Here is a 144,179-nt window from a genome sequence, read left to right as displayed (position 1 = left end):
AACAAACAGAAATAAAGAGAACATTTTCTTATAATCACTGTTGTGTGCTTGATCCATGAAAAGTTTGGATGGAGCTCAAATTAGGAAATAGTTTCTTAGTTTGTTCTCAGCATTCAAGAATCTCTCGGGGAGGTGGGGGAGAGGGGGGGGGGGGGGGGGTGATGGGCATGGAGGAAGGCACTTGGGATGGGCACTGGGTGTTATATGGAAACCAATTTGACAATAAACTATAAAAAAATTAAAAATAATAAAATTTAATTTAAAAACTTTTAAAAAAGGAAATAGTTTCTTAATTTGAAATTCTTTTATAAAATGAAGGAAGAAATATTGCTAATAAAGGAAATTTCCTTAATTACATAAGGACACTTACATAGAGTGTGGATATAGTCAAACATTTGAAGCAGGAATCTTGAAATGTTAGGATGTTCAATGACTCTAATTATCATCTAAATGTCCATATCCTCAGACTACTCCAAATTTTGTAACAAGGACATCAAAATTTTTAAAGGGTCAATATTTATCAAAAATTATAATAAAAAAGAAAAAAGTGCTTAATATTGAACAAACTAAAGAGCCTTTTTGGTATGCCACTGGTATTTACTTGAAGATGTTAAACCTTGTTTGCAGGGAAATTTTGTTGTCTATACTGCTAACTTATAATTATGCAGTAGAATCAGGCCTCAAATGATGTTAGATATAAATTATCCAAACCCTCAGGAGGGGTGTTTGCTTTGATTTCCTGTATAGATCTAAAGTAACTACAGGTAATTCATTTTTTGCCAAACTCTGCATGTTCAAAAGATGGCATAATGGAAAACAGGGGCCTTTTGAGACCATCAGGTCCAGCTTCATACTGTGCAAGGGAAGAAGACCATCTCTGAAAATAAATTCTGACTAGGTCTTCAGATTAAAAAAAAAAATTCCCTTTCAGTATCTTCAATAGCTAAATTACTTTGGCAAAGGCATTATAAACGTATCAAAGAGAAAAAAAGCTACGCACAAAAATTTACAGGTGTTTTTCTCTTGTATATCATGTGTTTTTTTCTTCAGACATCTATTCAAATGCTTTAAAAAGGTAATTACTAATATAATATGTATTCCCTTTATTTGTATTCAAAAGTAATATTTTTAAAAATGTGAAAGTGTGTGTTTTCTGTATTTGACTTTCCATCAACTGCAGGTTTTGTGGTTCAGAAGTTTATACTTCATACCTTCTACACTTTTGCTCATGAATCTGTGGCCCAGTGTGGCATGCAAAGTAAGATAGCTGGCAGAATGAATGCAGCATTTATGATTGCTGGGCAAGTTTCCCTAGGCCCTTCCTAGAGCAGATAAGTAATGGAATTTTTTAGACACATATTGAGAAAAATCGATTAAGGGACTAACATAATTTTAAAATACATTTTTTCTATTAACCATTCCTAGAAATCACAATGAAATTTTCCATGTTTTCTTGGTATTTTTAATAGTATTATTTCTATCATAGGATATTCAGAGCACAGGTATTCTTTACATTCTTATAAATGACAAGGGCCTGATACATTATATATTATTCACAGAGGAAATTAGGGAAATTAAAAGTTATTTTACAAAATCGTTTTAAAATAATGTTACGGAAAAGTGTAGGGTTTTTTTTCCTGTTTGAAAAATAAATTATAAAAGAAGAATAAATTTAGGTGATGTCTTCAGTGGCTAAGTAGTTATTTAATCATTGAATTGCTTTTATTAGATGTAGTTACTTAGAGTGTTACTAAGGTAACTAACGTAACGTAAATGTTTGATTCCTTAATGTATTATTCTGAATTTAGGGAAGCTGTTTAATATCTCAAAATTTCAGTTTCCTCATTCTGGAAATGAAAAGAACTTAGAATTGTCAACATTTTCTGAACAAAAAAAATTTGAAGGACTTACATAATCTGATTTTTTAATGTTTTATTTATTTCTGAGAGAGGGAGAGAGAGAGCATGGGCAGGGGAAGGTCAGATAGAGAGGGAGACACAGAATCCGAGACAGGCTCCAGGCTCTGAGCTGGCAGTCAGCACAAAGCCTGACGCGGGGCTTGAACTCACGAACTGTGAGATCCTGACCTGAGCTAAAGTTGTACACTTAACCAACTGAGCCACCCAGACGCCCTTTACATAATCTGATTTTAAGACATACTAAAGCAACAAAAATCAAAGCATTATGGTATTAATAATGTAAAGATAAAAACATAGATCTGTGGAACAGAATATGTGAGAAAGAGACCCACATATATATAGCCAAAAATAGGTACAAAAATAATTCAATGGGGAAATGAAATCTTTTCAAAAATGTTCCTGGAATAATTGTATATACAAAAAGAAAATATTCTATTCTTATGACATATCAGATACAAAACTTAAATAGAAATGGTTTATAGGACAAAATATTAGAGTAAAAGCATAAACTCTCTAGATGAATATAAGACCAATTCTTGGCGACCTTGGAGTAGCCAAAGAATTTCTTATATCAGGTACAAAAAGAATAAACTATACAATAAAAATAATGACATTCAGGACCTCACCAAATTAAAAACTTCTATTCTTCAAACAACATCATTAAAAAATAAAAAGAGAGAGATTAAGAGAAACTATTTGTGAAACAAATTTTTAACGTATATCCAGAATATGGAAATCACTTACAACACATTGTAAAAGAAACAAACAAAAACCCCAACAAATCAACCAAAACAACACACATATTAAAAATAAACAAATAAGCAAACAAACAAAATTTGACCAGGAATTTCCCAAAAGAGATATACAAATAGGTACCAAATTCATGAACAGGTAGTACACATGTTATTGTTTAATATCTATAAATAAAATTTTCAAGGAGTAAATGAAAATATCACAGCTAGAAGGGAACTTAAATGCTACACTATAAAATACATTCTTTTTTTATATATATAAAATACATTCTTAATAACAGCATTCTTTTATCACAGTTAAAGAACATCTTCTTAATATTATTGATACTAGAGGTGGATTCTAAGAAGCTGGCAGAGTAGGAAGAACCAGAAACCTGTCTTTACACCTAGAGACAACTTGCACTGGCAGAATTTGTTTGATGTAACTATTTGAAAACTTTGGATACTATAAAAGAATTTTATCCAGGAGAAGCTTTGGACAGTAAAATAATATTAATTTTAGTGAATTCAGCTCTCAAGAGTGGCAGCTATCTTTCTCCCACCCCTTAGTCCCATGGCAGGCAGCTATGCACGTATTCCTGAAGCAGCTTACACAACAGCTTGAGGGAGCCAGAGTGGGTCAATATAACCCTGATTTCCAAATATTGGTGAACCTGTGCACTGATTGCTGCATCTAAATACAGAGGTACAATAAAAAAAGTAGCCACTGTCGTCGCACCTACCCTCATTGTTGCACTCCAGTTAAAGCGACTTTTAGGATATTCCCTCATATAACTTTTGGGAGCTGGACATCATAAGAGTAGGACATTGTGAAGCAACTGTATATACAAAGGACATTAGGAAGTCACTCTGCACATCCAGAAAAAGGTGTGGGCTCAGAAAATACCCTACAAAAGCATAATGTTCATGCCTCAGGCTAATGATCAGCACAAGGGACAGACTACAACAATAAAAAGAAATAAGAAGAACAAAGAAATATAAACAAAAGCAAACACATAAAAATCAAGCAAACAAAAACCCATCAAGCCCTGTGGAAGGAAAACAATCAGATTTTAAGAATTATTACACTACTAGATCCAAATGTTCAGTTTTCAACAACAAAAATACAAGGTGTACAAAGAAATAGGAAAGTATGTCTCATTCAAAGGAAGAATAAACAAAATGTCCCTGAAAAAGACCTGATGAAAGATCTAGACAAAAATTAAAATAACTTTCTTTTTTTTCTTGTTTATTAATTTTTTTTACCTTCAAGTGATCTTTTATTTTATTTTTTTACAAATAGTTTATTGTCAAGTTGGTTTCCATTTAACACCCAGTGCTCATCCCCACAAGTGCCCTCCTCCATGCCCATCTCCTCCTTCCCCCCCCCCACACCCATCGGTCCTCAGTTTGTTCTCAGCATTCAAGAGTCTTTCATGGTTTGCCTCTCTCCCTCTCCCCCACCATTTCCCCCCTTCTTCTCCCCCTTGGTCCTCCATTAAGTTCCTTCTAATCCTCCTATACGTGCAAACATATGTTATTTGTCCTTCTCTGCCTGATTTATATCGCTCAGCATAACACCCTCAAGGTCCATCCATGTTGCTACGCATGGCCAAATTTCATAAAATAACTTTCTTAAAGATGCTCAAAGAACTAAAGGAAGACATGGTGAAAGTTAAGAAAATTACCTATGAGCAAAATGGAAAAAGCAGTAAAGAAAAAAAAACCTAAAAATAAAAGAGAAATCCTAGAGATGAAAAGCATAATAACTGAAGGTATTCAAAGGCAGATTTAAGCAGGCAGAAGAAAGAACCAGCCAATTTGATGGAAATTGGAACCATCATATCTGAGGAATAGAAGGAAAAAATGATTGAAGAAAGGTAAACAAAGTCCCAGGGACTGAAAGACACCAGGAAGAGGACTAATATAGGTATTGCAGTGGTCATAGAAGGAGAAAATAAATTGAAAAGGGGAGAGAGCATAATGGGGGGAATAATGATCAATATATTCCCCAAATTAATTAAATACATGAATATGGACATCTAAGAAGCTCAAGTAACTCTAAGTAGGATAAACTCAAAGAGACCCATATCTAGATACATTATAAACCAACTGTCAAAAGTCAAAGCCTGGAAAATAGAAGACTAGAAGGGCCCTAAGCTCACCTGTATCCTATGGATACACCTAGAAAATACTCACATCAGTGTAAATAAGCCACAAAACAACCCAAAGACTGGCAGAACAAACTCCACAACCAAACATAGAAAAAGGGCCACACTGAAGAGGGTAGGAGGTGTGGGTACATGGTAGGAAATTAAACAAACTTGCAGGCCTGTCCACTGGAGGGAGGGAACCCTCAGATACAGAGAAACAACAGTCTATCACACTGGAGAGCCTGCACTAGGAAGATGTTTCCCCATAATATTTGACTTCAAAAAACCGATGGGCCAAATTTCATGAGTTCTTACCACCAGTGGGACTTAAAGCCTAGAATTTTTTAAAAATCAGTGGGCTTGGTTCTGAGAGAGCCTGATGAGAGATGGGAAATTGAATCCCTGCCCTTAAAGTGACAGCAGAACAAACAGCCCCATGGTGATACCGCATAGAAGCAACAGTTTGGAAATCGTCTAGGGCATGTGGTAGGTAGAGTCATTTAATAGTCTCAGAGCCTGTCCTAGAGGAACAGAAATTGTTGGGAGACTTCTCCAGGATTGAAGGAGCTGTCAGGCACCACCTTTCTCCTCTGCCACCCCTGCCCTGCCCCATTTAAACACACGGCCACCTGAGGGAACCAGCACTATACCCACATTCACTACCTAACTTGCTTACTCTGTGCCCTTTCCCCCAACCTCCTGGGCTTCAGGGATCCATGCCCTGAGCCTGCCTTGCCTCCATCCCTGTGCTGCGGGTCTGCTCCCCCAGAAGATGGGTGCAAACTTGGCCAACACTGCATCTCCCAACTGCATGCTTTGTGGGTCTCTGTCTTAGTTGCTGTGGGTTCCGTTCATGGAGGAATACTGCATACTTGTTAAAGATACACACACCACTCCCACATGCTTTGTAGATTAGCCCTGGCCAGCTTTGATTCGAGTAGTAGCTCATCCCCTCTTGTAGAGGACTAACTCCTCACTCCCCCACACATTGTTGATCTGCCCCCTCCAGTATGCTCTCGGCTGGTGCCCATTCAAACTGAAACCACAACTGTGGCAGTAGGCAAGGAGCCTTGACAGGGGCCAGCACCATTCCAAAGTGACTCCTTCCCTGTGGAGAGGGAAAGATAACCACACACACACACCAGTCAGGAGACAAGAAAAGAAAAGAAACCTGCAGTTTGGTGCTATTGTGTCTTCAGCAAATGCTTGTTCTGACTCAACTCAAGCCCAAGGTGACCCCTGACTGGTTGACTAACACAATGGAGACCAAACACTGCCCGTAACAGGCAGAGAGGCCACTGCAGATGACTGGACCAAAGGAAAAATCAATTTAGCCACACCTACAGGATGCACATAGCACACACAGGAGATACGCCTGCAGTACCAGTTTCTAGTAAGCACGAGACACTGCGCTACAGATCTCTCCTTCATAGGACCACTACTTTTATTTAAACATTTTTAAAAATTTATTTATTTTGAGAGAACAATCAGGAGAAGGGAAGAGAGACAGGGAAAGAGAGAGAATCCCAAGCAGGCTCCACACTGTCAGCGTGTTTATAGGACTCGAACCTACAAACCACAAAATCATGATCTTAGCTGAAACCAAAAATTGGACACTCAATGAAATGAGCCACCCAAACACCCCAAGTCCTCTATTTTCAAAAGCAAAAGATGTAGCTGACGTTCCTAACACAGAGAAGCAGACACAGAGTTAGAGAAAATGAGGAGACAGAGTAATATGTCCCAAATGAAAGAACAAGACAAAACCACAGCAAGAGACTTAAGCAAAACAAAGATAAATAATATGCCTGCTAGAGAATTTAAAGTAATGATTATAAACATACTCACTGGATATGAGAATAGATTTAGGGAACTCAGCAACTCTATCAAGCATACTAATACACATTATGGGGATCTCAGAAGAAGAGAGAGAAAACTGGACAGAAAATTTATCTGAAGACATAAGAGCTGTAAACTCCCTGAAGCTGGGGAAGGAAACTTATAGCAAAATCCAAAAGGCATAGAGATTCTACCCTCCCCGCCCCTGCCCCCGCAAAATCCTCAAGATGGTCCACACCAAGACACATAGTAACTAATATGGCAAAAAGAAGTTATAAAGAGAGAACTTTAAAAGCATCAAGACAAAAGAAGATACATACATACATAAGAAACCCTGTAAGGTTATCAGTGAGTTTTTTTAGCACAAACATTACAGGCCAGAAATGAGTGACATGATACATTAAAGTTGCTGAAAGAAAAAGAAAATCTACAGCCAAGAATACTCTATCCAGCAAGGCTATAATTCAATATAGAAGAAGAGATAAAGAGTTTACAAGACAAATAAAAATAATTTATGACCACTAAAGCAACCCAACAAGAAATGTTAGAGGTGACTGAGTGGAAAAGAAAGACTATAATTAAGAGTAAGAAAATTAGGAAGCACAAAAGCAGTAAAAATAAGTATGTCTATAAAAACCAGTCAAGGGACAAACCAAATAATGAGATGTGCAGTGTGACACCATATACATAAAACATAGGGGAGAAGAGTAAAGAATAGGTTCAAAAGTAAGTGACCTTAATTCAATATAGACTGCCATATGCAGAAGATATACAGAAATGTAAGGGTAACAATAAACCAAAATCCACTGAAAGATAGGCAAAAATTAAAGAAAAAGGAATTGAAGTATATCACTAAAAATGACAACTAACTGTCAAAGAAGAGAGCAAGGGAAGAAAGGAACAAAGAAGAACTACAAACTAACCACTAAACATGTAACAATTGGCAGTAAATACATATCTATCAATAGTTACCTTGAATATAAATGAACTAAATGCTCCAATCAAAAGACACAGGATGATGGAATGGGTAAACATGCAAGACCCATCTATATGCTGCCTACAAAGAATCATTTCAGACTTAAAGACACATGTAGATTAAAAGTGAAGAGATAGAAGGGTGCCTGGGTAGCTCAGTCAATAGAGCATCAGACTTTGGCTCAGGTCATGATCTCATGGTTAGTGAGTTCAAGCCCTGTGTTGGGCTCTGTGCTTACAGCTCAGAGCTTAGAGTCTGGTTCAGATTTTGTCTGTCTGTCTGTCTGTCTCTCTCTGCCCCTCCCCTGCTCACACTCTCTCTCTGTCTCTCTCTCTCTCAAAGATAAATAATAAGCATTAAAAATATAAATAAATGTGAAGAGATGGAGAATGTTTATCATGCAAATGGATGAGAAAAGAAAGCTGGGGTAGCAATACTTATATTGGACAAAACAGACTTTAAAATAAAAACTGTAACAAGAGACAAAGAAAGACTGTATAAGAATTAAGAGGACAATTCAATAAGAAGACATTAACAATTATAAATATTTATGTACCCAACACACAAATATATAAAATAGTTAATAATAAATATAAAGGAACTAATAGATAATAACCCAATAATAGGGGAATTTAATAGTCCACATATATCAATGGACAGACCATCTAAACAGAAAATCAACAAGAAACAGTGGCTGTGAATGATTCATTGGCCTAGATGTAGGCCATATCTATATTCAGAAACATAATACCTATATTCAGAACATCCCATCCTAAAACAGCAGAATATGCATTATTTTCAAGTGCACATGAACATTATTCAGAACAGATTAGATATTAGACCATAAAACAAGTTCAACAAATTAAAAAAGATCAGTCATACCATCTGTCTTTTCTGACCATAATGCTATGAAACTAGGAATCAATCATAATAAAAAATATGAAAATAGCACAAATACATGGAGGCTAAATAATATGCTATTAAACAATGAATAGATTAACTAAGAAATCGAAGAAATATAAAATACATGAGGACAAATGAAAATGAAAACACAACAGTCCAAAATCTTTGGGATGCAACAAAAGCTGTTCTAAGAGGGATGATTATAGCATTGTAGGCCTGCTTGAGGAACCAAAACAAATAAGCAAAAATTTCAGATTAAAAAAACTTAATTTTACACCTACAGGTGCTAGAAATAGAACAAATAATATCTAAAGCCAGTAGAAGGAAGGAAATAATAAAGATTACAGCAAAATGAAATGGCATACAATCTTAAAGGGACAGAATTGAAGGTAGAAACAGACATTTTCCTTTTTTTTTTTTTAAATGTTTTATTTATTTCTAGGAGAGAGAGAGAGAGAGGGACAGCGTGAGCAGGGGAAGGTCAGAGAGAGAGGGAGTCACAGACTCTGAAACAGGCTCCAGGCTCTGAGCTGGCGGTCAGCACAGAGCCCGACGCGGGGCTCGAACCCACCAACTGCGAGATCATGACCTAAGCGAAAGTCGGACGCTTAACCGACTAAGCCACCCAGGCGCCTCAGAAACAGACATTTTGACAAAAAGAGTTAGAGACTATAATACCCCATTCTCAATATGAGTAGAGTAACAAGATAAAACATGAGTAAGAAAATGTAGGACTTAAGCAATACAATAAACCAACTAGATCCAACAGATATAAACAGAAGAGTCCATAAAGCAACAGAATGCATTCTTACCAAGTGCCCAGGGACATTTCTTAGGATAGTCCATATATTAGCCACAACTGAAGTCTTAATAGATTTTAAAAGACAGCATGCAAAGTATCTTCTTCAACCACAGAATGAAGAAACCAATAGCAGAAGGAAAACTGGAAAATTCGCAAGTCTGTGGAAATCAAACAATACACTCTTGAGTAATAAGTGAATCAACAAAAATAGAAATTAGAAAATACTTAGAGGCAAAATGAAAATAAAAACATAATATACCAAAACTTACAGGACACAGAGAAAGCAGTGTGGAAGAAATTTGTAACTGTATATGCTTTCATTAAAGCATTTATAAAAGATTTAAAATCAACAACCTAACTGTATAACCTAAGAAACTGAAAAAAGAAGAACAAACTAAATCCAAAGGTAACAGAAAAAGGAAATAAAGATTAGAGCAGAGGTAAATGAAATAAAGAACAGAAAAATAGAAAAAAAAATCACAAAACCCCAAATGACTCTTGAAAAGATCAACAAAATTGATAAATCTTTAGCTGAATGGGCTAAGAAAAAAAGAGGGAAGATTAAAATTACTAAAATCAGAAAAGAAAGAGGTGACATTGCCACTAATTTTACAAAAATAAAAAGAATTACAAAAGAATACTATATAAAATGGTATACCAAGAAATCAATAACTTAGCTGAGATGGATATGTCACCTAAAAACACAAAACATACCAAGACTAAATGTGAAGAAATAGAAAATCTAAATAGACCTGTACCTGGTAAAGAGGATGAATCAGCAATAAAAACATTCTCTACAAAGGAAAGCCCTGGATGTGATGATTTCACTGATGAATTCTACCTTTTAAAGAAGTAACACCAATCTTCTTCACATTTTTTCAAAAAAAGTGAAGAGGAGGCAACACTACTTAATTCATTTTATAAGGCCAGCATTACTGATACCAAAGCCATACAAAGACACAATAGAAAGTGCAAGTACAAACCAATATCTCTAATGAGCACTAATATAGAAATATTCAACTAAATACTAGCAAACCCCATCTGATAGCATATTAAAAAGATCATACACCATGACAAAGGGATCCAGGACTGGATTGCAAGATGGTTTAACATATAAAAATCAATTAGTGTATTACATCTATTAACAAAATGAAGAGAAAAAATTCATATGACCATCTCAATTGATGCAAAATATGAATTTGACCAAATTCAAAACTCTTTTATGATAGGAATAAATTAAGAACTTATTCCACAAAGTAAGAATAGAAAGACAATACTTCAATATAATAAGAGCTATATATTTAAAACTCAAAATGAACATCATAGTTTATGGTTGAAGACTGAATTTAAGACTCTCTCTAAGATCAGAAATAAGACAAGTCTGACTGCCTTTACAATTTCTTTTTTTCTAATTTTTTAAACGTTATTTTCATTTTTGAGAGACAGAGAGAGACAGAGCATGAGTGGGAGAGGGGCAGCGAGCGATAGAAACACAAAATCTGAAGCAGTTCCTGGTTCCGAGTTGTCAGCACAAGGCTAACACAGGGACCACAAAACTGTGAGATTATGACCTGAGCCAAAGTTGGACGCTCAACCGACTGAGCTACCCAAGAACCCTGCTTTTACAACTTCCATTTAAATTCATACTGGAAGATGTAGCCAGAGCAGTCGAGCAAGGAAAAAAATAAAAGGCATCCTAACTTAAATGGTGAAGTAAAATTAACTATATTCACAAATAATATGATCTTATATGTGGAAAACCCTAAAGAGTCCATACAAACATGGTTAGAACTAATTACAAACCTCAGCAAAGTAGCACAATGCAAAGTGAAAACACAAAAATCAATTATATGTCTATACACTAGTAAGGAATAATCCAAAAAGGAAACTAAGAAAACAATTTCATTTACAAGAGCATCAAAAAGATTAAAATACTTAGAAATTAACTTAACTTTGAATTAACTAACTAGAACACTTTGCTAAAAGAAATTAAAAAGACATAAATGGGAAAACATTCTTTATTCATTAGAGACTTATCATTGTTAAAATGTCTCTATGACTCAAAGTAATTTACAGATTTAATGCAGTCTCTACCAAAATCCCAAAGACATTTCCACAAATAGAAATACTCATCCTAAAATTCATGTGAAATCTCAAGGGATCCTAAGTAGCTAAAAAAAAATTCTTCAAGAAAAAAAAAAAAAAGACCAAAGCTGGAGGGCTCACATTTTCTGATTTCAAAACTTATTACAAAGCTACATTAATCAGAATACTGTGGTATTGGTATAAAGACAGATATATAGACCAATGGAATATAGTATAGAGAGTCCAGAAATAAACCCTCACATATATGGTCTAATAATTTTTACCAAGGGTGCCAACAGAATTCACTGGGGAAAAGACTGGGTTTTTTTCATCAAAGTGTTTTGGGTAAACTGGATACCTATAGGTAAAAGAATAAAGTCGGACCTTCACCTAACACTATGTACAAAAATTAACTCAAAATGGACCCTAACCTAATACTTCAAAAATCTTAGGAGAAAACAAGGGCCAAGAGCTTCATGATATCGTTTATGGCAATGATTTCTTGGATATAATACCAAAGACACATGCAATAAAAGAAAAAATACATATATTGGACTTCGTAAAATTTTTAAAAACTTGTGCATCAAAGACCCTATTAACATAGTACAAAGGTATCCCACAGAAAGAGAAAATATTTGCAAATCATATACATTGCTAAGAGGGTAATATTCAAAATATAAAGAGAATGACTAAAATTTAAAAATAAACTAAAAATGAGCAAAAGATTTGAACAGACATTTCCTCAAGGAAGATACACAAATCATCAATATGCACATGAAAAGATGTTCAACATCAGTAATCGTTAGAGAAAGACACATCGACACTACAATCGATTTGCCTCACATTCATTGCAACTACCAAAACTAAAAACCAATAAATATCAAAAGAAGGCAAGGATATGGAGATATTGGCACATTTGTGCATTGTTGGTGGGCATATAAAATGTTACAGTCACTGTGAAAACAGCATAGTAGTTCTCCCCCATAAATTAAAACACAATTACTGTATGATCCAGCAATTCCATTTCTTTGTATACATACTCACATAATCAGAAAAAGGTTCTTAAAGAGATATTTGTACAGCCACGTTCACAGCAGAATTTCTCACAATAACTAAAACATGGAAGCAACCTAAGTGTCCTTTGACAGAAGAACTGATAAGCAGTATGGGATGTATGCGTGTAGCAGAATATCACTTAGCTTTTAAAACAGAGGGAATTTTGACATAGGCTACAACATGGACGAATCTTGAGGACACTAGGCTAAGTAATATAAGTCATTTACAAAGAGACAAATACTGTATAATTCCATTTATATGAGGTACTTCGAGTTGTCAAAATCATAGAGACAGAAAATAAAATTATGGCTGCCAGAGGCTGGAGGACCAAAGGAATGGGAAGTTATTATTTAATGGATACAGGGTTTCAGTTTTACAAGATAAAAACAGTTTTGGAGGTGAGTGGTTATGATAGCTGTACAATACGAATGTATTTAATGTCACTAATCTGCACATTTTTAAATGGTTAAAGTAGTGAGTTATATTATGTATATTTTACCATAGTAAAAAAAAATCGGGAAAAATTCCTAACACCTCAAGTCCTACTTTCAGGTAACTTTTACTCTTGATCTAATCATAAGATTTCTTTTCTTGAAAGAAGAGAATATAGATAGGCAAAAACAAAGGTCTAGCCTTCCTCCAAAGGCTAATCTAACTTTTGGAGCAAATAGTTTATGTGCAATTTTGAAAAATATAAATCATGCTAAAATCAATACTTTGCCACATATTTAAAAGTTTAGAAGTGAAAGCTCAGCTTGTTATAAATTTGCTCTGTAGATTTTTTTAATTTAGAATATTGTTTGACAACACTTATTTTCTAATCAAAATACTATAAAATCTAGCCTTAATATATTATGACCCTATGCAGTGACAATCCTTAATATACAGAAATCAGCATTGATTATTTCTCTCAAAGTTTAAGTAAAATCTTAAATAGATAGAGCTACTAAGTAGGAGAAATGGATTTAAAGTCCTAACTTCAAGACTGAATTATATTATCATCTAAATCATTATTTTCATTTGTCTATATCTATCCTTGAAAATGTATATGATTGGAATCATTTAATAAGCCTATTACACATTACTTCTTGAGGTATAATTGACATGTAACATTATATTAATTTTAGATATACAACATGATTCCATATGTGTATACCCTGCAAAATGATGACCACAATAAGCCTCACTATCATCCATCATCATACATCAAGTTTTTTCTTGTGATGAGAACTTCTAAGATTTACTCTTATAGTAACTTTCAAATATGCAATACACTATTAAATAGTCACCATGCTGTTACTTACAACCACTTGACTTCTTTATAACTAGAAGTTTGTACCATTTGACTTCCTTCACATACTTCATTTATCTCCCAACCCCTTCCATCTGGAAACCTTTAATCTCTTGGTTATCTGTGAGCTTGTTTTTGTGTGTAATCAGTCTAGATTTTTAAGATTCCACTTATAAGTGAAATTCCATGGTATACATGGACACATCAACTTTCAGGACACTATCCTAAAGAAAAAAACACAAATGTCCATTACATATTTTAAAATGTCAAAGATGGCATCATTCCAATATTTCAGTGATATTCCATTTATGAAAAAAAACACTTTTCTAATTCCAGTTTTAAAACTTTTTGAGAGGAGAATCATTATCCTCATTTTATAGATAAGAAAGAGAAAGGTCAAGTACACAACCCAAATATAACTGCTAAAAACTGACAGAGCAAGGACTTGAATTTTGGTATTCTGAACTAAGAATTTTCAGGTTCTTTTAACAATTGATAAACTCAGAGGACGGTTGATGAAGACTTTGTAGTTAAGCTTCCTAGTCCTACGGCAAGGTTGCCATCACACTGAAAACCCTTTGTTGGAAGATTCACTCCCAGTCATTTATGTTAAGGATATATTACCAAGCCATTTTATCTATCAATCATCATCTATCTACTTCTTCATTGATTATTTCTTGTTCGTGCCTTATTCTAAAGTCTAAGTTCTTAGAGACAGAAATAACATGTTTTGGCATTTAATCTCTTAAATATAACATGGTGTTTCAGTAACAGTGGCACAAATAATAACTTCTAAGATTTTGTCTACTTAGTAATTCTGATCTTTGCTTACAAAAAAATGAAATTTGTTTTATGATGCCAGTGTGTACTGTGCAACTTTTTATTCCTCATAGGAAAATAGCAGAACCAAATTCTTCTTTCTATAGAAATTTAAATTAATTCCAGAATTTCTCTTCAACTGAGTCCATTTTACTTTATTTTATTCTTTACCAATAAGAATAAACACTTGGCAAGCTGTGTTACCAAGTGCTATGGGGGCTGCTTCTAATTCATTATTTAGAGAATTGAAATAAAGAATGAAGCAGTTCAGCTCTTCTAAAATGTTCCCTAAACACATCTTCATATTTCTTACTTTTGAGAGATGGGCCTGGGCTTTCACAGCCCTTGTCACACTGTATTTTTTATTTGTAGCTATACTAGTTAAGAATGTATGTTCTGTAGTCACAGAGATCTGAGTTTGAAAATGCTTATACCACTGACTATACAGTCTTCCCTGGCTATTCACATGTCTAAGTCTTATACTGCACATTTCCCAAGTGGGGTCAATGAAACCTATGCCATGCACTTATTGGTACTATACTGACTGCTCAGTGTTATCATTATTTTTTGAAAAGTTTATTTCATAAGATTTTTATTCTCAGATGCAACAATCACAATCCAATACTGGATTGATAAAGGAGCAATAATCTAGTAAGGGACTACAAAACGAGGTAGTATTTTCATTCAATTTTTTACAAAATACTAAATAGCTAAAGAGTATTTAGAATATTTTGTGGCCAATGAATATTTATTTTTGAATACAGTGCTACCACAAAAGCAAGGATGATGTATTAGGATTTACATGTTACACTAGAACATAAAACTTCTAGGAGGTTACTTTGAAAATATTAGAGACACCATCAAAATGAAAGAAACATAAAAAAATAGGGACACCTGGGTTGCTCAGTTGGTTAAGCTTCTGACTTCAGCTCAGGTTATGATCTCATGGTTCATGGATTCAAGCTCCAGGCTAGGCTCTATGCTGACAGCTCAGAGCCTGGAGCCTGCTTCAGATTCTGTGTGTCTCTCTCTCTGCCCCTCCCCTGTTTGTGTGTGTGCTCTCTCTGTCTCTGTCTCCCTCTCTAAAAAAAAATATTTTTAAAATTTTTAAAAAAGAAATATAAACAGCCAAGTGTCCTAGTTTTGCCTATAAAAAGAATACTGACAAAAATTCAGCAAACTGTTAACCAAGTATGTAACTTTATAAGTAATGCTTAAATTCTTCAAGGTTTGTGAAATAAGATTAAACATAATTTCAACAATCCAATACATCTTTCTGGTAGTTCATCTTTCTAGTGGTAGATCCTTTACACATTTCTAGAACACAGTGGATGTTCATAAACATTTGTTGAATGAACTTTATATTGATAACAGCAGTGAAAACTAACATTTAGAATTCCTTAAATATTACAAGGGATATGGTATGGTTAATAATTTAGTAGGATACATGTTTCTTTTTGACAGTCAACTCAAGCTCCATATACAAATGGTGTTTGGCTGTGTGGAAGGTGCCATCTGTCCAGAAAGCTATAAAACCAAAATCCTGACTACTATGGTCATAAATGATTCAGGGTAACTTCTTTTTCTAAGAGTAAAAAAAAAAAAAAGTACTTTTAAATGGATTTGAGAGAGTTAGATACACAAGAATATGATGATAAAGTTGCCTTTCTTGTGAGTACCTTAGGGAGGTAGGAAAGGTTTTGGTTTTCAGAAACTTTTTTTATCTTAAGCTAAAAACAAAACAAAAAACTGAATTCACTTAGAACTTTTGGGTTGCAGTCTATATTTGTTACTAATTTTAAAACGATCATTAACCGGGGCGCCTGGGTGGCTTAGTCGGTTAAGCGTCCGACTTTCGCTTAGGTCATGATCTCGCGGTTCGTGGGTTCGAGCCCCGCGTCGGGCTCTGTGCTGACTGCCAGCTCAGAGCCTGGAGCCTGCTTCAGTCTGTGATTCCCTCTCTCTCTGACCCTCCCCTGTTCACGCTGTCTCTCTCTCTCCTAGAAATAAAACAAAACAAAACAAAAAAAAAAAAACGATCATTAACCTCTCTCTTAATTTCCTTTGTCTACAGGCTGGTGATGAGTACCTATTCTGACTACTTCACAGGACTATTTTTAAAAAAATAATAAGAATGAAATATGAGAGTGTATTATAAATTTTTATATAATTTTAAAGTGAAACATATTTGTAATTGTTATAATTGTGACATGTTTTTACTTTGGGGTTTCAATTTTCTCCTTTCTGCTGAGTAATAAATATTGTCTTTTTTTCTCTGGCGTTCCATATAAAATATTTACAGATCTTACATCTACTCATTACTATGACATTGAATTTATATTTATTCCTTCTACATTGCATGTACCTTCAGATCAGGAACCATATTTCATTTCTGTGTCTCTCACAATATGATGGACAATTTTACACAAGTTGTTTCATAAATATGTGTTCAATGTTTTTTGGTAAAACTTATGTAAACAAACCAAAACTGTACCAAAGAGAAGACATTTTAATTTTTTAAAAAACATTTGAAAGACCCAGGTAAAGAGTGCTGTGTATGAACATGATATAGCAGTGTTTATTGAGTAGAATTTCCATTGTGAAGACATGAAAAGAATGTGATTGAAAGGCAAACAGAGAGTGGAGAGGTTCAGCATTTCTGCTTTATGGTGAATGGTAGAATCAACACAATTCTCTTTCGAAATCACCCAAACACAGAAGAACCATTGTGCAAAATAAGTGGTTTTGGAAATCTAGCCCTACTGGATTTTTACTGTTTCATTATTAACATATGAAAAAAGTATAAAGATTTTTGAAAATATTTGGCTCTTAATCACTGACCATTAAAACTTTTTAAATTAACACAGGATATTAAGTCCATTAGCAATTGCTGCTTGATGAAACTATCAAGTTTGAATATAGTAATGGTAAGTAGTTTCAATTATTATTTCCAAATCAATGTTCATTTTACTAACTTAAAGCACTTTAAGTACTACATTTTTTAACAGCATAATGAATGACACTAATATTTTAGATAATTTTACTCTCTATCAGTTTCCAATAGACTAAACATATACACAAAGTTTATGACCAAAACATGTAGATAGCAATATTTAATGCAACTTGTTCTAATTTTTATGATTGATTTAGTTACTATAATTTTCAATCTCCAAACAAGTGGTTTTGAAAACAACAGTCTATAGGGTGTCTGAGTGGCTCAGTTGGTTAAGCATCCAATTCTTGATTTCAGCTTAGGTCATGATCTCACAGTTCGGTTTTTGAATTCGAGCCCCACATCAGGCTCTGCACTGTCAACACAGAGCCTGCTTCAGATCCTCTGTACCACCCTCTCTCTGCACTTCCCCTGCTCTCATGCATGTGTGCTTTCTCTCTCAAAAATAAACAAACATTAAAAAAACAGCATCTATAGAATAATAACTCAAACTACGTGAATTCTGATTTTGACTTTACCACTGACCTACAATAAACAGAAGGAAAATTAACTTTTTAGGCCTTTATTGTATTTGTTTAAAATGTGATAAATATGGCAAAAGATAGCTTTAAGTAACGAAGCAAGAAATATACCTTACGTACATATTTTGGTGTGGGAGATGTTCCTGATAGCTCTTACCATGAACAGAGTGCGGACACCCCTGGCATCGGGGGTCATCTATTCTCTTCAACTTTAAATGAATGAAGGAATGGATGAATGCTAAGCTGAACAGATAGTCTCTTTTGCATGATAATTTACCTTTTAGAACCTATATTCATTTTGGTTACTGCAAATTCTTTCAGCCTTCTGAAAGATCTTCAGATCAAATTCGTAAATGGGGCACTACTGAATCACTGACCAATCCTGCCTCTTCATTCTGTTTCTGCTATTTTCATACTGCCCATTGTATTGTACCCTGGCACAGTGTGCCTTACTCTACCTAATTGCAGCACTTGTGAAGATTTAAGTGGACATAATTTCATAACCTTTCCAGCAGCAGAAAGCAACATTTTTCATAGAGGGCTGAATAAGCAATTTGAACTTCACAAATGAAGTGCAAAGCAAATTTTGACTGCTCACAAATCTGTGTGCTAGAGAAAGCAATGATCTGAGGGGTGGAAATTTCTGGGTGGAAGTTTCCGATTTATTCAATCATGCTTTTATAGTTCAAGGTATGTTTCCCAGATACATGTTGTAATTTGACTGAATTCAGCATCATATGAGCTCACTCTTGTCTTTAATCTTATTAGGAAATCTTGTCAGTTATTATAGTACTGTTGCATCTCCGAAACTATAGATTATCGTGAATTTGCTGTGGACTGGATTATTAAATCTTGACTGCATTTCTAATATGGTGGTCTTCCAGTAAGAAAACTAAGACAAATATATTCAGGGACATAGATAAGTGGAAATCTGGTTCCTCATTTTCTGGCATGTTAATATGGATGATGTGATCTAGGGTGGACACAGCAGCAGCAGCAGCAGCAGCAGCAGCAGCTTAGGAAGATCTTACTGCTCATTCTTATCACATTTAAGCACATCTAAGTCTTAATCCATCACTAAAATATGATTCTGATATTCAGCTTACTAAGTTTATTATCTATGATATTATCTTGTGCTAGGAAGTCTCTAATTTCAGAACTTATCTTGGTATTTTTCAAGTAAAAATACCTCATGTCACTTTCTAGTATTAAACATTTGTCGTCAACCTTGTCACTCAAAAGTGTAGGTAGACAGAAAAGTATACATTTATTGGAATCTTTAAGTTTACTAACTATAAAAATGACTTTGTTATTTCTATGTGGGAAGTGTGCCTACATAGTAGAAATTTCTAAAATCATATTATTTCAGCTAATAGCTTAATTAGCTTACCTTGAGACACATAAGGGACTCGAATAACATTTTACTTAAAATGAAGGACAAACTGTTATTGGTGAATATGTATAAAGTTCATACATTATTTCAACTGAAATATCCTTTATTAGAAACATGCTTCACATAACCTAAGTACTCTAGCTGAACTATCAAGGAGAAGGCCATGGCCTATGATGCCAAGGATGCATGTGGATAAGACCAAATGTAACTCTTTGATGCTTGTTCTTAATAAAACCAGTGACCTCAGAAAATGAAATCAACAGTGTCCATGAGATATATATTTCCTCTACCTGTATGAGGAAAAAACAGAACCTTTCTCTAATTTAAGTGGTGTATGACACTCCCCTTCAAATCCATCTATTACAGATCTATAAGAAATTCAGTACAAGGCACATTCCAGAAGAAAACAACTCAGACAAACCTTTGAATTAAATTCCTGCCTTTCCCTTTATTTATGCTGCTGAATTTGGTTGAGCAACTCTAAGAAAATCTGCAGAGCTTCTTTACTTATTTTGCTTAAAGCTGGAGCTGGTATGAAATCTGCTACCAACACCCATTCTTGGGTAATTCCACCCTTAGTTCTTTAAAGACAAAGATGCTTTCTCAGGAAAAGGCTATATTAGTCCAAACTACAGAGGAAGAAAGACATGGAAAGAAAATCTGGCCATGTTTTTGGCTTCCATGCAATATTTATTTGTCTATTTCCCTCTTTTCAAATCTTGTGATGCCCTGGGATAGGTAAATAGAAAACAGTATCAGCCCTTTTTTGTCAAGATCATCAATGCTTTTTCTTCCTGTCAGTCTTCTCTATTTCCTACTTGTTTTACCTCAAGTTTATTTGTCTGGTAGAATTATTTATTCTGTGGTAACTTGAGGTCTTTTTTTCTGAGGTGATAAAACAAGATGCATGACTTTATGGCCATCATAATAACATGTAAGGAGGTTCAAAATGATGGAAAGAAAAGATACAAAAGATTTCCTTGCTCAAAAGTTCCAAAAGAAGGCAAGGCAGCAAACAGATAAACAACATTCTCCAACAATATGGAGGTGTAAGCTTCTTACCTTCCTAAAATGTGGATTATTAGTTTCAGTGAATGAAGGTCAAATCAGACCTCAGGAAACTTTATTGCCACTTTCTCAACTGAAACAGTTCTGCATGTAGGCTATTGACAATCTCACCTAAGACAGAGGTGTCATCATTCTTAGATTTATGCCAGACACATTATAACTAAAAAGCAGAGTAAAGTACTATATACGCTCAGGCCTGAGTATTTCTCATGTTGAGCCTATTTCAGCATCTCTGGTTAAAGGAGCCTGAACCTGCCATTTCCTGAACTAATAGCTTCAGAAATACAGCAAAGATTGGTTTCTCAGATGTCTCTGGGAGTCATACTAATAGATTCTTAGACTACCATAAGGTTTTTATTAGATTTGCTCTTCATTTTAACATACTCTATTTTCATTATTAATATCTTCAGGCATTCCTTTATAAATATATATATGAGAAAGTACATATTGGATGAGTTTCATTTTAATTAAAAGGTTAAAAGACCTTGAATATCATCTAGAATACCATGCCACATATTACATGAAATAATGAACATAATACATGACCATAATATACATAATTTATACACATATAATTTTTCATATAAATAAATACTATATATTCATATAATTAAGTTGAGACGTATTCTGTGCTTACATTTTACTTTTAATAATTGGTTGAACTACACTGTTAATAGACTCCATCCATATCTACTAAGGGCTATAGTCCAGTGGTCTTTCCTCACCTCCCTGCCTCCTCAAACAGATCCAAGAGTCTCTGATGAATCTTTTATGCTTAAAGAAATAATAGCATCATTATGAAATCACTGTAATTTTTATCCATCATGTTTAAATTGTGTTTTTTGTTTTAAATGAATATATTATAAGATTATTTTCTTGTTTTTATTGTAGAGTTCTATGAATGTTAAATTCCGCATTACTACCACTACAATCTGGATTTAAAAAAAATTTCATCCCCACAAAAACTTCCTTATTATTGCCCCTTATGGTCAGGTCCTCACCTTTGCAAAGTCTAATCTGTTCATTAAAATGGTTTGTCTTTGTGAGGATTTCATGTAACAGGAAGTATGTAAATTTTTGGACTTCATTAAATTGGCATGATATCCTTGAAATTCATTTGAGCTTGTTCCTTTTTTATTGCTGAGTAATATTAAGTTGTGCAGATGTACCACAGTGTTTTATCGATTCACTAGTTGAAAGAAATTTAACTTTGTAGAGAATGTCAAACTTTGTTTTTCAGGCTACACAGATTGTACTTCCTGCATTAACCCATGAAGATTTACAGTCACTCACTAGCATTTGGTATCCTTCAAATCATTTGGAGTGGACCACATCATTTTTTTTCATTTGCATATCCCTAATTAATAATGACCATCTTTTTATGTGCTCATTTTCAACCATAAATCCCCTTTGGTAAGTTTCTAAGTCACTTGTCCTTTTTAAACTTGAGTTGTTTGGCATTTTTAGTGTTAAGTTTTGAAAGCTCTCTATGTATCCTATATAAAAGTCTATCATCAGATATGTGATTTGCAAATATTTTTTCTAAGCCCATTGAGTTGCCTTTGAACATTCACCAAAAATCAATTGTGTCTATTTCGGGAGACTTTACTCTGTTCCATTGATCTATGTGTGTATCCCTTCACCAATACTGCACTGTCTTGATTACTGCAGCTTCACAGTTAAGTCTTAAAATCAGGTAGTGTAATCCCTCCATCTATATTCATCTTTTATAAAATTGTTTTGCCTATTCTAGTTCATTTGCCTTTCTGTATAAACATTAAAACCATTTTGTTTATAACTATAAAAGTTCCTGTTAAGATTTTGTGTGGAATTGTGTTAAATATATGGATGGACGTGGTGAAAATTATCAATTTTACTTTGGGTCTCCCAGTCCTTAAACATAACATGAGTTCTTTGATATATTTCATCAGCTTTCTTAATGTTTAGTATGTAAATCTTGTACATGTTTTGGTAAATTTATATCTAAGTATTGTTTTTTGTTCAGGGGAGCTGTTATTTATGGTGTTATTTAAAAAGTTGTTTTTAATTATTCTTAGTATATTAAAATACAATAATATTTTTACCTGTATGTGTTGACCTTGTATCTTGTGGTTTTGCAAACAACCTTATTAATTATAGGAGATATCTTTAGAGTAGATCCCCTGGTGTTTTCTACATGCAGAATCATGTATATGAAGAAAGGTACATACTAATTTCTTCCTTTTTCATTTGCACACTTTTTTTGGTCTTGTTATAATATACTGGCAAGACCTTCTAGGACATTGTTGGATAGGAGTGGTAGAAATTAAAATTCTTGCCTTGTTCCTGCTTTTAGGGGGAAGGCATTGTATCTTTCAACATTAAGAATGATGTTGCTATGTTCCTCAACTTTATCAGTTTTAGGAAATTCCCTTTAATTACTTGCTTTCTAATAGTTGTTTTTTTAATGAATGGATAGGTAAATTTTTACAAACAGTTTTTATTCATTAATTAATCATGTTCATTTCTTCTCTAGACTATTAAAAATTTTTTTTAATGTTTTTATTTATTTCTGAGAGAGAGAGAGACAGTGTGAGCACGGGAGGGTCAGAGAGAGAAGGAGACCACAGAATCTGAAGCAGACTCCAGGTTCCCAGCTGTCAGCACAGAGCCCGATGCAGGGCTCGAACCCATGAACCATGAGATTACGACCTGAGCCAAAGTCAGATGCTCAACCTACTGAGCCACCAGGCGCCCCTTCTCTAGACTATTAATATGGTGGACCGTTAATATGTTAATCAATTTTTGAATACTGAACAAGACTTCTATACAGACATCATTAGGTTATGGTACATTTTTCTTGTATATTGTTGGATTCAGTATAGAAGTAATTTTTTTGAAGATTTTTAATTTAGGTTCATGAATGATATTCATTTGTTGTTACCTTTTCTTGGAGAATCTTTCTCTGATTTTACTATCCAGATGGTACTGGTTTCATTCCAAAGTTGTTGAATATGCATATAACCCTTTCAATACTTTGGGGGTCTATAGTAATAGCCATTCTTTCTGTTCAGCTCTCAAAGTATGGTGTTTAACATCAGATCCATGCATACGCAAATCAAAGGTGAACACAGAGATATTTACAAGCAAAATCATGGGTCGCTTTTCTAAGCTTTTTTCTTTTTGTGATTTCTTTGGGTGCAGCTTTTCTTAGGGCCCTCCTATTCATTTCTCTAGTTAGAAAGCTAGAGCTTTAAACTCTTTGCTGAACTCTTAACATTACTGTGACCACATCTGGGAACAAATGACAAGAAGACAGAGACAGAAAAAGCAATTGGGGGTTCACTCCATCTTCTTGGGACAACAGCTTCTCTAACTGAAGAAGTCTCCCCTTTTTAAGTGATGACAGGACCATGCTGCAGCTGTCAAAGGGCCCAAGACTTGACTTTTACTGACCACCTGCTTCTACTCACCAATCTTGGTCTTACATTTTTGCTTACACTCTCCTTTCCAATTTATCTCCTAACTTAGGCAAATGAAACTTGAAACAACCCCTGAGGTGATGTCCATTGTCCTGACAAGACCTGCCGCTGGCCCAGTCCACAGAGACCAGTTTGAGCTAAACCTCCAGATCAAGCTTGCACAGGTGGACCATGCAGTGACCTCTAGAATGACCTTTACCTCATTATCTCATTATAATACTAAAATCTCTGCCCATAGGGGGTCTCCAGTCTCATTTACATAACAATGTATATATAGACCATTTCCTTAAGGGGCACATGTGATCTTATGCCTGCCTCTGCATACAACAAGTCTTCCCTATCTTAAATTCATACCAACCCTAAGTAAAAGGAATCCATTTTCCCTTGCTCAAGGGACCATGTCTTTGAAAGTTATTCCCTGGGATCTCACTTCCTGCAAATCAAGTTTCCTTTGTACAACAGCTCACTTGGTGTAGTTTCTGTGACTCCTCAAGAGTGAACTCACATTAGTTCAATTATATTAGTTTGGTCTAAGCTGTAAACAAACCACTCCTCAAACCAGAACTAGAGGAATTCTCCTGAAGATCTCGCTTTCTGTAGTGATATCCACTTCCCGGTTTAAAGTTCCTCTGAAACCAGGTTGGGCAATATCAGACAGATATTGGTAAACTCCTTTCATTTAAGTAATATTTTCTATTCAATCGAGCTACTGTTTCATTTTTGGAATCTTCTATTAGCTGTGTTATGCATCTATTCAGATTTTATAGTACTGTTCAGTGGAATAATCAGGTTAAGAAGTGTTTATCTTGCCTTGAATCAAAATCCTATAATTTTATTTTAATTTAAAAACATTACATTTTAATATTTGTCTTTGGAACATCTTGCACATAGTAAGTAATTAGTGCATATTAGTTAAGCAGAATTTAGTGGGGTCACAGAAATAAAACATTAAGTTACTCAAGTTATTAAATCTATTCAGTAGACCTCCCAATTAAAATTATGCTAGTACACTCAATCCTATCACTTAAGGTTTAATTTCTACATTAACAGTAAAGTGATGCAATGCCATCCCAAAGTTTAGGCAAATGATTTAACAATCGAAACTTCCACTATACTGTTAGAAGTATCATACTTTGCACTTGCTACTTTGACTGAAAAGGAAATAAGGAAGGGGGAAATTATTTTCTGCCCACTTTTTCAATGCAACGTTGTTTCTTTTCTCCTAGGAAATCTCCAAGATTTTACATTTCTCTTGGAATTGTTGACGACTGCCAGTCTCATTGTTACAATGTGCATTTCACCTGACAATGAGAGAATGCTCCCTGGAGATTTCTGACAGAAATCAGTGTGCTCAAAGCACTGAAGTAGTGAAGCAGGAAAGGTACACACCTCTAGGAAACACCAAGAACTGCTGGGAACAAATGAGTGTGGGAGAAAAACACTAACCACAAATCTATTAGCCTCTTTTTAAAGGAATCATTCGAGTAAGACATATTAAAAGGTCATAAAATATGCAGAAACTTTTCAGGGCCCAAGTTTCTGAGGTATTTTATTTATTGTTTTCTGTGGTTCTTGACACAACCTTATATTGTTCTTTAGGGTAGTTTAACTCTTCAAGAAATACCATAACAGCACTTTAGCCTTTAGAATGACAATCTCTTTGAAGAGGGCAAATAGCAAGCAATGTGAAATTCCGAAGAAACTACTGTGAATCTGCCCACATGTAAAAAGTTTGATGTTATGTGTAAGTATTTTGATAAATTTTGCATTTATCTATCATATGCTATTAATAAGGTTGGGGTTTTTAAGATTGAGCTGGAGTTCTCTTTATTGACATTTTTTATGCATACTATGTACTTGGGTCTATGCGTGAGAAGGAAATACAATAAATAAAGTAATTTTATAAGCTTATATTCTATCACTATTAGGCAAAATATATATAATTATTTTGAAAATATATGTACATTTTCTTTTTTTAATTTTTAAAAAATTTATTTTTGAGAGAGAGAGAGAGACAGTGTGAACAGTGGAGGGTCAGAGAGAGAGGGAGTCACAGAGTCTGAAGACAGGCTCCAGGCTCTGTCAGCACAGAGCTGTCAGCACAGAGCCCAACACGGGGCTCAAACTCACGAACCGTTAGATCATGACCTGAGCTGAAGTTGGATGCTCAACTGACTGAGCCACCCATGCACCCCTATATGTACATTTTCTTAACAAATGCTTAAAGTTTTCCACAATTCAAAGCATATATATGACATTTTTATTTTCTCTCTGAAAACATGTGTGCACACATCTGTGTATTTTTAAAAATATATACATATTTGTACATATGTGCATATACATATGTATAAATATATATACACCCACAAACATGCATTATATTCCTAAAACTAGTGCATATCCTTTAGATATGTTTTTAAATACATTCTTGATTTCACAGTATTTAGTCAGGTCTGCCCAAGTAATTTTGAGAGATATTTTTCAGTACTAGTGTAGAATTATATGTAAAATCTTAAAATGGAATAATTCACCCAATGTATCAAAAGCTAATATTAATTTGGATTCATTAACATATGAAAACTTTTTTTTTTTACCGCAAACAGAAGCCACTTCAGTGTTGCTCTTAATTATGTGTATATGCCCTTATAAGCAGCAGAAGATAGCCATTATCTGAACATATTTGTGAGAAACAGAGAGGGACTCCTTCTTCAAAAGCCCTCCCCAAGCATACAGACACATTTTACGAAGTACTATCTTTAATAATTCATTGCTTTATTTTGAGGCATTTATTCCAGGGGCTTGCTATTAGCATGAAATCACCACTAGAAGGTCAATGTCTGAAGCTATTTATCATCTGACTCTTCTTTGATTGTCAGAATGCTTTTCTCTGAAAAGCAAAAAGAAGAGTTATAAGGAAATTTAAGAAATATGGGGTCACGCTAGAGAGAAGAGTTACAGCTGAGGTGTTAATGGTGATTTTCTAATGTGTCAAAGCACTACTTTGATCCTGAATTCAATGGGAGGGAAGGTGCTGACAACGAATGCCAGTTACTTCTGAGATTTGTTTAGGACCAGCCACATTATGAGAAGCCAGAAATGACCACCAAGTCAAGCTAATATAATACTTGCAGAACACATAAAAAATGATGTCAGGGGACATGTATATCATTTATGAAGATAAACAAGGCATTTGACAGTGAAATGTTTCTCTCCTATCCTGAATATCTCCATTGTAATTGGCTGCAAGCTCTAAAATCATCCTTTAAAAAATCAGGCATCATGCTGATGAATAGACTCTAGAAACACACACACCAGAAAAGGTGGAGAACTATATTATATATTGTTTTACAGAGTCAGCAAAGTGTCATAAGTTTAGAGCTTAAAAAGGATTAAAGTCATCCATTAGTCCGCTACAGAAGAACTCTAATCACCAAGAAAAGTGTGTATTGGCAGTGTGCAATTGAAGGCTGTCACTGAATAGCATTGTCTTCGCAGCAGCCTGTCAGAAGATACACTTACTGGGTGAGAATTAGGACTGTCAATGAATCCATTATGTCTTTTATCAAATCCTAGAAAGATGTGAATGTGAGGCATCAAGAATGTAGTTACATTTTGATGGAAAATTGTACACTATCGTTCTTAAATGTGACACCAGAGTCACCCAAAGGTATTTAAAGATCATGCAAAATAAGTTTGTCCCCGGTAAGTAGACTGTGGATGATGGAAACGAGGACACTTATCATTTTAATGATGGTCAACTATCACATTTTAACCAACAAGTTCTGCTTTACATAGGCAGCTTAATTTAGACATTTCTTACTGGAGCTGAGCCTAATATGTGGTTTAAGTTTACTTTATAAAGATCTGGACTTGATCTGATTTCACATCTGGACCAACTGATTGGTGACCTATCTTTTATAGATGGGAAATCTGGTGGAGTGAATTATCAAATACCTGAAAAGACAAACCAATGCTTCCAGAGTCATGCCATTAAGTCAAGTTTTTATTTGCACCCTTAATACACACCTTCATCTGGGACACAAACTTTACAGCAACTCTGAATTCCTTATGCTTTCCCAGTTAAAACAGAATCAGTGTTCCAGTATCTAAACAGTACCTAAAGGATGTATGGTTTATCCAGGAACCATACATCCTTACCTCAGATCTATTCTAGCTTTTCAAACACCTCTTCAAGAAATAGTTCGAATAAAGCAAGGTCTTGCAAGATGTTATTAATTTGTGGCAGGGTGTTGGGGGTGCAGTCCACCTTCCTGGCAGACTCGTATTCACATTTCTACCACATAGGAATTTGGAGTCATTTCTTATACGACATCAAGGTAAGCCCTCAATATTCTTTTTTTTTTTTTAATGTTTTTAAATTTATTTTTGAGAGACAGACAGAGCAAGTGGGGGAGGGGGCAGAGAAAGAGAGGGAGAAACAGAATCCAAAGCAGGCTCCAGGCTCTGGGCTGTTAGCAAAGAGCCTGATGCTGGACTTGAACCCACTAGCTGTGAGATCATGACCTGAGCCAAAGTCAGACGGCTGACTGACTGAGCCATCCAGGCACCCCAATATTCTTTTAAACTATGGCAGATTTCCTATCATCCGTCTTAATTGGGGGCCTGAAAACTCTAGAGTTTTCCCTGATTCTGCTCACCGTAATCTGCTCAGTCACTCTCCTGTGGTGCCTTCCGTGATGCAGTCATGCATGGATTTTAGGGGACGCACTGAATCTATCATGCATGGAGCACCTCCTCTATAAGTATACGACAGCACCTATCATGCACAATGGCCCTCTGTGTTGCTACTTCTATATTCTGCAGATTGCAAGATTCCTCAACATAAGAACTTTGCATTATAAAAAAATTTTTAGGACCAATAATAATGCTTAATGCATATGAATATACAAGAACAAAATTTAAGGCCACACATTATTTGCCAGTTTTGAGTTGTAATCCTGCCCCTGTTGTGTCATCACCTGGCTCCTTTCAGTGATCTATCAACAAGTGTTGATCCCAAGGCCTCACAGATACAATTCATGTTTCATGCAGAGCACAGATTATCTGCAAATTCACTCCATAAGACAATATATAAAAGTAGAGGAAAAGAGGATACCGGTATGAGAGCTAGTGAGAAACTAAATTGAATTTGATACTGATACATATTTATGCACGTAGAGAATATGGTTACTTTTTAAATCAAAGAACAAGGCATTTCTGCCTGTTATGTCATTTGTATTAATACTATATTGCTTCTCTCAAGTGAGTTTTGTGATAACAGCGGGAAATGCATTTCATTAAGTTAAAGTGTGCTAGCATTAATGTAATGGCTGATGGCATCTCTGATCTGAGAGGCCTGCAGAGTTAGTATTATGGAGGCATTTCCCTTCGCAACCAAAACAAGACTATAGACTATCTGTGAGATATTGTTTATCCTAAGGGAAGAATTCTTCCCTTTGGCCCAGTCGATTTTTTTATTGGCTAAAGAAGTATTAAACACAACATATCACCCTAGCCACCTCTTCCCTGTAAGCAACAACATATTGTCTTTAGTTGTACAAAAGCGTCTTCTGGGATTTTAGTACTAATTGAGTAAATAGTGAAACAGAGCATGTTGGGAGATGCGTCTGGGTAAATTTTTACGTCAAACAAAGCGTCGCATATTTCATAATTTAGAAAGAGGAAAAATTATTTTGTAGCTTACACAAGGCTTATTAGAATGGCAAGAGAATGTTCTAGAACTATATTTGTAAGATTTTAGAACTTGTATCTATAAGATTTTAACAAATTATCAGAGTCCATATTCTCTGGGGAGCAGGTGTCAGAATTGTTCCAATCATTGTGCTGGAAGTGGGGTATGTGCAGTTCTCTCTGACCATGTAATACAACACTATCCACATCTGGATACTCAGAAAAAGTTTCTGAAGATGATGTGAAATAGTTCAGAGCAACAGTATATTCCTGTGATGTGCGTATTATGTTTACCTGAGAACTTCCTAAAGAGTGGAGGTTTTTACTGGGCATAAAAATGCACAATACTAGTGCAGATTTACAATCTTTTTTTAACGAGCACTGAGCTAGCTCCATGGCTGTTGCAGCTACTTTGCTGTTTCAAAATAAAGAAAAAACAGAAACTATATAACTGACTAGACCCTATTTTTCTTTTTCTTTTTCTTTTTAACATTTTTATTATTAATATTTATCGACACATTTGGCTATCACCTGGGAGAGAGCAAAAGTATGTATACCTGTACATATGTATGGGTTTGTATATACTTACCTATAAAATGAGTATGTTATTTATATATGTTCATCTATTATATATATTCACTTTATAGGTACAAAGTTGCAAGGTGGTAGGAAGTAGTGAAAATATTATGTTTTGAAGACACAGGAGAGACAACAAGGAATCAATGAGACAGATTAAAGTGCAATATTCTGTCTTATCATTTCTTGTCCCTTAGCCTCAGTTTTACCCTTTGTTAAAAGTGAATAATAATACCTAAATTCATAAAGTTGCAGGAGGATCAAGGGAAACACATGATTAGGGTAAGAAAATGCCAATAAAAAAGCATGGACAAAGAAGATATTTGACTTCTTCGTGTTCTGTGGCATTGACCAGAACTTTATAAATCAGTAAATGAATTAGTTCAAATAAATAATCATGTTGTAATTCACTCTTGAAACATTTACTACTTGCTTTCCATGTGTCATATAAAATCTGAAGAATTAAAAATTCAAAGGTCAACTACACAAATTCTCCTCTCCAAGAAACTTTTGTTCTAAACAGACCAAACTCGGGCAGACATAGTTTTATACTTGCAATCAGGATCCTTCTTTCTCCTCCATTTTGGGTATATAGACCCAGCCTCAAATTTGGTCCATTAGCCAAGTGAATCCATCCGGAACTACCATGAGCCTAATCAGACAAGGGCAATACCTGTTTGTTGTGATGAGATAGGATTATTTCATTGAGATACAAAGCTTTATAGGCCTTAAATCTCATGAGATCACACTTCCAAGTCTGGAAATCAGGGAAGTCTCTTAAACCAATAAAGAAAAGCTTCTGTGCCCAATCAGCATAGGAACCTAATATCCTGATGATTTAAAATAAATTTTGTGAACTTGAACATAGATTTATTAAAACTATTTAAAAGAAAAATATATCAAGAGAAACCAAAAACATGACTTCTCAGAAACAATACAATTTAAGTAATTTTAATTGGAAATATCACCAAAAGTGAATATAGTGAACCACAGGTCAATAGAGATTGAGATAATAATGTATGGCACCCACTAACTGTTCACTACGCAGAAAATATAAAGTCCTAAGATTTCAGTCCTGGAGAATTACATATTTTCATTAATACTCATAAATAACTAAGAAAATAAAGCTAATCAAATATGTAACTTACCCCTTAATAATACCCCTTTTTTGCATTTCTGTTCCTAACCTATGTAATTTTAGGCCACTTTGTCCCCTTGGTTTCTCTAGGCTTCCCCAAGCCAGATATGAACCAGCCTGACATCACATTATACATATTAAGATAATTTCCTTTCCTTGAGATGTATCAGAGTTACCTTGCAAAGTAATAAATTAAATTCCCACATACATTGCTTATTTTCTATCTTTAATTTGTATGTTTGTCAAGATCAACTTCCTCAAATGTATTTCTCAGAAATTGAATTTTTCTGGTGAAAATAAAATAAGCCCCTTAGTTATCTATCATTTAGTTTTCTGTACTTTCATAGGAATCTGATATAGAGTAGCAGCCAGGATGTTTAGATATGATAACAAATACATCATTTGGCCTCCTAATTTTTAATAAACCCATGTCTGCAAACTGATGAACCCTGATAACCTCAAGCAGAGTGTGGCATTTTCCACCACGTTAGAAGTTAAGGTTTTCAAAAACTGGCTTAGAGGAGGTTAGTTCATTTACTCCTTCATACTTTACAGGTCAAAAGACGGTAGAGGTGACTTCATTAGAGCATTGTGGTCCAACTATTTAAGCTTCCTAAAGATTTGGTTTACTGAGAAAGAAAAAGTTTCCTACTCAAAACGATTACTTGTTAGAATTATTTTATTACGTTGTTTGAAGAATATAACAAAGTGATTCTAGTACGTTTTATGTTCAAAATAGACATTAGAAGTTCAAATTCAGGTCAAATTCTAATAGAATATATCTCCAAGCACAATAGCAACTGCTTCTAAGAGGAGGCACTTTTATTTCTCAAAACATTACTCAGAGATTTCAAAGTCTATGTTGCATTCTTTACCATATTCTACTTAGCTCTGACGGTTTGTTTAAACTATAGAAACAGAAGGCTAACAGAATGGATTAGAAAGGGAACTTCCCAAAAAGCTAAGTGTGTGTGTGTGTGTGTGTGTGTGTGTGTGTGTGTGTAGCTGTCTAGCAAAACATATAAGCCTCTGTAAATTGTCTGCTGCATATTTATCTATCCTATTCTACCATGTTTTATGGAATGTCTTAGACTTAGACAAATATAGGAGTCAAGCTATCTTTTAATTCTTATCTTCACTACCTCTATCACAAAATATGTTCTCTTTAAAAATAAAATTAAACATCAAATTATGCCTAACAATGTGCTAAAATATAATCATGTGTAAATCCTTTCAATTTTTAAAGAATAATGAGTATAAAAAGGGTAGCTGAAAAAAATGAATGCTTAGAATAAAATAACCAATAGCCAATCAGTTTTGGCTGATTTTTGCTACATTGAATGAACTAGCATTTGAATAATCTAATCACATATTTAATGTTGCAAAGAGAAACAGTATCTTCAGTGATTTTACCATGTGAAGTTTTTGCTAAGCCACTTCTATGGATGTACTCATGTGAGGTCAGCAATTTAACACTAGGTCAAACAATGATTGAAGATTAAGGATTAGACACAAATGCATAGCTAGGGAAGTTAAAATAATGGGAAAAATTATCCTAATTTTATGAGAGCTTGACATAATGAGAAACTCTAGATTCTAGAAAAAAAGAAAAATCGATGGCAGGTTATTGTTTTCCATAGATTTAATGTACTAAATCATGAAGAATGAAGTTCCTTACTCACATGTCTATTAGTGCATGCCAGAGTAGAGAGGTAGAGAGGGAGAAAGAGAGAGGATACTCTCGGCATGATTTGGGGGGTCCTAGGGAGAGAAAACAAGGAGGCCAATTAATGTCATGGTACAAAGAAGATGCAGTTTATGCTGTAATCTGGGGGGTTGGACAATCCATATCCATAAATTATCATTTTATGGAAATAGGATAGCTCCCAGTATTATAAAAAGTCCCATTTGCAGTGATTTTTGAACCGGTTATTGTATTAGTGAAGTTCACTAACATCTGAATATACCAGACCTAATCCTAGTAAAAGAAAGTTTAACCTTGTTGATAAAGCACTTGTTTTCATGAAAGAAACATGGAATTTGGCTTTTCTTACCCAGCCTCTGGGTGTGTTAGGTAGAAAGGTTATATATACTTCTTTCACTGATGAAAATGTTGTTGTCTTTCGATGAGAACTAAGATCTTTAGAGACACCAAGTTATTTGACTTAAAGGATTATTTATTTTTTCAGAAATTGGAGATTCTGGGATTATTGTAGAAAAGTCTCCAGCCACAGCAGTGGATTATGACATGAGAGTTCCCAGGTGTGCTCTCTCAGACCCAAGGTTTGTGTTCTTTAGATTCACTTATGTTCATGTAGATCAGAGGATTGATTGGAAACTGATAGAAGGGTTACCTGTAGAAGGATTCAAGCAACCTCCTGAAAAGAACTTCTCTTAAGGAAAGAGATATATGAGTAAACGAAGTATATTTACACCTATTTGGTGATAGACTGAAGCTAATGGGGATGCCAACACTATACTGAATTAATGTTAAGAACACAGAGAGGTTAAAAAAATATTTTAACTACAGGGATGCACGCCATAGTCAATCTGCACATCTCTGAAGCAAGCAAACAGTTTGGGAAAGGCAACGGTCTCTCTTTAAAAGTACAGGGAATGATTTCGCGAAGAAGTTTTTATAAAAGCATGGTTGATTTTAATCACAACTGTAAAAAACTGTTCTACAGAGCATTTAAGTAGAAATCTGCAAGAGCCTGGAGGTCTCAAACTTCATATAAACAAAACAAAGTCTTGCTCCTTGATGTTTTAAATTGTTGATATCTCTATACACTCCAACTCAGTAAACAGTACCATCGCACACACACTGCTCAAAACAAATGCCAAGAGTAATTTTTGAGCTGATTCTTGATCTTACCTAAAGTATCATAAGGAAATTTTAACATTTTTATCTCCACTATATTTCCAGATTCAATCTACTTCTGTTCATTTCCATTGCTAAAACCCACATTCAAACCACTATCATCTTTTCACAGAGAATACTATAATGGCTTCCTAAATGATCTCCAGCTTCTGTCTCCCATGCATTCTCTGCTGAGCAGCCAAAGTGGTCTTTTAAAAATGTAAATCAGTTTATGCTACTACTTTGCATAAAACCGTCATGTTAAATGCAGTCCAAACTTGTTAACATGGACAAAGACAACTAACACATCTTTCACAATCTGATTGCCCTCTGAGCACTCTCCCTCACATTCCATCAGGTCCTAATTTCTGTTGCTCAAAACATACATGGCACCTTTGTACTTGATATTTCTGGCTGGAAAACTCTTTCTTCAGAATTCATAAAACTGACTCCTTGTCGTTCAGATCTCAACCCAAGTGAGCATTCAACCTACTTGTCACTGAGGCAGACTTTTTCAGTCTGAAGATTTATACATTTCTCCAGTTCTAGGAAATGTTGCTTTTTTATTGCTTACATATTTTGAACTCTATCTTGAAATCTAACATAGATATAAAAAAAGAGTTCTGATCATAATTTGATGGATTTTCACAAACTGAACACATCCACATCACCAGCATCTATATCAAAGAAACTGGACTCTTCCAGTATACCCACAAAGCCCCACTCAGACCCCAGTCCAGTCACAGCCCTCTAACTGGAAACAACCACTATCTTGAATTATGACACCATATATTAGTTGTGGTGTTTAACTTAACATAAATGGAATCTTACAGGATATAGCTTTTATGATTTGATTCTTCCCCTTGACATTAAGTTTGTGAAATTCAACCATTTAATTGTAGCTCTTTCATTCCCCTTGCTGCACAGCATTTGGATGCATAAATGTACAGAATACATTCAGCCATTCTACTTTTAGTTGCCACTTGTGCAACTTAAAATTGTGAGATATGATTAATAGCTGCCATGAATATCTTAGAGCATGTCTTTTCTTGAACATGAAAGAAATATATTTCTGGCAGGCATATGCACAGAAGAGAAATGGCTGGGTCATAGGTTAATGCATATGTTCAGCTTTAGGGGACACCACCAACAGGTTTCCAAAGTGGTGGTACCAATTCATACTCCTCATCAGCGGTGTGTGAAAATTCAGTCTTCTCAACATTTGGTTCTGTCTTGTTGTTGTTCTTATTAGCCATTCTAGAGAGTGTTATGGATTCAAATTGTGTTTCCTAGATGATTAATGCTTTTGAGCATTTTTTTTTCACATATTTATCAGCCATTTAGATGTTCTTTATTTTCAAGTGCCTATCAGGTCTTTCACCCATTTTTCTTCTGGACAACCTTTAGTTGTTATTATTGTTATTATTTTAAAATGTTTTATTTTTGTTAAATATAAAGCCACAAAATTAATATAAACAATTTTGTTACAATAGAAGGCATTACAAGAATGAGAAAATATAAATGCTTTCAATTATATATTCTTTTTCTTTCAGAGGCAACACCTTTCAACTTTTTGGTAGTTAGTATTAGCATTTAAAACTGTATTTCTAAACATGCTAGTACACATTTCTAAAGCACAGAAATGACATTTTATTTCCATCTCTACGGCTGGTATTATTCTTCTAGAAAATATTTACTTTCTGAAATGTCAAAATAAATTTTCAGGCTAAAAGTTAGGAGGATGTGCGTCAGCCACTGTCTGGATATAACCCCTCACTTTTATTTCTGAGTGTACTTTCCTTGTATAAATTTAAGTCGATATTTAGATATGGTACATGTAACCTCCATGCTCTCAATCACTGGAACTTAGGCCTAAGAATGTCTGGTAGATATGTATCATTCATTTCCACATTCATTCATGTCACAGCAATTGGTTTTCATAAAATTACTTATTGATGAGAGGTTTGAGGCAATTTATATTAATTGTACATAAACATAAAAGTGCTTATGTGCTTTATATTATAAAGTTGTGCTTTATAGCAAACATAAAAGTGCTTTATGGACAGCTATGATTATTTGCATAGACATGACTGAATCCTACACATGTCATATATTTCCTTATTACAGCAACCTATAAGATTAAAGCTTACCAAATCATCATGCCGTGCTTTATTTTTGCTGCCATATTCTATAATTGACTAAGTATATACTGCTATTAGCTACAATATTGTCATGTTTACTAATCTCATTATCAATTATTTTCAACTTGTTGGTAAGTTATTGGATACCAGAAACTATTTTTAAAAACCCACATATATCAGCCAAAGTAGAAAGTATATAATACTTAGATGACTGAAAGTATTAATTAAATATATGTTATGTAGCCAAAGTCTTTTTTGAATTATCAGGAAAATAGTTACATACTGTTACCATGAAAACACAATGTAAGTTAAATATAAACCAAGTACTTAGAAATATAGGAGTCCCTCATTAATTTTTGAAACTTTATAAGGCCTTGCATACCTAAGTATATTTTTACAAATTTAATCTACTTGCGTTTTATCATAGCTACTGGCTTTCTCTCTAAAACACAATGTTCTTTGTTCTTTTTTCCTTAACAATAAGTCAGACATACTACGAAAACAGTTTTTAAGTTGAAAAAATACAGCGTTTTGAAATTTGGATTCTCTTGTTTCCTAGATCATTAATTTTGTCTAATTTTCTGAGGTCTATGGATAAAAGCTGCTATTGTTATCTTGAGGATCTTGGGTACTTCAGAGTAAAACTCTCATTTTGCTGACTCAAACTGACAGATTTAGGAAACCACACTGGATAGATAAGTGGCCAAAGAAAATTCTTGCAAAGGTGCCAGGAAATAATAGTGTCCCTCTCCTCTTAGCTTAGCCCTCTTCTCTTAGCTACTTGTCTGCCTGTCTACCAACCATTTCCACTCCTCCCTGTGGCATAACAAACTTGGTACCCACGCGTGGACTGTCAGCAATGATAGATGCAAAACTGCTCACGAAGAAACCATTTCTAGTGAAACTACTGAATCCTTTCAGAAGAGTACTTGGACCTCTTCAGAGGGGTGAGGCACAGACTCACCTAAAACGCCTACCGATATCCAGGACAGCTCTCCTGACTAGGTGGGCCCTTATAGGATTGTGAAATTTTGCCTAAGATACAAGCTAATGAGTCGTATGTATACGGATAAATCCATGCAATATCAACTGACATGTGAAAAACGTAATTTATATTACTAGCACAGGGATTCCTATCAGGAAGCATATTCTTTATACAGGAAGATGTAGTAAAAAGTCATGGTGATCTCTCTTTCCTAAAAGGCAATTCCTGAAATTTATTATTATGCAGGAAAACTTCTAGTCTCTCTACAATCCTTTTCCTTATAGACCTGTGGTTCTGTATGACAATCAGGGAAATAGACTCTTGGTATTTATAACAAGTCAAATTCCAAGAAATATATAGAGTTCTAAAAATTGGTGTTTACATTTTATATGGTTTCTGAAAATCACTAAATATGTCTAAACAATCAGCACCTTTACCTAACTCTTTGGTGTCTTATTATTTATGATTTTTCTCACAAAGCTAAGAAAGCTTCAAGTGGAAGAACACAATTCTCTGTGGGTCAACTAAAGCTTGGCATTTCCATTGCATGCATTTGACTTTAAAAATGAAGCTGTTTGGGGGCACCTGGGTGGCTTAGTGAGTTAAGCCTCTGACTTTGGCTCAGGTCATGATCTTGTGGCTTGTGGGTTCGAGCCCAGCTGACAGCTGACAGCTCAGAGCCTGAAGCCTGCTTTGGATTTTGTGTCTTCCCCTCTCTCTCTCTGCCCTTCTCGTCTCATGCTTGTTCTCATGCTGTCTCTCTCTCTCAAAATAAATAAACATTAAAAAATTTATTAAAAAAAACATTTTAAAATGAAGTTGTTATGCTTGTGTATGATTAATATTACATAATATATGAGACAGTGTAATTTCTTGCAGCTGTGTTCTTACTATAATGTCTAAATTAAAAAATGCCATTTGGAAATATTTAGATATCTGTGTTCTGTACTTTTTGTTACACAACAATCTTAAATTTGTTATTTTGTTATGTAGGCACATTGAAAGTGTTAAAATTGTAACAGATTTCAAAACACCTCACAAATTATTTGTGAATTATATAAAATGGCTGTCTATGGTAATTTTTCATCCCAGAAAAATATTTCATAATTTACACAGTCTTGTGAAAAAGAGAATCATACATGTTTAATTTAAATGTGAGTTAAAGAAGTATACTCCTTTTATGCATTCAGAATTTCAAATATGAATTGTAAATTATTAAAAGCGTTAATATTAGTCCTGATATTTTTTAATGATATCAATCTTCAGAAAAGGTTTAATTGAGAACCTGGGAAGTGCTATATTTCATTTTGCCCGTGATCAGCTAAAAATGCTTTATAAGCTGTTAAGTTTCTTTTCTTCCATTTTCCCTTCCAATATTAATTTCCCTTTGATAGGTTGAGTCAATTCAGGAAGTAAATTATTTGACCCAGGTAACCTACACATTGCCTCCAAAGCAGAAACTGTTGCCCTCGATCTTCAGGCTATTCTATTATTTTTGTATTTATGCAAGATAATACAGAGAAGGAGAAAACAAAATAAGAAAAATAAAATACAGGTCACATCTGTAGATATCTGTGAAATAATTAAATATCTTAGGATGTAAATTTATTATATTTTTGCATGTTCATGTGAATAGGTATGAATGTAGTGTACTGTATTTATTTTCTGTTCTAGTTTATTAGTATTTGGAAGTTAAAATGTTGTGCCAGTCTTCTAGTGAAGCTTACTTGATGATGTTGACATTAAAAATTGGATTTTGGAGGGGTCCCAGCAATAGGTATCAGAGTCCATTTTACATTATCTAAATCCTTCACCTCTTACTCTACCACAATTTTTGCAGAGGATTGAATGGAACATTAGAGACCTTGGGCGTATTTGTAGTGATCAATTTTAAAGATATAAGTTGCCAGGGAAAAAGATAATTTGACATGGTTCTTAAAGTCTTCTCTATAATGACAGATGAATGAGCTAAATTATTTTCAAAATAATAACATAGCATTGTTTCTTTGTTTTGTTTTAAACACTGCTATATTTTAAATAAACTGTAACAAAAAAAGGAATTCTTGAGGGACAGATATATTCCCTTGTTACCATTTCTACTCTGGGTACAGTGGAAGGCAGATAGCTTTTTCTGTCCAGCTTAAGGTGAGTGATTTCTATCCATCAAGTCAATAGTAGTAATAGGGCAAAACTATTAACTGATTTCTCATTTGTTGTCCCAAAGCTGCTGTACTCAATCAAAAACAGTACCCAATCAAAAACAGCTAACAGTTACTAATGGTAAGTTCATTTATCATAGTTAGAATGGAATCATAGTCAAATTTACAAATTAATTGACAGTGGTGTTAGAACATACAGTATTGTATAGCAGGTTCACATTACAAAAAAATCTTAAAGCAATCTGTGACGGTAGGTTTTAACTTCTTGTGAGAGAAGAAATCCATTTTCTAATAAAAAAAATCCTCCAAATTAAACAAAAAATAAATTTATTTGTAGCACAGGTTGGTAGCCCAAAGCCCTGCTACACTTCTAAGCCATCCAATCATCCACCTTGTGACCCCTGAAACCACTGCTAGAAGACAAGTTCATGGCTTTCCAAAACATAGTTTGTGTATTCCAATATCCTAGACATACTAAATAAAATTATCTAAAGTTGGAACACTAGAAATTCCTATTAACAAACCTTTTTGCTGATTCTGAAAGCTAGTTGAGTTTCAGCAGCATGATACAGCTCACTTTCCTTCCCAAAGTACAAATCCTTTCTACAGTATTCCTAAAAGAAGTTCTCCTCTCCCTAATTTGCATGTGCAGTAGACAACTTTGCAAATGAGACTATTTCTTTATGAGACACTAGAATTATTTGAAGGTTGGTTCTTAGCATAGAGTCTTTATTTACCTCACTAGTAACTTTCACCCATTATCTTTAGTTTTGTCCTCAATAGAAGCACTGGACATGTTTCCTTACCATTTTACTTGAATTATAAGATGGATGTGATTAAACAATAACATTCTAAAAGACTGCAAAGGTTTACATGTCCTTTATGTTATCTGTTTAAGTATTTTATGACATTTAAGTCATTGATCATTTGTACTTAAAGTAAAATTCTCTCTCAGACACCCAAGTGTCTCAAACTAGATTTCAAAAATGCTGATAGCTTGAGAATGTGTTGAAGGAAGTTTCAAAACAATGGTTTCAAGTGAACTTCTACATTATATATTAAGTACTTAATTTTTAAAATACAAATGTGATTAAAATGGAAAGCTATTTTGGTTTGTGGGTCCATTAATACCAACTGAGGATTGATGGCGGTGGGGGGAGGAGAAGGGGGTGATGAGCATGGAGGAGGGCACTTGTGGGGATGAGCGCTGGGTGTTATATGGAAACCAACTTGACAATAAACTATTAAAAAAGTAAATATAAATAAAAATAAAAAATATAAAAATATAAAAAAATAAAAATAAAAAAACACTTTTATAAAGTGTTATAAAAATCAAAAAACAAACAAGAATAATCTCAAAGTTATATGTGTTCAGTAAGAATCAATTTATTTTGACTGAATTTGGGGTATGGTACAAATATAAATAAATATGTGCTTTATGATGATTCATTTGATGATTATGAAATTTAACTATTGTACTATTTCTTTCTTCTGGGATTTACAAGTGTGAAAAGGAGGCAGAGTAAAAGGATTACCTTCCATTTCAACAAGGTGTTTACGTCTATTTTGTTCACTGATACATCGCAGTCAAATTGAAAACTTACTGAAAAATAGTAGGTGCTTAAAAATATTTTTATACAAAACCAAATTCAATAGTTATAATTTTATTCTAGCTTTAAACTTATTTAACAAATGCATATGAAATTCATATAATTGATAAAAACATAAGCATCAGGGAAAGAAATCTCCCTATACATATCAATCATCATGCCTCTAAAAGTCGAATAATTGCTCATATAAACTTCACTGATTATTTATTCAATGTTTATCAAATGCCTTTTATGTGCCATAACTATGCAAATGCTGGATTAAAATGAACAGTGTGTTACATAGAGACAGTACTCTCAAGAAAGCTATGGTTTAGTGGAGGAGATACAGACTAGTATAGAGAAAATTACATCACATTTTTGTACCTACCATGAACAGAGGCGCACCTGGATGGCTCAGTTGGTTAAGTGTCTGACTCTTGATTTTGACTCAGGTCATAATCTCACAGTTTGTGGGATTGAACCCAGGCTCTGCTCTGACAGCACAGAACCTGCTTGGAATTCTCTCTCTCTCTGTCCTTCCCCTGCTCACTCACTCTTTCTCTCTCCCACCCCCCAAAATAAATAAGTAAACAGTTTTTTAAAAAATTTAGGTGTGACAATGGTGATTCCCTGTGCTTAATCATGGCACATACCAAGTATTGGTGGAGTATTATGTCAGTGTTTAGCATTAGAAATCTTATTTTTCTAATCAAATTATTTCTTATTTTGATTTTGTCCAGCTTCTGAGACTTTGTAATAAAACAAAATAATTCTAAAATATCTCTGGCTTAAATGAGGGGTCAGAAACACTAATTCAGACTCATACATAAATCAGAGGATTGTTTATCCAGACTGATGGCCCTACAAAGACAGGAAGCCTTCTCAGCCTAGGCTCAGGCTTAAATTATGTAAGTTTTATTTATCATTAGTATAGCATGTGAAACTCTTTCAATAGTGCCTCTTCTAATAAAGAAGACAGTTTCATTTGTTAACAAGATGCGTCTACATCACTATTGGAATTTATGCTATACCACATTTCAAACAGCAGTTGGGCTTCAGAAACATGGTAATCGTTTCATAATACTCCAGCCTCAAAGACCAAACTCTACTTCTCAGATAATTTCCACCCAGTGGCCATATATTTATCTACATCACCCCAATACCATTTTGAAAACTTTGTCATGTAGAGACCCACTAAATAGCATTTCATTTAGAGCCAGCAGGTCTAGGTTCTAAACTCAGCACCTGATAACCAAATCCCTAAACCTTTTCTTTGATGAGTAGTAATAATGGGGTTGGAGTAAGCATTCAAAAATGACCATATCACGTATTTGCTGTGAGAATCAAAGGAGTTAAGTGAAATGTGTATTAAATATTCTGCTACAAAACAAGTAGTGAATAGCAAAGTATATCACAGACTTGGCCAGGAAAAGATTTCCTAGGAGAAATTTTGTCTAATTTGGGACATGAGGATAAGTAGGAATTAGACAAGAGTAACAGATGACTATCTCTGGAAGAAAGCCTAGAAATGCAAAGACCTGCATACCAGGCAGAAAGCATGTCATGTTTGGGACACACTGGAGCAAGTTTATGGGAGAAGTGGTGAATTCGTTTTGAATGTGTGTGTTTGTGGTGCTTGTGGGAACACATAAGGAAAGGGCCATTGGAAATTTGGATGAAGAATCATGAAGACCATTCAGAATTTCTGCTGTAGGGGACAGAGCAACTTAACTATCAAGAGCTCATAATGTCAACTGAAACTGAAATTACCTAGAAGAACTGAGAAGGATGAGATAAAGGCTTAGGTCAGAGCTCAGTGTTTTAAAAACAAAACAAAACAAAACAAAACGACAACAACAATAAAATCTTCAATATTAGTGGACAAATTTTCAAGAAAGAAATGAATAAAATATTATATATATTTAATCACTACTCAGACATTTTATACTAAAATTGCCCTTTTCTCAGAACTTCTTACCTACTTTTTCAATTATTTATATTCTTATTTATTTTTACTAATATTTACTCAGATATTTTATTTACCCTTTCTTAATAGTACTCATTTATTTTCTGAATATTTGTTTTAGCTAAAACTTTCTCCATGATGAAGAATTTATTAACAGTGCACTCACACTGTGTTTAAAGGTTTGTTTTTTTTTTTTTTGCCAGTTCTCCTACATTTATTTCAAATAGAAGTAGAAATAGTAAAACTGAACACTGTCAATCCATATTATGTATGTTAGTCAAAATACATAAAATCTTCTAGTAGACAATGATTTTTTTAATTACCATCATTGTCATTATCAATTTTTCCTCAGCATCCAAAGGAAACATAAACTAACTGCCGACTCTGGCCAAAACAATTTTGTAAATTGAATTGTAATAGAATTCCAAAATAGGAAAAATTGTATTTTAAGATATTTTTTCAAACAGAGGTACATTGATAATTATGTAATTCTGTATAACTTGAAGAAATTCAATTTACTTGGCGGAGAAGCAGAGGGCTTTTGGGGATTTTTTGTTTTTTGTTTTTTCCCCTTAAGAACCTAATTTTCTAGTCACCTGTGATGATCTACAACTCTAAAGGCTGCCTAAATCTGTATTCCTCAGTTAGACTGATTTCCTGTGCTAGGAAGTGGTGCTGATTCCCATGAGATAATATATTTAAGAAACTTGGAGGATTTTTTTCCGTTAGCTTACCAGTCAGGGCAACAGTATAAGTATAGTATGTCTGGATTTTGGAAAGGCTTTTAACAGACACTTATTTTTGTGAATTAAATGGAGAACTATAGACAATAAGTAGTAGAGTTTTCTGTGTCTGTAGGGAGTAGAGTCTGAAGAAAATAGTTATTTTACTAGCCATGAATGAAATTAATAACTTAAAATATCATTTTTATGTGTTTGTTATGTGCCATACATTATGCTAAACAGTTTATGTGTATTACCTTATATAGTGACAATGTATGTGAAAGAGAGTCTTCGACACCCTAGCCAAAAATGTGATGAGTCTGTCAAAATACATAATGAAGCTATAGTTGTAGAATATTTGACAACAGAGACAATACTAATCCCTGGAGAACTAGTGCTCGGGTCTGGTATCCTGCTTTTGAGGTCTGTGACAGGCTGGGCCCAGAGGTGGCTAGGGGGATATGGGTATTCAAATCTATGTCACGTAAAAACAGGCACTGCCTCGTAGGATGGGGTATGTGCTCAGTTTTCTGGCAAGTACTGTATGATTTAAAATCAGTTACCAGGATGTACTGCTAATCTCCCCAGGGCCCATCCCACTGATGAACATTACAGAAAAATTCTTTCCTCTGAGGCAACCAGCATATGGAGTAAAAGCTTAATTAAAGCAGTGACAGAGCACTATCCAAGTGAGAGAAGGAACACAAAGAGTGCAGGCAGAAGATGATGCGGAGAGTGAGACAAGATGAAGAAGTCAGAAGAGGAGACTGAGAAGCATGATGACTATGGAGAAAATTCTGGTTGCTCTTCCATCCCCCAGGGTCGATACTTTTTCTACTAACATTTTTTCTGAAGATGTATTCATTAGTCACTTATTCAACACTCAGTTTTTGAGAACCAACTGTGTCTTTACCGACTGCACTCGAGCAAGAATATAGCAGTGAACATATATGAGAAGGTGCTTGCTCTCCCAGAATGTACATTCTAGTGGAAAGATATGAATTTTATCTTTCATTTTCATTTGATTTACATTTTAAAACATTACACTCACTACCTTGTAAACAATGAGGGTCAGAGAAACAAAGATGGAAGCAGGGAAACTGGGTTATATTGTAGTCATTCAAGACAAAGCTAACCGTGAGGAGAAAATAGTAGAAATGAAAAGGAAAGGATGGGCCTGAGATAGGTGCTCTGGGTCGCATCCAAAAAAACCTAATGATGGACAATGTGAAGAAATGAGCTGGAGAATGAATCAAAACATTGTGTCTGAAAATGTTAGTACAATCAATGTTGCTAAGATAATGAGTATCAAATAAAGTGATAATGAATTTTAATTTCTAAAGAATCTCTTTTTTGTAAGTAAAGAGGAATGGAATTCAGCCAGAAAAGTCTCAATTTTGCAACAGGTTTTCATCTACAACAGTTTCTTCCTGAATATGCAATGCTTATATTTGGTTTATGATAACTGGCTTTCATTTCTTCCTCATGTAGGAAGTAGAAAGTAGAAAGCACCAGTCTGAATGATAGAACTTTTTATTATCACAGCAAGAGCTTAAGACTCTACTTCTAATGTCTTCAGAAAAAGAGGACTGAAATCTACTTTCCAAATCCTCTTGGTCTATTTTCACCCCATGACTACTCAGGATTGTCCCCCAAATGATACACGGACCAATAATAATGAATGGATAAGTTCTATCCAAGTATACAATAAATGTGTATAGATAAGTCATGCCTTTAGACAACCTAACCTGCTCTAGACATCATATAAATGAATTAAGATGTTCCAGAATATCTCTTGTGTTAAAAAAAAAAATTTTTTTTTGCAACAAGAATTTTTCAATATTGAACTCCTAAGGAAAGTTTTAAAAAAATCAATTAACAAGAGTTGTGAACATGAGTTTAGAAACATATGGAGATATGAAACATAGTACTTATATTCTTTTAAAAATTATTCCACAAATATTTGTGGAGTGTTTCCTATATGCCAGAACTCTAATAAACCCTGGCAGACACAACAGAGAACAAGATAAAATCTCTACTTTCTTGGAGTTCATATTCTATTAGAGAAAGATGTCGGGAGGAAGACTTTCTCTGCCCTTAAAAGTCCTTCTAGGTGTACTAAGAATCAAATGGACATGAAATAGATTAACAGAAAACCAAACTTAATAGTAGACACACAGTTGTGTGAATCCACACAGTTGTGGAAATTTCAAAGATGGTGAGGTAACATGAGACTTATATGAGCTAAGGTTAGGGGTATGAGGACACAAAGGGGAAAAAATCAGTAGTAGGAAGATGAGAGGAGAAGTCTGGAAAACAAGTTGCCCTGTTATGCAGATAAATTTCTTAGATAAAGAGGAATCTCTGTTAATAGCTCTCTTCCTGGTATAAGCAGGCAGCTGATGGAGAGGTAAAGAGTTTTTCTTGAATCTGTTAGGTTTAGATTGTTTTTAACTCAAAATAATCATGCCAAATTGGACCCTACAGAGACTATATACAGGAAGTACAGATAACTTCAGATAGGAAAGCAAGGAAAGGGAATAGAATGTGACTGAGGAAATGTGTGGTAGAGGACATTTTAGATAGGGTAGTCAGACAATGTATTTTTTTATGTTTAGTTAAAAAAATGTTGAGCAGAAATGTGCCTGGGGAAGGCTATAAGATCCCTCTTTTTCTGACAGTTGAGGCTCTCACTTTGATTTCAGTTTTTTTTGTATCCTTAAAAATAGGATCTACGACTTCATCCATTGCTTTAAAAAAACATACATAGCACATAATTCATATTACCCATTGAAATCCTCCCTATTTGTATCTCTTGTTACTTAAACAACTTAGGTTGTAAGTTTAAGTCTATTGATTTCTGTTTTTCCTTCTGACAGAGCTCTTATAAACCAAAAATGATTCATCTCCTCACAGTGGAAGTATTTCCATATTCAGGATGTATTGCCATAGAGGGTAAAAAATCAATAGAGCAATTCCTGTTTAGTGAAATTTCTTAATAAGAAACATTACTCATTTTTAAATATATGATATTTCTAGTCATTAACAATAGCTTTACTGTCGAAGTGTTGTAATTCTTTTTAAGGACTGACACATGTTCTTGTTTAAGAGATCTTTTTAGGACTTAATTGTCTGCATCCAATTTCCTCGTAAGCACTACTATCACTTTAAATATGATGTTGGGCTATCTTGGGGGAGAAACGATATGAAAAGTCAATAAAAATAGAATATTCTAGAAATCACATTTTCTTTTTAGAGCTACTCATGATGAAAAAATAAAACATATTAAGAGCATATAAAGTGGGATTAAGAGAATATATTAGAAGAAAATAAATTCAAGAAATTATTGTTTCTGGAACATTAAATAGACATAGATGCAGCCACCAGAGAGAACAAGCAGGTTCACAGTCTTAATTTTTTCTAGCATCATAAAGCTATACAGAACTGTCTTTCTAGAAGCCATGGAATATTACAGTAACAGCAGAGCAGCAATTATATCAAATCTGGCTATTATTAAACAGCCTGGGGTCCTCCACAGATAATAGATTCCTGGACTCTGTTATCTTGAAATTATGATTTGAAATGCCATGTATGCAAATCAATGATCTAAAATAGACTGCAGAATCTTGATGACGCAGGGACACACCATGGTACATCTGAAATTCTGAGGTGGAATGGAAATAAACTCCAATTGTCTTCTTGGAATGAAATTTAGCCTCCACTTTTCATGAAATTTTCTTTTTTTCCATCATCATCCCCCTAAGGAGTCTTCTGTGACATTGCTTTTCCTAATTGCCCCACCTCATAAAATGTTAATACCACTAATAACTGCATATCTGTTTATGCGCCACTGTAAGCACACCTATGTTTTATGTAACAAAGAGGTGCTTTCTCCTGATCAAGAGCCAGTTTTTGCCCTCTTGGAGGCAATATTGCCCTGTTGATAACACATGTCCTAAGTCATTTCAAGTTCAGGCTATTACCTAGACTCTACTCCAGTAGCTTAATGGACATGAATTTTATTTGCACTCAGGTGTCTTACAGACTTTTGGAAGCTGTAAGACTTTGAAAACTTTCTGAAGGGATGATAATATTCCCTAAGCATTCACAGTAATGTAAATAGCTCTCTAATAAAATGCATTTTAGAAAAGTGCTTTAGAAAGACTGGAAAGAAGATCAGAAATAACTGTATCATTTTAATTCAGGAAAACAGAACCCAGTATAAGTAGATACAGTATATCAAGTATATAAAGCAGAAAGATATTTAATATTAGAAATTAGGTATCACCAACTTAGATGTGATCTAGAAAACCCAGAAGTTGCTACTAGTGCCCAGAAGTCAGCAAATGGAATTGTTTCCTATTGCAACAGCTACCTCCTTTCTGTCTTTCCAAATGTACAAGAACATGCGAAATGATGTTGGGCATATCAAAATACTACGAAAGTGGAGGCAGTAAAAAGAGGAGGAGGAGAGAAAACAGAGGAAGCAGATAAAGAAATAAACTAAAAGTTCAAAACAAATCAAGATAGAACCAGGGATCAAGATCTACCCCTATACCATGTCCTCATGAGAAAATAAACTCCAACTTGTCTAACTTTTTCCTCTTCTCTTAGAGGGAGGATGCCGTTTCAAACCTACTTCATAGGACTGTTTGGAAGATGCAGAACCACTAGATAAATATAGTTGTGGTGTCAGCTCACGTTCTCTGTCCTCTCAAATTTAAAATAACTGTGCGTAAGCACCACCTCATGGACACTGGGAGCATAGAATCCCCCACTGTGTCTGGCAATTCAGAGGCAAAAGGACTTAACTTTAGTTTTTAACTCCTGCGCCTCAATAGCAAGCTTCTGCTCTATCAGCTTGATGTATAATTCATATGAGCTACACTGTGTCACTTCTTTCCATACTCTATCACCCTAGAAGTTGAACCCGATTCCTTTTCCTTCATTTTCCAAGTTTCTATTTTTAATACTTATCTGTGAGATGAGGAGTTTTATAATTCCATGTTGCTCAACCCCTATTTCATAAAAAAGAAGATATAATCACCCTCCTCTCTCTTCCATTTTTTCAGACCCCCACAATCCTAGAAATGTCTAGGATTCCTGACTTTACTCTGCAAATGAATTTAGATCTCCTCTGTAACTTTGGATATCCAAAGGCCCATTAATGTTTTTATGAAATAAAAACACCAACCACTCTAGGTCTAAAGCTGTTCCTCTAAGAAACTGACAGAAGGTTTAAAATTTCTCTCTTTCCTTCCCTCTAGACTCTAAGTGGAAACAAGAAATAAAGATATATACTGTCTCACCAGTATGAATTATGGCAACCTCACCATATCTAATCAATATTACTTTGAATTTTAAGTAATTTTATTTTTTGGAAAAGTTAGAGTTTTATAAAAATAGAAAGGATCATTCATGGGTGCCTGGGTGGCTTAGTTGGTTAAATGCCCAATTCTTGATTTTGGCTCAGGTCATAATTTCACCGTTTGTGAGACTGAGCCCCACACTTGGCTCTGCTCTGACAGCATGGAGCCTGCTTGTGATTCTTTCTCTCCTCTCTACCTCTCCCCTGCTTGCATTCTCTCTTTCTCAAATTAAATATATGTTAAAAATGAAAGGATTATTTATGCAATAAATATGCTACTACCATTACTAGTGTTGTTAAAATAGCTCCAAAATATGCCTGACCTGGGTGATGCCCTGAAATGTTTAGGATTTTTGGAAGCATGGTTATCCCTTCTATATTCATTTTTCTTTCAGAGGTCTTCTCTAACATCCCATTTAAAGTAACAGCCAGTCTTCATCCTTCACTTTCTCCATCACATTATTTTATGTAATGTGCAGTAATTTCACAATCTATATGTTCTTCCATGTCTCTATTTGTGTGTTGACTGTCTTCATTAACTAAAAAAGGTTTTTCGAAGATGGGAATTTGTCTCACTTTTTTACAGAAGTAGCCTTAGTGACAATGTAATGCCTGGCACTTAGTAAAGTCTTCTCATATTATTGTGGAATGAGTAAATGAGGAAACAAAGGGGGCAAATGGATGGGTAAGGACAAACATTAGTTCCCTACAGATGTTTGATGACTTTGCTCACCCGTAAGAACAGCTTTGTATATAGCTCAAAGCTTTTGTGGATGCAAGATTTTCAGGGTCCATAGACAGGGCCCTGAAGAATATGCTGAGAAAAGGGGTCCTACACCAGAGATAAAAATATCTGATATAAGGTCTAAGCTTCTAAACATGAAACAAGTTCCATCCTGCCGTGGGCAAGTCCAGAGGTAATGGAAGCCACAACCCATTTGCCAGAATATTTCCATCTTCTTTGGTAAGTAAAAATGCATAAATAAGACTTTTTCTCCCCTCACCTGCCTCCAAAGGTTATCCCTTGTCTAAATGCAGCTGCTTTCTCTCTTCCAAGGAGAAAGTAGGTGAATTCCTATTGTTGTATATAAGGTTATACAAGAGAGGACTTGGCCAACTACTATTGCTGGCTTTGAAAATGAAGGAAGCCATGAACCAGGAAATATGGATAGTGTCTAGAAGCTAAGAATGATTCCTCCTGGCTGATAGACAGTAGGAATCAGGGACCTCAGTCCTTTATCAATATGGAACTAAATTCTACCATCAACCTGGATAATGTTGGAAGTGGATTCTCCCACTCCAGAACCTTCAGTTAAGAGCCCAGCTGATCCACATCTTGATATCTGCTTAGTGAAAACCAGAAGTAAGAAATCAATGGAGTCTACTAAGACTTCTGACATATAGAATTATAAAAATCTGTGTTTTAAGTAGTACGTTTGTGGTAACTTGTTATATAGAAGCAGTAGAAAACTAATACATGGTGTAAACATTCACATATGCCTTGTTATTTAAAAAGTAGAAGACCCTGTGATGCAAATGACTCCCATTACTGTTTAAGCTGTTGTTCAGACACTATAGTCATTAAAGGTCATACTTGAAAAAGAAAATTACAAGGATGGAATAACAGTCAAATCCATTAATGTCTAGGGAGGCCAACAAATAATTTAACTTAATTTAGATTAACTTTAGTAATTGAGCAGGCTAAAGAAAGGGAATGCAGGACAGGCTAGTGTTGGCAGTGTTTTAAGGAAATACAGGGCTTCTCCAATGACTACAAGTCAATGTAAGACACAGTGGAATGGCATGAGGTGTTGAGGAGAGGAGGCATGAAGGGATTGGAGGTACACTCAACCAAGAGGAATGCAGGTAGAGAGGAAAAATGATCTCTGCTCCAAAACCTGTCAAGAATTGGTTCTGTTTATACATACTAGAGATTCAAAAGTAAGAAGAAAAAGCCTAGTCAAAGCTACAATCAGCTAACAGCCTGCATAGACAAATGAATTTTTTTACACTGCCACCGAAGTGCACATAATTTAAAATTAAAATTAAAAAGCTGCAGTCGTATGACTTTGGAGACTGCATGCCATAGTTTTGCACATGGGCAGTAAGATAGCCAGTGAGGTTCACTCAAGATGTGGTTATACCTAATACAGTGCATACCAATTCATTATTAAGTTAAATATGGTTTAGTTATATTAATATTCTGACTGTGAACATATGTATTAATAATCTATCATATATAGGATGGGAAAAATGTAATGGAATATATAGCTTTAGGAAAACACTTGCAAATGGAGAACTTGGATCACGCTGAAAGCAGACACTATCTAAACAGACCGTCCTATTTAGCTCAAGACATGCTATGGTTGTATGCAAAAGGATAAAAACAACCAAAACCTGATCAAAAGTTAGAGGAGCTTTTTATTCCTAGATTTTAAAGAATGTTACCCCCCAAAAAGGAGGAAGATAAGCTGAGGCCTAATTTAAAGGTCCTTGGATTATAAATAAACATACAATGATGATAACAATAACAGTAATAACAATTATTGAGCACTTATTGTTTACTTGATAGTCATGTTGTCAGGCAATTATATTAAGGATTTTTTAATCCTCCAAATCCTGTGAGTTAGGCACTATTATCCGCATTTCTCAGTCGAGGAAAGTGAGAAAAATAACAAGTACTTGTTTGCTCATAATCACAAGTAGTAACTGGCAAGTCAGACATTTACAAACAAAATTTTCAGGGATACTAGCACTCATGATTCATCAAAACCTTAATAATGCCTGTTTCTAAAAACCACCTCAAAAGTTTATAATTTCTTTACCTATACTGTTATTAAAGTGTTTTAGTTAGCAATTATTGAGTAAAACTGAATGCTCTCCACTGTTTCATAGATTACTACAAGCCATAACGCTCTTTACTGTGTTTACTGAACGTATATACCTTTGGTTGATTGCTTTTTATTCCTAGATTTTAAAGAATGTTACCCCCCAAAAAGGAGGAAGATAAGCTGAGGCCTAATTTAAAGGTCCTTGGATTATAAATAAACAGTGATGATAACAATAACAGTAATAACAATTACTGAGCACTTATTGTTTACTTGATAGTCATGTTGTCAGGCAATTATATTAAGGATTTTTTTAATCCTCCAAATCCTGTGAGTTAGGCACTATTATCCGCATTTCTCAGTCGAGGAAAGTGAGAAAAATAACAAGTACTTGTTTGCTCATAATCACAAGTAGTAACTGGCAAGTCAGACATTTACAAACAAAATTTTCAGGGATACTAGCACTCATGATTCATCAAAACCTTAATAATGCCTATTTCTAAAAACCACCTCAAAAGTTTATAATTTCTTTACCTATACTGTTATTAAATTGTTTTAGTTAGCAATTATTGAGTAAAACTGAATGCTCTCCACTGTTTCATAGATTACTACAAGCCATAACTCTCTTTACTGTGTTTACTGAACGTATATACCTTTGGTGGATTGCTCTTTACTTATTTTCAACTGATTTTTTAAAATTTAAATCCAAGTTGTTAACATATAGTGTAATGATGGTTTCAGGAGAATTTAGTGATTCATCACTTACATGTAATATCCAGTGCTCATCTCAACAAATGCCTTCCTTAACCCACCATTCACTTAGCCCATCCCCCACCCAACATCCCTCCAGCAACCCTCAGTTTGTTCTCTGTATAGAAGGGTCTCTTATGGTTTGTTTCCCTCTTTGTTTTTATATTATTTTTCCTTCCCTTCTCTTATGTCTATCTGCTTTGTTTCTTAAATTCCACATGAGTGAAATCATACATTTGTCTTTCTCTGACTGACTTATTTTGCTTTGCATAATATATTCTAGTTCCATCCATGTTGTTGCAAGTGACAAGATATTATTCTTTTTAATTGCTGCGTAGTATTACATTGCATATATAGATCACGCCTTTTTTTTTTCCATTTATCAGTTGATAGACATTTGGGCTTGTTCCACAATTTAGCTATTGTTGATAGTGCTGCTATAAACATTGGAGTGCATGTGCCCCTTTGAATCAGCATTTTTGTACTTTGGATAAATACCTAGTATAGTGCAATTGCTGGGTCATAATTTTTAAACTTTTGAGGAAACTTCATACTGTTTTCCAGAGTGGCTGCAACAGTTTGCTTTTCAATAGCTCTTTATGTATAAAGTATATTAATGTCTTTCCATTGTAGATGTTACAAATGTTTTTTATTTGAAATTTCATTTTGTTTGTGGTAATGCCAATGAACACATTTTTAAAAAAATTAAAGCCATATTTATCAATTTATTTATATATACCTTCTTATATAACAAAAATATATTTTATAAATTCAAACAACAATCTTTTGCATATTTCTTTTAAAATGTTTTATATTTTATAAGTTTTTATATGGAAAATGTGCTTGCTTTACATTCTTTATCTACTTGTTTTAAAATTTACAGTTACTAAAATTTTGTGGTTTTCTTTACACATAAGCCTAATACATTTAATTTTTTTCCATTCTTTAGTATTTTGTGTTTTATATTGTTACTGTGATAGTCATTTCTTATTATGTTTTCCAAGTAATTATTGATGGCATATAGAAAAGCTATTTGATTTTATAGAGAGTTTGTAATAGGCCATGTCACTATTACATTTATTTTTTACAGTTTATTACTTTCCTGGCTCTCTCAATAGATAATCATGTCATATAGAGATTGTTCTAATCATACTTTTCCCTAATAGTTCATATATCTAATTTATTTCATCTGATGTCATTTCATCCTATGGCTACCTTCCCCTAAATTATTTTATAATGGCAGTTATAGAAGATGTCATTGTCCTAGTCTGAAACCATCCCATTTTTGCACAGTTAAATATAATTCAAGATTTAAAACAATATTAAAGAAGTATTACCAAATTTGGTTAAATTTTTATCCAATTTTATCAAGAAAATCTACAGTTTTCTCCATTGTATATGCTAATGTGACAGAATATATGAACAGATGCCCTAAGGCTATATCATCCTGTATTACTGTCATCAGTGCTATTGGCTATTTTATTTATATATTATATATTTATTTTTATATATGCATACACACCCATATGGCTATGTGGCTTGGTCTGTTTTTTTCTTTTAATTTTTTTTAATGTTTATTTATTTTTGAGAGAGAGAGACAGAGACAGAGACAGAGACAGAGTATGAGTGGGGGAGGGTCAGAGACAGGAGACACAGAATCCAAAGCAGGCTCCAGGCTCTGAGCTATCAGCACAGAGCACAACGAGGGGCTCGAACCCTCGAACCATGAGATCATGACCTGAGCCGAAGTCAGGTGCTCAACTGACTGAGCCACTAAGGTGCCCCATGGCTTGATCTGTTTGAAAGACTTAATTTCAGAAAGATACACATATATCTCTTAGTAAGATTGATATATAAATGTATTTTTTGTACCAACTACAAGTGATGGAACTTAAATTATGTTAGATTCTTAAAAGAAGCTTAGAAGCTCTACATATTTTTTATGACTTATGATAATTTATATAAAATGGAATATATGCTCCTCAAATATTTAAATAAACTTGAAAATAAGATATTTTGTCCTAGTACTTGCCTTAGGGCTAGTTCTTTGAGAACATTTTAAGATGTATCTCACATTATTGGCTTGTTCAAAATTATTCTATCATCTAGAATCATTTTTCTGAAGTTATATATTATTTAAATGTCCATTTCCTCAATTTTTAAATGCAGAAGAGTTATTTTTTCAGGCTTCACACCTCCAAATTAAAGGTTTCTTTTTCTCATCTGTTGAAGTTCCTACCTAATTCCCCAAATAACAGGGAAATATCAGGAAACAAAGTGGTAAATGGGCCCAGAAGGAGGTACATTTTTCTTTCCTCTTATTATTTCATTTTATTTTTTATTTTTTAAAATTTATTGCCAAGTTAGCTAACACGCAGTGTAGTCTTGGCTTCAGGAGTAGATTAGCATGATTCATCACTTACATACAACACCCAGTGTTCATCCCAGCAAGTGCCCTCCATAATGCCCATCACTCATTTCCCCTCCCTTCCCAACCCCCATCCCCATCAACCCTCAGTTTGTTCTCTGTATTTAAGAGTCTCTTATGGTTTGTCTCCTTCTCTGTTTGTATCTTATATTTCCTTCCCTTCCAATCTGTTCTCATGTGCCCCCAATTTAAGAGAATTCCCTCAGAATTTCTGTGAGCAGGGAGTAGATAATCTTTAGCACTGTTCCTGGCATTTACATATTACATATTTCTCTCTGAAGTTGGCAACATTTCATCACTGCAGTGAAAATTTGGTAAAGAGTGGAACACATGTAACTAAATTGCTAGCTTAACTAACTTACCTGGAAATGCTCTTGGACCATTTTATTGTAAAATATGTCATTCTTGGTTACAAATCATTATACATTAAAATGCAGTGAATACAAAAAATGTTCAATTAAGCTGACTTCTAAATTGCTAATATATATAACCCTTTCTTGACAAAAATTATGAGTAACCCCTGCAAATCTGTCATTATAAATGTCAATAGGAAAGTAATGATTCTGAAAGGAAGCAGTGAGGGGGCAACTTTTGCTCTTTTTTGGTCAATCGTCAGTAGCTACACAGAATATAACATTCTGAAAAACATTTCTGCTCACAGTTCCCAGGCTGCAAGGAAATGGGAAATTTGTTTCTCCTTACGAACCAACCTAGGATCATTCTTCCCAATGAATGGACATTATCTCTCCTGGTAAAGCCTCCTTGGCACTAGATTTTTTTAAAAAGCTTTAGAGAGTAGCTAGAACTTTCCAGTTACATTTTGAATTGCTTTGAATTGTGTTAGTGTACTACTTCTGTTAATAAATCTATTCATGCATTTTATAGTACCTATCAACTTCAGTATCTAGGTGATCAGCCAGAAATATTGAAAGAGAAAATAAATTAGAAAGTGGGATACTTTTCTTTCCATTGGAGCTCTGCCGGCGTAGGTATATGGAATTATGTCAAGTTTTAGAAATCCTATTTCACTTGATTTTGGAATCTTGGATGAGCACTTTTTTCCTATAAGAATTTATTTAATAAACTTATAAATTGAGATCACTAAAATTATCCTTTATAGAAAGCAATTTCTTTCCCTAAAGATATTCCAGGTAATACAGAAACAAATGACAGCATCCTTCCCACTTATGGTGCTCAACTTGATAATAAAACTAATTTTAAAAAATAGGGGCAGGCAGGTGGCTCAGTCAGTATAACAGCCGCCGACTTTGGCTCAGATCGTGAACTCGCAGTCTGTGAGTTCGAGCCCCGCGTAGGGCTCTGTGCTGACAGCTCAGAGCTGGGAGCCTGCTTCAGATTCTGTGTCTCTCTTCTTCCTGTCCCTCCCCTGCTCATGCTCTGTCTCTGTCTCTCTCTCAAAAAATAAACACTATAAATACATACATACATACATACATAGGAGCACCTGGGTGGCTTAGTCTGCTAAGCGTGGGACTCTTGGTCTTTTGGTTTAAGATCGGGTCATGATCTCACAGTTTTGCCGTTTCGAGCCCCACAGGAGGCTCTGTGTGACAGCATGGAGCCTGCTTGGGATTCTCTCTCTCTCTCTCTCTCTCTCTCTCTCTCACTCTCTCTCTCTCTGTCTGTATCTCTCTCTCTCTCTCTCTCTTTCTGCTTATCCCCCACTCATGCTTTCTCTGTGTCTTTGAAAACACATAAATAAACTTTAAAAACAAATAAATGTTATAAGTAAATAAATAAATAAAAGAAAATAACTTTAAGTTATTCATTTGAACACTCTCTTTTATCTGGTCCCTCTATGTTCAGTTCCTCTTGGACATTGCACTATAAATTCTTTGAGGGCTCATCTGAGAGCCTTTTCATATGGTAAGTTTACCATTCTAATTTCCAGTCTAGACACCAATGAGATCAATAATACAAGGCACATGCTTGCATAGATGATTTACAAATTGCTTTTCCCTTTCTATTTACTCACGTAACTGAAACGTGAAATACATGAGAAAGGTGAATACACATACATACAATTTAAATTCCCTTAAATTAAGCCTAAAAATTTAGCTATTTCCATTTTTGAATAGACTGATTTTAAGTCTAAATGTTCATTGTCATGAAGTGTCATGTTTATACCCATCATATTCCTAAAATAGATTTCTATGATTAAAATGTAACCATATCCAGTATATTATAATGTAACCAAACAACATTCTAGTATATAGTCCATCAAGCACATATTAAAGCATTATTTTATCATATTTGAAAAATATTTAATATTTTGAACTAAGATATTGACACCTGAATTTATGCTACGAAATAATCCTACATACTTCTTTTGTAATCTTATATTGAACTTAGTGACAAGGAAGTTATGATGTGAGTAAGGCCCAAGTACTCAGGTTTTATAATAACAACTATGGAATGGTTTTGTAACAGATTTATGATGCCAGTTGCAGTTTACTGCAGTATTTTTGTCTTTCGTTTCTCCAGGGGAGATGTATATTATTTATGATTTGGCTGAAGATGAAATGGCTCCAGGGATTAGTAATGAGATATAGAGCCTTTCATCTCAAAGTTTTTAGTTCCAGCATATTATACTTAGGCCTGAGAGTCTACATCACCTGTTGCTTATGAAATATGCTAAGTAACATGAATTAAGAGAATTGAGTCGAATCACCTACAACCAGATTTCCACAGTTGCAAGCTGCATGTTCATAAGTAATCAACAAACTTTGTGTTACACTTTGCAAGGACATCATAATTAACTTATTCTATAGATGCTGGCCTCCTTTAGTGGCATACAGCCAGAAGCCTCACAAAATAGACTAGTTTATTAACTGTTGTTGGTCTAATGGCCACTGTTCTCTATTGGCTGTTGGATATTTGGTCACTGGCTTAACCAGTAGTCATTATTACAGAAACATATATTAGGTAATGTTTATTAAGTATCCACATTAGTTGCTTTACATTATATGCATAAGATCATTTGATCATTATAAAAAAATGAGATAGGGATTCCTCTTGATATGTATTATATATATATATATATATATATATATATATAGAAATATACATACACATACCCCACTTTATATATTTAGTAAGGTGACAATGAAGCTCTCCCACTTCCGCACAGTGAACAAAATGAACAACAAAACTAAAAGAAAACAAACAGGAGAAGATATTCACAAATGACATATCTGATAAAGGGTTAGTATCCAAAATCTATAAAGAACTTACCAATTCAATACTCCCTAAAAAAATAATCCAGTGAAGAAATAGATAGAAAACATGAATAGACATTTTCCAAAGAAGACACACAGATGGCTAACAGATGCATGAAAAGATACTCAACATTGCTTATCATCAGAGAAATACAAATCCAAACTACAATGAGCTACCACTTCACACCTGTCAGAATGCCCAAAATTAACAACACAGGAAATAAGAGATGCTGGTGAGAATGTGGAGAAAGAGGAACCTTCTTATATTGTTGGTGGGAATGCAAATAGGTGCAGCCACTCTGGAAAACAGCATGGGAGTTCCTTAAAGGGTTAAAAATAGAACTACCCTATGACCCAGCAATTGTAGTACTAGGTATTTATCTCAAGTACAAAAAAAATACTGATTTGGAGGAGCACATGCATCCTGATGTTTATAGCAGTATTATCAACAATAACCAAATTATGGAAAGAATTCAAATGTACATTGACTGATAAATGGGTAAAGAAAATACACACACACACACACACACACGAATATTACTTAGCCATCAAAAAGAGTGAGATCTTGCCATTTGCAATGATGTCGATGAAGCTAGAGTTTATTATGTAAATGAAGTAAGTCAGTCAAAGACAAATCCCATTATTTCACTAATATGTGAAAATTAAGAAACAAAACAGATCAACAAAAGGGAAAAGACAAAAAAACAGGGACATAAACCATAAGAGACTCTTTACTATAAAGAACAAATTCAAGATTGCTGGAGGGGAAGTGGAGTAGGGAATGGGATAGATGGCTGATATATATTAAGGAGGGAACTTACTGTGATGAGCATTGGGTGTTATATGTTAAGTGGTGACTCACTAAATTCCACTCCTGAAACTAATCTTACACTATATGTTAACTAAAATTTAAATAAAAACTTAAAATATGAAAAAAAGAAAGAAAATGTAGCATTCTCAAAACTAAATAGTAGATAGTGAATCTAGGGTTCAAACTCAAAGCCATTCTGCTTTGACTATACAATAGTTTAACTCACATTTTTAAACATTACTTTGAATATTAAATAAATTGGGCAAAGTACCCAAGATTCAAGGACAAACTCTACAGCATTAGATTCATTCCCTCCTATCCATTCTCCAAAAAAGGTACAAAAAAGATAAAAGAATTTTAGTAGCATTTTCTTTTGTTGAATATGTTAATAAAGTATATTCATGTCAGATTTTTTGTTCACATTACCCCTGGGGTCTAGATTCAGGATGAGTGTTGTTAGGACACCTATTAATACTTAATAATTTTAGTTTTTAATATGTATATGTATTTCAAATATGCAATTTAAAACTTTAAGTATATATTAGACACAAAACACATATACACACAGTGTTAAGTTTCAACAATTTTCACTTTTAAGTAATTATACACCATCTGTATGATAAATACACTGAAATAGCAATTTAGTAAGTAGCATCTTAGTGACTTATGGATTAATATATGTTTAGGAAATATATAGGCAGTAAAAGCAATGAGCAAAGTACACAGTAAGCATATGAAATGAGCTTCATGAGAAAAATAAGTTTTACTTTCTGCTAAAAATATTGCTTAATTATTTTATCTTATTTCCTCTTACCTTCACTACCACTACCATAAACAATTTCCATGATGATGTCATCACATCATTTTATATAGTACTGACTGCCTTAAAAAAATATGTTGAGGAACAAATATTTCATGGGTAATATCCTAATAAAGATTTAGAATGATACTTCCTTAAAAATTCAATTAAGGTCAGTCATTAGATTCATTCATCCATTTAACATATAATTTTGAATCCCTATTTTTTATAAAAACTACTGTAAGAACAGAGATTATATTAATAAGCCAGTATTAAAATATATTTTCATCTTTGTGTTTATATTCCGATTGACAGTGACAAGGTAAATAAGCAAATAGCTAATTTAAGATGAATAAGTTCTATAGGCGAAGTACCCACTATTTTTTAGTATTTCACATGCAGATTTTCTTGTACTGATATGATAAATCACAAGAAACAAATGTACCAAGGAGAGAATCTCGAAATGTCTGGTAAAATAAGTCTTGATTTATCATAAGGAGCTGAGTATCTTTTTCCTGCAGCAGAGATAAAAAGAAGCTTTCTTAGAGCATTTATGGTTTAAAACCCCCTAGCAGCTTTTACACAACAAACAAAACATATAACCAATGATTCCTCTGTTCCCACTGTCAACCTATTCATGTAACTTTAATTTTCCTATTATGTTCTCACGTAGGTCAGATGAGCAGACTGTACCACATAGATATCTGTGATTCACGATTCCCCCAAAGAGAGGTACAATTTGTGGGGAGGGGGGAAGAATCTTCAATATCTGTAAGATTTGAATCTGAAAGTGTAATTAACAGAACAAATGTAAGCTAATGCCATAAATGTTGGATTTGTTGCATTGTTAATGTAGAAAAATAATTTAGGTCTAGGGCTAGGATGCATAATTTTTTTACATTGCATGTCATGATCCTGTGTTAAAGGAAATAGGTTATTGGTGCCACCAAGAAAATTCAAGAATCAGAAACAAGAAATAAGAGAGAGTGTGTTTTCCAGGTAGATTCCCTAACGATAAATCACTGCCGTTATCTTTACACCCTAATAGTGCACTTACTCACAGTGGCAAACTTCTGACAGTCACTTTAATATATCTTGAGGTTAGTGTCAAGTTGTATAACTTAGAACAAACTCCAGGTGCTGAATTCTAAGGCTCATGACTGGTAGGCAATGAATGACTGTATTTTTAGTAAACCTTTAAATCCTATGGAAAGCCTATCTGACATGAGAATATAAACCATAGATCACTGTAGCAAACGTGATTAGTCTGAGAAAAAAAATCCCCATTATTTACAATCTCCTTTGAGGAAAAAATCTCTTCCCTGAGTCTCTATTAGATATAGTTTAGAAAATAATGTGTTGATAGTTGCCATTTTCATCTATGTATAACCTCAGAAAGAAATGTTTTTGAAGTGTGTTTTCTAGATGCTGCCATAAATGTATATGATTGTTTTTTTAACTGCTGCATTTTTAAAAATAGAGGATTTGGTGTTAGAATTCTTATAGCTTTTAGTCTTAAATCCCATCTGATATTTACTCATTCAAATTTATAGAGTACTAACAGTTTAAAACACAACAACAAAAACAACCTTGATTAAAAGAGAATACAATACTCCAACTTCAATGAGCTTACAGACTCGAAAAAAAATTAATGATGTAATAACTGCATTAAAAGACAATATATTTGTGACAAGAAAATATAGATATTAGTGAAGATTAAGAGTGATGAGATCAGATTGCCTGGAGGCAGACCACCAGAACTCCTGAGATAGTACGAATGTGTCTAGCATATAGATTTGTTTGATGCAAAAATAAACAAAGAAATAAATAAGCAAACAATACAAATAACTACATTCAAATAACGAAATTTGATCAAAAGTATTAAGTATAAGTCCAAGAAGTTCTATGAAGCCCAAGTGGGATTAGTTGAAAGAAAACCACAACTAGGCACATCAGTCAACGTCCAGAAAACCAAAGAAAGTGAAAGATTTAAAAGTAGTCAGAGAAAAAGGATTACAATGAGATGAACAATGATAAAAAAAAAATAAAATGAGTGTTGACTTCTCATCAAAGGCAACGCTAGACAGAGGACAGTGGAATTACATTTTTAACATTTTTTAAGACTAAAAACTAGAAGTTGATATTCAGTGAAACGATCCTTCAAAATAAGTGCAGCATAAAAAAATATAGACCAGTCAAAGCTGAGAGATTTCATCACTAAGAGACTTGTGCCATAAAAATGTGAGAGGGGTTCTTCAAGCTGAAGGAAATTATATCAGATAGAAATTTGGGTCTATAGGATGGAATGAAAACACCAGTAATATGGTATGGGTAAGTACAAAAGACCATTTTTTTTTATGTTTTCAATGTCTTTTAAAAGATAAGTGATGATAATTCTTAAAGCATATAAGCAAAATTGGTTTTTTGAAAAAGATAATTAAAGCAATGATAAAAATGTATCACAATGTTTGTAAGACAGAAATAAAGTACTTAGCACACTAGCACAAAAATTAAGAAGGAAATAAATGGAAGTGACTTACATTATATTTCCGGTAGTAAATATCAATTCTAGGATAAGTGCATATATATATTAAATATATATACTTATATATATATTTGTTTTAATCTCACCTGAAAATCAAAACTAAACCTTGGTTTCAGAATTTCTCTGAGAGGGGTACTGGGTGGCTCAGTCAGTTGAGTGCTCAACTCCTGTATCAGCTCAGGTCATGATCTCAAGGTTCATGAGATGGAGCCCATGGTTAGGCTCGGTGCTGAGCATGGAGCCTGCTTGGGATTCTCTTCTCACCACCCCCACCGCCGCCCTTTTCCCCAGGTTACTCTTTCTCCCTCCCTCCCTCCCTCCCTCCCTTTCTCTTTCTCTCAAAAACAGACTCAAAATGTCTTTGAGAAAGCAGTCCTGAGAAAATCATTGCACAGAATACTCCTTAGCTTAAATAAATTCTGCAATAAACTATGTGTCAATTGCAAGCAAGAAAAGGGAAGGGACAAGAATGAAAACGTTGTCTTTCCCGCTAGCAGATGGTTCACCTTGATCTGTGTCAGCAGTTGCTGACAGTTGGTATGCATGGGCCTATCAGGTAGCTCAGTGCACTTGTGAGATACTCAGGAAGTCATGCTCTACTGATGTTCAGTATCATGTGGCTTCTGCATTTACATGCTAACTGAAGTACTTGGGCAGTAATAAAGTCTTCTCCTGTATTGTGTCAAAATTATATCATCTAGGTCTGATTTATTATATTCAGTCATCTCATACACTAAATCATGGGTTAGGTAAATTATGTATAATTTCAGGGTACAGCAGGCGTTTATCTCTTTTGGACAAGATAGCCATAGCAACCAGCTCGCACAAACAACTTAATGCTTATCAGTAGATGACCTTACATGTTTATGGTTTTGCAGGCTTTTGGGATAAAACATGGTTCTCAACTCTTTGGAGACATGTTTATGTGAAATTTGGGAGAAGCATGTTAATAATCCAAAGAACATTTTGGGATGAAATTGTCTACAAATTCAAGCTCAGTAAAAATATGTACATTCACTCTCATGAGGAAGGCTGAGGGATCTTTTACATAAATCTACTTTACATATCACAGAGATATATCTAAAACCCAGCAGAATATGATGGCAATAGAAAATAAATACCGAGATAGTAAGCAAAACCAACCATTTCATTAGTTGCATTAAATGTAAAAAGACTACACACCCAAATTAAAAGGCAGAAATTGGTCCAATTGGATAAAAGGTGAAGTCCTAACTATATGAAATTTATGAGATAGTAGTTCGAATATCGAGTAAATATGTGGGGGGAAATGTGGAAAGTAAATACATGGAAAAATAAGCTATGCAAACTCAAATCATTAGAAAGTTGGTGTTCCTATGAGACAAAGTATACTTTACGATACAAAAGGTGTTTTTTCAGAACTAAAAAGGGACCAAAATCAATTACCTAGGAGACATAGCTATCCAAAATATGTAAGAGCTTAAAATCAGAGTGCCAAAATACAAACATTGACAGGAGAAGAAATAGAATAAATCAACAATGATTATTGGGGACATTAACATTCCTCACTAATCCATGGATATTGTAGCTAAAAGTATAAAAATTATATAGAAGATTGTAATGACTCTGTCAATTACTGTTTCATGTCATCCAGTCAATAATTTATTGGTCTTATGGTGAACCTGACAATATGTTAAGGACTGCATTGCAATGATGAATGAGATTCAGTCTCTTTTTTAAAAGCTCCAATTTTCAATCATAAGATACAGATGGAAACAGATAAATTGCAAGTAAATGTGTTGTTGAATATTTTAATAATTTAAGCACATTTTAATAGGTGCTGTTGCAGAAATGTTAACAAAGTTTGCTGCAGAGTAACTCATTCTCATTAAGAAAATTAAAGATTTATTAGGGAGATGATATTTGAACAGATTTTTTTTTAAAGGACAAGAGTATCTAAAGAAGTAGGGTGAGTCATTCCAGACCAAGGGAAGAGCATCTACAAAGAAATGCAGTTTCAGAAGGATCTGTAATGTCTTGGAAATGTCACACAAGAAGACGGAGATGTCTCCCAAATGAGGCTGTACTAGTAGATTGAGGATGATTGTGAAGACGTATATGCACTAAGTTTTAATTTTAACCTAATGGCCTAAAAGTCCAAAAGAAAGACACAACGTCATCAGCATTTTTAAGATGACTAGCCCAACCACAGTAGAAATTCGTCCCAAATCAAGTTAGGCTGGAGGTAGAGACACACATAAGAGATCAGAACTTCTCTAACTTGTCAGTGAAATAACATGTTGGTCTATTTCCATAAGCTGCAAGAAATCTCAGAAATCATTTGTTACCAATACATTAGTAAAATACAAATTATTTAGAAGAGGTTCAAGTAAATCCTTATAATGAAAGTCCTTTTATTCATTTACATTATGTTTTCTTGAGTGGGAGCAAATAGATATTATTAAAGCTAATAAAACAAAAATTGTACATAAGCCTACACCCATATGACTCTTGATTGCATACAAATGTTGCCTAATATTTGTGTACCAGCTATGAATATCAATGGCATCAATATACCCCCAGATGTCCAAACTAGTAAGCAGAGCATTAAACTAGACCCTTTTTCCTCTCTCACTAACCACCCAACCAAACTTGCAAATGCTACTTCTTTCATATTCTATATATTCTCCTAATACTCTTTTCCCCTATTTTTTCAAGTACTGCTTTATTCTTTCCATCATCATTTTTCATCTTAATACTATTATACCCTTACCAGAATAGTACCTTAAGTGGTTCTCATAACATTATGAATAAAATAAATACTTCCTCAATAACTCATTAATTTCATTTCAGATAAGTCCCCAAAATATTCCTTTTTGAGAATAAAATGTAACTTCAGTTCCAAATTTGATACACTCTTTCATCCTCCCTTCTATTTATTTTTTATCCTCTTCTTGGGATGCTGACTGAACTTCACTGATATTTTGCTTGATAATTCAGGAATTCTCCAAACTGTCTTATTGTATTATGTGAAAACTCCCAATGAAGTTATATACACCAGGGACGATATTAAATAAGAAATCAAGTTACCATGTTACCGTAAAATTAGTGCATTAATTCCTCAAATAAACACTGACAAAGCTGGGTTGGGGCATTAATTTGGCTTAAGACTCAAGCAGAGTGTCTCCCATTCTGAAAGTCTCAGGTTTACCACTAACTGACCACCTATGAGTGAAAGCATTATACTGCAAAAAGAGAGAAAAAGAACGAAAGAGAGAGGGCGGGACATGAAGAGTGCTAGGCTCTATACAATTATCCCCCTGTTCTGAAAAATCCAGTCCAGTAAATGAGGATCCTGGAACCAGTGAATCCAGTTGCCATCTCTTTCTTGGGGGAAGTATAAGGGGGAGGGCAGCTAGGGTATTAGTAAAGAAAAAAAAAACATGTGAAGATATAACAGCCAAAATTTCTAAACTCAAGGAAAATTTTAAGTCCACAGACCAAAAAAGCTCAATAAATCCCAAGTGCAAGAAAATTGAGGAAAATCCCATAAAAGATTATAATTCAGTTGCTTAAAACCAGGGATAAAGAGAAAATTTTAACAGCCACCAGAAAAAATAGACACATTACATACCTTAGAACAAAGACAAGATGGCCACAGATTTGGTTAGAAACAATGTAAGCAAGAAGACACTGGAGCAGCATTATTAAAACAGTGAACTAAGTAATAACTTAGAATTCTATGCCCATATCTTTCAACAACAAAGACAAAATACAAATATGATTAATGATACAAAAGCTGAAAGAGTTCACCATCAACAGACCAGTCTTGCAAGAAATGTTAAACTCCTTCGGGCAGACACTAAATGATACTCAATGAAACTACGGATCTATATAAAGAAATGAAGAACATGAAAAATGGTAAAGACATGGTTGGACACATGTAATTCTGTTCTTATTTAAAGCTTTCAAAAAGATAGTTAACTGTTTAAACAAAAATAATATCAATACATGGGTGCTATGTTTTATACATACAACAATAGCATATAGGCTGAGAAGTAAAAAATAGATTACTTTTGTAAAGTTCTTATACTATACATGAAGTGATCCAATATTACTGAGATTAAGTTAAAGATATATACTGTAAACTAGAATCATCCACAATAACAAAAGAGCACTGTAACTGGTAAGCCAAAAAAAGAAGATAAAGTGAAAATATCAGAGGATATGATAGATTGAAAATAAAACAAATAAGCACAGAATATGTTTCCACTTATATAACACTTCAGAAAATGCAAATTAACACGTACTAATAGGAAGCAGAGCCTAGGGAAGATGAAATGGGAAGGGTAAGTACAGCAAGATTACAAAGAAACAAAGAATGGCTAGGGAGATAGATATGTTTACTATATTGATTTCTGTGGTGATTTCTCTGCTACGTAAATATGTCAAAAGTTATTAAATTATAAAATTGAGGTGCAATTCATTACATGTTAACTAATTTTCAAAAATGCTACAAATACATTTTAAAAATAAATTATCATTCTAATAAAGACTGGGGGACATGGGAGATATATGGACCAGAAGGCATATGGGAAAAAGAACACAGAAAATGAATGTCAGGTTAGGGTGGCAAAAAAAATGTATTAATAAAGAAAACAATAAAAGAAGGGGTAAGAGAGGGTTGTACTGTCCAATAAGATTGCCACTAGCTATGTGTGGCTACTGAGCACTTGAAATGTAATTTGCTCACACTAAAATTTGTCACATGTATAAAACACACACTGAGTTTCCACCCCCCCAACCAATTTAAAAGTAATACAACAGATTGTTAATGCTTTTATTAAATCTCATGAAATCTTTATTATATACTTTATTGTATCTTATTAAAATAAAATTTTATATGCTTTGGGTTTTAAAAAAGGTATATTATTATTTTTTAAGCATTTATTTTGAGAGAGAAAGAGAGAGTGAAAGCAGGGAAGGGGCAGAGAGGAGAATCTCAAGCAGACTGCATGACCAGCCAGCATGCAGGGCCTGATGTGGGGCTCAAACCCACGACAGCATGAGATTATGACCTAAATCCAAGTCAAGAGTCCAATGCTTAACTGACTGAGCCACCCAAGTGCTCAAGGTATATTATTAAAGTTAATTTTACTTTTACATTTTTAGTGTGGCTTTTAGAATAGTTAATATTACATGTGTAGCTTGAATTATATCTGTATACAACAGTACCATTATAGGGGGAATAGGGATAGTATCTATAAACAGGTAAGTCAATGACTCAAGTAAAATATTGTCACAGTAAAGTTCACCAAAACTAACAATATGTAAGCTACCCATGGAGTCACTTGAGATTGTAATGGGCTAATAATTTGCATTTCTGCATTTTCCTTAAAGCATCATTTATTAAATGCAAGAGAAGAAATTGAGTAGTTTCTTTGTTACTACCAAGTATGAGAATCTTATCAGATGCTGATTCTCTCTTGTTTTCCGAATATTCCATGTGAAAATTAACATTATAATAAAAAGTAACTTGATTAGCTATTTATCAGGTTAAAAATATATAAGAAATTTCCCCTAATTGCACATCTATAAGTAGTTATGAAAATTAAATTCTTTCTCCAATCTTAACCATTTTATTCATTCTTAAGACCAAATATTTTTAGATACTAATGTATTTGTATTCTCTTTTCCTTCTTTTATTTTAATTCCAGTATAGTTCACATACAGTGTTAGATTAGCTTTGAGTGCACAAGATTCAACAATTCCATATAACACTTAACGCTCATCACAAGTGCACTTTTTAATCCTCTTCACCTATTTTACCCAGCCCCTCAACCGCCTCCCCTCTGGTAACCATCTGTTTGGTGGCTATAGTTGAGAGTCGGTTTCTTGGTTTGTCTCTTTTTTCCCTGCTTTGTTGTTTATTAAATTTCACATGGGTGAAATCCTGTGATGTTTGTGTTTCTCTGACTGGCTTATTTCACTTAGCAATACCCCACACTCCACCATCACTACCTATCATAACCATTTAAATCAGCAGCAGCTAACCACACACTCCTGTGTGTGGTTAGCTACTTTATAGCCATATTACCAACTAACTGGAAAGCTCTTCCTGAGCAAAACCTGCTCAATCTTCTAAATCTGTTCCTGTTCCCCATGGCAAACTTGAACTTTATTTTCATGTTTTCTGAAAGAGCTGAGAATTTTTTCTGTTGGTGACAAGTATGACAGTCTCTACCCTCAGTAGGAACCTAGTCTATCAGGTGGGTGGTGTGTGCCTTAGTACATTTAACAGGAAAGAACACTGCCTGCCAAGAGATCAAGTGCATCTTACACAAAGTTTACATATGTACTGACTTCAGCTGTGAGTTATGAATTCAGAACCCAGTAGAGTGCCAAAAATAACCGATCATGCTGTTTTGCTATATGAATATTTATAGAGTTGATTGACAAACTTTTAAAATTAATCTTAATGTTCCTTGAGGTTGTCACTCGGCAATTTGCTTCAGTGGAAGATGTGACATTCATTTTGATTTATTAGTTGCCTGCAGAGTTTTGATTAGTCAGCCATATGTTTTACCCTCCTTAAAAAATTTGGAAACCAATGCCCATCTTCTTATGTGCACATTTAAAGAGACCTTGCTTAAATAGGCTTTTGATTAAATTCTACCTAAAATTAGAATACAATAGGTTGTGTAGCAGTAACAACCAACACAGACATTTCAGTGGCTTAGCACGATAAACATTTATCATCCAATGTAAAAGTCCACACAAGTCAGAGCCATTTCACATCATCTTCTTATATTGAAATTATCTCCATTCCAAAGAAGGACTTACAAGGATGCCTGGCTGGCTCAGTTTTTAGAACATGTGACTCTTGATCTCAGGGTTCTAAGTTTAAGTCCCATGTTGGGTGTAGAGATTACTTAAAAAAATAATAAATAAAATAAAATAAATAACTACAAATCTGGTTACACTTGAACTTTATCAGATGTGGGAAAGAGGAATGAGAGAGAATCAAATGTTTAGAAAAACTCTCAAATCTCTAACATCAGCTACAGGGTAAATGGTGATGGTTTTAAGTGAAGAAAGAAAAGCTTAAAGGTTTAACTACCCTAAATTAAATGGCAAACATACTAAAAGAAAATACAGGTCAATATTTGTATAATATTGTGAAGGAAAAAGTTATTAAGCTTGAAACAGTTATGAAGATATCAACTCTAAATGACAGATTTTCAAGTAAAAATTTTCAAGATATTTTGACAGAGGCACTTAAATCAAGAGGAAAGATGAAATGAAACCTAGAGGAAAGTATTATAAAAAAAATTGGAGGGGCACCTGGGTGGCTTAGTCGGTTAAGCCTCCAACTTCAGCTCAGGTCATGATCTCATGGTTCATGGGTTAGAGTCCCATGTTGGGCTCTGTGCTGACAGCTAGCTCAGAGCCTGGAGCCTGTTTCAGATTCTTTGTCTCCCTCTCTCTCTGACTCTCCCCTGCTCACACTGTCGTTCTCTCTCGTGCTCGCTTTCTCTCTCTCTCTCTCTCAGAAATAAATAAAACATGAAAAATTTCTTTTTAAATAAAAAACTTTTAAAAACTGGCAGAGTTAGCATCTTCAGTAAATGAAGACTTACAAATCAATAAGAAAAACTAGAGTTTACTAACATCTAAATCATACAAATAGCCTGTGAAAAGTTGTTCAATGTCATAAAATTTTAAATGTAAATTGAAATAATGTGTTTGAAATATCAAGTTAATAAATATTAAAGAAGGATAATATGTTATACCATGAAGGATATATGAAAACAACCATTTCTACACTTTGCTTGTGGAAATATGTATTAGCAAAATCTTTCTTCAAAGCCATTTGATTCTATATACCATAAGCTTTAAATATGCATGTGCCCATTGACCAAGAAATTTACCACAGAAGGTTTGACCTAAAATAAAAGAATGATCTGGAACCAAATTAAAAATCCAATATAAGGGACTGGTTAAATTTACCCAAATACCTATGAAATAGATTATCATCCTGCTATTGAACAATATGAAATGAATACTGACATATAAGAAGTTGACAATATGTAGTTAAAGTAGAATGAATTTATAAATTTTAATAAATTTTATAAGTTTTTACTTTATTTTTAAAACCTATATGTGTATATTTAATAATATACAGGATCCTAGATGAAATCCCCATGTATAAATATAAAATTTTGCTGTCATTCAAGGTCCACCAGGAAATAGATGGCACCTTCTATTTGGATAGCTCAAGTTAATTTAATTTTAAAAATGTGAAATGTAGCTGAGGAAGGAGGAATGGCACAAAAACAAGGGATAGCAGCACCTGAGCAGTGACACCCATGGCTCTGGGGAAATGAAATGAGACAATAGTAGGCAGCTCCTGAGATAAACCCCAACAATCCCCAAGCACTTCTATTCACACAGTGTGTTATCCCTTTCCCTTTGAGTGTGGGCTGGACTTTGTGACTCCCTTCTAATGAATGAACATACCAGAAGTGATGGGATGTCACATCAAAGATCAAGCTTAAAGAGACTGTGGCTTTCGTTTTGGGTTTTGGTTTTCTCTTGCTCTCTCCCACAATCTCTCATCACTTGAACCAGGGGAAGCAAACCACCATGTTATGAGTAGCCTTGTGGAGGGACTCACACAGCATGGAAAGGAACAGATGCCCTGAGTCCAATAGCCTACAAGGAAGTGAAGGCTACCAACAATCACAGGAGTGAACTGGGAAGAATATCTTTCAGCCCTAATAACTCTTTGTTTGTTTCAATTTGTTATTTCAATTCTAGTTAATTAACATACATTGTAATATTAGTTTTAGGAGTAGAGTTTAGTGAGTCATCACTTACATATAACACCCAGTGATCATCATAAGTGTCCTCTGTAATGCCCATCACCCCGTTAGCCCACTTGCTGCCACCTTCTCTCCAGCAACCCTCAGTTTTTTTCTTTACAGTTAAGAGTCTCTTGCAGTTTGCCTCCCTCTTTATTATTTCCCCTATGTTCATTTGTTTTGTTTCTTAAATTCTACACATGAATGGAATCATGGTAATTTGTCTTTCTCTGACTTATTTTGCTTAGCATAATACACTTTGGCTCCATCCATGCCATTGCAAATGGCAAGATTTCATTCCTTTCTATGGCTACAATATTCCGTTTTATTTAAATACCACATCTTTATCCATTTATCAGTCAATGCACATTGGATTTCTTTCCATAATTTGGCTATTGTTGATAAGGGTGCTATAAACATCAGGGTGCATGAGCTCCTTCAAATCAGTATTTTTGTATTTTTAGGATAAATACCTAGTGTGATTGTTGGGTTGTAGAGTAGTTCTATTTTTAACCTTCTGAGAAATCTCCATGCTGTTTTTTATAGTGGCTACACAGTTTGCATTCCCACCAACAGTCTAAGAGAGTTCCCCATTTCTCCACATCTTTGCCAATATCTGTTGTTTCCTGTTTCGTTAATTTTAGCCATTATGACAGGTGTGAGGTGGTATCTCATTGCAGTTTTAATTTGTATTTCCCTTATAATGAAAGATGTTGACCATTATTTCATTTGTCTGTTAGCCATTTGTATGTCTCATCCTCACTAAGTCTTGATGACTGCATCCCTGGCCAAGTGACTACAATCTCCTGAGAGACCCTGAGCTGAGGCATGCAAGTAAACCAATCCTGTATTCTTGAATAGCAAGCATTTTGAGTTAAGGTCTTTGTTTTCGTATGCTAAGAGGCGTAATTCATCACACACACAAAAAAGATAACATTGAAATAATATGAACCCATAAAGAAAGAGTCATGCAGAACAGACCACCTTGCACCTTGAGAGGAGCTGTGACCAGCTATTGAGGGATGCAGTCAAGCCTACACAGGATGGAAATCAGAAGAACCAGTATTTTCACTTTACTCTCCTCCCTCCAACTGATCTCCTGGGGGTAGAGAATAGGATGTAGAATAGAAGGAATCTAGTGGGGCAATAGAAGGTTTAGGGCATAATGATACTATGTATATATTTTTATATATTATGTACTATATATGAAAAGGTTGGAAGGACACAGTACACACTTATTTATGGTGTTTATTTCTGAGTAGTGAGGTTATGGTTATATAATTATGTTTTGTTGTTTCTTTGTTTTGTAATAAATTTTAATTAATTAAGAGTTTCTATTGCAAAAGTATATGCTTAACTTGACTAATCAATCATGTTGATACTATTATGTTTTTATAAGTGATAAAATCTCTTGATTTTGTTCAATACTAGTTTTTCTTGTGGTTAGCTCTGCATCTTTCTTTCCACAATGTAAAAGGGTAACTTTTTAAAAAGAATTCCCTTAAGTCAGTTGCATGTTCATGATGTAAATTCTTCATTAAAGTATTCCAGACGGCTATTTGCCTGATCTTACTTGACTGTTGGAGTCTTCATTTCTAAAAGGTCAGTAGAACAACCATTTTGCTTTTCTTGCCACAATCATCAGGTTTTAGGATCAGTGCTATATTTGGGATACATTTCATATTTCCCTTTACTGAGGATCAGATTTGTGTAATAAAGTTGTTCTTAGTAGTTTAAATCAATTATTCACATGGTGATAATTTCTTGCACTGGGATTTTTAGTAGTTGATCATTTTCTATTTGTCTTTCCCTAAACAAGTTTAACTTCTTTATGTCTTGTTTCAGTTTCATAGTTTTTATTTCTCTAAGAATTATCCATTTCAGTTGTTATAAAGCTACACTGTTTTTCAAAATAATTGCAAAATAGATTTGTATTGACTGCTATATTTACCTTTTATTTCTAAATGTTTTATTTGGTGTAATCTTCACAGGTTTATTGCATCAGTGGTGAATTAATTACCATAATGTTTTTCAAATAAACATTAGAATGTATCAGTTCTATTTCTTCATTTTGCCACACAGGTATTTTTGCCTTTATTATAATTCCTTTCTACATTTCTGTGATATATTAAAATCTCCAGCAGTAGACTTTATTTATTTTATTTACCTATATTTTATTCTTTTGACAAATGCGAATTTTGCTACTTCTAAATATTTCTAAACTCATTTGACTGAAAAATACATAAATTATTAACACTATGGCTAAATATTTATAAATTTTAAGAACTGGGAAAAGTGTTAGAGCTAGCATTTTTTCAAACTCAAGTTATAATTCATTAGGGCAAGGGGAAGACAACTTAGAACATCATGGAAATCATTTTTATAAAAGTAGAATAAAAAAGGAGAGGAAAATAAAGCACATTATCATACATCAAATATAAGTATTATATGAAATGTCTGTTTTGGTTATACAGTATTATTGTTCATGTTCATGTAAATATGTATGTGTGATTTGTGTGTATAGAGTGACAAATTTTTTTACTATGGATAGCCATCAAAAAGGTTAAAAAACAGTACCATAAATAAGCTGCTTCAAACTCTCACTGAAACATAAGAAATGTGAGATCTAGGAGGTTATATTTATGCAAGGTCACATACTATAGAATTGACATGAATCTGTGGAATACCCAAAGAATAGGTCATTCCACTATAAAGCAATATAAAATACTAAATATTAATTATTCAATTAATTCAATTACCAGAGAAATATCTTACTATTGTGCTTTTCATTGGAAATTGTAATTTCTCTAAGTGTCTCAAAGGTTTTTAAAGGTTGGTTTGTTCAAGGCATGACCCATGCATTGCATTTAGCTAATGTCTCTAATGACTTTTAGTATGTAGATCCCCATCCTTGTTTTACTTTTGCCATTTTTCCTCCATCTACTGAAGGAATTAGATCACCATTCAATGTAAATTATCTCACATTTAGCTGATTGCATCCCCACAGTGTGATTTAAAAGGTTCCTCTACCCTCTGTATTTTCTATAAACTAATCGTTAAATATAGAGACTTTGATTATTTTTGGCAATAATAACTCCTAGGGAATGTTGTGTATCTCCAGCTGTATAAATCAGGAGTCATATAATGCATAGTTATAACTCATGAAATTATTTAGTAGACCTGGCTATAATTGTTTCATTCATTATAAAGTGACAACTCAGCTTTTTACGTAATGACTTCAGCCATCATTAGTGATTGTTGCTCAGATTCATTATATCCTTAGGATTTTCAAATTTGAAGATTTTATTTATATTTCCCCCTCTGCATTTTTTAGTTTGGATTTTACTACATAGAGATGTTGCACCATCAACTGGTTGTCAACTCTGAAGTACTGTGTAATAAGCAGTATAAAAATGTAGTTTTTCCCTTTATTTACTAGTGTTGAAAGTGAGTTTTTTTATGGCATCCTCCAAAGTGACATGATTTTTTTTTCTTTTATATTGGTATAAACTCATTTATCTTGATATTTTTAGCATTTCAACCAACTTTTCTATTATCACAGTCTATTTTGTGGGTATGTATTTCTAGCATGTCTTCATTAATAAATGAAGTTATTTTTTTCAATCTTTATTTTAATTTACGTAGCATTAGAATACAACTGTTTTCTGATAATCAGGCTAATTAAGATGAAATTTTCTTGTACTTTCTGGAAGATATACACTGTTAGGGTGAGAAAGTACTGCATTTCTAGTGAAACAGTTTGAAGACTCCCTCTTCTATTATTAGCAAGAAGTGTTTAAAAAAAAAAAAAAAAGATGCCAATACTGACATCTACCTGCTTCCCTTTTCTCCTTCACTATATGTGACCTTTTGCTATCCTTTTACTTATTTTCCAATTCATATCCTTTTACTTACTTTCCAATTCATAAAAATTAATTTACACACTACTCATTTATTTTTATTACAAGCTTTCTAAGCAAGGAACTTGGGTGATTACTTTGTAGAGATTTCAGATCAAGACTCTCTCGTTGCTTTCCAATCTTCTTGGGGACCTTTGCACTCATCCATGACAGTTAGCCCGAGAAATCCTCTGACAATTTGGTTAGTACTGTTCTGGCGTAAACTTCAATTCATGAATAAAGTTCCCTGCTTTGAGGAGTGGGTGCTTGTCAACGATATATGGCTCCCAGAGCCATCATAACCCTGTCCTGTGCATCTTCCTGATGTGGACACGACCACCCTGCTGAGTGGGGTCATCACAGTTATGTTTAGCTATTTGTGGAATACTTCGTATAGTCTTGAAGATGTCACTGGGTTTCTTAATTTGTTACCTACTATGTATGTTTTTATACACTGACTCAAGAATAAAGAACCACACCACGGTCTCTGCCATGTACAACTTGCCCTTCTCTCCTGATAAAGCCTTTTAAGCCTATGAGATTTTCACTGAGGTCCATTTCATTTACAATAAAGTTTGCAATTATGAATTTCAAAACCTGTATGGAAGATTGCTGTAATTATTTACATGTACCTCTTCCATCTGGAAAATTTTTCTTTTACTTGCATTAATATCAGAAGTATATTATCAATAATTATCTTGACATTAGTATATTTCTAGTTTCTTGCTCACCAGCATTTCCTGACTTCTTGCTCTCTAGTGTTTATTTATTGTATTGTTTTTAGGCTTGTTGTGATATATCTATATACTTATTTATAAAAACAAAAAAACACTGATGGGGTGCCTGGGTGGCTTAGTTGGTTAAGCATCTGACTTCAGCTCAGGTCGTAGTCTCTCAGTCTGAGTTTAATCCCCACATCGGACTCTGTGCTGAAATCTCAGAGCCTGGAGCCTCCCTCAGGTTCTGTGTCCCCCTCTCTCTCTTCCTCTCCCCAACTCACACTCTGTCTCTCTCTCCTTCAAAAATTAACATTAAATTCCTTTTTAAAAAAACTGCGTAATTGAAATTATTTTCAAGTACTTTTCTATGTTTAGAATATCTTCATTATATTCTCATATTTGGATAATTACTTAAATGGTATGAATTTCTAAGTTCAATTTATTTCCATTCAAAATTTGACATAAAATCCCTATCTTAGCATTAATTTTTTAAGAAGAAATTTATTGTCAATACAACTTTTATTATTTAGTAGATATGTTTACTCTCTAGAAGCATGCGGGATATTTTTTATTAGTATTTATAAACTTTACAAAAGTGCGTGTATTTACTTTGAAAATATGTTGTATGTTAGTTCTTAGCCCTTTCCAATGGAAAAATTAGTATTTTGTGCAATTCACATATTATTATCAGATTCCTCCCCATCCATATTTTAAAATTTTCTAACTACCAGCAACTATTAGATATTATTAATCTTTTACTTTTTGCTTTCCTTTTTTTAATGTTTTTAATGTTTTTATTTATTTGAGAGAGAGAGAGAGAGAGAGACAGCATGAGCAGGGGAGGGTTAGAGAGAGAGGGAGACACAGAGTCCGAAGCAGGCTCCAGGCTTGAGCTAGCTGTCAGCACAGAGCCTGACGTGGGGCACGAGCCTGCAAACCATGAGATCATGACCTGAGCTGAAGTCGGACACTCAACCAACTGAGCCACCCAGGCGCCCCTATTGTTTGCTTCTCTATGATAATTTCTATCATTTATATTTATTAACAAGGTCAAATCAGAGTTTATTTTCTAGCTTACTGAGTTCTTAGTCATTCTGCTATTCTGTTCTTCACCTATTACTTGTAATTTCAGTAAACATTTTAATTCTGATAATTCTACTTAATTATATGACTGCCTCTATTTTAGACAAGTACTATTTCTCTTGTATTTATGGGAACAGTATTCCCTTGAATCTCTGAGTATCCTAATTCAAATTTTTTAAAGTTCTCTTTTTTTACATGAATTTTATTTCTTTACTCATTTATTTATATTATTTCTGAGGTACTTACCTTTTGCTATACTGCCTTCCCTTTTATGTCTGGTGATTCTCAATTTTCTTTTGTATGTATAGATTCATATTTACATGTATGATTATTATCAATATAGATGTTCTCTATTAACATTGTTATCTAGAAAGAGTTGGTAGAAAAGTAGGTAGGTAGGTAGGTAGGTAGATGTATTCAAATGAGTTTTATCTAAGATTATTCACAAGTTATAGGGCTTGTTTCTCCTTCATTTCTCTTGTAAATGGGGATTCTGATTATATGGCTGTGTGAGTATATAGCAGGTGGTAGCAACAAACTAGATTCCTTTCAGGATAAATGGAATGGAATAACCCAAGAAAAATTAAAACTTTGCCTTATAAAGCACAATCCTTGCCAAAGACATAGAACCTGAGTGTACTTTGCTTTCATGTACTTTGGGTGAAAGTGCTTTGCCCTCACTGCAGCTCTCCTCTTCCGTGTCCCTGTGTGTGCATCTCAAGTCTCTCACACTCTACTCCTCTCCCACTTCATTTTCCATCTAATGCATATCCGAAGATCCCTGAAAAATAGAATGCATCTAGTCATTAATTATATAGCTGTGTTTACTAAGCTTTTCCTGAAGCCAATACCTCAGCAGTTTTGCTGTGTACACTGAGCCTGTGCTGGCCCAGATCTAGATATCTTTCAAATAATTATCCAGTTACTTGGCCTAAGGCCTGGTCTTCCTTCCAGCTCTTGCTGACTCTGAGGTTGAAACTTTTTTTTTTAATTTTCATTTGGGTTGACCTGATACTCACCTCTGTGACAGCCTGCTCCTATAGGAAGGTTTCTGAGGCTTATTCTCTGCCTCCATCTTCAGGTCACTCCCATGATAACTACTATAAACCACACACTTGCACACACACACAAATCTTAAAATATATTATCTTCTATAGATATCCCTCTTCTCTACTTTGCAGCACTGCTATCGTTTCATTTCTGTATTTATTGCATTTCAATGTGATTTAAAGATCAAAGGTAGCAAATGTAACCATCAAGTTACCATCGTGGACTGGAAGTCTGCCCATTGCCACGCATGTATAATAACAAATTTTCAGTATTCATTTATGTTTACCTTCTTGAAGGCAATATGATTACTAATGAAAAAGAAACAAATTTATTTTATAAAAATTGGGTTGCTTGCTTCCTTGAGGCTATCTTTTTGTTATTCCCTATTTAGTATTTTCATTCCTTCAACTAGAGGGAAAACTTGAAATCAGTTCAATCAAAACTTGAAATCAATTATTTTATAAAGGATGATGTTTAGCAGCATATCAAAATCTTGGTAGTTACATTCTACTCGAGTTCTTCTAGACCTGATTTTCATCTTTATTCTATCATTCATGAGGTTTGTGACCATGGAGAAATAACTTCTTTTTCCTCAGTAGTCTCTCCCTGCAAGTCTTATCATGAAGAACAAGTTTAGTAGCGCCTGGAAACCACTTGGTTGATAGTATGTTCTCCATGGTTCTACATATTGTTATTGTAGTAATGTAAGAAATGTATTTTAATGGCAATGATTAAATGAGGCCCAAACCTGGGCTTTTATTTTATTTTAAATGTTTGTTTGTTTGTTTAGAGGCAGAGAGAGAGGGAAAGAGAGAACCCCAAGCAGGCCCTCTGCAGCTAGTGCAGAACCTGACATGGGGCTTGATCTCATGAACTGCAAAATCATGACCTGAGCCAAAAATCGTGTTGGACACTTAACCGACCTAGCCATCCAGGTGCCTCCAAAACCTGGACTTTCAAACGTGAAAATGGAATATTTATACTTTAGAAAATAATTATCAGAAACCAAACAGCACATTTAAGATACCCAGTTCTATCTTAAAATGTTAACAACTCAATAGATATAACACATAGGCAGAGTTTCTGTTTGTAAATGGATATATATCCTTGGGTTTGCCATATCTAATTATCTTCCCCATGATCTGATACTGCTTTTATGATTTTATTATAGATTTGGAATGCCCTGGATAGGTTCCAGAACCATGTATATACCTCTTCTCACAACCCAGGCCTCTGCTTCCACGCAGACCCTCCCACACTGCACTGGGCTCAACAACACTAATCCCACAGTGCTTTTGATTATAGCTACAAACTGCCTGGTACTATTTAAATTAGAATTACTCAGTATTTCTATTTCTTTCCTCAGCTCCTATTCAAAGCCAGTAACCTATTATCAGAATGCCCAAGAAGCATTTTAGAATTAAATAATATGTATTTTATTTTTATATGACACTACTGCATACTGAAATTTTGAATATTGAAGAAATACTGTAATCTCTTGTATATGCATTTTGATATAAATATTTCTTTTCCACAGAACACATCATTAAAGCATTTGTCCTACATATAGTGACATTAAAAAATAGAACTATGCCTAGAAAAGTTTCAGTGTTAGTCATAAGCCTGCCTTCCAAGCATATTAGCTCTGCTTTGAAGTTCGTATTTAAAGGTCTTCAGTATAGTAAATGAGCTTACTGTCAAAAACGAGGGTGGGGGTGGGCTAGGGAGGGAAGAAAGCAGAAATGGCTATTTTGTTCCAGTTTACTTTATTAGGCAGATATATACACGAATCAGTTTAAACAAATATCTGCCTGTCTTATATTCAGGCATATCTAGTGTTAGAAATTATATGGTCTCCCTAGGTAATCTACTCCATTATTTTATTTTGCAAACTTTTCTATAAATTGTAGCAATCGGTATTCCACTTAACCAACAATGGCTTATTTTTCTTTTCATTTAAAAGGCATTTCATTGAAATTGCATATTGACGCTCAAACTAATATTTTACATTCTAAAATGGTGCCTTGAGGGCTGTTTAAATAGTTTTCAAAAACATTACTTTGGTTAATCTTCTTGTTGACATTTGTGAAATTCACTCTAGCTATATGTTTTTAGAAAATGAGATGGATCTTTCAATGCTGAAAATATGGTTTTAGTAACATTCACATCTCCTTGTAGCTGAAGATTGCTCTCACTGGACATTATAAACACAACTCATGGGTTTGTATTATTACTTGTCACTTCCATTCTTCAGCCAGCCCAGAAACAGATCAGTCTCTGAAACTGGTCTGAATAAAATTATTTCATTTCTTCCAGGGAGCTACATAAAAAATAAAGCCAAATACCTTGTTTTGGCATGCAAACGCCTCCATGAACTGACCCTGGTTCATCTCTCAAACTTGTCCAACAGCAGACCCCACCTCATTTGTTTGATCAAGCAGCAGCAAATTCTTTTTGGAATACTAGATACATAGAAATAAATACCTCATTCATGCTACTTCCTATGCATCTAATGTCCTTCATGTGCACCCCCTTCCTCTTGCTAACTACAGTTACTTGGATGTGAAGGCTGAATGCACATAGTACTTTCATGAAAGGCTCTCCGACATCCATTTCCTCCAGACTTTATCAGATACCCCTGCTCTGCATCCATAATGCCGACACTGTTTTCTTTTTCCCCTTACATTTATATCCTCCATGGACTCCTTTTAAAATAAGGGTATGTCATAGTTATTATTTTACTTCTAAATGATACAACAATGCTTGGTGTACATTAAGGACCTAATGTAAGTATATTAAACTATTAACTGAAGCTCCTTTAATACACAATTGTATTGATTGCCAGAGTAAGCATTGTCTAAAGCATTCATACACTAGACCTGATCCTACCAGTAAAAACTAAGAGCAGAAATCCCACCCCAATTAGGACAGTGAGGTTTCTGAAGACTCTTCCACAAGAAAAGGCAATAAAGCAACCTTGTAAGAACTTATGCTGAGAGGTAGATTTCCAATAAACATGAATCTTTAGAAAAGTGGTTTATATGTTCTCAAAAATTGCACAATTATAATTCTGTAAATATGTAATACTGGTACCCTGTATTTGCCATCTGTACTGTTGTATTAAATGCCAATTATCCCTTTAGTTCAATTCATCTTTATAGAAATACTTAGGCTCACAGAGTATGACAAAACAAAGACAGATTTCAAACCTCCTCCTTTCCTACCAAATCACAGAGGAGAACAAATGAAGGGAAGCTCAAGGCAAAGAGTCATAGGTTCTAGCCACTGTTGGCAGATGGCTAAATGCCAGAGAAAAGGAGCAAGAGTATAGTTTAGAGGAAAACATGTCATTATATTGCTGAGCAGGTCATGCTCACCATGATTCAGAAGAGAGCTAGAGCTTTGTTCAGGTCCATACTAGCAACGTGGGGAGAGAACACTTCCTGTCACAGGTGGTTCCCGGGACAAACAGTCCCACTGATCCCTAACAACCACCTCTAGGACAAATGAGTATTAGCCTTAATGGGGGTGCCCAGGTTCAATGCAGAGACTATGCCAAAACCCATGTATTTCAGCTCCTTTCCTTCCAGGAGCATCAGGACAGATTTACGGTCTAGGTTTATTTTTTCCTCTTTTGATTTTATTTCTCCTAAACTCCCACTATAAACTATCTACTTCTTCCCCACTTTTTCTTCCCTTATCTTTTCTAATTCCATTTCCAGGCTTCCAGGCTTCTGCTCCTGATAATTGCTAACAGGAGGGACTTAAAGTTGACTGCACTTTAAATTACACCAAATAAATGTGCACAGGTATGAGTCCATTAGAATTTTTGTAAGAGGAAGTTTTAATTAGTTTGGAATTATTAGAAACAAATATTCTATATTCTAATGGATTTTGAATACATATGCTTAAAACAGCAAAAGGTAACTGAGGAAGAATCTCCAAACACTACTCATCATGATTATCATCATAAAGGCAAACGGGGTAACCGAGAGTTGGAAAAGGGAGAAAAAGTTATATTTTTATATTTGTACATTCTGAATTTTGGAACTTGTGCTTGTATTACCTATTCAAATGATAAATACTCTTTTTCAAATTACTATAAACTCTTTCAGAATGTCAGGTTGATACTAGTGCACCGGTGGGGATAATTTCCTATTTTCAACCTCTTGACCAATTGAGATTAAAAAGGTCCTGTACAAATAAAACCAGGAAGGAGAATGGAATCAGCTTGAGTACCTGAAGGAAAGAGGACAATGAACTGCTTTATTATGTTTTTATAGCCTAACCTGTTTTTCAAAATTAACCATCCTCTGAAAATCTTTCCACAGTAACCTGAATTTTTTCCCCAAGCTTTGCATTTTTATAACACCAGTGAAATAGGATAGCTCAATTGCAGTTTGTATTTAGCTTTGTGAAATTCTGTGGCCCAATAGCTAGGTAATATAGGTCTATCCAATTCAGTCTCTTGTGGATTAATAATTGTAGATTTTAGGAGAAATTAGTGAGAAAAGATCCATTTTGTTGAAGTAAAGATCTAAATAAAAAGCAGCACACACTACCTATTAACACAGCATTTCTGTGACTTCCCTCTTGTAAACATGTTTATAATTAGGCTTTCCTAACACAACCATCTATCAGAATAGATTTCTACAAAAACAGTTTTAGGTAAATATATAGGATATGGTGTGACAGATTGCTAGCTAGATATTCCAAAAATTTCCAGTTATTTCCCCGCCCAAAAAAATTCTAGCAATTGAGTCTTTATCATTTGCAAAGATAATGCAGCATTACTTGTAAGTCAAAGACAATATGTTTACAAAGATGTCCAAATTGATTTTTTCTATTAACATTGCTAGTTTGTGCTTGTGGTCTGATTTTCTCTTTCCTAATAGCATGTATGGTGTGGAGTTGGGTATGGATAAAACAAAAAGGATGCAATAATGCCCCTACTCAGCAGTCAAGTTTACTTTCAAGAATTTCTCCACCTTCAAATGGTGACCTTTGATATGCTGAGAAAACTTAAGTATTACTCCTTAAAATTTTGAAACTCTAATATAAAAATGTGAAAACAAATATGTTTGCAAGTGTCATTCACTTTTACTTCTGAACACATTGCCTTTCAAAAGTTCTGTTAGTATCAACGTAAGTGCTGGGAGTCTAGGAGAAAATATGAGCCTAGGAAGACACAGACAATACAGTGTAGTGAAAAGTACATGGGGTTAGTCTTTCACCGATTAGCGGTATGACCTTGAACAAGTCTGTTAAATGTTCTGAATTGTAATGTCTTTATCTTTAAAATGAGATTACCTAACATACCTGCTTTTTCTGCTTCATGCCATTGACATTAGGTTCAAAAGAGGTGGCCTATATAAAAGTCTTTAACATCAGTAAAACTACCCAACTGTTAATTGTTATTACTAGCATGACTATCACATGAGACTGATTAAGGAGCTGGATGAAATAGTAATTTCAGTGAAACGACAGCTTTTTGTGATGGAAAATAAAAGTAGCTAAAATCAGGATTAGCAAAACTCTAATTGATCTTTGAGTTATCAGGATTAGCCCTGAAGAGTTATGGTTAGCTAAAGTCTCATTGTAAATGAAGTACCAAGGTCAGAACTGTAATTTCAACATACCACTTTGAACATATTATTTAGGATTTCTGAGTATTACCCTATTATAATAATTTTGTATCAATAATTCTATTGACATATTTAGAAGGTCCTTGCTCCTCAAGAAAATACAGCCTAAAATCATCTTAATAAAAAGATTAAAGCTGATAAAAGGAAAAAATAGATTTACTATACACACATTTATCTCTTCTAATATGGTCAGCCAAAGAGAAATTCCTTTGATTTAAGGGAGAATTGTTCTCTACACTGTAATTACGACACTGTAATTTATGGTTTTAAAATTATTTTTACTTTTATTTTATTTGAGAGAGTATGTGTGTGTGTGTGTGTGCAAGCACAAGGGGCGGGCTGGAATGGAAAGAGAATTTCAAGCAGGCTCTATGCTCAGCACCAAGCCCAACATGCAGGCTCAATCCCAGGACCCTGCGATCATGACGCAAGTTGAAATCGAGAATCGAGGGCTCAACTAACGGAACCACCCAGGCATCCTTACATTGCAATTTTTATCTTGCACAGAAAAGTAATTGCAATTAAACTGTTCAAAGTTTTAAATTAGGCAAAATGCTCAATGTTATCCTCCTAAGTATTACACAGAATTGTCCAGGACCCTGGAAAATGTTGGTATATGGATGAGACCGAATGCAAAATGCTGACTGTCCTGTTAGTGATTGAATCAGGGACCCACATCAATTGCCAGGTTGTTAGCAATGACATGGTAGAAAGAGAAAGAAAATATGTACTGCAGGAGATCTCAGTATATTAGGTATTTTTCTTTCCACTTATCTCTAATACAGACACCTTTAGTAGCTGAAAAAATAGCTTATGTCTGGGAAAAATATTTAATAGTCAATTCATTTCAGTTTATGTGTGTATAACAAGTGAACTTTTCAAGTTCATTTACTTTTGATTTTCAGATGATATAAATTATAGAAAAGCAGAACTTGACTTCTTTAAAATGAGAAGTAACAGTTTATAAAAAACTGATTTTAAAATTTGAATCTGGAAATGAATGATTAGGTGGGGAATTTAGGTTTATAAAACTATTTCCTAACCTTCATAAGTGATAGGTTTAAAATTAACTGTGATATGGGATTTAAGATTGATAATATCTTCTTATTTATTCTCTTCACCTCACTCTCCTCATAAATTACAGAAATAAATTTTCTTAAAAGAGGTAAAGCAAGTAGCATTTACGTGACAATAAAAAATTCTGACATCAGTTAGATACAGTTCTGAGATTTCACAAACCTTTGGGGAAGGAAAAGCTGTATCTCATTATATAATTAAATTTGCTTTAATTGGAATTTGTGACAGAAAGAAGACAAGTGATTTGTCTTCTACCTGAAATTTTCCGCCTGGAAATGTTAATAATAATGTTTTTAGCAACATATTAAATTCATTTGAAATTGAAAAGTTCATAATTTTCTTTCTCTAAATTTTGATACATTTCATTTATCTGGAATTTATCTGGAATTCATTATCTGGTCTTGACCTACCACCACTGAAGCAATTAACAAAAGCAAAAGACTTATGCTCTCCTGTAAAATCAGCTTACAAAAATTGAACATAGTTTGAGTTAGTATAGCAACTGAAGAATCAGAATTCATTTATCAATTAACAGATATTTACTGAGCATTTTAGTCATTTCTTCACTTAGCAATTAAATTAAGCAAAAGCATGAGGCAAAATTCCCACTTTCTCAGATCTTAGAGCCAAGATAGCAAGGGATTTTGAAGAATGTGATAAATGGAAGCATATTATGGACAAGTGTAAGCTGATAAAAAATTGTAGTTATTTCAAGAACTTTTCTGGGATAAATTAAAGAGTATTCCAAATGGAAGTAAAATGATGTTCAGAGGGTTCAAACTAGAAGAGATCATGGCTCGAAGTGTTAGAAAATACCTTCTGGAACATCAGTAGAGATAGAAATTGGGATAGTGGCATGAGATGAAGCTGGAGAGGTGGGCAGGGGCAAAAATATGCAGGAATTTAAGGCTCAATTTTTTAAGCTAAAATTGTTCAAATTTAATATTGTTTTGGTGGTATTGTTTCTTTCTTCATGGACTTTACATTTTGAAAAAACAACACTGAAAATATATAGGCATAGAGAAACGTGTTGGGGAGGTAAAATAATGGAGTTACACTCAATTTTCAATGTCATTTTTTCTATTAGGTCTATGCTTTTGAATGCCAAGCTGTCAAAATCCAAGATAAATCTGAGTAAAACTATGACCATGCACTGAGTTACTAAGTTATTACCATATATATGAGAGAGTATGTCTATGTCTGCATAAAAGCACCTCTTTGTCATTACATATCAATAAATTTGGGTCACTTATGGAGTGATAATTAATGATCTCATATGTGAGACTTAAGAGTTCCAGCCACTCAGTGTTGTCCTTTTGAACTGCTACTACCACCACCACTATTACTACTACATTCAGGGAGCAACTAAAATAAGACAAGACAAAGCAAATAAAGACAAAAACTATTTTACCAGTAAGAATGATCTCTCAGTCCTTTTCTTGGCAGGTAATGACTCATCTTTCTTTGGACAGAACCTATTTTTTCCCACTCCCTATCACTTTCTTGATTCAAAGTTCTTTGCCCTTTGCTCTCAGAAATAAGAAATAATCCCTTATTTAGCCTAAGCCTTAAACACTCATCAAATCTCCTGAGTGTCCCGAGGGAGTCATCGGGCATTATGCTCCTTCTCATACTTTCATAACTCCTATCAGTAACTTAGACTACTTTAAATTTCTGACTGTGATAAAGACTGGAAGGTCTCCAGATATCAACCTTGGCTACTTCTTGACATTACTAAGAGAAAGTTTTGTTATTTCTCAGCTTCCTTCAAGTAAAGCCAACCAGAACACTGACACGAACTGGAGAACACCCCCACTTTGAGGTCTAGAGTTCACTGAAGTGCTCGGGGTCCGACAAACATCTTGTTATAAAATTATATATATTAGTTACTTTATGATGATAAGTCAAAATGGCTTTTTATCTTTCAATTTAGCTCTTATCCCATTTCAGTTTATCAGTCAATAGGCTAATATTAAGAAGAAGGGCATCTGCTCTATGCCTAAAACACTGGTCAGTGCTTTAAGGGAGTTCTTTTAAAATAAGCAGCTAATTATATGAATGCTCATAGACTGCATACATCCATGGAGTGATTTCCTTTGTAGAATCACTTCATGAAGTAATACTTATTCTGATAATACTATTTAAAAAATATTTCAAATCATTCATTTGGAGATAAGTTTAGATCCAATTTACAGGTCATGAAAAACTCAATCTCATGTTTGCATAGGTACAGTGAATATAGAGAACTAGGTGAAAAGATGTTAATGGGATATCAGTCTTTCTCTGACTGACTTATTTCACTTAGCAAGATACCCTTCAGTTTCATCTATGTTGTTGCAAACGGCAAGATTTCATTCTTTGTCATTGCCAGGTAGTATTCTATTTGTGTGTGTGTGTGTGTGTGTGTGTGTGTGTGTGTATACCCTATCTTTAATGGTGTAAGAAAGTGGTCCTATTTCATTCATTTCTGCATGTTGCTGTCCAATTCTCCCAGCACCATTTCCTAAAGAGACTGTTGGATATTCTTTTTTTTCCATTGGATATTCTTTCCTGGTTTATCAAAGATTAGTTGGCCTTACATTTGTGGGTACAATTATGGGTTCTCTATTTTTTCCATTGGTCTGTGTGTCTGTTTTTGTGCCAATACCATACTGTCTTGATGATTAAAGCTTTGTAGTAGAGGCTAAAGTCTGGGATTGTGATGCCTGCTGCTTTGGTTTTCTTTCTCAACATTACTTTGGCTATATGGCCTTTTGTGGTTCCAAACAAATTTTAGGATAGTTTGTTCTAGCTCTGAGGATAATACTAGAGCAATTTTGATTGGGATTGCATTGAATGTGTAGATTGCTTTGGGTAGTATTCACATTTTAAAATATTTGTTCTTCCAATCCATGAGGAAGAGTGCTTTTCCATTTCTTTGTGTCATCTTAAAAATATTTCATACATTTTCTATAGTCTTCAGCATACAGATCTTTTAAGTATTTAGTTAGGTTTATTCCTAGGTATTTTATGGTTCTTGGTGCAATTACAAATGGCATCAATTTCTTTATTTCTCTTTCTTTTGCTTCATTTTTGGTGTATATCAATGCAACCTATTTCTGTACATTGATTTTTTTTATCTGCAATTTTGCTGAATTCATGTATCAGTTCTAGCAACATTTTGGTGGAGTCTTTCAAGTTTTCCATGTAGAGTATCATGTCATCTGTGAAAAGTGTATGTTTTACTTCTTCTTTGCCAGTTTGGATGTCTTTTATTTCATTTTTTTGTCTTATTGCTGAGGCTGGACTTCCAATACTATGTTAAACAACAGTGGTGAGAGCAGACATCCATCATGTTCCTGATCTCACAGGGAAAGCTCTCAGTTTTTCCCCAATGAGGATATTAGCTGTGGGCTTTTCACATATGGCCTTTATGAGGTTAAGGCATGTTTCTTCTATCCTGACTTTCCTGATGGTTTTTATTAAGAAAGGATGCTGTATAGTATCAAATGCTTTTTATGCATCTATTGATAGGATCGTATGGTTCTTATCCTTTCTTCTATTAATGTGATGTATCACATTGATTTATTTGTGAACATTGAACCAGCCATGAAGCCCAGGAATGACTCCCACTTGATCATGGTACATAATTCTTTTAATATATGGTTGAATTCTATTTGCTAGTTTCTTGTTGAGAATTTTTGCATCCATGTTCATCCGGGATATTGGCCTGTAATTCTCCTTTATTGTGGGGTCTCTGTCTGGTTTGGGAATCAAGGTAATGCTGACTTCATAGAATGAGTCTGGACGCTTTCCTTCCACTTCTATTTTTTTGGACAGCTTGAGAAGGATAGGTATTAACTATACTTTAAATGTCTGGTAGAATCACCCTGGGAAGCCATCTGGTCCAGGGCTCTTATTTTTGGGAGACTTTTGATAACTGATTAAATTTCTTCGCTGGTTATGGATCTGTTCAAATTTTCTATTTTTTCCTACTTGAGTTATGGTAGACTGTGGGTGTCCAGAAATTTGTCCATTCCCTCCAGGTTCTATCTGGCATATAATTTTTGTTTGTTGGCATGTAATTTTTCATACTATTCGCTAATAGTGGTGGTGGTTGTGATCTCTCCTTTTTCATTTCTGATTTTTATCTATTTGGGATCTCTCATTTTGAGAAATCTGGCTAGAGGTTTATCAATTTTGTTTATTTTTTTTTTAAAAAAACAGCTCTTATATTCATTGATCTGTTCTACTCTTTTTTTTGGATTATATATTGTTTATTTCTACTCTAATCTTTATTACTTATATTCTTTTGCTGGACTTGGGGTTTCTTTTCTGTTCTGCTTCTAGTTCCTTTAGGTGTAATGTTAGGTTTTGCATTTGGGATTTTTCTTGGGATAGGCCTGGATTGCAATGTGTTTTCCTATTATGACTGCCTTTTCTGCATCCCAAAGGGTTTGGACTGTCATGTTTTCATTTTCATTTGCTTTCATATATATTTTTTTAATTTCTTCTTTAATTGCCTAGCTGACCCATTCATTCTTTAGTAGGATGTTCTTTAACCTCTATGCATTTGGAGGCTTTCCAAATTTTACTGTGTGGTTGATTTCAAGTTTCATAACGTTGTGATCTGAAAATATGCACGGTATGCTTTCAATCCTTTTATAATTATAATTCGCTGCTTTGTGACCCAGTATGTGGTCTATCTTGGAGAATGTTCCATGTGCACTTGAGAAGAATGTGTATTCTGCTGCTTTTGGATGAAAAGTTCTGAATATATCTGTCAAGTCCATCTGTTCCTGTATATCATTCAAGACCATTGTTTATTTATTGGTTTTCTGCCTAGATGATCTGTCCAGTGCTATAAAAGGAGTATTAAAGTCCCCTGAAATTACCATATCCTTATCAATAAGTTTGCTTATGTTTGTGATTAATTGATTTATATATTTGGGGGCTCTTAAGTTAGGGGCATAAACATTTATAATTGTTAGCTCTTCTTGATGGATAGACCCTATAATTATGATATAATGCCCTTCTTCATCTCTTATTACAGACTTTAGTTTAAAATTTAGTTTGTCTGATATAAGTGTGGCTAGTTCAGCTTTCTTTTGACTTCCAGTTACATTACAGATGGTTCTCCATTCCCTCACTTTCAATCTGAAGATCTACAATGAGTCTCTTGTACACAGTATATACATGGGTCTTGGTTTTTTTATCCATTCTGATATCCTACATTTTTTGATAATAGCATTTAGTCCATTTACATTCAAAGTTCTTATTGAAAGATATGAATTTAGTGTCATTGTGTTATCTGTAGGCTTCATGCTTTGGTGATTTCTCTGGTCCTTTGTAGTCTTTGCAGTATTCCACTCACAAGACCCCCTTAGGATCTCTTGTGGGGCTGATTTAGGGGTCATGAACTCCTTTAGTTTTTGTTTGTCCAGGAAAGACTATCTCTCCTTCTATTCTGAATGACAGCCTTGCTGGATAAAGTATTCTTGGCTGCATATTTCTCCTATTCAGCACACTGAATATTTCCTGCCACTCCCTTCTAGCCTGCCGAGTTTCAGTGGACAGGTCTGCTACTACCCTTATGTGTCTACCCTAGTAGTTTAAGTGCTTTTTGTCCCTAGATGCTTTCAGAATGCTTTCTTTATCTTTGTATTTTGCCGGTTTCAGTATGATATACTGCAGTGACGACCTATTCTTGTTGAATATGAAGGGAACTCTGTGTCTCCTGAATTTGGATGTCTGCTTCCTTCCTCAGATTAGTGAAATTCTCAGCTATAATCTGTTCAAGTAAACCTTCTGCCTCTTTCCCTCTTTCTTTTTCTTCCAGAACTCCTATGATACAGATATTATTATATTTCATTGAATCCTTAGTTCTCCAATTCTCTCCTTGTGATCCAGTATTTTCTTATCTCTCTTTTTCTCAGTTTCATCATTTTCAATAATTTTATCTTCTATTTCATTTATTCTCCTCTTTACTTCCTCCATCCCTGCTCTCACTGCATCTAGTTTAGTCTGCACATCATTTACAGCATTTCTTAATTCATCATGTCTATTTCTTAGTTCCTTGATCTCTGCAGCAATAGATTCTCTGCTGTCTTCTATGCTCTTTTCAAGCCCAGCTATTAAACTTATGACTCTTATTCTAAATTCTTGATCAGATGCATTGTTTATATCTGTTGAGCAATTCTCTGTTATTTCTTCCTGTAATCTCTGTCCTTTATGGATCTTAATAGCTTGTTATGTGTCCTGCACCTGTGAGCACTACTATATTAAAAAGAGGTCACACACTGTCCAGGGCCTGGCCCTTCAGGACATGTTTATGGAGTTTACTGCTCTCTCTGTTACATGCTCTCTGTTATTGTGACTTTAGCTGCTTTATCTCCCTATTTATAATGGTGGCTTGGACCTTCTACCAGATGTGCTTTGATTTGTTCATTGAAATAACCCTGGAAAAATTTTTAAATGGAGGTATGGTGGTGGGGCACCTGGGTGATTCAGTCCGTTAAGTGCCTGACTTTGGCTCAGGTCATGATCTCACATTTCGTGGGTTCGAGCCCTAGGTTGGGCTTTGTGCTGACAGCCACCTCAGAGCCTGGAGCCTGTCTTCGGATTCTGTATCTCCCCCTCTCTCTGATCTTCCCCTGCTCGTGCTGTCTCTCTCTCTCCCTCTCTCTCTCTCTCTCTCTCAGAAATAAATAAAACATTAAAAAAATTTTTTAAAAGGAGGTATTGTGGTAAAAGAAGCCTTATCCCATACAAAGAGAGAAATGACAGATGATGGGAAAAAGAAAAGAAAAAAATTGATCAGGCAGATCTATAAATATAGATAGCTATATATATAAAGAATTGACCAAGAATGAAATCAGAACCAACTAATATCTGATGGTGCCTTGTAACTGGTGGCTGCACTGGTCTGGAGGAGGGGCTGTTTGATTAGGTCAGTGTCAATCATAGTTACCAGTCATGGAGGTGTATGGAGGGGCATGGTTTGGTGTAGGCAGGTCATGTCTGCACTGTGGGCCTGCTATCTGTTCCCTGAAGTTCCACCTTGTTGGTGATGGGGAGAAAAATGGAGACACTCCAGTCTCTCCTCCCTTGACCGGGTGTCTCAGACCACTCTATCTGTTCAGACCATCCTCACAGAGCCATGAAGGCTCAAGTGGGCCAGTTTGCCCCACTGCACAGTCTCCCATATCTCCCAGGTGCTTGGGTGGGATTCAATCCACGATGTCTTAAAGGATCCTACTCTGTATGCCCCAGTTCTGGGACAGTGCCACTCTGCCAGCCAGCCAACAAAGAGCTTCTGGCTGGTGGGTGCCTACAGGATTGTTTGTCCTTGGAGCAGCTATATGCCTTCTTCCCACAACACTCAAAGGAGGGGACTGCTCTCTTTGACTACACCTCTGAGATTGCTATCGAGTCCAGGGCTGGCTCCTCCTCCCCACTGAAGTGCATGTACAGGGAGGCAGGTCCCTGTCCAGAGAAAGACCCAAAACCTGGTATCATATTATATATTAGTTCTTTGTGTTTTCCATTCCCTGGTCTGTGGTTTTTCTCTTGTCTGAATACAATTCTTCAATTCCATAGCTTCTCTTTTTCTTCCTTTTGTCTCTCCATAGAAGGGGATCCCTCCCCTCCATGCCTATGCCACCCATTTTCTCTCTCCCTATTTGCAATCATGCATGTATGGCCTACCACAATGTCTCCATGGCCCGCTGGAGATTTTTCTGTCACTCTGTAGCCCAGATCCCTGGAATTCAAGTATTCTGGCCTCAATACTGCTGTGTTTGAGGGATGAGGGAACTTTGTGTCTCCTTACTTCTCTGCCATGTTGACTCCTCCTGATTGCTAAAATATTCTTAAACTATCCACTTCAACTTGCCTTCAGACACAGATTACCAGCATATGAAAGACTTAATCTCATTTTGCTTGGTTGTGATTAATACAGCACACTAATGAAAAAATGAGTCCTTCTGTAATTTGGAGCTGAGAGAAAACATTTCAATTAAGATTGGCTAAGAAATGATCTATGAAAGATTTAAACTAAACCTTGAATACAAGCAGTGTTTGTAGATGGAAATAGCATCCAATATGGAAACAAATATGGAAACAGAGGCATCAATACAGGACAACACAAGTGCTGTTTCTGAAAGTGTCAATAGATGTAACTGAAGAAAAAAAGTGTCAGAGTAGACTGAGTAACAAAATAAGGGTGGTAGTTTGTACCATATTATGGATCTCTTTGAGAACACATAGCCCTGAACTGCTTTCCAAAACTATTTTTATGATTGTGCTATTAACCTGCCCATTATAGTTAGTTGCGATTCGCTGTTTGGCAATACTTCAGTCCTGATAGTGCTTTCATTAGCTATTAAAAGCTAGGTGTTTATTAACGATTTCTCATTTCCTACAGCACTTCTATTTTGTCAGATATTTATAGCTAAAACATTTGATGAAGACTCTTACTTTTGGAAAATCAATAGGAGAAGTATGAATAACAAGTGACCCACTTTATTAAAATGCTTAGTGAAAAATGCAGTCTATTTGTCCAAGACTGATGCATGAAAGACAATTGTGTAGATTATGTAAACTGGCAAAGACAAACCTCTTTTGCACCAAAGCTAGAGGTGTTGGAGCTTTCTTCCAGTTTAACCTCATTTTTAAATTCACAATTGAGTGAGTTCTTTATGTTATTCTCCTTGTTTTATATTGTTCAATATACTCTTCTGTCTTGATTCTTAATCCATTAACTTGTCCTCAAAATCTGTCACTGATACCATTCTGTTAGTCACCAAGGCATTGCTTAGGGCAGGTTGTAATGCAGGCAGAGATTGCCTTCATCTGGCAAATTCCTTTTGTGAGTTCATTTCAAATCTATTTGAATGTTCAGTGCCTTCCTCATCCCTGATCATTCAGTTATGTCCATGACCTCAAGTGAAACCATTATGATACTTGTACTAAGTGTTATAATAGGATAGTTATAGGACTTTCTAAAAGCAATAACAAATCCAAGCTGGAAATCATTAGGGAAGGCTTCTTAATGGAAAAAAAACCTGAGGTTAGTCTGAATAATAATCCAGGACAGAGTGTAGAGGTAAATAAACTGCATGTTGAAATAAACAGCATGAAATACATAAATATTCACAGGAGAAAGAAGTGAAGCTTTGAAGGAACAGCAGATAAACTGGGCAGATTCGACATATAGGCAGTCAGTCTGAGACAGAAGCAGGAAACAAGGCTGACAAAGTGATCAGGGGCTGGTCCACCAAGTTCCTGCATGCCACAGCAGAGATGGGATCCTTCAGCCAGAAGGTGAAAAGAGGCCAATAATGAATTTTAAGGAGGAGTATTATACAAAACATACAAAGTTTAAGAAAGATTTTTTAGCTGCAGTGTAGAAGGTGGGTTAGAATTACCCAGACTGGAGATAAGGAGTTCAGGTAAGAAGGTATTTTAATATTCTGAATGAGATTATGGAGGCCTGGTTTAGAAACATGTCAGAGGGAATAAAGAGGAAAGATCTAGCAATATTGCAGAAGTAAAATCAACAAAATTTTGCGTTTAACTGGATGTGAGAAATGAGTGAAAATAACACTCTCTGAGGATTAAAAAGCATAAATATACAATGTTTCTTGCAAGCTAGTGTTCAAAAATCTTAGTTAGGGTTTTAATTCTGTTTATACCATGTTGTTCTGTCCATTACAGAGATAGAATTTCTTGCAGTTATACAGAATTGACTTCTTCTTAGTCTGAGGTTGTTTCTAGTACATATTTTAAAAAGAATTTTCATTATATGTATACTTTGCTGAATTCCTAATATAATGTCAATTAATTATTTTTATCCAGGTGTTATTGGTCTGGCAGTGGCTTCTCTGTTGAGTTGTGTAGCTTGGACCACTCTTTCTCACCCTTTCCCTTTCTCTTTCTCTGTCTCTCATGTCTCTCTCTACCTACAACCTATTTTCCAGGTGGTGGTGATAAAAGATTTTATCCTAATTGGGTAATAATCCATATCCTAAAATCTAAGTGCTGGAAACAAGCATCCCTCCCCCTTTTTTTTTCTCCTTTTAGTCTTGGCCAAATTGGCAAAGTGTCCATGACCTAAAAGGAGGGTCTGCAGGGTAGTCTTAGACAGTATGCATGAGCTGCTTCTTCTACTGAGTCAAGATTTTTATCAGCTTTAGGGAGTCTACAAAAAAATTTTAATTTTAAATGGATTTTAAATGCCCTCGCCCTTTTCTTCTTTTAAAATCAACATTTTCTGCCTCTTGTCTTTGTTTTTAAGTGTTAACCCACAAATTGAATACAGCCTGTGCTTGGCAAATGAATATTAAATGCTTTTTCCTGGAAATGTGTTTGCTCATTAAATTTGACAGTCATTGCTTATGTGGTAAATGTTTTCAGTGCCAAGAACTATCTGGCATGGCTGCCAGCTACAGGTCCATTATTTTAATTGCCTTTAACCTATAATCAATATTTACTGCTTTCCATAGAAAGAGACTGCATAGCTAAGCAGTATGAAAAGGAAGTTTACTTTTCTGCACCTTAGTTTCTGCCTTTAGATCTAAAAGATAATAGGAAATCCTTTCTCTGGGTACTACTCTCATTATCAAAACTGTTTGCTACCACTTATTTTGTGAAATGCTCACATCAGCCAAATCATGTCTATTTGAAAGAGTTTGAATTTATGGCTACATGAGATTCAAACTTCTGTTTCATCGTAAAGTTATCTACATCTTTTTGCTTTTGTTATTGGAAGAAGGTTCTGAATTTTAATAGCATTTATTGAGGAATGCATGCTTTCAAGCATAAAATCACCAGGATTTGCTCTGGGAATTTGGAGAACAGCTAAGCCTGCAGGTAGAAATCAAGAGATCCTAATTGGGAGTAGGCAGGGTGTAAAGGCTAGAATGGTGCTTTGATCTTTTAAACATGCAGGTTGTCAATGGGGAGCCATTGAAAATTATGAAACTGAGGCGACACTATGTAAATGGCATTGTAAAAAGATCACTCTAGTGGAAATGTGAAGTGAAAATCAAATTGTGGATTCAGGAAAAAGGGATACATCTTAATACAAACAAATAGTAATTAAAAGAAATACAGTAATATTATGCATCAGGAATATTATAATAGTGTGTGTGTGTGTGTGTGTGTGTGTGTGTGTGTGTGTGTGTGTATACAGACCTTGGCACATGAATCTTCACTGCAAGTTTATTTTTATAATAGCAAATATTTGGAAAGAGTCTAAACTGTCAAAAATCAGAAATTGATAAAGATGCCATAATTCAGATTTATGAAGTCATTGAATTTGATTTCTAAGAAGTATATTTAGTTGGGGCACCTGGGTGGCTTAGTCGGTTAAGCGTCCGACTTTCGCTTAGGTCATGATCTCGCGGTTCTTGGGTTTGAGCCCCGCGTCGGGCTCTGTGCTGACTGCCAGCTCAGAGCCTGGAGCCTGTTTCAGAGTCTGTGACTCCCTCTCTCTCTGACCTTCCCCTGCTCACGCTGTCTCTCTCTCTCTCTCCTAGAAATAAATAAAACATTTAAAAAAATTTAAAAAAAGAAGTATATTTAGTTATATAAATTAATGTTCATGATACATGATTGACATAAAATAATATGTGTGACACGTTAAGTGAAAAGTACATATGTATGCGACAAATTCACATGATATACAGATGAACACATCTAGAAGGAATCATGAAAATGCTATCTATCTCTAAATGGCCAAATCATAATTTACTTAAATTATCCTTTTATTTGGCTTCATTTTCTAAAGTTTTACAGTGAGTGGCCATTGTAAGCATAATTTCTGCAAGTGCCCACATGATCAGATATTATACTGCTATGGTGTGAATGTGGTCATGAAATTTGAGAGGAGGACACAATTTTGGAAGTCAACATTAAATTTTGCTTAAGTTTCTTTGGATCCCTAATAAATTTCAAAAAATTGACCAGTATCACCACCAATGAAGCCATTTTGCAAACATTAGCTTGATGTGTATCATAACCTTACTTCATTGGAGAAGAAATGTATGAAGAGAGTTGACAGTTTCACAGTCAAGGAACTCATGTGTGATGACTTATTATAGTACAGCATATAGCCACCTGACATAGTTATACTAGTCATGAAAAACATTGACGTTTTCAGTTACATAGATATTACTGTGTCTTTCCTTTTTTAAAGTTTATATTTTTATATATTTTATTTATTTTTGAGAGAGAGATAGAGACAGCATGAACAGGGGAGGGTCAGAGAGAAAGGGAGACACAGAATCTGAAGCAGGCTCCAGGCTTTGAGCTAGTTGTCAGCACAGTGCCCGACGCAGGGCTCAAACCCACTAACTGTGAGATCATGATCTGAGCTGAAGTCGGACACTTAAACAACTGAGCCACCCAGGTGCCCCTGTTTATTTTTGAGAAAGAGAGAGATAGAGAGACAGAGAGACAGAGAGAGTGCTCATGAATGGGGGAGGGAGACACAGAATCTGAAGCTGGCTCCAGGCTCTGAGCTTTCAGTACAGACCCTGACACGGGGCTCAAACTCATGAACCATGAGATCATGACCTGAGCTGAAGTAGGATGTTTAACTGACTGAGTCACTGCAGCACCCTGATTACTGTCTCTTTTCAGTAAAGTTTCAATTCCCATTTATTCTAACAGAAAGGGTCTGTAGCTAAAATAGAACTTACATAAACTAAGCAAAAAATTTATACAGTAAACATCATGTATGCTTAGGATGAAAATAAATGTTTTAACCAGTCACAGACAATATGTTGCAACTAATACATTATGATATACATCATTCAAAAAATATTTTTCAGGGGTGCCTGAGTGACTCTGTCAGTTAAGCATCCAACTCTTGATCTTTGCTCTGGTCAAAAACTCAGGGTTCATGAGATAAAGCGCTGTTTCAGGCCCCCAGCCTGCTTGAGATTCTCTCTCTCTTTCTTTCACAAAATAAATAAATGAACTTAAATTTTTTTCATTGTCTATCTTGTGCAAGGCACTGTGTTAACTCCTGTAGAGCATACAAAAATTATAAAATGTATTTTGATCTCAAGAAGGTAGCTGTCAAACAGTTGAAGTGACCTAAGAATTGACAACCAGAAAAGAAGGTAAGATAACAACAATAAGAATCATACAGATCAACTAATTTAATGGAGGAGCAAACAGGACTCTTAAATCTTAGATTTTTAGAAGAAACTGAGGGCAATACGATAGGTACTAAGCACCCTCCCTCCTCAGAGAGGACCAATACACCCAGGACTTGCCAAGAAATGATGAAACCTATTATTATTAGCCATCATTAGCCCCATCATGTATTTACTGACAAAATGGGAACTATTTATTAAATGGTTTTCAGCTAAAAGAAAAGTTGCTGTATAGAGGAAGGTTTCTAGAAACTTAAAGATTAATTTTGCAATTAGTAAGTATGTAGTTGGCAATTGATAGCAGTCAAGAAACTGAGAGATCGCTTCTTCAATAGTCCTAGGTCTTAGATGAGTAGGGGTAGGAATCTAGACATATAAATAATTTTGTTTTTCTTAAGAAAACCTTAATTTCTCATTTTGACTATGAAGTGTTTCTTCAAAGAGCCAAATTGAGTGACTGCTGGTTTGAAAACACTGCTTCACTCAGCAGGTATTAAGCCTATGCCCACATGCATCAGGTAACTAATTCCTTAAGAGTTTAAGCCATATGTCACATGATGGCATAAACAATATATATTGTTCTCCAATAATTTTTTAAATGTTTATTTATTTTTGAGAGAGAAACAGTGAGAGAGAACAGGGGAGGAGCAGAGAGAGAGGGAGACATGGAATCCGAAGCAGGCTCCAGGCTGTCAGCTGTCTGCACAAAGCCTGACGAGGGCCTCGAACTCACAAACTATGAGATCGTGACCTGAGCCAAAGTTGGATGCCCAACTGACTGAGCCACCCAGGTGCCCCTGTTCTTTAATATTTAAAATAATGATTTGGTGACATGTAGAGTTAGACAATATCTACAAAACAAGCTTTGTTCTTATCTATTTCATTATAACAAGTAAGCACAAGAATCTGAGAAGCAACTGATTTATTTTTAGCAGAATGGGATAAAATGCTGCCACTGTGCCTCTAAAGCCAAGGCAAGGAAGTGAATTATCCAATCAATATTTTCTGAGACACCTGGCTATTTGATAAAATATATAAAATAAAATCCCTACCTCATTCTTTATACCATCCAAATTATTCAAATGGACAAAATATTTAAATATGAAAATAATCCATCAAAATTACATAAGAAATCTTTTAACTTTTGGAAAGCATTCTAATGGGCAAGGCAATAATTTGAACTGCATAAAAGAGAAACTTGAAAATACAAATATTATAAAGGCTCTTTATGGGACACACATATATATATTGAGTCAAACACACAAAAAAAGTTACTCTATGTCCTCATAGAATATAGAGCTCCTGAGGCAGCTCTTAATGATCCTTACTCATCCTTATGTACTTTCCTCCCTGTAAGTGTGGGCTGGACTTAGTGACTAGTTTCTAACACATAGAGATTGGCAGAAATGATGGATGTGGCTTCTGTTATTAGGTTACAAAAATACTGGCTTTCTCTTCCTCCCTGGCTTTTGTGCTTCCTGATAACATGCCGCCCTATCATGTGGACAGTTGGGCAGTCTGTGGAGAGGCCCAAGTGACAAAGAAACAAGACTTGGCAGCAACCATGTTAGTGAGCTTGGAAAGGGGACTGTCCCACAGTTGAGCCTTTAGATGACAACGACAGCTTGCTGAGACATTGAGCCAGAGTCTCCCAGCTAAGCTGCACCTGTTTTCTTCTACCTGTTCTACAGAAATGATGGGATAATAAATACTTGTTGTTCCAAACTGCTAAGTTTGGGGACAATTTGTTACACAGCGATAATTAATAAACCTCATAGTTCTTAAAATATAAATTAAAACAATTAGAAATAATTATTCACATATCATATTGACAAAGATTAAAATTTAATGATGTCTACTCTTGACAGAGGGACTTTGGCTTATTGTTTGTAATGGGTAAATTGGTTCATTTTTTAAGGGAAGATAATTTATCAATGTACACTGAAGTCTTAAATGTTCATACCCATTCACCCAGCAATTTATGATAGATTATCTGTATAAGTGCCCAAACTATGTGTTCATTTATAGAAAACTGATTATATTAACTAAGGTTCACATATGCAATGGAATATCCTATGGAAGTGATGCTAAGTTATCTTTGCATTATTTCCCATTTCATTTAGCTCGATTTTCACAACTGGCTCTCACCCTTGACCCTGACAGTGTTTTTAACAATGTTCATTCTATCTGTTAGTAGGATAGTTTGAAGATTAAGATACTGACTCTAGGGCTGACTGTCTGGGTTTGCATCTCTTTGCCACTTCTTTTGTGAACTTGGACAGCTTAGTCTATGGTTCAGCTTCTTTATCAGTTAAGTAGTAACTAATATTGTCTTCTAGATATGTTGTGAAAATTAAATGAGTTAATGTAAGGTATTCATTGTAATGTAAATCAAGAATGGTGACTGGAACAGTACAAGGATTCTAAGTTTCTTTCTAAATTGTCAGTATAATTTCCCAAGTATAGAATTTGGGAATGTTTTTGGGGATGGCTGAGCAGCAGGTGCTTTCAGGGATATGATCTTAGAATAGTTTCATCACATCTGCTCTTGGTGTGTATCTCTTCTTATTGTCCTCCATGTTCAGTGCTGTCCTCCTACTTACTTACCAGGAGAACTGTATAGATTGGGCTAAGACCTCACTTTAGAATATTTAAATGAACTGCTTTGGATATTAAAAATTATTATTTTCACAGTATTTTCTCATATTTTCAATATGCCCTTGCAGTCTTTTGGAAAAAAAAAATAAGGTAAATGCCCTTGACCCTACCAACAACCTCATTGCATTTCTTATTTTTTTCATGTTTTATTTATTTTTGAGAGGAAAAGAGAGCACGAACGGCGGGGGGGGGGGGTAGAGGGAGAGAGGAAGACACAGAATCTGAAGCAGGCTCCAGGCTCTGAGCTGTCAGCACAGAGCCCGATGTGAGGCTCAAACTCAGAGACCGCGAGATCATGTCCTGAGCCAAAGTCGGATGCATAACCAACTGAGACACCCAGGTGCCCCAAATTTCTAGACGAACCCACAGTTACCAAAATGCTGGTATCCAGGCACCACTCTGATGGTCCCAAAACCAACTTGACAATGCTCATGGAAATCCACAGTATGCAGCATGAAAGAGACTATGACTAAAATCCAAAGGGAGCATCAGTGATAGAGCAAATGCTTTTGTACACAGAAATGGGAAATGCACATAGAACATATGGCATTTAAGAGGATACATTAAGAAAGTTCCCAATGGCCAGAGGGAAACTGGAAAGAAAGACTACCTCACTCAAGCTACAATATTTAAAATAATCCTTCAACCTAAAGAAGGAAAGTGCCATTAGTACTATGATTTTTTTATCTAAAAACATCACAATGTTTTTTCATAATTTTTCATAATTATGAAAAAGGTATAGAAGATTATTAAAATGGCATAGAGATTGATAGGGAAAGCCAGACAAAGGAGGGTGAAAGCTTAAACTAAGGTCATGGCAGGGAATGGAGCTGAATTTTGGAAATTCATCCAATGCAGTATAGGAAAATATATAAACAGGATGAGGCTATGGATATAGACATATATGCGTGCAGAGAATTTTACTATAAATCTAAAATAAGTAATTAATTTGTATTGAATACCTAAGAAAACATGTCTTAGTCATGGTAATCTCTACCTACAATCCAATTCTTACGGGACAAGATAAAAGAAGTGGATGGATGATACAATGCTGGCTGTTCTCCATTATCTAGTTTGGAATCATTTTAGAATAATTACCTAGCCTAACATTTGAAAAACTAATATAATGTTGGTACTCGATGCAATATTAGAATGGCTCTATATTGTGGGTACATTTATTTCAGCCCAAATTATAACACTATTAAATTTCTTTTATGAAACATTAGAAGTAATCTGACCTTTTTTAAATGTTTATTTTGAGAGAGAGAGTGAGAGCATAAGTGGTGGGGGGTGGGCAGAGAGAGAGAGGGAGACAGAGAAAATCCCAAGCAGGCTTTATGCTATGAGCACAGAACCCAACATGGGGTTTGATCTCACAAACAGTGAGATCATGACCTGAGCCAAAATTAAGAGTTGGATGTTTAACAGACTGAGCCACCCAGGTGCTCCTAAACATTTCTAGTTTTTTTGGCTTTTTTTTTTTTAAACTGAGTTTTCCTTTAGGCTTAACAACATGAATCTCTGCACTCTCACAAACTGTTTAGTCTTTCTGGAAGAGATTTAAAATACTGATATTTCTTTAAATAATTTAATGAATAAATAATACACACAAAATCATTTGTAGAATGTATAAAGATAAAAATTTTTAATCAACACTGTTGCTAACTTAAAAAACATAAGGTACTTTATAGTAAAAGAATATTTAAAATATGATCTAATTATATTAAGCATTATTTCTTCTAGAGCTATCCACCGTGATTGTCAAGGCCATTATAGCATTTAGAAATGTAAATGTGTCAAGTTTTTTCAGTGTAAAATTCTTAGAAGTCTGTTTATTTATTTATTTTTTGAGAGGGCATGAGTGAGGGACGGGGAGAGAGAGAAAATCCCAAGTAGGCTCCACCCTGTCAGCAAGGAGCCCAATATGGGGCTCAGTCCTGTGAACCATGAGATCTTGACCTCAGCCAAAATCAAGACTTAGATGGTTAACTGACTGAGCCACCCAAGACCCCTTAAAATTCTTAACAGTTTTAATCAAAATGTTCAAAATTTTTGGCATGGGATATTTTTTGTAAGTTGTATTATATATATATATATATGTTTTATTATTTATATATTATATATAAATATATGTTTATAAAGTAATATTTCAACAAATTCCCAATACCTCTATATATTGTATTATACGAATATTTTCTTCTCATTTAGCCTTCAGGACTTCAGGACATTCAGGAACCATGAAGGATCTGAGATTCTGCCATACTTGCAAGTTAGCAAGTTTCAATGATGCTACCAGTTTCATGGATATTGAAAACTGACTGACACAAGATACCTGGGTCAGGAAAAATAACAACAACAAAAAAGGACTTGATTATCCATGGTGAAGCAAACAGCAAGAACAGGACATCTGGGAAATCTCCTTTCGCTAAGTCCCTCAGGAGTAGTGTGAATGAGGCCATGTGAATCCTGCCCATGTAGTGGCCTTAGCACTGCAGAGGAACTCTGGATTTAGGTAACTTGTGTGTTTTTGAATGGGCAGTAAGCCTTTGCCCTTTGCTCTGGAAGACATTCTCTTTATTCTATTGCATAGTAAGCATGCTTGCTTTTGCTCCGGAGAGAGACACTATTTCCATCTATCAAAGGCTGTTAGCTACCCCCAAATCTATGAAAAGATAGTTTGGTAACAAAAGGAAGTTAACTGCCTGCTTGTAAGACATGCAGAAACATGAGAGGCCCATGGAGAACTGTCTCCCAATAGACAAAAGAAAAGCAGAAGCAAAGCATTACATTGCCAGACTTACAAATGATGTTCCAGGGATGTAACACTAAATCTTCCATGATGGCCCCCACCACCACTTACATAAACAGTTCGATTCACACCAATATTGTGAATCTGAAAATAATAATATAGGGGTGTCTGGGTGTTTAGTCAGTTAAGTGTCCAATTCTCCATCTGGACTCAGGTTGTGATCTTATGGTTCCAGGCCCCTGTCGGACTCCTCACTGACAGCATGGAGGCTCCTGGGGATTCTCTCTCTCCCTCTTCTCTGTCCCTCCTCCACTCTCTCATCTTCTCTCAAAATAAATAAATAAACTTTAATAAAACTGTCAACACAAAAAGAAAATAATATTCTAATTATATGATCTGTAGTGGATATTATTTATTTAGATCTTGCTCAAAAAATATTGTTACTATATTTAATATAGGAACGTTCAATATATGTCAATTTATAAAAACACAGAAAATTATTTTCTACTGGATATCTATGCCAATTTACATTAGCATGAGGTGTATACAATTCCTGCAAATTTAAAGTATCAAATGAAATATGGCACTGACACTTTTTAGGAATATTTTTACATTTCAAGTCATTTGAAAGAGCAAGGAAAAACATGTTATTCAAATTATATGGATTTACCTGGATAAATCTTAAAAATGTTTGGCTTATTTTAACATTCTATCTTGGTATACTTGCCTACAATTTCTAAGCACCCTGCTGTATAAGTTTATAAGATACATATCTACCATCTTTCTTTCATAGAAGACATATTATTCTTGTAGAAGAATTCATTATTTTAAAAAACTATTTAAAAATATTTACTTAAGATAGTAGGTTTATGCCAGTCTCTGGTCTGGCCAGGACGTGTCCAAATCAGGAATGTTCTCTGTAGACATTTCCTGCTTTTTACTTCTCCCAACACATAATTTTAAAAAAATACACAGAAAAGAGAAAATAGTACAATGAAAATCTACATACCTTTCATTTCAATTAACATACTAAGATTTTATCATGTACCTTTTAAACAAAAATTTGAAAGGAAGTTTATATGTTAAAATGCTTCCCTCTTATATTACTCCAATATGATTGGGTTTTTTTTCCTCTTAAAGTGAAAATTTTCCCGGTACAAACACATTTACTTATTTTATTCATCTTACAATAAATACAAAATGGTTTTTAAATAACAGTACTAAACTCTGTGAAAAAGAAACCTAATTAGAAGCTCAAGATTTGATTTCCTTTTTAACCTTAAAATATATTCTACTATGTGTATATTGTCAGAATATTAGCTGAGTGACTTGAATATTTTTCTCTATATGTGTGTAATATCAATTTACTATGTAAATAAGGTTATCTGTTTCTGATTTTTTTTTTAGTTTGGGTTTTTTTTTCTCTACAGTTTTATGTTAGGTCTTTATTTTAAACAACAAATTATATAGTAAATTATTGCTTCCATCCCAATTCTCTCCTCCTATTTGGACCATCCCTAGAGGTGATTTCTTTATTCATTTCTGATTGACCTTTTCTTTCTTGTAACCCATCTTGCATTCTACTTGACAAAAATTGGCCAAAAGGGCATAGAGAGATAAGGAGGCAATGTAAGAGAAAGATCCAGAGAGATCCTTTCTTAAATTAAAGGCAGCAAAGAGTCCTGCAACATCTTTTCTCACTTACTAGCTATAAGTAATTTATGACTATTCCTTAATTTTTTTCAATCACATACAAATCATTTGTGTTGATAGATTATTCATCCTTCTATTGATAGACATTTGGATTGTTTCCAATATTTTCCTATAACAAATGCCTCAATGAAAACTTTATATATATGTATATATATATATATATATATATATTTTTTTTTTTTTTCTTGTTTGTGAAGAAGTATCTTTAAGATGTGATTCTCTGAGTCAAAAAGTAAATGCAGGGGTGCTTGGATGGCTCAGTCGGTTAAGCTTTGGAGTTTGGCTCAGGTCATGATCTTGCAGTCCTTGAGTTTGAGCCCTGCGTCAGGCTGTGTACTAACAGCCCAGAGCCTGGAGCCTGCTTCAGATTCTCTGTCTCTCTCTCTCTCTGCCCCTCCCTGACTCATGCTCTATCAAAAATGAAGAAATGGTAAAAAAAAATTTTTAAAATAAAAGTAAACGCAGAGGTAATTTTGTTGGGTACTTCTAACTTTCCCTGCATTAATATCATAACATCTGGAACTCACACCAGCAATGTTTGAGAATGACAATCTCCCTGCAACCTTACCAAAAGATTGTATTTTCAAGCTTTTGAATATTTGTTAGCATAATATACTTTTTTTAAAAAAGTATCTTTTTTTTAAAACCTGCCTCCAACTTAAAGACCCAGATGTGATTACAGTCTTACAATTTTCCTGTGTTTGCCCAATATATGCTTAAAATATATTAATTGCACGATCTATTTACCATATGGATTATAATATCAAGGACAAAGCATTTGAGGGAATCGCTTTTCATGGAACCATAATGATAGGAAAATCATAAGTGTGTAACCTGCTCAATTTATCTGCTCAGATAGGAGTCGATGCCATGAATAAATGAGTAAAAGTGGTAATAATTGAGGTCTTTACTAACCACAGTCCAACGATTGGTCTGGTAAAACAAAATAACAAAAATTGGGGGACTGCCCATTGTAAGTAATTATGCATGGCATTTGGTTGAAAAATCTCTCTGGCTTTATACTAAGGGGAAATATATATGGGAACAGAGAAGTTTACTCCTTTTTATACCATCATTTGGCAATTTTATCAGATGTTTTACTATTAAAACTAATTAAATTAACTATAAAATCTGTTTATGGTAGAATTTTTTTTTTAATAAGAAGACATTTTTAAAGGCCTAAGTAACTGTACTTTTAAACAGAGTCAGTGGCTGTGATCCAAACATCTTAGGCCATATTTGAACTCTGTAGCTCCATTCTATTCATATAAGCATGTCTACAGTCAATGCCATGATGAAAATCCAGACTTGAAAATTAATCCTCTTTTATGATTCTTTCCATTTACTGCCCAAGCCTCTGTGGCAGCCAGCTGGAACACCAGCTTATTCCTAATGTTGCTACGGGCTTGGAAAAAGGGACAATATTCATACTACCAGGAAAAATTGCATAGATTTATAGACCTGGGTAGAAATTTATGGAGTGTAAAATCTAAATCCCTGGCTTTTCAGATTAGTAAACTGAGGCATGGAAAAGTCAATTATTGCTCAAGGTCAGATAGCAATGATATCTCAGAGCAGTATCTGAAGCCCTTCTTCTCATCCTTCCATTCTCATGTGCTTTCCATCACATCAACAAGAGAGAAAAGGAATACCATCTTCATTTAATAATTTTACTTTCAAATACCAGTTTATTTACATATATATGTAAATATGTTTTTGTAAATATGGTTATCTATACTTCTATCTACGTATTTTCTAAATCTGGTGTACTTCATATAGCAATATTTTAATCATGAATTTAGCCATGTTTCTGTGTTAGTTTTGATTTCTTCATAGTAATAAAACAACCATTTTTATTTAGTGAAGTGTAATACACTGAAACATGAAGCTTATTCAGACCATCTGAACATCGTTTCCAAGCCTCTTCTAAGAACAAGTTTGCATGGTTCCAATCTATCCATTAAGAGAAAAAAAATCTATTCTACCATCTCTATAAATTACCAAGATATTGTCCTATTTTTCCATGATATATTATGGAGATATAATCTAATAAACTGCGTTATGTAGTTGCTATGAAGGAACAGGAGGGATGAGAATGGATCATCACATCCAAATTTTTGATAACCCTTATTTCTTTTGTATTATATATCACTTAAAAGCTAAAATGCCTATTTGGGATAACAACATGAAAGTTCCATGTTGGATCATGTTAAAATCTAATTGATATGTAAGATAATTGCAAGGTCTTCCATTGTTCCTCCAAGATTCAAAGAAGGATGCTTTTAATATTTAAATATTAATAGTAAGAAGTCAGTCTAACAGAGATCTAGTGTTTGATATCCTTGAGTTTAAGTGTAGTTTGGGCCTTTCTTGTGCCTTTGACCACAAAATATTGCCTTTCTTAAACTTCATTACTTCATCTGTAAAGTGGGATTAATCTCAGCTTCTTTACAGTTTTGGTTTTTGGAACACTCTAAGGATATGTATGTAAAGTAACTATAAAGCTACTCACTGTAATTTACTTTCTCATTCCACACTCTGCAATATATTACAGACATTACATATATATTCACTTTTTTTTCATCTAATCTGGGAGAGTCTCAACTCTACAATAACAACAACAAATCACCAATATTTTCTGATATTTAAATAGGTATATTATAAAAGCACATCAGTGCCAAGTCTGACAGCTAATACAGGTTTGTTAAAAATAAATTTTCATGAGCATTTTCGTGTATTTCCAAGATTCCCTGTAATTTCTCCCCTGATTTCACAATCAATACATCACTTATAACAGAAATACATCCATCCTAATTTCAAGGGGAGAAAATCCTTACATTAAAAGCTGAGGGCTGTTTTGATAAAGCTTTCCAAGAACAAATTACAAGTACTTAGCAAGGAAGTGTACCTTCTCTGTGGTAATTCCTCTGTGGAGTTCTTGTCCTGAATTAACTGGTTGGCCTACCCACCATTAAATTGCAAAATCTACATTTCCCTAGGTGACGTGCTATGATGTCAACTCAAAGTAGGCCCATATAGCTTTAAATACCCAGATGCAGAGACTTTACCTTGTAAATGAGATATTCATCTGAAAGTTGTTCTTAAACAGTGTCTACCTAGCTGGGAGTAAAGTGGAGATTTGACGTTTTCATCTTAGTTCGTTACTGCACAATCAGTCATTTTGATTTTCTCTGTACTCATTCAAATCTTCACTCCCCCTATTAGGACAATTGCAATCAATTCCTGTTTTATTTCTAAGATGCATGCATATTCTCCTCTTACTTCATCCTACACTACCCACTAGAAGTTGGTGTAATCAAATTACTCCTTAGTTATCTATAGGTTAGTTTTGGGGCTCCTTATGTTGGCATTGGAAGTGTTTTATAGTAACTTGCTCTTCAAGTCTCCCTTATGCAAGTTATGCAGTGTAACCAAATGGATCATCCCAGGAGCCCCAAAACAAATCTTTTGTTTTTTTGCCTCCTAATCCCTTTCCCTACTGTTTTCCTTATCTTGTCAACACTAAATCCTAATCATTTATGCTCTAGTTAAGTTGCTCCTTTCCATCCTCACTCACCACATCTCTAGCTTTTCCTCTTATATCAGTGGTTTTTAACTTTGGCTGAATATAGGACTCAACCGTCAGTAAAAACTGGTACTTCAGCCTCACTCTCACAGATGCATACATAATTTGTCTGGGGTAGAGTGTAGGTACTGGGATTTTTAAACTCTTCCCAGGTGATTCTATGTAGTCAAAGGTAACAACCACTGTCATGTGCCTTTCAGTTATACATTACATGCATAGCTTATTAACTGATTTAATAAGACACATACCATCTTTGTGATGTTCATGTTATTTTCAGTTTTGAGGGGGTAGCTCTTACACATCTGTATGAATTTTCATATTCTTATGTGACTGCTAGTGTCATGTATAATTATTTTATAGCTTTCCTATATTGTAAATATATAAAATACATAAAAATAATTTAGTCACCACTAAATATACGGCTTTTAAATTTATAATTATATAAATTAAGATTAAAATCTGTTTCTATAACCTCCCACCACCAGAATTAATCACAACCAACAAATTATTACATAGCATTTCAGACACATTCATAAGAGGCAAAAAGAACAAGTTGAAAGGCTCTGATTAGCTTGGTGAATTCAGATAGTTACTAGGAAGCCAATGTAGAGTGGTAGGAAGAAATGGAAGCCATACAATGACATAGAGACAAATCATGTAAGAACTTTGGCTCTTACTCTGAGAGAGAGAGAGAAAGATTGAGAGAGAGAGTCATTGAAGCATTGCAGAGCCTGAATAAGAGTAATGTCATTGTCTGACTTATATGTATTAGAGATTATTTTTGTAGGGACTCCTGGGTGGCTCAGTCAATTAAGCATCTGACTGTGGCTCAGATCATGATCTCCTGGTTCATGAGTTCAAGCCCTGCATTGGGTTCTGTGCTGACAGCTCAGATCCTGGATCTTGCTTCAGATTCTGTGTCTCCCTCTCGCTCTGCCCTTTGCCTGCTCTGCTCATACCCTGTCCCTCTCTCTCAAAAAATAAATAAAACATTAACAAATTTTTTTTAAAAATTATTTTTGTAATGTAGAGTGAAGAGCTAGAATTGATGGGGGATTAATGGTAGAGTTTCAGAGAAGAGGTGAGGGAAGTGGGAAGAAAACATAATCTTTAGGAGACTGCTTTCATAATTCAGGAAAGAGGTAATAGCAGTGTGGAACACAGAGGTAGACATGAAGATGATGAGAACTATTATGATTTTAGATTTATTTCTGAGAGTAGAAACAGTGGGGTTTGCCATTGGATTGGATGTATATGAGACAGAAAGGACTTAAGGTTGACTGCAAGGTTTTTAAACTGAGCAAATGACAATCACATAGTAGCAACAAGTTTAGACTCCTTTTGTCATTATGAGAAGGAAATGATAATATCTACATTGGATTACTGTTAGAAGTATTAAATCAGGTAACATGTAGAAAATGCCTAGGATGGGACACAATCAATGCAGACAGTGAAGTTGTTGAGATGTGAAAGATTAAATCATCAGCTTAAGCATCTATTGACTATGAGACTTGAATGATCACTATGTGCCACTTCAATTATATGGCCAATCTAGCCATGCTGGTCAAAAATATCTAACAAGACTAGTGACTACTTATCCTGAATCCTTGAAACTTAAAACCCCATAGAAAATTGGGAAATCCAAACTCTGCTGTTGAGTGATTGGGTGTTAATTGGCTGCTTGAGGTTTGGGGGGAGAACAGATGGTCATAGGAAGCATATATTTAAATATAACACATTAATGCAATAAAAGAAATGGTCTAGAAAGGAAAAAAAAAACATAGCACTGGATATTGTAACCTGTATAAGTTCAAAGCATTGGAGATGATGGGGGAGAGAGGTGAATAGGTGGCACATGGAGGCTTTTTGGGCAGTGAAAATACTTTCTGTGACACTATTATGATGGATACATGTCATTATACATTTGTCCAAACCCACAGAATGTATAACAGAATAAACTTTAATGTATACTACTAACTGTGATGTACAAATGTAGGTTCATCTATTTTAACAAATATACCACTATGTTGAGGAATGCTGATGACGGGGGAGGCTATCTGCATGTATATGTATCTGAGAGGTAGTGGGAAATCTCTACAAAATCTTTGTACCTTCTCTGCAATTTTGCTGTGAACCTAAAAATTCTCCCCCACCTCAAATAATAAAATCTCAAAAAAAATTTTTTTAATGTTTATTTTTTAGAGAAACAGAGATGTAGTATGAGCAGGGGAGAGGCAGAGAGAGGGAGACAGAGAATATCAAGCAGAATCCAGGCTCCAAGATATCAGCACAGAACCTGACACAGGGCTCAAAGTTGTGAACTGTGGGATCATGACCTGAGCCAAAGTTGGATGCTTAACTGACTGAGCCACCCAGGCATCCCTAAGAAGAGTCTTGAAAAGAGTCCACGGCATATAGTAAAATAGAACCAAAACTTGAGTATCTCCAAAATGAAAATCATTATACATTCAGCAAGACTGGCATAGAGTGGGTACTTCCAAATTGGTTTTCCAATCAGTAAACAAAGAGTTAATAACATATCAGGAGTATGAAGAGGATTTCTGAGAGTCCCAACAGTGATTTAACACTTAGTATAAAAGGGGATGGGTTCAAATACAAGATCTTTCATTGTTGTGCTGTGAGACAACTATTTTGAGCCTTATTTTATCTGTGAACAAGGGATAATAATTCTTACCTCAAGGGTTTTTAAATGAATTAAAAATATAAAAGTTCTGGAATGTATTGGGCCTGGCATATAGTAAGTTTTCAGTAAATATCAGTGGTTAGATGGCACTGAAGGAAAAGATACTTGAGACTAAGGAAGGAGGAAATGTGTTTACAAAGCCTTGGTGAGAAGAGATTGGAATGTAAACAAGATCACACAGATGGCCTCCATATTGCTAATGGCTCCAAGTGTCTAAGTTGCTTGTTAAGTAAATCTGTAAGTAATTTATCAATAATACTGTTCAGTTTCTCACATCTTATTCTTGGTGTTGCTAGCATTAGTCTAAATTATCACGCAATTTCAGGTATTATAAATCAGACACACTTATACCAGGTAGACATAACTGTCCATCTGGCTATAATTTGGATCCAAGGGAGGAGCTACTCATGCTGGACAAGCATTTAGAGAGGCACACTTGTAAACAACCACTGCAAAACAAGCATTACTCTCTATTATTGAGTGAACTTCATGAAATGGCAACTTAAAAGATAAACTTCCTATTTTGGTTAGCCAGAAAGTTTTCCAAAATAGCATGTAAATAAACGTTATTCTTTTTTGGTTGATCCTGATACATTTTATCCAAACTTCAAGGGTACTCATGAACCATTTTTATATTTTCAAACAAACATGACAGCGTGGTGGTGAATTTTATGTGTCAGCTATAGGACGCCCAGATACCTGGTCAAATGTTCTTTCTGGTATGTCTAGAGAGTGTTTCCAAAAGAGATTAGTATTTAATTGGTTAAGGGAATAAAGCTAATCTCCAATGTGGAGATTATAATAATAATAATATATATATATATATATATATTCCCACCCAATGTGGGTGGGAATTATCTAATTCATTCAGGGCCTGAACAGGAAAAAGTGGAGGAAGGTTGAATTTATTCTCTGGCTATTTGAGTTGGAACATCAACCTTCTGCCTTTAGAACTCTTGGTTTTCTGGCTTTTAGATTCAGATTGGAATCTACACTAACAGTTCTGCAGTTCTCCAGTGCTGGAAATTCACAACAGGCTTTCCTGGATCTCTAGCTTGCAAACCACAACAGGTAGTGGGACTTCTCAGCCTCCTAACAGTATGAGCCAGTTCTTGTATAATGATCTCATTCTCTTCAATAGATGGATGGGGAGCTAGAGATATGAGAGAGAGAGAGAGAAAGAGAGAGAGAGAGAGAGAATTGAAAGAGAAAAATAGAAAAGGGGGGATAGCTAGAGATATGGATTGATAGTTGTATCCAATTAGTTCTGTTTCTCTGGAGAACCCTCATATACATAAATGTAAATATATACCCCCAAAATTAGAAAATTGGTTGTGCCTTGCTCATGGAATTATAATATCTTAATGGGAAGTTGTTTACATTACCAACTAATGATTGGAACCTGAATCAGCATTTTCCAGTTGGGATCTAAAATACCTCATGCTAGTCCCTTACCTGTTTTCCTTTAGATTCACTTCATCCTTCTCATAATCTACTCTACAACACAAAGAACTGTATTTCCCAGATATGCCTGCCAATAGGTTTCTGGCTGTGATGTACCAATGGAAGATCTGGTAAGGACTGGAATGTGCTAGAAAGGGAAAGCCAAAATACTTTCAGACTTTGAGCTCAGGAGAGTAGCATTTCCAGCATCAACTGGAACTTTTCTGTTGCAGGCTTTCATAGGACAGTCTTTTCATGGTCCTAGATCTACAGAAAAGTCAACCCAGCTTCTGGATTTTATCTGCTAGTCCCAGATCCTGAGTCCCATGATGTCACCCACCTAGAGGTGCTAATAGCTTTCTGGCATTGCTAACTCCTGGAGTGCCTTACTGTACCATGTGAGATTTACTAGCTTTTCTATCCCTTGTGCAATAATTTCTTTGTGATCCTCTCTCTCTCTCAGAAATAAAAACAATTATATATATATATATATATATATAGTGATCCTCTCTCTCAGAAATAAATAAAAATTATATATATACACATATATGTATATATATAGTGATCCTCTCTCTCTCAGAAATAAATAAAAATTTTTAAAAATAATATCTTTGTAATCTACTACCTTCATTCGAAATGGTTACAGTGATTTCTATTTTCTTCATTGTATTTGATTCCTGAGAAATAAAAAGTGCTGATTTCCTCCCAGATTTATTGAGTTATAATTGGCAAATAAAATTGCAATATATTTAAAGTATACTATGTGATGATTTGATATATGTTTTCATTGCGAAAATGATTCCCTCTGATAGAGTTAATACTCACAAATTTACCTTTTCTTTTCACGAACATTTAGGTTCTATTCCCTTAGCAAATTTCAATTACAAAATACAGTGTTATGAGTTGTAGTCACCATGTTATGCATTAGATCAGACGTCATTCACTTTATAGGTAAAAGTTTGTACACTTTTATCAACCTCTATTTCCCCTGCTTCCAAGCTCCTGACAACCACTTTTCTATTCTCTGTTTCTAGGACTTAGACTGAAAGGTGATTTAAAAAATAATAATAGTAAAAAACCAATCTTAGGAAGAGATATCTCAGCAAGGGTTTCTTGCTTGTAGAAATTCCCAAAGTCTTTAGTATGCTAAAGTTCAGAGTAGATTTTCAAGGGAGAAATATGTGCAACACCTCCCTAACTTATTACTCCCAAAAAAACCTGTTTTCTCATTAAGTATCTAAAAATACCTTATAGTAGTAGTGTTCCACAGAACATAACTTGGAACATACAAGAACATACACAGAACATACTTAGCAAAGTAAATTATTTACAGTCTGAAAATTTGCATATATAAGACATGATGAACCGCTATTTATACTTTCCACCTGTGACCGTTTGACACACTTCTGGCTACAAAATCCTAGAACAAATAAATTGAAAAGCAAAGGAAAGATGCATGGGCTCACAGACACAAAAATCATCTCCCTCATTTTAAATCCATTTGTGATATTATGGTGGGCAAGTTATTTCATGCTGAAACACTTTTTGCAAATTTGGTAATTGGATCCATTTTGTGGAGTGTGCACCCTGGAAATGCCACTGCATTTCGTTTATAATCAAACCAACGGGGTTTGAAATGATATTAAATGTGCCAGATTGGGGGAAAAATCCAAATGGATTCATACAGAATGTTATTAACTTGGAAATGGCTCAATGGGCATTTGGCATTTTCACATTGGTAGGTTTAATTTGTTGAGTGAGAACAATGAACTAAGAGACACAGTGCTCTATATTTTTGCCATTTTAACATTTATGTTTGTCATTTATGAACCTGGACTAAGAATTGATTAAATTTCTGCCTTGTAGCTTTTGAGTTTTCTAACATATGGAAGTTTTGTTATATTTACCTATTCTGCTAATAGATGGTCAGCTTAAATACAGCCTTTTCCATATAAATAGTTAGCTAAAACAATAGTAAGGAAAATAAGAGCAGTAGTGATATGGCCCTCTGTAGATAAACTCAACACTCCATCCCTAATTATTCAGCATCAGGTACCTGTGGTGTAAGACCTTAGAGTACTTTTATGAATGCAAGAGAAGTATATGTTGTATAAAGATAAAATCAGCTTTTTCATCAATAAAGTGAAATGAAGTGAAACAAAAGAAGAAATGGGGCTAAATATCAGGAAAGAGCAAAGTATACAGAACAGATTCAGATGAGCTAAAAAGCAAAAAGAATTTCAATAAATAAAATAAAAGTCAGTAGACATGGCTGAGACAGTATCTTAATGTCCAAATTCCCCACAATGACTAGCAGAATGACTTGTGCACAAAAAATGCATAAATTGGAATAAATTCTCTCTATGTAACATGTTGAAGAAGCCAAAACAATGAACTGAGAATTAAGAGATTTGGGTTAATGTTCAGCTATGACTGCATCCAGGTATGGGGCCAGTAGGCTAATCAATATTGTCCCACAAATATTTATTCCTCTATCAGACACATGGCTAGGTTAGGAGGATTCTCATGGAGCTTATATCATGGAGTGAGGGGTGGTGAAGTGAGGAACAGACGGTAAGGAAGCAAATCAACACACACCTAAAAGAAATCTCAGAATGAAAACAGGCTTCATGAAATAGCAAATGACTAAGTGGCTCTTTAGTTGAATGGCCAATAACAGCTTCTGTGAGTTCAGCATTTCAGATAGAGAGAGTGCAATGAGGAGAGAAGATGCTTGGCAGATTCCAGTAACCAGTGTAGTTGGATCATAATGGGAAAGGGGAAAGAAAGTAGGCAGGCTTCATGTCATGTCAGTCTTCAAAATCTCTCCAAAGCTCTCTTTCTCATTCACAAAGTAAGATGTTTGGGGACAATGGATTTCAAGAACTCTTTCAGTTCTCAAAGTTTCTGATCTCTATGATTAATATAAAATTTCATGAATACATTAGGAAGAACAAGATAAACCAAGGAAAACACAACATGATTAATGGAGTGTCTAGTAGGGAAAACAAATAATAAAAATTCAATAGTGATTGTGATTTTTAATAACTGTCATCAAAAGAGTGGCTTAACAATACAGCAAAAATGTAATAAAAATGCCATGTATTACATACGAGCAACTTAAACAAATCAGCTGTACTAAACTTCTTTCCTTAGAATTGTTACCTATTATGTTTTATTCACAAAAGATTAAGTTGTTTTCTCATCATTGTAGTTTCCAAAGTACAAGTCATTTAGGTTCAATTACTTACTCATCTTTATTGCCTGATCTGCTAGATAAAGATGGAGTAGCAAAGAGTAAATACTGCAGAAATTTCCATTCTATTATTTCCCTAAGCGTTCTCCATGGAATTTAGATCTCTGGGGTATTGTATTACATAAAGAAAGTAACCTGTCTTTGGTCAGTGCAGTGAAAGTACACTCAAGGGAACAACAGCTACAAGTGAGAAAAACATTATTATGCAAAAGAAATTCTGCAAATTGTAGTGCTACAAAAGCTTCAATCAATTCACTGGGCACTCTGAGCTGAGAATAAACATTCAGAGTTGTCCTGAATTGAAACAAGGGTCCAGGTCTTTGTATATAAACTCCTTGATCAGTCAGTGGAAAAAGGCTACACTCAGCCAGGGACTATCAAAGGCCAGGCACCTTCCTTCATTGGAGGACAATTCACAGAAAGGGAGAGCATAATGCAGCCAACACTCCTAGGAGATTGGGGAATGAGGACCAGGTTTTGAAATCACACCATCTGCTACACTTGACCCATAGGTGTGCTGGAGCACAGTACAACAGAGAACACAGGTATTGAGATGACCAAACTGGGTTGGAAGTATGACTCTTGAGAGATTTTTGAGTCAATTGTTAACTGACCTGTTCTATGTGGTGGATTACAAAATAACATTTGTTGCATATAAGCCAGTTTATTCAAAGATCAATTCAATTCCTTTTCTGTGTATGCCAAAATGCAACGTCAGACAATGGCAGATAGTTCTCTAATACCATGACTCGTAGTTGAACTTTTAGAAGTGCGCCTGTATCTTCCCATCTTTCTCTCCACCCTTGAGTGGTAACAGGTCCAGGGATAACTCACTGCCTCTTTCACCAAATTATTCCTCCTCCTCTGCAAAATCATTTTTGGGTTACTACTGTCATCTTAAAAGGCTTGGGAGAAAACCAGACCAGTTCAAGGATAGGTATTGATGCAGATTCTATCTTTATTGCCTCTGCAACAGGTAAGATGATTTGTGCCCATGCTGATGGGAGTACTCAAACAGGGTTTAGGGGTTGGGGCAGGAAATACAAAACTCACCATTCTAGGCTATTCAGCAAAATCTTGCTCAAGAAAATAGTTTTCTTCATTTGACTTACCCGAGACAATTTCAATTTTCTAAAGGACTAACCCCAAAATTCAGCTATTTAGATAAGTAAAGTTACATTGTGTGTAAAACACATTTCTTTTGTAATTTAGATTCTTCCAATATGAGCCACTGCATGTCCTGCTAAACTTAGAAGCTGTTCCTATGGTTATATCCCTGTCATTTGATTTTATTGGCTCAGAAAGTATTTATCAAACATTTTCCTTATACCAGGTCCCAGACTAAGGGAAAGACATAATGATGAATCAAATACAGTTTCTATCTTCAAAAGCCTCAGGTTTAACTGTGAAGATAAACAATTGAGCAGGTAGTTATAATAATGTGTAATATGTATATCCAGAAGTAGTCAAAGTTTGTAGTGGGAATACTTATAAAAAGCACTCAGACTGGGGAGATTAGAAAAACCTTCCTAAAGACTTAATGTTTGAGGTTTAATCTTTTTGGATGAGAGAGTTGAGATTTAAAAAAATGGTCAGGGGAGGTGACGAATAGGGTAAAAGAATTTCAGGAAAGGACCAGGATTTAGAAGGGCTTAAGAGAGAGAAAAGGCAAAGTTTGACCTACTTGAAACTTCTTAAGTGGCTCACTGGGACTGTAGCTAAGAGACCAAGTGTCAAATTATGACAGGAAAAGTGCCATGGTAAGGAGTTTCTGACTGTATCCTGAAGGTCTTTTTAAGCCACTGGTAATACTCAGTGGTGTAACAAGATCATATTGTCCCCTTTAATGCTTTTTAAAATATCATGGTAAAAACATTAATATTTAATACTCATGTTTATTTACATTTACTATGTGCTAAGCATTTTACATTTACTATCTCAATTACTCTGCACAACAATCTTATGAGAACGGGGCTATTAGTATTCCCACTTTACATACATGGAATATGAGATTCAGAAAGGCTAAGTAACATGTTTAAGATCTGACTAGTAATGAGAATGAACTTGCAGAGGTCTGTTCAGGAGTCAGGCAGAACATTGAGAGGATTACTAGAGGTAATTAGGTAACATTAGGTAACAAATGATGATTCAGGAGAGTACAGAACATAAATGAAGGCAGTGGCATGAAAATAAAAGGAAGAGGTCAGGTTATATGGAAATTGAAGAGGTAGAACCTATCTGATGGACAGATCAACTTAGTTGTGCTGGATGAGGGAGATGGAACAATCTAGGATGTCTACCAGCTTTTTTTGCTGTAGGAACCAGAGGATATTGAGGTCATTCACTAAGGCAGAGAGTACTGGGGGATTATTTGAAAGAGCTAAGTACAGAGATAAAAAATTTAGATATGCATAAGTTGCATCAGAGGTTCTTGGGGGACGTTTTAATGGTAATGCTTAGTAGGCATATGGGCATGTAAGTTTAGCTGAAGAGCATAGCTGAGACACAGAGAGTGATATGGGATTCATCTGGAAACTGAGAGTATTTGGAGTTATGAGAAGTGTGCAGGAAAGAAGTAACACAGCAGGCCAGAGAAAACCCTGATTATAAGGTTGGCTCTTTGCTGGTATCTGGGAACTTGGCTTTTGAATCAATCATTCTCTGATGAGGTGGTTTTGCTCTGTTGAAACCATTCATACAATGTGTTAATGGTCAACATCAGCTTTCTTAGTGGGAATATGGAATTTTGGTAGTTGCTAGGCAGAGAATGCCTACATGACCAGCCCTCAATAAAACCCTTAAACTTTGAGTCTCAGATTGGCTTCCCTAGGCATAAACACTACACACATGTGGCTGAACTATCACTACTGGAGAGTGCACTGTGACTTCTCCTGAGAAGGTGAAAACATCAGAAACCTTAGCATGGATTCTTCCCAACTGTACTTGTCTTTTCCCCCTTACTGTTCTGTCTGTAGAACCTTACTCTATCATTGTAATAAATGTTATCTATGAGCCCAGGTATATGCTTATCCATGCAAGTCTTTCTAGTGAATTGCTGACTGTGCGGGTGGTCTTGGGGGGCTTTGAAATAAAAACATACAAGATTACCTCAGGTTATAGGTAGCCTTCCTTTGAAAAGTGATAAGGGTGGAAATCGTATTTCAGTGGGTTTGTGAGTACATTGAAGTGAAAGAGTTAGGGACAGAGTCTAGACTTCTTCCAAGAGCTTGACCTTAAAAAAAATTAAAAAATATTTAGAGAAATGCAAGAGAAGACATGTGATTTTGAAGTAGTTGAATTCAGAAGGACTCAAACATGTGTATGTACTAAAGGGAAAAACTAAACAAAGAGGGAGAAGATGAAGGTGCAGACTGGAGACAAGATCCATTAGAGAAGGTAGGAGAGGTCAGATCTAGAACAACAGTAGCACATTTGGTTTCAATACAAGGAGGGGAAATCTTTACACGGAGAAAAGAAAGAGAAATGAATATGTAGGACTATATATATAGGTATATGATGAACAAAAGGAGGAAGCAACTTGAGGACATTTTTGTCTGACGGTTTTGGCTTTTTTTGTTGTCTTTTTTTTGTTTGTTTTGTTTTTGGTTCTTTGTGAATTAGGAGGTTAAGTGAACAGTAGCAATTCAATTAAAAAACAGATGAATTTTATTTATGCTGAATTGAGTGTGTTGGGTGAACTGATGAGTCACTTTATTCATAGAATGCAAAGATTTCTCTTGACTCAAAGACCATGTGAGCTAGAGAAAATTTTACAGCTATCATTACTAATCCTCCTTCCTCAAATAAATGAATTGGATTTAAAATGTCTTTATGGTTTGCTTATCTAGCTTTGTTTCAACACTTCTAGGGAAGGGTGGCTCAATCTCATAAGAACATAGCCACTTGTTTTGTAACCAAACAGACAAATGACCAAAATAGTCTTTGCAAAGACTAATCATTTTCTATTCTGTGTGTGTGTGTGTGTGTGTGTGTGTGTGTGTTTTAGAGAGTGTGAGCAAGGGAGAAGGAGAGAGAGAGAGAGAGAGAGAGAGAGAGAGAATCTTAAGCAGGCTCCCATCCAGAGCAGAGCCAGATGCTCCCATGACCCTGGGATCATGACCTGAGCTGAAATTAAGAGTCAGATGCTCAGCCAACTGAGCCACCCAGGTGCCCCCATGTTGTATTCTATAATAGCTACCTTTTGCTATTAATTCTTCATTCTGCAGCTGAACACATTTATTTTCCATTTACCACATGAAATCCTTTCAAGTATTTAAAGACATGTGATATTATTGAGTCTTCTCTTCCCTAGTATATACATGACAGGTCCTTTTAAAATAAACATGAAATAGCATTTCTGGACCCTATGTATCTCATTCCATACCCTCCCACCAGTGATGTTGGTGATATTGGAAATACATTCTATTTTCAGACTGAAGTACAGTGTAGTGGGCTTTAGAGAGAGGCAGAACTTGGTGTGAGTACTTGAAGGCCACTGGTTGATTGCATAGGCTTGGGAAAGTTATTTACATTATTTCTTCATCTATAAAATATTAATAAATAAATTCTTTGAGGGGCAGTTATGGGGAATGGATGAAATCATACAGATAAAGCACTTAGCATTGTATCTAGAATATATTAAATAATCAGCAAATACATATTATTCATTCTTTTTCTGAGCTGATCACCTACCCAGAAAACATCTACATTTATAAGATTAACTAGTTCAGATTATATTAGCTTTGCAGTATAAGAACATTGTCACCAATTCTAGAAAACAACTTAAGTTGTTTAGCAAGTAATATCATCAAATTATTTCCCATATTTCCACAAAGCAATATCAATTGAATGTGCCCATTCTCTTTGATGTGTTCTCTTGATTTTCTCATTTGTTATTCAATCAATATATATAGATAGAGTGCTTACTATACGCCCAACAATATGTTAGGCATCGGAGAAACAGCAATGAAAAATACTCAGGGAGGTGAACATATACAAGGTAAGTAAGTATATTAGTATGTTAGAAAATAACAAGTGCCAAAGAGAAAACTTAAAGCATAAATAGAAAATGTCAGGAGGATTGTGGGGTAGAAAGAGATTTGAGTATTTACATGGGGTGCCCAGGGAAGCCTATCTTGAGGAGATATTGGAGTAAAGACCTGAAGGGTGTGTGAAAATTAGCCATGTGGGTAACTGGAGATGTATCTCAGGCATGGAAAAAGCAACAGCAAAAGCCCTGAGGCAGGTTTGTGATTGGAGATGCGGTTACAGCCTAATGTGCTATGGACAATCAAGTAGGTAGTAATATTAGAGGTCATAGTATCAATCATGTAAGACCCTATAGGTCATGGTAAAGAATTTCAAAAAGTAGCCCCTGGATTAGCAGCAGAAACATTACTTTGGAAGAACATTCATCACCTGGGAATTTGTTTGAAATACAAATTTCCACGCCCCCACTCCAAACCTACAAAATCAGAACCTCCAGGGTATAGGGTCCAGCCATCTGTCTTAAAACCAGCCCTCCAGTGAATTCTGATGCTCACAACAGTTTAAGAGACCCTGGCTTCATAGGTGATGAAGGAGAGCAATGGGAAGTTTGGAGCAGATAGATGACATCATGATCTGACTGACACTACAAAATACACACACACACACACACACACACACACACACTGATACTACCAAAAAATATATAAATGTATATGTATATGACTTCTGCTGTGTTGAATATATTTAAAGAAGAAGCAATAAGACTTCTTGGTAATCTAAGACAAAAGCTAATGTGGATTAGACTTGATATTGGCAGAAAAGGTAGTTGAGAAATTATGGAATTCTGGATATGCATATTTCTAATGTTTTTTTAAATTTATTTATTTTGGGAGAGGGCAGGGGCAGAGAGAGGGACAAAGAGAATCCCAAGCAGTTTCACACTGTCAGCACAGAGCTTTGTGTGGGGCTTGATCCCATGAGCTGTGAGGGAATTGGATGTTTAACTGACTGAGTCACTCAGGAGCCCCTGGAATTGCAGATATATTTGAAGGTAGGTTCAACCAAATGAGTGGGGGAAGACAAAGAGAAGGCAAGGAAGACTACAAGGGTTTTGGCTAGAGAATCGAGAAGAACTAAGTTGCTATTAACTATTAAATGTTCTTCTTTGGCAAAAAAAAAAAAAAAAAAAAAAATCCAGAATCTAGCCATTAAAAATGATAAGGACTTTATTTTTCTTGTCCCTTTATGTGTTATTGTGTATATTAGTAATTACATAGGTACTTGGGGAAAACAGTGCAGAAAAACATTTTAATGCTGAGAATACTTTAGAAGCTTTCATAATAAAAAGTTTTTACCTGAATTTTAAGCCTACGTCTGAGAAATAATCAAATGAGACAAGTTTTACTTCTAACCTGTCTTTGCTAAAGACATTATTATTATCGTTATTATTAGCCAATTTTCTCAGAACCTGGTAACAAAATTTGAAAACTGTAAATTACCTGGAAAATGTGCCCTGTCAACTTTTAATAATTTAGATTATGGTAGAAAGAAAAAGAGTTATTATGAGAATCTTTGTTTTTTATTAATAAAATGGCATGTTTATTTTTATTTATTATTTTTCTTAAATAGTTTGTTGTCAAGTTGGTTTACATATAACACCCAGTGCTCACCCCAACAAGTGCCCTCCTCCATGCCCATCACCCCCCTTCTCCTCTTCCCACCCCCATCAGCCCTCAGTTTGTTCTCAGCATTCAAGAGTCTCTCATGGGTTGCCTTCCTCCCTCTCCCCAACTAATTTTCCACTTCTTCTCCCCCATGGTCCTCCATGAACTTATTATGAGAATCTGTAAACATTTCTTTCTTGTCCAGATATAAAATTGAAATACAAGATTTGCTACCTGATGAATTCAGACATGGTTACTATAATAGCCAAACAATGACATTCTCCTCTCTTTGTAAGCTCCCTGCCCAGAATTACAGCTTCAGTAACAAACTGACTGGGAAACATTTCAACTAAAGTGCTTCAGTATCCCTATATTTGAACTACTCCTGAAACTACTGTATGTTAACTAACTAGAATTAAAATAAAAACTTAAAAAAATAAAAATAAAATGGTAATAAATAAAGTGCATCATTTTTTTCAGTGTCTTTTTTTAAGTAAATTATTTTGAGAGAGCACCAACAGGGGAGGGGCAAAGAAAGAGGGGGACAGAGAATCCCAAACAGGCTCTTGCACCCCTCAGTGCCAAGGTTAACAAGGGGCTTGAACTCACAAAATCAGAGATTCTGACCTGAGGTGAAATCAGGAGCTGGTTGCTTCATCAACTGAGACACCCAGGTGCTCCCACAATAATTTTTATTAATAGTATCAATGATTTTTGACAGAATATTTGGTTTCTAGATAGAGAACTTCTGATCTCCAAATACAGTTCTTGAATATCTAAACCAGTGAAGTAAAACTTTAGGGAAAATCATCTCAAGAAATTACTCCAAGCTCTTTGCTTTCAAAACTCGTTTCCACCCAGTCTTTTTGAGAGTTTATGAGCATCAAAATGCATTATGATATAAAACAAATTAAGATAGGTTAGTCATGTGATAATCAGATATTATTTTAACATTAAAGGTGACAAATGAAGATGTTTGGAAGTGTAATTTTGAACCAGTTGGACACAATGCATTATGGAAGTTATATTTTTCTTTCTCTTTCTTTTCTTCTTTCTTTCTTTCTCTTTTCTTTTCTTTCCTTCCCTTCCCTTCTTTTTTGATAGTTGGGATTATAAAATTCAGATCCAGCCCATATTGCTTACATTAGTCATAGTGATTTTGCAACAACTATCATAGTGACCTACTGCTGTCCTGTATACTGCATCTTAATGTTGTGAAGAATCTTAAAGGCCAGCCTCAACAAGCAAAACCTTCAACAAGCAAACATTATTTTAATATTTTCTTCTAACTTTTGCATAAAACTTTACAGGGATGAAGATGACATAAGCAGCCCAGACTTGGCTCAACATTTGATAAAAGCTTATGCTCCAAGGCTATGTCATCTGACTCTACTAACGTCACCTTCCTGTTTAACCACTACCTAAATAAAAGTCTTCTGCCACTATACTTCAGTCATTGTTGACTTTCAGATTTGACATACACTTGACTTCTCCAATTTTCTTAAAAGTTTATATATTTTTGAGAGAGAGAGCACACATGCTTGTGTCAGGGACAGAGGGAGAGAGAGAGAGACAGAATCTTAAGCAGGCTCCACATCCAGTTCAGAACCCAATATGGGGTTCAATCTCACCACCATGAGATCACGACCTGAGCGATATAAAGAGTCAGACACTTAGCCTACTGAGACACCCAGGCATGCCTGGTTACTCCAATATTAATGCTGACAGAATCCTTAGAAACGTATGTGTATGTATATGTCTAATCCAATACTTGTTGGCAATTCTTTCTTAAATTCAATTATTTTAGCTCTTCTCTTCCTCAACTCTGCCTACCACCCAGATACAAAAAGAGAGTCAACCCAAATTTTTCTTCTTTCCTTGCATATTTAATTCAATAACTACATTAAAAATTTTTCCAGCTTCACTTCTTTCACATCCATCACTTCCTCCACACCAAGTGCTATGTTTGTAGTTCAGAGCCTCATTTTTTTCTTCCCTGGTTTTACTGAAATAAGTCTCTAACTGGTATTACCTTAAGATCCTCCTTTCTAATTCTTCCTATAGACTAAATTACAAATATGCACAACACCCTTAAGTGAATAACTTAGAGTAACTCCAAATGCTAAAAACATGGTCCTCACTATGACTTCTTTCTTTTTAACCAATTTATTACCCCAAATTCCCTTTCCCACAAACCATAATCCAGAATTTTGTAATGCTTGGAGTACTCAATCATTCCATATCTTGTGATTCCACATCTTTGCACAAATTTTGACTCCACCTGGAATGTCTTTCTTCCTACCCAGAACCAATTGCCTTTCTGGAGAATTCCTCCTCATCTTTGAAGCTTCAGATTAATCATTATGCCCTCTGCCAAGATTTCTTGATTGCTGTAGGCTAAGGTAATCATTTCCCTCATTTGTGCTGTCACTATGTCTTAAACCCACCTCTGCTGTTATAGACAGTATTTTTTTTTTTTAAATAGCATAGTGTTCAAGTTTATCTCCACTTCTAGACTCTGATTACTTTGGCATAAGCTTTGTGTATATATGTGCATGTGTGTGAATGATCTTATTTGTGTCCCCAGTACTTCACTGTATTGGTGCCCAACCAATATTCACCAAATCAGAAGGTGAATGAATAGGTAACTTTAGAGTGAGTTTTACCTTAGAGATGTAGGTAAATTTGGCAATTATTCTGACAAAAGAAAAATAAACATCTGTTTTTACTTTATAGAGAGAAGGTAATAATTAAAGATGATTATGATATGCATGTGTCCTTCATATTGAGCTTGATAATTAGGAGAGTAATCACAGAATCAAGATACATTCCCTCAAACCAGAGTAAAAGCTATGACAATAAATGAGCTGGAATTTTTATTGAAGAACAGAAACCAATCAGGGCAAAATGATATGATATTTTTTAAATAGATGAAAGCTTTTATTTGTTTTATTCTTCTCGACCCTTTTATTTTAAAAGGAAATTATGATTGCTATCTGACTGGATATTGAATGAACAAGGAAAGTTTTAGCTTAAGGACAGTCCCTAAACAATACCCAAATAAAAGATCACATGCCAGTTTTAAAATAAAATTTCATGAAACTGTAAAATAATCCTCTTTCAAATAGTCAAGATACCAAAGAGGAAATTAAATATACAGCTATGAACTTGTATTCATATTGTCCAATCTAGGCACCAAAGTTAAGGATATTATAATAAACTTACAATTGACTTTAAAACATAGGACTTTAGCTTAAATTATGCAAATCAGGAAAACTTCTATCACTTTTTAAAGAATTCAAGATACCACCAAGAAAGGGAGTAAAGTGCAGTCTACAATCTTTTCTGCTCTAAGGATTATCGAATGTACACATGTTCCATTCAAACTGCTGCTCTTCTACAAATCCATTCAACAATATATAATTACAATTTCTACCAACTTAAAGGTATACTTTTAAGCATGTTAATATGTGGAAGTATTTTATTGTGAAAGAACATAATGGTGTAACTCACAAAAGATAAGAAGATATAAGGTTAAAAACCTATAATCTGTTTCTTCACTGTCAATCCAGGTTGTGATCACTGAAGTAAAAATAAAACTCATTTTGGGTATTTTGTTTTTTACTCAGTATCACAGAATATCTTATTTCATCTCTTCAAAACACAGGAGGAAAAATGATCAACAAAGGGAAACCAAAACTTTCTACCCAGAAGAAAACCTGAGTAAATTCCTACATCTGAATTTCTATCACTCTTTAAATAAATGCCTAAAGTGACATATATTTTGATTCTTTAACATGATATAAAAGTCCTTTAACTCGGGAAAAATCCATCTGGATAATAAATTTGTTTTCACATCTAACGCTGCTGTTCAATACCTATAGTGTCCTGTAGGAAACATACTTAGGGTGAGAACTACACACTACCCCATTCTCTCCATCCTCATCCCTAGAAGAAGGACTAGTTCTCAAGCTCATTCTCATACTCTTGCACTCACTAGGGAGTATGACTCCATTAGATTTCAGAGTCACTGTAGTTGTTTAATAGATGAACGTACGACTTAATGCCTTAGCATTCCTAATTGTTCCAGCTCCTTGATTTGATCTCCAAAATATGCTGCATTGTCCTTCCCTCCTACTTCTTCATGTCATCTGTTCCTTTACCTGATCATCTCCAGTCCACTGTGACCTTCCTATTCCTTCAGATTTTCCATGCTCTACTGTTTATGAACCCATCTCTACATAGTATGGATTCTATAATTTCAAATTTCTTTATTTATTAATGAAATAATTTCTGATTAGGACTCCTCTCCACTCACCCGGCCCAAATCTGTGTTTCTCCTTCCCAACCTTGGTGCTGGCTTTGCACTTAATTTCATGGTTGTTTCTAAAGTTTTCCCTCACACCAGGCTTAACCCTCATAAGAACAATAGGCACTACTAGGAAAGATTATTTTTAATGATGCTTAATAATTTTCTGAAGCTCAACTATTTTGTTTGATTAGATATTTGAGTTGTTTACATTTTTTATTATTAAAACTATATTTAATATAATTTATCTTACTGTTTTAGAATTTTTGTGAGAAGGATATTTCCGGGAATGTGACATGTAAAAATTAATGTTCTTAATAACTTTGATACTTATTTCCATAGACTTAAAAATTTATTTTTGTTTTTAATTTATAAGGCTTGATTTAAATTTGGTTTAAGGTTATATCTTAATTATAACTATACCATTTATATTTATAAGGATATAATCAATTATAATTTTACTTCTATCAACAGCCAAGTTTTATGCTTGACTCATTATCCATTTAGGTTTTAATATTTATATCATAATTTGTATAAACCTATATTAACATTTGTCAATTTTTAAATTTTGACTTTTAGAGTATTTTCCCATGACAGACTTACTTTATATAATACATTTCTGAATTCCGTAATGATTTTTTTGGTATTAAAATTGCTTCCCCACCCAGAGGCATAGTAAACATTACAATCTTATTCAATATAATTATTTGCTAATTTTAACTCTATAATTGCTTGAAATTTATTTCATTATAAGGTATGAGATGATGATTCTTTTCACAAATTCTAACTAATTGCAGTTCAGCTAACAATGCTACATTGAATACAGATCCACATATTCCTTCTGATATCCTTCCAAAACAACAACAAAGGGATAAAAATAGTATAAATCTTTGACAAGGAAAGGGAAGGACAAAAGTTTGGAATCCAGGAAGCAGATAAAATTAGCTAATTAAAATGAGAGATTTGAAAAGCGAAAACCCAGATATTCAACTGGCAACCTTGAGAAGTAACCCTCACTTTACTCTTAAAAGACCAAGTAAAGCTTAGGAATGGCAGCAGGATTCAGTACCAAGCAGGAGTTAGGACAGAGAAAAAAAGTAAAGAGCTCTATTTAAAAAATCATTAGAATTTGGGTTACCACAGATAACTGTTCCCCTAAGACAGCATTTTCTCTTTGGCAAGAGTGAATTGGAAGGAATCTATACTGTGGCTCATGGGGCAGGACTGGTGACAGATATCACCCTGATGAAAACATGGGAGATGTAGGAGTCTGGGTTCTCCAGAGAAACAGAACCAAGAAGATGAATATATGCACACATATGAGTTTATTGTAAGAGACTGTATCATGAAATTATAAAGGCAGAAAATTCTCAAGGTCTGTAGTCAGGTATAGTTTCAGTGAGTCAGGCAAATAGAAAGCCAGAGAACAAGCATAAGTTCTCCATCTTTTTGTTCTATTTAGGCCTCAGATTGATTGGATGAGGTCCACCCACATAAGGGAGGGTAGTCTGCTTTCCTCAGGATCTACTAATTCAAATGTTAATCACATCCAGAAACCCCCCCACAGGCATACTTAAAATAATGTTTAAGTGAATATCTCGGGACCCCATGGCCCAGCCAAGTAGACACATAAAAATTACCATTACCCAGATTCATATATTTTCTACATATCAAGTAGCAAAACCCTAGCCTACTTCTTCCATAGAGTTCCCAGAATTTTGGCACAGTGTGTTAAACTCTCCAGGAAGGAAACAACAACAACAAAAATTCCTCTAATGAATCTGACTGGCTGAGGAGACCAAGCCTCAAAAATACTAAGAGTAATAATTGCTTAATCAAGCCATCATACCAAATTATCCTACAGAGAACATCATTGTTAACAAGCCCCTCAGGCATTCACTCTTAAACTTGAATTCATAGCCAAGGATCAGGAGGCATTAGACAGGAAAACTCCAGATTTAAAGAAGAGACAGAATCAGAGCAATTTTAAAGAAACACAGATGAGGCAAGAAAAATAAAAAGAAAAGGTAGTACATCTTAAAATAAGAGAGTGAACAAATGTGGAGACTGAAGACATGATAGTAGGGGGAAAAAAAACTGAATGTAAGGGAAGAAAGGTAAACCTAAGAAAGACTCTTAATAAATGTAACTAAAAGAAACTGTTGGATAATGGAAATTGATGGATATTAGAGAATCAGTCTAGAAGTTACATCATTTAAATAATAAGAATTCCAAAGAAAGCCAACCAAAAAACAAAAGAAAAGAAAATGTTAGAAACAGAGTACAAAGAACTGAATTGCATCCCCCACAAATTCATGTGTTCAAATCCTAGCCCCTAGTACCTCAGAATGCAACTTGATTGGAGACGAGTCTTTGAAGAGATTTTTAAGATAAAGTGAGTTCATAGAGGTGGACCCTAGTCCAAAAGGACTAATGTCTTTTTATTTATTTACTTATTTTTAATTTTAAAAAATATTTTATTTATTTCTGAGAGAGAGAGATAGAGACAGCGTGAACAGAGGAGGGTCAGAGAGAAGGAGACACAGAATCTGAAACAGGCTCTTAGCTGGCTGTCAGCACAGAGCCCAATGCAGGGCTTGAACCCAGGAACAGAGAGATCATGACCTGAGCCAAAGTTGGACGCTTAACCGACTGAGCCACCCAGGTGCCCCTTTATTTACTTTTTAAATTTTTTAATGTTTATTTATTTTTGAGAGAGAGATAGAGACAGAGTATGAGCAGGGGAGGGCCAGAGAGAGAGGAAGACACAGAATCCAATACAGCTCCAGGCTCTGAGCTGTCAGCTCAGAGCCAGATACAGGATTCTAACCCATGAACCATGAGATCATGACCTGAGTCGAAGTCAGATGCTTAACTGACTGAGCCACCCAGGTGCCCCACTAATGTCTTTAAAAAAAAAAGAAGAAAAGGACACAGATACACACAGAGGAAGGAGCCTGTGAAGACAATGGAAAAAGAGGACCATCTACAAACCAAAGAGAATAGCCTTAGAAGAAAGAGGTCCTGCTGCACCTTGATCTTAGACATCTAAACTCTAGAATTGTAAAAGTATAAATTCTAACATTCAATGCACCCAGTCTGTGGAGCTTTGGTGTGGAAGCTCTAGAAAAACTAATACAAATAGCCCAAAAGGGACTCCTGAGTGATTCAGTCGGTTGAGAATCAACTCTTGGTTTCTGCTCAGTTCATGATCTCATGGTTAAGTGAGTTTGAGTCCCACATTGGGCTCTGTGCTGACAGTGTGCAGAGAACCTGCTTGGGATTCTCTCTCTCTCTCTCTCTCTGTCAAAAAAAAAAAAAAAAAACCCAAATAGTTCAGGAAATTGTCCCACCTCTGAAATATATGAACGTCCAACTTAACAAATCCATCATATGCCAACATCATGAATTTTATGAGACTTCATAGCATAAATAAAAGAGAAGATCTGAAAATCTACCAAACAGAGAGGGTACACAAAAGGATGAATTAGAAATTAGAACTTAGCAATAATTCTGAAAAGCAATACTGGGAGCAGGAAGAAAAGCAAGACACACTTTTAGAATCTAAAAAGCAGTGATAGATATCCAAATGAGAATTCTCTATCAATCTAGATTACCAGTGAAATATGAGAGCAAAGATGTAGATATGCAAGACTTCAAAACCATTTTCGTTCTATGCACCGTTTGTCATAAATTATTGGAGGCAACCCATCAGAAAGAGAAACTAAGAATGAAAAAGCTCTGGGATGTAGGAAGTCAAAGGATTAAATAGGACAGAATCATGAAGAAATCACACAAATGCTAATGAAGAATTGCCCAGGATGAGAAATGCATAACAGGACTAGAGCAAACACAATCTAGGGGAGAAGAAAATGTAGAAGACATTAAGAGTATGTGTTAGGTCTGAATGTTTTCAGAGGCCCTTGTACTACAAGAAGAGAGTTAAGGAATGAAGTAGTCATGGGTTCATTAAAAAACTGAACAAATGGGAGCACCTGTGTGGCTCAGTTGGTTAAGGGTCTGACTTCAGCTCAGGAGTTCAAGCCCCATTTGGAGCTCTGCACTGATGCTCATAGCCTGGAGCCTGCTTCAGGTACTGTGGCTCTCTCTCTGTGCATCCCATGCTTGTGCTCTTTCTCTCAAAAATAAATAAATCAACATTTTAAAAAACTGAACAAATGTGGGGTGTCTGGGTGGCTCAGTTGGTTGAGTGGCCAACCCTTGATTTCAGCTCAGGTCATGATCCCAGGGTCATGGGATCAAGCCCCATGTTGGGCTACATAATGAGTGTGGAGCCTGCTTAGGATTCTTTCTCTCCCTCTGCCCCTCTCCCTTGCTTGTACTCTCTGTGCTCTCAAATAAATATAAAAAATAAAACATTAAAAAATACCTGAACAAATGATAATAATGTCAGATATTAACTTCAGCTCAAACAATGTGTTGTAAAAGAACATGTGATGATGATTCTGTTCTGAATCATATTTACATACCAGTAATCATGTAGGAACTCACTAGGATAAAATGACTGGGAGGAGAAGGGGAAAGATGTGACAGCATTATTTGTGGTCTGGGGTGGGGGGCAGCAAGAAAAATGATGTTTCTCATGGGCAGTAAGAGGGACTTGACAGATAAGATGCAAACCTGAAAGGCCTCAAGAAAAAGAAACAATTCAGAAATTGAAGTTAAATTCCAAAAAACCAGCTAAGATATTTTCAAATGGTAACCACTTAGGAAATGGAATCAGAAGAGGAACAGGGAACAGAGGGTAGTTGTTCAAAATAAAAACTCTCAAAGAACTATTTGAATTTTTAAAATGTATACATGTGTATCATTGGAAAACAATTTAAATAATAAAACTCAATTGTTCAATACCATTTACTGAATAATTTTTTTCTATTTTCTACTGTCTTTGATACAGCTAAGTCACATATTAAATTATTGCTTAAAATGCTCTTTTTGGAGTTATTTGTACTGTCTTATTGTTATCTTCTATGATTATAACCATATCAAACTTTTATTTTTTATAAATTGAAGTATGACATAACTTTATATTAGCAGATGTACAACAATGATTTGATATTTATATGTATTATGAAATGATCACTACATGAAGTCTACTTAATATCCCTCACCACACAGTTACATTTTTTGTGTATATGATGAGAACTTTTAAGATCTACTGTCTTAGCAATTTTCAAATATACAACAGTATTGTTAACAATAATTGCCATGTTCTGAAACTATTTTCAACATTATATCGGAAAACACTTTCAGATTGTGCAACCTCAGGCTCCACCAGAATTCTTTCTAAATTCTAAGATATCCCTTAAACAAAAAACAAAATTTTGTCAAAATTTTAAGAAAATAAAGTAAGGAAAACTAGTGATCATCTAGGTAGTATATCCTAATATCCTCTGGTTTATAAAGCCTTTGCATGGTGCTTTCTTGATTCTCTAAGAACAAAACACCTATTTACACCCATTTCCTGTGCATCCAGTCTTCTGTGCATTCAAATAGAAGTCGACAGAATTTCGTTAAGTGATTATACTCAAATGCATGATAGTGTACCTTAACTAGGGCTACTGGCTCTAGGATTCTATTTTTTTAATCAACTCCTTATATCCTCCAGTCATTTACCAACTTCTTAATCTTCACAAAGTACACCCTGTACCTGTTATTCCACATTAATGGCACTGCTTCATATTCATCTGTTTCTTTGAAGGACCAATTACTTCCCACTACATTCTTATGTGTAGATCCTAGCTCTTCTCAAGTATTGATGGACCCGTCTGGTTTTCATTTTATTCTCCTATAATTAATCCCAAGTGAAAATTAAAAACATTCAAATATCAAGGTACTATTTCTTACAAAATTTATGTCAAAATATGCACAAAGAAAACCCCCACTTAATCTGTGAAAACCAAGTCATATACCTAATGTTTAGAAAACGAATTTTTAGGTTGCTTAGCAAACTATAAAATCCTAATTGCGGCTTCAACAGGCTCTGTGTTTTGTGGACTATGGCAACTTAGTGGGTAAGGAGAAGGTAAGGAGAACACTTTCACATTCATAACAAGCACCGTTAGTGTGCAACATGAGCCTATAATTGCTTGAAATCAACAATTAGCAGCTGCTTTGCGAAAGAGAGTTCTGCTCAGAAGAGGGGGGATGGAGCATGTAAGAGAAAGGCTAGGGTTGTTTATGCAATATGGGAAGTCACTGGTGTGTAAAAGCAAAATGGAAATATGAGTGATATTATTTATGATTGTAGTAAGGTTAATAGTAAGTATTATTGTAAAGTATGTCTCATATCTTCTTTTAACCTTTTCGCTTTGATCATGCAGCCCCATCGTATAAATATATTTAAGTCTTGCCACTTAATCTACAATGAAGTAGTCCATTTCTCTAGTTTCACACCACACTAGAATTGCACTTCAGTGACACCTTGACCCTGAGGACTGGCTCTTATGGCAACCTTCAAGTGGGTCCCAAAAAACTGGCTCCAACACCAAGAACCAAAACCATACATCTAGTTATTTAAATATGGGCATAAAAACAATGCAGGGCTTAATAAATGTTTCTTGCTATGTCAGATACTAAGAAATCAGTTCTCAATAATAGTTTTAGTAATTTATCCACATCAAAAATGTTCATTTGACCTCTTTTAAACATAGAATCTAGTTCCCTTGCCCAGATTCCAGGGACATTTTCAGAAAGGAAGTAAAATCATAGAGCAGTACAACTTTCACATATTTTAGGACTTTACCTGCAAGGCCTTTCTTTGGGCCTATTATCAGATCCTTGCCAGCTAAAAATCATTTTACTTGAGGGCCTAAAATATAAGCCTGTGCTATTTTCCCAGTTGATTTATTAGGTGCCTGTGCACTAAGAGCTGAAATTGCTTGCCCATATTTATTCCATTTTTAGTCAGGAGAGCCCAGGTCAGTCAGTAGCTCGATCATTCTCACTCAAGTAAATTAGCTCAAATTTTGTTTTTTTATTTTTATTTTTATTCTTCTATAAATTCTTTTGATTTTACCCTTTAAATTCTGTATGTTCTCCCAGGGCCAAAGCAGAGACCTACCTGAGAAAATATGGATGCTAAAAAATGTTGCTTCACAAATATCTCCTTAATATAGGGTGACCTTCTGTCATTATGAACTAGGAAAGGCAGGTGAATGGGAGGCTTGAATTGCTTATCATGCGTACTTTAAAAGGCTTATGTCAAAAATCTTGTCCTCATGAAAAGAATGCCTTGACACAACTGAATCATGACTGTCCCCACAGTCTTGTGTACAATTGGATTTGAGTAAAATTATTAAAGAGAGCATGTGAATGGAATAAATATTGTACAGATACACTGAAATATGACTTTAAGGGAACACTACCATGCTGTGCCTGGAACCAGCAATAGATAAAGGACACAGGCATTCCTTATAACAAAGACTTTATGCAGCCCTTAATTTATTATTTACACCATGTCTATCTCTAGAGATCACTTATAATAAAGACCTGTATTCAGTAAAAACATTAAAGTAAGAAAAAAAAGAATAGAAATACCATTAGTAATATCTGGGTTGCAAAGATTTCAGAAGAGGATAAAAATTCAGAGAGAGGAAGCTGTTATATTAGAAACCCTAGGCTAAATGTATGGAACCACACATTTAATTTGGCAATTACTACAAAAAAAGGAAAGAGAAGCTTCTCACACATTTATTGATAGGAAGTATGCCTATTCTTTAGGCAAAATAATAATAATAATTACCAAAAAATCCCCACACAACTTTTTCCTAGTATTCACTTTTAAGAGAATTTGTTCCATCATATTCATGTAAGAAGTACTGAACAGAATTGAGACTTTTAACGGTATTATAAAACATAAAGATACAGTTTTTATGTGGTCATCATGTGAAACTCCAAAGGCAAAGAGAAAAAAGTTAAATAGCAATAGCTATTGAAACAAAACAAAAGCCATATTTCAGACATTCATTATCTAGCTATAAATGTTAGGACTGCATCTATATTTTTCATCAACAGTGCTACAGTTATAGTCAAAGATATTAATATGTGATATAAAAGTATATTAGCAAACTAAAATGTTTTAATAAGTTTGACATTTTAACTCTCTTTGATATTTGGAGTCTAAAAAAGCTTACAGAAATCATAATGTATGTGTGTATATATGTGTGTGTATATATGTATACACACACAAATACACACATACCCCCAAACACAAATACATATACATATGTCTTTAGGGATTTGGGCACTTCAAGCACTATAGTTACAATCAACTGAACTTAAACCCTGGAAAATCAATGGACAGAAAACAGCACAAGTCTACCCAGAGGAGATTTACTGTTTAAATAAAAAATATCTTTTAATTTAGACTGAACTAAAATGCAGCGCCTATACACAATGATGAATACACATAAATTCATTTTGATTAGCAATTTCTCACCCAATAGCAAATGATGCTGAGTAGATAGGACCTTTTAAGCACTGCCAGATGTTTTGATCAGTATTTATCTCTCTTTTTATATACTTTACTAAGAGATCATATATTAACATGCAGCTGGAGTATACCTTTCAAACTCAATAAGCCTAAGAACTGTTTCCAGCTGACATGGCACATACTGGAGCTGTAATTACTAATCACTGGAGAATCAAGTAAGATATAAAGCAACGCTCAAAAGAAAATGTATACAAAGTAACTTTATTTCTACACTTGAGATAGTTGTTACTAATTTTTGCAGTAAGATTCCCTTAGTTTATTTGTCCTCCGGTTTAGTATTCAAACATAATGACCCCGAATGTATAAATTTTATCACAAATGTAAGGGATAGAAGTCATGGGAAATTTTTCCAAACAGATTTAAAGTAGTAGGAAACTCAGCCCTATTTGGGAGGGAAAAAAGTCAGGTGAAAGACAAGAAAAATGGTGAAAGCAGATCTGGGAAGATAAGCCCCTTAGGGAGTCCTTTGTACTTAGTGATTACTACATGGTGTGAACTACTTTCAACAAATTTCCTCCCTAAAAATAGGAAAACTCAATTCATCTTTTCAGACTAACTTAGTATTCACATGCTATTTCCTGCAAGTTCAAGTTAGGGAAAAAACTTTTCCTATCACTATAACTCATGTAATGACCTATATTCCCACCACATTCCTCTCTCAAAGAGAGGGGAAAAAACTATTATTGAGTGGTTTCTTGTATGTCTAGTACTATGGTAGATACATTCTATATTAGTTTAATTCTCAAAACCACCTTGTGGGTTAGCTAGATTTATTTTCAATTGACAGATGCTGGAACTGTGACTGAGAGAGAGAGATGGTAAATACTTGTCCAAAGTCACAGAGATAGGAAGTGATGGAGCTGAGATTCAAACCTATTTCCGACCATATGCTTGTTCCTCATATAAACAGAATAGAATACAAAACCAAATTTCAGTGCTTTAACTCTTCTCAGAAAGTAGATTATACATTTTCACAAAAGACATTAGGTCTAGGGGAAAATCCATTCAGTTTTTCATTTGTTAAAACAGTAAAATTCTCTGTAGCCTCCAAATTGGTGGTGAGATATAATTTGTGGACGGTCTAACAAAACATATAAAATGTGAGTGTCTTCTAGAAAAAGTTCAATTGCACTCCAAAAGACGTTGTCTTATCATCTTCATTGATCTTCAAATGAGTTAAAAGAATTGAAAATCTGGGGCACCTGGGTGGCTCAGTCAGTTGAGCATCTGACAGTTGACTTTGGCTCAGGTCATGATCTCACGGTTCATGGGTTCAAGCCCCATCTCGGGCTCTGTGCAGCAAGTAAGAAGCCTGCTTGGGCTTCTCTCTCTCTCTCTCTCTCTCTCTCTCTCTCTCCCTCTCTCCCTCTCTCTACCCCCCCCCAAAATAAGTAAACAAAAAAAAACTAACATTGAAAATTTAACATTTTCAGGAAGTTAACAGTTGAACACTGGGCCTTCAAACTGTGGGCTTGACTTTTATTCACTGATTCATGGAAAGTTTTTCTTCTTAGCATAAGAACTTTGTTAATTCCAATCTCATCTGTTGAAAAAGAATAAATTAGAATAGGGCACTGGGACAGAGCTCTGGAAATAATTCAAAGACCAACTTGTGTTCTGCGTCTTGCCTCAATCACCAGTCCTGTGAAGTTTTGAAGAGGAGGAAGTTCTCAGAAAAATTAAACAAAGTAAATTTCCCTCACCTCTGTTTTGTTTTGTTTATAGCACAGATTGATGACTTAATAAGATTAGGCAAATTAACTTCATTCCCATTTTCCAACTGGGAATTTCTTTGAAAACTGAGATAAATGGAAGAATGAGTTGAGCAACCCAGTAGTTGTTTGTACGTGGTTTGATATTTAGTAAAAGGGCCCAAGCTCCCTGCCGAAGCTGCAGATCTCCCTGTTGTGCTGCATTATCACAAGTTTGCACTTGATCCCAGCTTCTTTTCTAGAATGTTTAAGAAACCACACACTTGTCCTCAGAAAGAACACTATCCTCTCCAGGACTCAACTGATCATTTTTCCTGACACAACATTCAAACTAGTAATATGAAGAGTAATGTGAGAATATTTTATCTATGTAGAATGTTAGAACTTAGGGAAACAAAGGAAAAGTTTTTTTGATTTTTTAAATAATATAGGACCCAAATGAGAGTGGTATGTGCTTAACTGAGAGGGTTTAAGGGAAATTTTAAAAAATGTGCATATAAAAAATAACTAGAAGACTGGCATGAAGGTAGGGATTCAAGGAGTCATTTTTTTTTCTCCTAAGAGAAGGCCCTTTCTATACTTCCCAATCCATTTTAGAGTTATAACATAGTGTAACTGTCCCTGTTTTCATCTTATATTCCTGGGTCAGGGCACTCAGTATCTCACCTTTGTTTTCCTATGTCTAACTTGGTATTATACCTAATAGGTTCTCAATAATTATCCTTTGACTACATTAGTTAAACATAAATAAGAACCCTTTCATTGAATACTCACAAATTATACTTCAGTAAAGTTGATAAGGAATTAAATGAAAACTAGGTTACAAACATAAAAATGATTGTCTTCAGCTCAGCATTTCAGAGAAGCAGAGTTTAAATTATTTTCCTGGTCTATTTGGAAAGTGTATCATTTCCACTGTGCTTAGGCATCAGACAATGTGCCACGTTAACAGAAACTGAATTAAAATGAAATTCTGTGGTTCATGCAAAGATGATTTAGGAATGTAAAGGCAAACTCAGTCAGTATAAGATGTATAGAAAACCTATCCATGAATTAGCAAATTAGTAACATAAAGAGTTTCTGAATAGTTTTATGCTTTATAGAATTTATCTCTATTTACCATCTAAATATACAGTCAGCAAGTATTTTTTCTCTACAATAGGAGTCAGTGGCCTTATTAAATATTTACACAAGTCTACCACTGATTTATGTGAATGTGCTGCTTTTGTAAATAAAATTGTTCTCTATTAAAGACTAGACTGGATTTGAGACTCGCTGTGCTCAAATATACAATGTTGGAGACCCATTACCTCCTCTCAGAAAATCATGAATAAGAGTTTGGGAGAAGCTCAAAATCTTGTAGCTGGTATAGATGGGTTATAGCATTCTGGCATCTACCCATCCGCTTCATATAAAGATTCAAAATTACAGTAAGATTCATTTGTCAAAACATCTGCTTTTGTAAGGTTTTATTGTAACAGGTCATCACAGGGCACAACAGCACCTCCAGTGAACAGGGTTAAGTTTGGAAATTTGGAGACATTCTCCAAAGTCTTTGCAGTCTCCAAAGACTCCATCTTTGGCCCCCCATTTTGTTCATGGCTGCACAATAGCTTCACTTAGGGCTTGGCACTTAACTTCCTTAAGCCCTTTAGAAGTTAACATATGCCCTGGCCAGAATGTGGGAAGGCTTGTGGTCATCCTCCCTAATCTGACACAAGAAGGTATCACTTTAGATAACTACTATTGACCTCTGCCCCTGGCTCTGTAAGAGCTGTGGATTCAGGTCCAAATGTGATGGAACATAGTTTCATAGCACCTGGATCATTTGTCTACCTGATTCTGTTTATACGTTACCCTGAATAAAATGCTGTGTAAGTGGTATGGAGTGGCTTGCTTTGATTATCAGTCTCAAAGTGCCTTTTTAGATTGGAGAATATTTTACTCTCCTTTCTTCACCTTCTAAAAAGGCTATACATACCACTTCACATGCAAAACCACCCACCAATTATTAATACTTCTCTCTTCACCATAGATCACTTCACAATTTGATAAGTAGAAAACTTGAATATTTAATAACCCACCATCTACAATGAGACAATATTACCGAGTATAACCTGTCAGAAATATCAACACTTTATTTTTTTATTTTTATTTATTTTGAGTGGAAAAGCACACACACACACATGGGTGCGCGCGCACACACACACACACACACACACACACACACACACACAAACATGAGTGAGTGAGAGGTAGAGAGAGAGGGAGAGAGAGAATCCCAAGCAGGCTCCATGCTGCACTGTCAGTATAGAACCTGATGCAGTGCTCAATCCCAGGAACATGAGATCATGACCTGAGTTGAATTCAGGAGTCAGATGGTTAAGTGACTAAGCCACCCAGGCAGCCCAGCACTTGAGTTTTTAAAGCTGTGCAAAATACTACAGTGAAGTAGTATTGTTAATTTTATAAAACGGATTTAATCAGGTACTAGGATACTATGCTACTGCAGAGAGAGCATACAAACCCAAGGGCTCTAAAAAAAAGTGAACAATGTCATCTGTACTAAAATTCTTAGCAGCTGTAGCACCTTAAATACTAACAATTTCTTCCTGATTATTTAATAGTTTAAGGAGAGTACAAACATCTAAACATAAGCAAATTTATCAAATTAAGGCAAAGTAAGCATTTAGCTTAATTTAAATACAAATCATCAGATTCTAGAACAAGTATCTTGTCAAAAGATACACCAATGACTTTAGCTCCCAGAATGAAAGTAACTCCTATAGAATACATTCTATTGATCCTCTATCTGTATTTTCTGTTTTAGAGCATTACCAAATTACCTGAAAAACATGTTTTAGTAAACAATTTAAAGTATTTCTTGGCGGGCGCCTGGGTGGCTCAGTCTGTTGAGCGTCCAACTTCGGCTCAGGTCATGATCTCACGGTTCGTGGGTTCGAGCCCCACATCAGGCTCTGTGCTGACAGCTCAGAGCCTGGAGCCTGCTTCGGATTCTGTGACTCCCTCTTTCTCTCTCTGACCCTCCCCTGCTCACGTTCCCTCTTTCTCTCTAAGAAATAAATACAAAATTAAATAAATAATTAAAGTGTGTCTTCAAGATCTTATTTAAATATATTTTTGTATCTTTCTACTCTTCTGTCCTCCTTTTGTTCCCTGACATAAAGATCCACTTTACTGCATGATTTCTTATGTTCTGTGCTTCCACCGAAGTGCGTAAGTTTCATGCTTAGAGATAAATCAAACTGTTAAAGTAGCTTTTGTAATTAAATTGAGATGGTTTCTTCTCATTCCCTCTTAACTCATTCCCGGAGAGTAAGACTATCAGAATCACAGTTTTGGAATAGACTGGGGACAACAGATTACGACTTGCTCCATCTACAGAAGAGAACATAGGAAACAAATGTATACAGTCATTAGCAACACAACATACAAATATCAGAACACAAAATGGATTCAAAGACTTCTAAAGCGTCACTTAGTAGGTCTTCAGATGCCGTATTTCAAAAGCTGTAGCAGTCTTTCAGACATTGGGGTGAGAATGGTGTCTCATGGTGACCAAGAAATCAGATCACCTAAGGTCTTAATCATAAGTTTATGTCCATATAGGACTTTCAAATAGCTCCTAGATCTTGTCACTTTTGGTGGTACATGTGGCGTGACAAAAGTTTGAATTTAAGGGAACAGAAGGGCATTTCTTCTATTCAACTGTTAGCTCCAGGCCAGATTTTGCTATGGGCTAATTGTAATAGAGGTAATTTACCATTCAGACATACACAGATACTTAATATACATCCATTCCATTTCCTTGGACAGTGACAAGGGAATAAGATAGCATGAACAATAGTTGTCTACAGGAAGGAAAAATAACTGAAGAAAGGAGGCATTATGCTGTTGAGGTGGCTACCAAAGGTGCATGCTATTTTTTCCTAACACCTCCCCTCCTCTAGCAAAAAACCCCAAATTTCTTGGAAAAATAGCCACCCAATATGGTACTCCATGAGTTTCATGATAAAGCTCATCAGACAGTCAACTCTAAAAGTGGACAAGCAGGCTCTACTAACTGTAGTAATTCAGAAGCAGGCACATGACTGAAGCAGATAAATCCCAAGACCATCTTTTACAAAGGACATACTACTATCCTGCTAAGTCTGCTGAACTGAAGTATGTAAATGCGAAACTGTTCCTGGTTCTCCTTTTACCAAAGGGAGAGAATGATGGAGAACAAACCTAACTGAGAGATGGAGAAAGTGTGCCTTAACACTGCCATTTGGGCCTATTGAGGATGGGAAGCAACATCTACTCCAGGCTTTTTGCTTCAAAGGTCAGTCAACACATTCATTTCTTGCCTCTCATCCTCACTGCATAGCCAATTTTTATTTAAATTTCTATCATCTCCAAATCAAATGGTCCAGGCAGATAAAAAGTCTCCTTTCTAGGCACCTAAGTTGGTATCAGTGAGGGACTTAGGCTTCTATATAGTTGTTTAAGATGCTGGAGAAAACATGCTTTTACAAGTGCATCAAAGTCAGATGTTATTTAACAAGCTACAATGAGCATTTGAATTTCTCAAAAATATGCCATGAAATAGGGAAATTAAAATAAACCACGACACCATGACACTTTATATTTCAGGGAACAAAATTTTAGAGAGTGAGAGGTGGGAAAGGGAAAAGAAATCCCCTGGAAGAACAAACCAGTTAAAAATTAATTTTACATTGAATGTCAGCATGTGATTTTGTTAAATAAAAGATCAAAAACAACAAAGATAGAAATCAAAACTCTGCTGTGCTGTCTTTGTTGTTCTGCCTCACCATCAAAGGTGTTTATTTGCTTTAAGAGAAAATCTACTGTATGATTTAAGAAAAACTGACTAAATTACAAAAAAAATATGCATCTAGGTAGATGATACCTATCTAGATTGTTTACCATTTTAAATATAATAATTTTACGATCACCTGGGTGGCTCAGTCAGGTAAGTGTCTGACTCTTGATTTCTGTTCAAGACACAATCTCAATTTATGAGTTCGAACCCCACACCAGACTCCTCAATGATAGCATGGAATCTGGTGGGATTCTCTCTCTCCCTTTCTCTGCCCCTACCCCACTTTCACTCTCATTCGCTGTCAAAATAAATAAATAAACTTAAAAAAAAACCATACAATTTAAATATAATCATTTTATTTATGCTGGTCTTCACCAATCTTGTTGATATTTATCTTTGGATATTTTAAGGGGAAATTTTTTGGCAAGGGTGGAGAAAAGTGCAATATGTCTTGTTTTCAGGTGATAGAAATAAAAGCTGTCCTAGGTCTGAGGCTAGACATTCAGTAGCTATTTGGTTCTTGCCCGAGTGCAAACCCGGAGTCAACTTCTGCAAAAGCACAAGGTAATAAAGTAAACATCAGTAAACAGAAAGCCCTCATTTTTGTGAAGCCACCTTTCTGAACCATTCTCTCTTCCACTCTCCCAGTGAGCTTCTATCACTTGGTCAGAATCCTCACATTCTACTTCATCTGTACTTAAAGTCATGCTCCTAAAACTAGATAATTGAATCATCCACTTTAAGGAAGAGGTTTAACAATACTTCTCAGAGCCCAGCTTTCCTTCAAGGGCTACTGTGAAAAATGAGATGGAAACCAATAGGAAGGAATTCTCTGCTTTTCATCCTTGCTTCAAACAGAGCTGTTGAACTTTCAACTACTGTACATAGAGAGACCCCACTTAAAATATTATTGGCGGGGGCAAGGAAGGGAATGGTTTTACTATTGTTGCTCCTGTTGTTAAGAGAGAAAAAAAAAAAAAAGCTGTAAATCCTCTGTACCTAAATATAAGTCCATGGGCTGTGACATGTATCTTATATAGAATAATCCTATCTTAAGAGCAAATAATGTTTTCATCCAAAGGAATTAGGTTTTTCAGTTTGTTTATTTTTGAGGGGGGGGGAGAGAGAAGGAGAGAGAGAGGGAGTGAGAGAGAGAGAGAGAGAGAGAGGGAGAGGGGGAGAGAGAGAGGAAGAGAGAGAGAGAGAGAATGCAAGAGTGCAAGCAGGGTAAGGGGAGAGAGGGAGACAGAAGATCCAAAGCAGGCTCTGCTGATAGCAGTGAGTCTGATGCGGGGCTTGAGCTCATGAACTGTGAGATCGTGACCTGAGCCAAAGTCTGATGCTCCACTGACCTGGGCCACTCAGGCACCCCAGGAAATATTTTTGATGATGAAATATGGACATTATGTAGATGCTAGAGATCAGGATTCATCATTCTCATCTCTTTTTACTTTTACTTCATTTGTCTCTCATCTTCCTTTTGAAAAAAATGTTTATTTTGAAAAAGAGAGAGAGTGAGGGAGGAGCAGAGAGAGTGGGGGGGAGAGAATCCCAAGTAGATTCCACACTGTCTATGCAGAACTTGATGCAGGGCTCATAACCTAAGCCGAAATCAAGAGTCAGATGCTTATCTGACTGAACCACCCAGGAGGCCCTCTCCAATCTTCCTTTCAGGCCATCCATCCTTCTTTCCCCTTTCTTCTGCTTTTCCTCTTTCCTTTTCAGTCTGCCCCCCTACCTTCTATTTTTCTCTCTCTGCTTTTTCTTTTTTCTGTTTTTCTTCATGAAAAATTAGGATATTGATTTTAGCAATTCATCACATAGATATGTAGGAGAGGTATGACTTAATAAATATACTCTCAAAGTTTATAAGATCTCAGAAATACAAAAAACAAAAATCAACAACAAAAAAGAATGCCAAGTTTTCCATTAGTGTAGAGTTCTTCAGGAAAACAAAGAAAGAAACATAAAAGATATAAAGAAAAACAAAAACTCTTCATAGCTGTGTC

General features: G+C 35.0%; 1 long non-coding RNA gene across 1 annotated transcript; it reads right to left on the bottom strand.

The window, feature by feature from the left end:
* Positions 1 to 26,788: 26,788 nt before the first annotated feature.
* On the bottom strand, positions 26,789 to 116,189 carry LOC120237330. The gene is made up of 3 exons (XR_005529924.1): positions 116,131 to 116,189; positions 112,892 to 113,027; positions 26,789 to 26,857 (listed from the first exon to the last, which is right to left on the bottom strand). It is a non-coding gene; the product is annotated as an uncharacterized LOC120237330 (long non-coding RNA).
* Positions 116,190 to 144,179: the final 27,990 nt, after the last annotated feature.

This window comes from Hyaena hyaena, unplaced genomic scaffold (genome assembly GCF_003009895.1).
Source record: "Hyaena hyaena isolate Hyena2069 unplaced genomic scaffold, ASM300989v1 scaffold_177, whole genome shotgun sequence".
NCBI lineage: Eukaryota > Metazoa > Chordata > Mammalia > Carnivora > Hyaenidae > Hyaena > Hyaena hyaena.
Note: the sequence above shows the minus strand (reverse complement) of the source record. Positions and strands in the feature narration are given on the sequence as shown.